Source organism: Molossus molossus, unplaced genomic scaffold (genome assembly GCF_014108415.1).
Source record: "Molossus molossus isolate mMolMol1 unplaced genomic scaffold, mMolMol1.p scaffold_m16_p_6, whole genome shotgun sequence".
In the NCBI taxonomy this organism is placed as follows: domain Eukaryota; kingdom Metazoa; phylum Chordata; class Mammalia; order Chiroptera; family Molossidae; genus Molossus; species Molossus molossus.
Window position 1 is genome coordinate 27351731 of NW_023425399.1, and position 144179 is coordinate 27495909.

Here is a 144179-nt window from a genome sequence, read left to right on the forward strand (position 1 = left end):
TCATAAAAAATACTGGGCTAGGCCCTGGCCGGTTCGGCTCAACGGTCAGAAAGTTGGCCAGCAGACCAGAGTCACAGGTTTGATTCCGGTCAGGGGCAGGTACCTCAGTTTCTGTTTGGCCCCTGGTCCTATTTGTGGTCATGCAGGAGGCAACCAATCGACGTCTCTCTCACATTGGTGTTTCTCTCTCTCTCTACCTGTCCCTCCCACTCTATTGGAAAATATCCTCAGGTGAGTAAAAAAAAAGAACACTGGGCTAGGCCTTCTGGGCACAGTGACAAACCAGTGATGCTGGGGCCCTGCCTCATGGGATTGCAGGGTAGTGGAGAGATGGGCAAATGAGAGGGAAGAATGAAGTTACCCACGGCAACAGAAACGGCAGTACCACTAAGAGAACCAAGGAAAGAGGAACTGTTTAGAGGAGGAGGTCAAACTTGTTTTCAGAAAACAGATGCTGTTACAAAATAGGTTTATTTGGGAGTGAAATACTAGCTATCAAGCTTTCAAAATGGAAAGAATTATATCTTCATTGCCATTAATATAACAGAGATACAAGTGGTTTTCATACCCAGAGATTAATTTCTCAAAGTGTGTCTGAGGAACAAACTGTGAAAAAAATGAGTTTCATGGTCAATTACATATGGAAGATAGCTACATACCTGTCTCTTAGAGATTCATTATTCCCTTCAGCATATTAAAAGCTTTAAGAAATTGCACTAAACTTTACCTCATATTTCCCAAGCTTATTTGAGCACTGATAGCTTTTGTAACAATTATTATTATTAAAAAAAATTTTTTTTTCTTTATTGATTTTAAAGAGAGGGAGAGAGAGAGAGAACCATCGATGAGCAAGAACATCGACTGGCCGCCTCCTCCATGCCCTCCATTGGAGATCGGGCCCACAATCTCAGCATGTGCCTTGACCAGGAATTGAACCAGCGACCTCCTGCTGCATGGGGTTGACACTCAACCAATGAACCACACCAGCCGGCCTTTTCTAACAATTATTAAAGTGCAAAACTATTTGTGTTTATCTAGTAATAGTATCCAAATCAGGGGTATTTAGTCAAAGATAAGATAGACCTTGTGTTTGAAAACTAAGAGAAAATTTCAGTCCTTGCAATATTTGGGGAAGGAATAGGATTTTCCATATCTAGGAAATTCTGAGTGGTTCTAAACTCACTGTTATTTCATCTTAAATTTTCTTTCTTTATTCTCCTGAGGCAAGTTGAGCCTTATTTGTGAAAGCAGGCAATAGCACTTTTATATCGCTGTGGGCTCTGGTGAGGCCACCAGAAAGCCACATGCTAGCTATACACAGACACCACCCTCCAACATCTTGATCCCTCTTCAGAAGTGGACTCCGGGCCGGGGGCCAGGTATTGGAAGAATGTCTAGAGGCATTTTTTTTTTCTTTATTGATTTTATGAAGAACATCATGTTCTTCATTTCTTTGTCCATTGGGAGAGACAGTGGGCAAAGTTTTCCCTAATTCTCACCAATACATTCAGGAAAAAAGGCCTTGTGTTTGAAAGGGGCCTGATCTACACCCTTCATTTTCCTGGCACCAATGGAACCCAATTAAAGAATCTGGTTAGTTCCTCTGAAACACAATGCTTACCATGACCCCACTGCTTCTTTTTCTGGTGTGTACACCAGAAAATTAGTTTCTCTCCAAGGGTAAATAACTGAAAGAAGTGATAAAGAACTTAATAATGCTCTCCTTAAAAAATAAACTATTATAATAACCACAGAGAAAGGAAAGCTCTTAATTGCTTTCACGTCACTTTTTGAAAAAAAAAAAAAAAAAATCTAAGCTTAGTCATGGGTTTACTTTGCTCCAAGGCAAATATTCAATTAAAACAATTTTTTTTCTTTATTGATTTTAGAGAGAGAGGAAGGGAGAGGGAGAAATAGAAACATCGATGAGAGAGAACATCATTGGCGGCCTCCTGTATGACCTCCACTGGGGATTGGGCCCACAACCTGGGCATGTACTCTGACGGGGAATTGAACTGGGACCTCTCAGTCCATGGGATGATGCTGAATCCACTGATTCACACCAGCTGGGCACTATTTGCATTTCTGACTTAGGGTTACATACATCTTGCCTAACTGCAAGTAGTATATGCTTCATTTGTTATTTTGGATAAACTTTAATGATAGCCACAGATTGTCAGCCAGTTCACAAATACACTAGAGAGAGTGAAGACACACAAACGTATTTAACAGGAGAAAAAGCCTTCCAGTAATGTATTGGATGTTCACTGAATCCATGGCTTCTTTTGATTATCATAAAGTGGAGTCGTTAACTTCTCAGAAGTCCAGGTTCTGTCAATTTTTTTTTTCTTGGTTAATCCTGAGGATATTTTTCCATTGATTTTTTTAGATAAGAGTGAAAGGGAGGGAGAGAAACATCAATGTGAGAGAGACATCAACTGGGGCTCGAACCTGCAACCCAGGTATGTGCCCTTGACTGGAATCAAACCCTAGACCCACTAGAATGACGTTCTAACCACTGAGACAAACCAGCTAGAGCAGGTTTTGTCATTATTTTTTTATTTTTATTTTTTTATCCTCACCCGAGGATATTTGTCCATTTTTTGTACAGATAGAGAGGGAGGGAGAGAGAGGAAGGGAGAGAGAGAGAGAAACATCGACGTGAAGGGACACATCAAGTGGCTGCCACCCGCACGACCAACCAGGGCCGGGGACAAACTGCAACCGAGGTACGTGCCCTTAGCGGGAACCGAACCCGGGTCTCTCCGGACCGCAGGCCGACGCTCTAACCACTGAGCCAAACCGGCCAGGGCTGTCATTATTTTTTTTAAAGAATTATTTATTTTTTATCTAATTCCTCACCTGAGGATATTTTTTCCATTTATCTTTAGATAGCGTGGGAGGGAGGGAGAGAGACATCGATGTGAGAGACACATCGATTGGTTGCCTCCCGCAGGACCCTGACCAGGGCCAAACTGCAACAGAGGTTTGTGCCCTTGGCTGGAACCGAACCCGCAACTCTTTGTTTTTATCCTCACTTGAGGACATTTCTGCATTTATCTTCAGATAGAGTGGGAGGGAGGGGGGGAGGGGGAAGAGAGAGAGAGAAACATCAATGTGAGAGAGACATCTACTGGCTGCCACCTACATGACCCCAAATAGGGCCAGGAATGAACCACAACCGAGGCATGTGCCCTTAGTGGGAACCGAACCCGGGACTCTCTGGTCTGAGGGCCAACACTCCAACTGCTGAGCCAAACTGGCCAGAGTGAACCCGGTGACTCTTTGGTCTACACTCTAACAGCTGTGCCAAAGTGGCCAGGGCGGTTCTGCCATTTTTAAAAACTGCCTCTGGGTGAGTTGCCTCATCATCCAAATGTCCTGGGAGAAATAAGTGAGACGTAAAGGCACTCCGTAAACTGTAAATAACGATACACATATTTCAGGTGTTGTTTTGATCTTGAGATTCATCTGGGCAGGCTCAGATGATGATTCTTTGCTTCCTCAGGATTATTTATTGGAGCTCAGAGACTTGGATAGAAGCTTCCTCAGGTCAAGAAGGAATATATATATATATATATATATATATATATATATATATATACACACACACACACACACACTTTTTTTTTTTTTTTTTTTTGGTGGTGGTGGTGGTGTGGGAAGGAGGCAGAAAGATAGGCAATGGTTAGGCACTGACATTTGGAAGAATAGTTCTTGGTTCTTGTAGGATCCACCTGGGGTAGCTTCCTGCAGGAGCTGGAATTTCCAGGGTTAGGAAACTGAAGTTCCAGAGTTATTCCTGCAGTGAGGGGAACGAGATTGCTGGGAGCATGGTAATTCTCAACAAGCAAAAGAAAAGCTCATTTTCTCGTTCAGCTTGCTACTAGCAGTCATTATGGGAAAGGTGAAGAACAAAAGGGCCATCACCCAAGTGCCATTACAGTCTCCCAGGGGAGGTACTTAGGAAATAGTTAGCAAGTTAAACCCACAGCATTGTTAAACTTGTCAGAGGGAGTGCCTTGAAGGTAGGGGGGAGGGGGTAACCTCTGGGAGAAGGGGTGTTTGGAAGGCCCTTTGGAAGGCTTGATAAGTCAGGATCTCAGGGCTGGAGGTGACCATGTTCTCACCCCAAAAGGGAAGGCAATGTTTTTTAAAAAGCCCCCCTCCCAGGCTCAAAGGCGGCCATCAAATCTTTCTGCGTCCTAGTGCACCACACTGAAAGGGGGACCAGACTCTCCTTCAAAATGCCAACCCTACTTCCCGGCTCCCACACTCCCTCCTTCACTACAGGAAGGTGGCGAAGGATTTATAACCCACCTCTTTCTTCCAGTTGTCATAGAGACCAACCCCAGCCCTATCATTGCTCCTGACTGGAAACATTTCTCCAACGCAGGCGGAAACAAGGGGGCTTAGCCCAAACACGCCACGCGGCGCTGCGGGAGAGGGTGGTAGTAAAAAATAGTGCAGCGGGGCTGGCGTCCTGGACCGCAGCAGAGGAACCGGGCAGAGGGACAAAGGCTAAAGGCAGCCGCAGTTCCAGTCCTTCCGTCTGCCAACAGACGCTGCGGGGGCACTGCTGGGCTGGGGGAGGGCGCTGGGAGAGGACGGGACAAACAGCGTGGCGGGGCTCGGGGCGCGCGGCGGCATCCCGGGAGATTTCTGGGGCTCCGAGGCGTAGACCTGTGCACCTGGGCGGGCGTGTGCAGAGGAAAAAGGGGGCGAGGGCCCCTCCACCCACGCGTCCATAGGGCGGTGCCGCCATCACTCCCCAGTCAGACACACTGCCTTTCCTCCTCTGTCGATCCCGGGTCCCCTCCCCACCCCTGTGCTCCGCCCCCGTCCTGAAAGTCTCTCATTGGACGGAGGTGCAGTCAATCCGCCTCGAGTTAGGGAGCCTATTGGACATGAAGGCCTTCGAGCTTCCCCCAGCCTGTTGGGATTGGCTTGCTGTGCGTTGGCGCAACGGAAGAGGCGGCTGGCCGAGAGTGAGCCTCTGCTCCGGCTGGACTGAGCGGAGGAGGCAACGACGAATCAAGCATTGGGGGGCTGGTTCGGGAGGCAGTAGTGGCTGCTGTGGATGGGACCGGGCCGGCTTGGCGCGCCCATGGAGCGCCACAGCAGCGTCGTGGCCACCTCCACCTCGTCGACCCAGGACCCAGCGCCGGAAGAACCAGATGGGCGGCGGCAGGAGCCCCTGCGGCGCCGGGCGAACAGCGCATCAGCGCCAGCCCCGGCGGAGGGAGCAAGGCGGGAGCGACCCGGCTCGTTCAGCGGCGCTGCTTTGGTCTCCCGCCAGCGCGTGGAAAGCCTCAAGAAGAATCGGCCCCGTAAGTGCCCGGCGGGGCGCCCTCGCGGCTCGCCCTGCCCCCTTCAGGCCCGGCCGCCGTTTTTCCCGCGCGCTCGCGCGGGGACAGTGCCCCCGCACGGTGGTCCCAGGTTGGTGCGTGGGCAGATGGTGGGTTGGAGGCCTGGGGTCCCCCAGACGCGGAGGCTTCTGGGTTCGGCCCCCGCGCGCGGTAGTTCGCGCTCGCGGGTTGGCGGAGTGGAGGCTCTTTCTCGGGGTCCTTGGGCATGCTTTGCCTGCGAGTCACATGATTTTATCTACAGAAGGCTTCTTTGGACTCATTTCCACTGCTTGCCCTCCCCCAAATCCTTTGAATCCCCAGTGTCTGTCTGCTGTGGATTTTCAAAGACCTGCTAAGTATTTTTTGTCTGGGAATTTCGACTTAATGGAAAGCTCTTGACTGACGCCTACCTGAGTTGCTGCGAGACTGGATTCCGTGTTGTGTGCACTCAGCTTTGGCTGTTTTTCTTCCCGTGAGAATTCAGGTTATCTGTTTTCTTTACATCTACTTGCTGATACTCGTATTCTGGGCATTAAGGTTTTTTGTTTTGAGGGAAAACGACATCTTTCTGAATCTTGCCTTGGAAGTTGCACACGCTCTTCCCAGATAATCCTTTTCTCCATTTTATTAGTTTTTTCCCGCCGTGTTTAGATCTAGTCCAAATATTTTCTCCCCATTATAGCTCTTCAATTCAGGCCGTCTGCATAGCACCGTTGGTGCGGTTAAAAGTGTCCACTGTCCTGACACTAATAAGTGCCTTATAATATAGTAGTGGCATTTTACATATGGCTAGACTTTTTTTCCCTTTGCTGTTGTAGCCAAATTACTGTTTCAAGAAATCAACTTGTTTTAAATGCACATTATTAGAGTGAAAGTGGCAGGATGAGTGCGAAGTTTTTATTGAATGGTCGTACCTTGGTCCAACCACCCAATTGCTTTACTTTTAACACATGATTTGCATGATTAAATGTAGCCCTATTTTGCTATGAAAAATTGGGGGAGTTTTCAACTCTTTTGTCTTTTCCTATCCTCTTAAAATAGATTTGGAAAACATCTGCCCTCAACCTATACCGTTTTTAGAGCCAGTTACTTGGTTTATGTTTTATTTGAGAAGCGTCTGGTTTTTAAGCAGTGCAAAACATTTCTTCCTGCGTGGCTTTGTACTATGTCATTGGCTATGGATGCAAATTCCAGAGATTCAGCAAATAAGAATGACAGCCATATAGCCAGCTGTCTGTGGTCATTGGCCATAAAGATTCTAAATAAGTACTGCATTTTGAGTGTTGCATGGATCAGGCACTGTAAAATCTTACTAATTTTTTTGTATTAAAATTTTTTCTTTCAGGCACTCTTAGAGTTTAATAACTCACTAGCTCTCAACACTGAAGTAGTAGTGTTCCATTTCACAGATGAGAAAATGGGCCCATTTATCCAGTGTCAGATGGCTAGTGAACAGAACTATAAACTCAAGAATTTTAGCTTCATAATGCCTGTTTGATTTTAGAGAGGAAGGGAGAGGGGGAGAGAGAAACATCAATGAGAGAGAACATCGATTGGCTGCCTTCTGCATGCCCTGCACTGGAGATCGGGCCCACAACCTGGGCATGTGCCCTGACTGGGAATCGAACCGGCGACCTTTTGGTGCACTCACTGGTTGACGCTCAACCACTGAGCCACACTGGCCAGACCATAGTGCCTGTTAACCACCATGATTTACAGATTGTTTATGTTCTAGTAGCTATTTTTTCATTATTCTAAGAGCAAGCATAATCACAATCTTTTGTGTTCAACGTTTTCTTACTTTAGGTGAAAATTTCTAGCTACTTCCGAATTTTGAGCATAAAAACGACCTAGGGAGTTAACAATGCAGATTCCCTGGGTTCATTTCTCTCTTTTGAATCAAAATCTGGAGAGTTCTCAGAAGCTCCCCATATCATTCAGATACAGGTGACTCAAAGACCACTCTGAAAAACACTGGTTTAGACTGTATTGGTGGGGGGAAGCAGTTATATAAGGTGGTTTTGAAAAATCTTTTAGGAAATAAGACGAGTAAATATTCACATTGTAGGATTCATTTATTTATTTATTTATTTATATCCTCACCTGAGGACATTTTTCCATTTTTTGTTCAGATAGAGTGGGGTGGGGGGTGGGGGGAGAAACATCGACGTGAAAAGGACACATCGAATGGTTGCCACCCTCATGACCCATCCAGGGCTGGGGACAAACTGCAACTGAGGTACATGCCCTTAGCGGGAACCTAACCCGGGTCTCTCCAGACCGCAGGCTAACGCTCTAACCGCTGAGCCAAACCAGCCAGGGCTATTTATTTATTTTTTGGTCTACCATTTGGTGTCCCTCAGGTAGAGACCTGAAGAAATAAAGTATTGCCCTGGCCAGTTTTGCTCAGTGGTTAGAGCATCGACCTGCGAACCGGAGAGTCCTGGGTTTGGTTCTTGCTAAGGGCACGTACCTTGGTTGCAGTTTGTCTCTGGCCCTGGTTGGGGTCATGTGGGTGGCAGCCACTTGATGTGTCTCTCTCACATCAGTGTTTCTCTCCCTCTCTCCCTCACGCTCTACCTGAAGATAAGTACAAAAATGTTCTCGGGTGAGAATAAAAAAAAAAAAAAAGAAAGAAAGTATTGTTCTTCCTCTCATTTGCTCTGTACTGTGTCAGGGCACCTGTTAGAGGGAGAGGCAGTGTGTTAGACTGCTGAACCCTCCAAGAATATACAGTCGACCCTGGAATAACATGGGTTTGAACTGCATGGGTCTACTTATTCAAGGATTGTTTTCAATAAATACTTGTACTGCCCTGGATGGTTTTACTCAGCAGTTAGAGCATCAGCCTTCGGACCAAAGAGTTGTGGGTTCGTTCTGGTCAAGGGCATGTACCTCAGTTGTGGATGTGTCCTTCTCACATTGATGTTTCTGTCTCTCTCCCTGCCTCCCACTCTATCTGAAGATAAATAGAAAAATATCCTCAGGTGAGGATTATAAACAAACAAACAAAAACTTGTACTGTTTTCTGTCTGCAGATGCAGAGGGCCAACTGTGTACATCGATCAGATAGAGACTTGAGCATCCTCACATTTTGGTATCTGTGGGGTGGCGGTTGGGGTGGTCCTGGAATCATGCCCTCTTTGATACTGTGGGACAATTAAGTTTTTGGGGAGTCAAGTTATATGGATTTTTTTTTTATCCTCACCTGAGGACATTTTTGCACTTATCTTCAGATAGGGTGGGAGGAAGAGAGGGAGGAAGAAAGAGAGAAGCATCGATATGAGAGAGACACATCTGATGGTTGCCACCCACACTACCCCAACCAGGGCCAGGGATGAACTGCAGCCGAGGTACGTGCCCTTAGTGGGAACCAAATCTGGGACTCTCTGGTCCGCGGGCCGATGCTTTAACCACTGAGCCAAACCGGCCAGGGCAAGTTATATGGATTTTTGACCCCACCCCGCTATTGTTCAAGAGGCAACCTTACTTTGAGAAAATCCAATAAAGACCGAATCTCTGTATTTATTGTTGGGAGAGTTGGGTATGGGGTGGTGCCACTTTTCTTTTGATGTTAACAAACCTCACAATGAAGTCACTCAGAAGTTTATAAAAAAACAATCCTCAGAACATGCATCTTTTAATTTTTAAAATTTTAAAGAGGTATGATTACATACAGTAAGATGCACAATTTTGACAATTGTATACACTCATGTAATTGGAGAACATTTTAATTAAGGGCTCCAGATGTGCAGAAGATGTGAGAACCCTGGGACCAGAGTGTTCCATAGCAGTGTGGGGATGAGGTAGATCTTTCACGGTGACTCCCAAGCATGTTGTTGCTGCCTGGGAGATCTTTGGGACTTAACTGATTTTGGGCTCATCCCAATCAGGAAATGTCCTTAACCTCCATTAGTTTAGAAAATAAAGCTTTTGTTTGTAGCTTGACAATTTTAAAGTGGGAAATGGATTGCTTTTCCTTGGCTTTGGGAAAGCATCAGTGTTGGCAGAATGGAACTGGTGCTGGGTCCCCAGGAGACTGCCCTGGGGATCAGATGCAGTGGTTCATCTTTAGTTAGGGAATTAGGAGGGGCTGCCCACTAGAAGCTAGGGAAAAAGTTAGATTATCTGTTGCTTTGTAGCCCATTTTTGAGAGACATAATGAGAGAGAATGTTTTTTGATTGATTTTATTAACTTTAAATGAAAAAGAAGTAAACATGGCCACTCTTTTGGGTGTATAACAAATGTAAAACATTATGTAGGGCCTAAAGATAGTCCCATTATGCAATTGTATAAAATGATAACAGTTTGTTATTTTAGGGACCTTATTTTTGAATCATGCATTTAGAGAATATGATTGTTCAGTGTTAGCATCCCTGCCCTCTGTTTATCTGGGGGGAATGTAAGCAAGAAGAGATGTATGCTGTTAAAAATATTTGCTTAGCCCTGACTGATTTGGCTCAGCAGTTAGAGCATTGGCGTGCTAACTGAAGAATCGTGGGTTCGATACCCGGTCAAGGGCACATACCTGGGTTGCAGGTTTGATCCCCAGCCCTGGTGTGTGTGGGGGTAATCAGTTGATGTGTCTCTCTCACATCAGTGTTTTCCCCATCTAAAAATCAATGAAAAAATATCCTCAGGTGAGGATTCACAAATATATTGTATATGTGTATGTATGTATGTATATATTTTGAAAGGAAAGAGAAGAGACAATATACTACAGGCTGTTGGAGAGGACCTTATCAAGTAGTAGAAAGAACTGGTCATTTATTTTAATTTTATTTTTTCTTAATTTTTTCCCCTTATTTATTTTAGAGTGAGAGGAAAGGAGAGGGAGGAAAGGAGAGAGAGAGAGAAACATCGATGAGAGAGAAACATCAATGGGCTGCGCCCTGCATGCCTCTGCTGGGGATCAAGCCCACAATCTGGGCATGTGCCTGACCAGTAATTGAACCATGACCTCTTGGTTTATGGGATGATGCTCAACCAACTGAGCCACACTCAACCAGTTCTTAGGCTAGGGCCTAAGAATTTATTTTGTTTACTCAAATTCAGCTATATTAATGTGGCAGATCAATTAAGTAAATGGTGCCAGTGATTTCTACTCATTGATTTGGTCAGTGAATATGTACATAGTTCCTAGTGAATGCAGGCATGAGAGTGGTGAATCTTATTTTCTCGATGGGTCACTGCTTGAAGGGGCACCTTTCATCTTGTGGGCATAGCCCCTGTTAAATGCATTGCTGGTCCTGTAACATGGATTTGACTTTGACAATATCATGGTTTCTACATTAGGTCAACTATTATCAGTTTTCAGTGAGATGCTTAAGATTTTGATCTGAGTACTTTTGACTGTTTTTATCTTAAAGCATCTAAATCTTCCTTATTATGGGACTTTTTTTTGTGTTTTTTTTTAACCATTTATTTATCTTCATTCTATTTGTATAATCTTGTTTTAGACGCATCTTTTTAGGTAAGCATATAGTTGAATTTACTGTTCAATCTGGAAGAGAAATTTGAACTACTTGTGATTAATGACATGTTTGCATTCATTCCTGTCATTTAAAATTTTGTGTTTATCATATTTTTATTACTTTTTTTTAACTGATTTTTTCCTACTTTTTAGGTTATATGTTCATTTTTCTTCTTCTGGATGTTCTAAAGCATTTAAACCATCCCTTCTTTATTGTTTAGAATTAATGAGAATCCATATCTTTGCTGAAAAAGAGAATTGTTGCTTGCTCTTACTTCCCTCTCTTCCTCTTCCTCTTTGACTTCCTGTGTTGAAATCATGTAAGTATTTTAGTTCCAGATTACTTATTTTTCTAAAAGTTAGCATATATTGCTTCTTTTGCTTATCATTGTACCTTATTGCTCACATCTTAGATGCTTTTTAAATGATACTGGAGTGCATTCGTCTTTTGCACTGCCACTTGAGAGCTGATTTGTCTGGATATGAGTTTCAAAATCTTTTTGTAGATCACTTTGAAGCTATTGCTCCATTGTCTTCTAGCATCTGTGTTGCTGATGAAAATCTAATTTTACCCGTATGTGATTTATGTGTTTTTATAGGAATTCATTTTTTTCCTGTGGAAGTTTTTACGGTGTCCTGAAATTTTAATACAGTGTGTCTAAGTCTCCCCATTTTCCACTAATTGATTCTGTTTAACACTTAGTGGATCTTTTAACCTGATGGTTAATGTTCTTTCTCCTCTTTCTTCCCCCAAAACTGTCTAAACTCATATAAGATCGATGTTGGACTCTGGTTCTATATACTTTATATCTACCTTTCCTTCATACTCAAGAGGCATTTTGGAAGAACTTCTTAGTTTTCCATTTACTTTTTTCGGTGCCTATTTTGTTGTTGAATGTACTTATTAAGCTTTATTTTGGAAATCAGTTTTTCTCCTTTTTTGTAAATGCGTCTTCATTGAGGTATAATCTACATAAAGTAAACAGCATTCATTATAAGTATACAGTTTCATATATTTTGACAGATATATACACCCATGAAGCTCTCCCACCCCCTGCTAATCATGGTTTGGATTACTGTGGAAAGTTTTCTCCTGTCCCTCTGTAGTCCTTCCCTCCCCCTCTTCCCCAGCCTATGATCTGCTTTCTATTAGATGCAGAAGTGATTCGTTTTCATTTTCTAGAGTTTCACATGGAATCATATAGTATGTAGTTATTCATGTAAGTCTTTCACTCAGCCTGCTTTAAAAAAAAATGTTTATATTGATTTTGTAGAGAGGGAGAAAGGGAGAGAGAGAAACATCAGTGTGTGAGAGAAAGGATCGGAGTGCCTCCTGCAACTCACCCCCCCCCGCCCCCCCCCCCCCCCCCCCCGCCTTTTCCTGGGGATCGAGCTGGCAACCTGGGCATGTGCCCTGACTGGGAATCGAACCAGAACCTCTCATTCCACTGAGCCACACTGGCTGGGCACTGATTCTTAAGTCTCCGGTTTGTTCTTGCAGCTTGCTCTTCAAATGTTCCTGCAACTCTTTCTTCAGATGTTTAGCTTCTTGTTTTTGTAGTGTTGATTTCCCTTTTGGTGATTCTAGTTTGTAAAGTGATCATCTCTGGTTTTAAGATTGCTGTTTTCTGTCAGAGGATGTAGTGTCTGTTTCCCAGTCTGTCAGGTTGGATTGTAGGGGAGATATGGGCTATGTGGCCAGAATTGGACACCTATTTCTTCTGGGTCATAGCAGTTCTTTGAGTGTCTTCCTGAATCTTGGGCCCAAGTCCTTGTGCTCATTGAAGACTTTGCCTCTGTTGGTTGGAGGAAGGGGAAGATGGGGAGTGGTTGTGACTATAGGGAAGTGGCTGGCCTGTCCATTGTGCCACATTTCCCTACCAGATTACCCATGACTGTACCGGAGCTTGTTTCCCCATGACAGTCACCCCATCTGTAGCTTGGATGTGACACCTATGCTCCTCCCACCTTCATAGCTGCTCCCAATTATTATAGCATTCCGCTTTTGAGGTTTCTGGACAGTTACTGCCTTTATTAACCTAGTTCTGCTGATAGTATCACTTCTTGTTTCTAGAATTATTTTAGAAAATAATATATCAATAAGTCTATATCTTTAGTCATTTCTGGGATTTAAAGTAGGAGGGGAAGCCATGTATATCTTCATTCCATCTTGATCCAATCTCCCAAAGCCATTTTTTGGGGAAAGATTTTTTTGGTAACAGATACTAACTTTCTTTTTTCTTTTTATAAATTAATTAATTAATTTTTGTTACAGATGTTTCTCCTTTCCTCCCCACTGATGCCCCCCTTTCCCTCCCTCTCCGCCCTGTCCCCAGCTTTGTTGTCCATGTCCATTGTTCATGCATACATGCATATAAGTTCTGTGGTTTATCTCTCCCCCACCACCTCCTCTTCTGGGGATTGTCAGTCTGTACCCCACTTCTATGCCTCTGGGACTACCCCATTCCTCAGACTGTTATGTTCATTATATTCCACAAATAAGTGAGATCATATGATACTTGTCTTTCTCTGTTTGGTTTGTTTTGCTTAGGATAATACTTTCCAGGTCCCTCCATGTTGTCTCAAAGGATAAGAGATCTTTCTTTCTTACAGCTGCATAGTACTCCATTGTGCATATGTACCACAGCTTTTTTATCCATTCATCTACTGATGGACATTTGGGCTGTTTCCAGATCTTAGCTATTGTGAATAGTGCTGCTATTAAATAACTAAACATGGGGTACATATATTCTTTCTGATTGGTGTTTTAGGCTTCTTAGGGTATATTCCTAGAAGTTCAATTTTTAATTTTTTGAGGTAACACCATATTTTTTTCCATAGTGGCTACACCAGTCTGCATTCCCACCAGCAGTGTACTAGAGTCCCTTTTTCTCCACACCCTCACCAACACTTGTTTGATGATTTGTTAATGGGGGCCATTCTGACAGGTGATACCTCATTGTTTTAATTTGCATCTCTCTGATGATTAGTGATGTTGAGCATTTCTTCATATGTCTCTTAGCCATTTTGTATGTCCTATCTGGAGAGGTGTCTATTTAGTTCCTCTGCCCATTTTTTTTTTATTTTTTTTTATCCTCACCCGAGGACATTTTCCCATTTTTTTGCTCAGGTAGAGTGGGAGGGAGAGAGAGGAACAGAGAGAGAGAGAGAAACATCGACACGAAAGGAACACATCGAGTGGCTGCCACCCGCACGACCGACCAGGGCCGAGGACAAACTGCAACCGAGGTACGTGCCCTTAGCGGGAACCGAACCCGGGTCTCTCAGGACCGCAGGTTGACGCTCTAACCGCTGAGCCAAACCGGCCAGGGCACTCTGCCCATTTTTTAATTGGGTTCTTTGTCTTCCTTTTGTTGAGTTGTATGAGCACTCTATGTATATTGGAAATTAACCCCTTATCTGATATATCATTGGCAATGATGCTGTCCCATACAGTGGGTTGCCTTTCCGTTTTGATGATTGTATCTTTTGCTGTGCAGCAGCTTTTGAGTTTGATGTAGTCCCATGTGTTCATTTTCTCCTTTGTTTCTGTTGCCGTAGGTGATATATCAGTGAAAATTCTGCTGTGTATGATGTCTGAAATTGTGTTGCCTACATGTTCTTCTAGGATTTTTATGGATTCATGAGTCACATTTAAGTCCTTTATCCATTTTGAGTTTATTCTTGTGTATGGTGTAAGTTGATGGTCTAGTTTCATTTTTTTTTTTTGCATGTAGCTGTCCAATTTTCCCAACACCATCTATTAAAGAGGCTGTCTTTACTGTATGCTCTTGCCACCTTTGTCAAATATTAATTGAGCATATTGCCTTGGGTCTATTTCTGGGTTCTCTGTTCTGTTCCACTGGTCTATATGCCTGTTCTTGTGCCAGTACCAGGCTGTTTTGATTACAGTGGCTTTGTAGTATAGCCTGAAATCTGGTAATGTGATCCTTCCAACTTTATTCTTCTTTTTCAAGATTGCTGTGGCTATTCGTGGTCTTTTTTGTTTCCATACGAACTTTTGAAGTATTTGTTCTACAGATACTAACTTTCAAACATCTGTTACATTGAATTCCATTGAAGTCCCCCCCCCTTTTTTTAATCCTCACCCAAGGACATTTCCCCACTTCAGATAGAGTGTGAGGGAGGGAGGGAGAGAAAGAGAGAAGAAAAGAACATTGATGTGCAAGAGACACATTGATTGGGCGCCTCCTGCATGACCCCGACCCCGACCAGGGCCTGATCCACAACTGAGATACGTGCCCTTGACCAGAATCGAACCCATGACTTTTTGGTCTGCAGGCTGATGCTCCAACTGTTGAGCCAAACCAACCAAGGGCATTAGGTTTTGAGAGAAATTGAACTCTGGAGCTTATATATTACATAGAATTGGTAGTTTTCCTCTACTCCTAGTTTGAGTACTAAACTGGAGCTCTGAAAACTTCCAACATTTCTCTAAGGGGAAGGACGGAGATTTTTATTTGCAGTCTTTTTTTTTTCTAAATAGGTTTTTTTGTTGTTAATTTTAGAGAGAGGAAGGCAGAGGGAGAGATAGATAGAAACATTGATGAGAGAGAGTCATCAACATTGATTGGCCACCTCCTGCATGCCTCCTGCTAGGGATTGAGCAGGAGCTAAAACCTGGGCATGTGCCCTGACCAAGAACCAAACCGGTGACCTTTTGGTGCACAGGTAGACGCTCAGTCCACTGAGGCACACTGGCTGGGCTTATTTTCAATCTTTTTTCCCAGGGTTCAGGTTCATGGGTAGACATTTTGCTGTTTTTTAGTATTTCATAGTTCAGTTTGGACTTGTCCATATAAGAGGGTTGGCTCGGCTCAGTATTCTGTTAATTTTCTTTCTGATCTTTATAATTTTTTAAAAAAAGATATGCTTCCATGTTAGACAATCGTATTTCTTTTCTCCAAAACCTTTTTGTTTATATAGTCCTAGGGAACCTCAGGGTATGAAATAAGTTTCTAATCTAGTAAGTGTAAATTTAGTTTTCATGAAAAAGGTGTTCTGACTTTTTTTCCCTTCCCCATTTAGTTTTTCCATGGTTTGGCTTGGACATTGGTGGAACCCTAGTCAAGCTGGTTTATTTTGAACCCAAAGACATCACTGCTGAAGAAGAAGAGGAGGAAGTAGAAAGTCTTAAAAGCATTCGGAAGTACCTGACCTCCAATGTGGCTTATGGGTCCACAGGTATTCGGGACGTGCACCTGGAGCTGAAGGACCTGACTCTGTGTGGACGCAAAGGCAATCTGCACTTTATACGCTTTCCCACTCATGACATGCCTGCTTTTATTCAAATGGGCAGAGATAAAAACTTCTCGAGTCTTCACACTGTCTTTTGTGCCACTGGAGGTGGAGCGTACAAATTTGAGCAGGATTTTCTCACAGTATGCATTTTTTTTTTTTTTTAGCTTATATACAATTTATAGTAAACTTATTGTTAAAAATAATACTGATAGCAAATGGTGGAATCTTTTCCATCTCTAATGGAGCTTGAATATTTTCGAGTCAAATTAAGATTAAATTAGTGATAGGAGTTAGCCATCTAAAGACTGTTGTATAGTTTACTTTTTGCACAGTTTAGATGAAATGATAAGAATCAGAACCACTAAAAACAGCATTTTGTTATTCTAGTGTGAAAAAATAATGAAGCTGTGATAAGCAGAGTGAGCGACTACATATGAGGAACAATATCATTAAATCTTGAACAATGAGATTGAAAAATAATAAAAAAAAATTAATGTCATAAAATTGTTTCTAATCTCCTCTACCTATAGTTTTTCTTGTCCCCTTAATTGTTTCTTGGCAAGTTTGTTTATTTAAAAATTTTTTTTATCCTTACCCGACATTTTTGCACTTATCTTCAGATAGAGCAGGAGAAGAGAGGGAGGAAGACAGAGAGAGAAACGTCGACGTGAGAGACACATCGACTGGTTGCCATCCACATGACACCAACCGGGGCCGGGGACAAACTGCAACCGAGGAACGTGCCCTTAGTGGGAACCGAACCCGGACTTTGTGGTTTGCAGGCTGACGCTTTAATCGCTGAGCCAAACCGGCCAGGCCTTGGCAAGTTTATTTAATAAAAACAAAGTAAGGAAGATACAAATAAGAACAACAACAAAAAAACTAATTGGAGATGGTTGACAACAGCCTCCTCTCCCCAAATGTCTTCTAATGTGTTCTCTGCAGCACACTTGTTAACAGGAGTCTCTAGATCATGTCTAGACACTAGGGAAAGTGCCAGTGGGCACTTGATTTTGTTTTCATTCAATGAACACTGTGCAAGACCTTGAGGCTAGGTCCTTTGAAGGCGGATATGGTAGTAGGTAAGAGAATTGATAAGTGAATTGACCAAGGCTCTGACCTTTAGATTTAAAATATCTTCAATGACCATGTTTTTTAAAATTGTTTTTCTTTATTGATTTTAGAGAGAGAGGAAGGGAGAGGGGGAGAGAGATAGAAACATCGATATGAGAGAACATCGATTGACCACCTCCTGCATGCCCCCCACTGGGGATTTGGCCCACAACCTGGGCATGTGCCCTGACCAGGAATCAAACTGGTGACCTCCTGGTGCATGGGTCCATGCTCTACCACTGAGCCATACTGGCCGGGCTGGTGACCGTGGTTTTAATGCCACCAGTAAGAATATTATTCACGCCCTGGCCAGTTTGGCTCAGTGGTTGAGCGTCGGCCTGTGGACCAGAGGGTTCCGGGTTTGGTTCCCGCTGGTGGCACATACTACCAAAAAAAAAAAAAAGAATATTATTCAGGAGATTCTGCCTTTACCTATGTTAGTCTATATTTCTTTTCCCCTCTATGTGTCATTGTATGACTTGTGACCTTGTTCTCTTTCTTTGTCGTCTATCTCCTGACTTTCTCCCATAACTGATCATAATCATAATATAAAATTGAACTTTAAAAATGAATTTCAAAACCAGGTTTTATATTCTTTGTTTTTATTTCCCTTGGTGGTTGGTTTAGTTTTTTGTTTTTTTTTAATTGATTTTTTAGGGGGAGAGAAACATTGATGTGAGAGAGAAACATGAATGAGCTGCTTCCTGCACGCTCCCTACTGGGGATCAAGCCCACAACCCAGCATGTGCCCTGACTGGAATCGAACTAGGACCCCTCAGTCCATGGGATGATGCTCAATCCACTGAGCCACACTGGCTGGGCATCCCACTTCAATTTTTTATTGATTGAAGATTCTCTTCATTCTTAATTTCTGTACAGTGTTCCATAATATAAATAATAATTTAATTACTCATTAATTATTTAAATGAAGTTAAGTTGACAATGTTTTAAATTCTGATTCTGCTAAAATTTTCCTGTCCTCCAGAGGCTGTAACTTGTTTAGATAGTGAAAAGTCTTACCTTCTAATTGGTCACTTGCAGCCTTTTGGCTTTAGGTTATCAATAAAGTGTGGCCTACTTTGTTACTGTTCCATAGCCTTGAAGATGATGGTCTTTTGGAAGGCAGATGTCAGTCTTTGTGGCTCCTACCATGTGTCACCAGGTGCTTGCATCACTTAGGTTTTTTGGAGCCTGCTGTCTGATAGGGCTATGACTTTGGCAATGCTCCAGCTTCATGCCTGTGAACACACATCTTGTTTTCTGCTTGTGTTTGGCACATTTATCCAGCTGCTGCAGTGGTTTGTATGTAGGTAGAGTGTATTTGTGTCTGTAGGAGCAAGAGTCTGTCTTATTAGTCCATCCGTTTCTTGTCTCCAGATTTGTTCTGTAAAGCATGCACAAGTAACACACATCCTTGAGTGCTCTTACGGTTTGTTTAATATAGATGGGATGCCTTATTAAATGGAGTTTTTATTTCTGTTTGGCTTGTTAAATGTCTAAAAACATTCTGTTTCATTACAGATAGGTGATCTTCAGCTTTGCAAACTTGATGAACTAGATTGCTTAATAAAAGGAATTTTATACATTGACTCAGTTGGATTCAATGGACGGTCGCAGTGCTATTACTTTGAAAACCCTGCTGATTCGGAAAAATGTCAGAAGTTACCGTTTGATTTGAAAAATCCATACCCTCTGCTTCTGGTGAACATTGGCTCTGGGGTTAGCATCTTAGCAGTATATTCCAAAGATAATTACAAGCGGGTCACTGGTACCAGGTAGGTCTTATTCTGGATACCATATGGGTTAACACTGAGGTTTTTAAAAAACATTTTTTTTTTTAATTGATTTTTGAGAGGAAGGGAGAGGGAGAGAGAGAGAAACATTGACGAGAGAGAACATCGATTGGCTGCCTCCTGCATGCCTCCCACTGGGGATTTGGCCCACAGCCTGGGTCCTGACCAGGAATTGAACTGGCAACACCTCTTGGTGCATGGGTTGATGCTCACCCACTGAGCCACACTGGCCGGGCAACACTGACTGAGTTTTTAGGTGTTGCATATAATTCCACCTTTGAGAATCTGTTAAAATTATGTGAAAGATAAACTTTTTCTGGGATTATGCAAACAAATGCTCTTTCTCATCAAAAATTCTGATTTCATGACCTACTTTTCTTTAATCTATATTGCTCCAGGTTTCATTACCATAGTTTCATAAAATATCTTAGCAGCAGACTCATGAAGCGCATAGTCCCTGCCCTCAGATAGTATATGGTGTGCATATACCATAAAGTACCCAAAGCTCAGTGGCATCTATAAGGAGAAGGCAAGGCAAGATCCTAGCTTTGAAACCGGCCTAGATGTGTGTATGCAGGGGGCATATGTGTGAATTAGGGGGCAGATGAGAAAAGAATGCACTTTGATTTAAGGATCAGAGGTCACTTGAAGGAAAACGGGAACTGGGGATTGGGATAAATAAGTTTATTAACAGGTATGAGTTAAGGAATGAGAGGAGTAATTTTTTGGGGGAAAACATTTATGGATGAGTTCTCGTTGGTTATGGGGCTGATGAGCCAGGGTGACAAGATGCTTATATGAGGATGACTTGGGGATGCACTTGGAGACAGAAAGGGAGGAGGTGCCAGCATGGTCCTAGGTATGGTGGGCTGATTTGCACTTGAGGTTCCTTGAACTCAGCAGATGCCCAGACAGCTGGAGACATGGGTGGAGAGGTGGGCCCTGAATGTTGCCATGTTGCTTGCTGGTGCACATGAACGTGTATCTTCAAGGCCCTTGTTTTTATCTTTTCACAGACTTGTTTCCTACTAGAGGCATCTGCATGATTGTTTTGAGGCAAGAGTGGATTGATAAGTGAATATAGTTTTGGGTTCATAAATATTACCTTCTTTCTTAAAAAATGTTATAATACTGTGTTGTTTGTTTTTAATCACAGTCTTGGAGGAGGAACCTTTTTTGGTCTCTGCTGTCTGCTTACTGGCTGTACCACTTTTGAAGAAGCTCTTGAAATGGCATCTCGTGGAGATAGCACCAAAGTGGATAAACTAGTGCGAGACATTTATGGAGGGGACTATGAGAGGTTTGGACTGCCAGGCTGGGCTGTGGCTTCGAGGTAAGGGGGCATGCGTGTTCTAAAAAAGACAGAAATAAAATATTAAATATTGGGTTGCCCTGGCTGTTGTAGCTCAGTTGGTGGGAGTATTATCCCATACACCAAAAGGTAGTGGGTTCGATTCCTGGTTAAGAGCACATAACCAGGTTGTGGGTTTAATCCCTGGTAGGGATGTGTGTGGGAGTTAACCTATTGATGTCTCTCTCTCTCTCTCTTTCTCTCTCTCTCTCCCCCTTCCCCCTCTCTCTTTCCCTTTCTCTCCCTCTTGTCCCTCCCTCTCTCCCTCCCTCCCTCTCTCCCTCTCCCTTCCTCTTTCTAAAATCAATTACAAAAAATACTAGGTATTTTATTTTTATTTTTAAACGTTACATACTATAAAGTCACCTGTTTAACATGTCCGATTTATCGATTTCTAGTATATTTACAGGAATTGTACAGTTATCACCATAATCTAATTTCAGAACATTTTTATCATCCCAGAAAAAACCCAATGTATTCATTAGCTGTCACTCCCCATTTCCCCACTCCACCAAGTCCCTGGTAAATGTCTCTAGATTTACTCATTCTGGACACTTCATATAAATGGTAGCATACAGTATGTGATTTTTGTGACTGGCGTCTTTTATTTAGCTTAATGTTTTCAGGGTTAATCCATGTTGTAGCATGAATTAGTGTTTTGTTTCTTTTTATTGATGGATAATATTCCATTGTATGGATATATAACATTTTACTTATCCCTTTATCAGTTAAAAACACTTGTGTTATTTCAGCTTTTTGGTTATTATGAATAATGCTGCTAGGAACATTTCATGCACAAACCTGGGTGGACATAATGTTTAAAAAAATTTTTTCATTTTTTGAGAGAGAAATATTAATGCGAGAAAGAAACATTGATTGGCTGCCTCCTGCATGCCCCCTACTGGGGATTGAGCCCACAACCCTGACTGAGAATCAAACTGGGACCTCTCAGTCCATGGGATGATGCTCAGTCCACTAAGCCACACCAGCTGGGCACCAAATTCATTCTTTTGCATATAGTGAATAGACCACTCTTTCCCCGACATTGACTTCTCTTGGCCCCTTTGCGGAAGAATAATTGTCCATAAGTGTGCGGTTATTTCTGAACTCAGCTCTGTTCTGTTGATGTTTATCGTTATGCCAGAACCACAATGCTTTGATAACTGCAGCTTTGTATTAAGTTTTGAAATTGGGAGGTGTGAGTCCTCCAATTTGTTCTTTTTAAAGATTGTTTTGGTTCATCTGGGCCCCCTGACTTTCTATGTGAATTTTAGGATCAACTTGCCAGTATCTGCAAAAAAGGGACAACTAGGATTTTGATAGGGATTGTGTTGAATCTATAGATTATTTTGGAGAATATTGCCAGCTTGGCCCTGGCCCGTTTGGCTCAGCGGTTAGAGCGTTGGCCTGTGGACCAGAGAGTCCCGGGTTTGGTTCCCGCTAAGGGCACGTAACCTTGGTTGCAGTTTGTCCCCGGCCCCTGTTGTGGTCATGTGGGTGGCAGCCACTCGGTGTGTCTCTCTCACATCGATGTTTCTCTCTCTTCTTCCCTCCCTCCCTCCTGTTCTATCTGAAGATAAAAATGCAAAATAATGTCCTCGGGTGAGGATTAAAAAAAAATATATATTGCCAGCTTGACAGTATTTAGTCTTCTGATCCATAAAGATGGCATGTCTTTCTACTTCGTTAGATCTTTGCTTTCTTTCATCATTGTTTTGTATTTTTTAGTGTATAAATAACGGTTATACCTTTGTTAAATATACCTCTTAATTATTTTATTCTCTTTGATGCTATTGTAAATTGAAATTTTTTTAAATTAAAAGAATTTCTTTTAATCCTCTCCTGAGCATATTTTTTCATTGATTTTTTTAGATACAGTGCAGGGGGAGGGGGGAGAAAGAAACATTGATGTGAGAGAGACACATCGATTGGTTGTTTCCTGCACTACTTGATGTGGGCACAGGATTGAACCTGAAACTGAGGTACATGCCCTTGACTGGGAATTGAACCCGAGACTCCTTGGTCCTCAGGCCTTCACTCTAACCACTAAACCAAACTTGCCAGGGCTTGAATTTTATTTCTTAATTTTATTTTTGGATTGTTTGGAAATAAAATTTTTGTGTTTGTATTGGAGCACATGGTTTTTAATAATGGAAAAGGTACTCATATATACATGCTTATTTACTAATTTCAGGCACTTTGTGAATGTTATAGATTTCATTTTCTGTGTTGGCAGCATTTGCTCATTGGTGATCACTTCCTTCTCTGGTGGGGTTTATTTTCTGGTCACAGTTATAAATGCATTAATTCTTTAGGTCAGGTACTTTTCTTTCTTTTAATATGCTTTTATTGAACTTTTTTTTTAAGAGAGAGAGGAAGGGAGAGAGAGAGAGCTAGAAACATTGATGTGAGAGAGAAACATCGGTCAGCTGCTTCCTGCACACCGCCTACTGGGCATTGAGCCTGTAACCTGGGCATGTGCCTTGACCAGTCAAGTCCATGGGACGATGCTCAATCCACTGAGCCACACCGGCTGGGGATAAGTCAGGTACTCTGAAGTTCTTGATCTTCTAGGGAAATCTGAAACTCTAAAGTTGTTTACTCTAAAGTAGTTTACTCTAAACTTCGGCTTTGCTAGGATAAAGCAGTTTACCAGATGTGAATGTGACCCTTTAGCTGAGTGGAACCGCAGGGCAGTTTGGGAGGAATTGCTATTAGAGGTGTTTTTCTGGAACTTTCCCTGGTTGCAGAAGGAGCAGTAGTACCTTACAGTGCGTCTGATGAGATCCTAACTGAATATGTGCATATCTGGTATCAGAGCTCGGTCTGTTTCAGTGGAAACCACAAGGAGAGCCATTGCTCATTCAGAATGCTTGAGTTTCTCTTTGAAGCTGCATTTCTCTTTGAGCAGATGCTCCTTTATTATTTTTTTGTAATGAAAATTTTGAAGATTGGAACAATATTGCTCTAAAAGTCTCTTTTATCTTAGTAGAGTAACATTCAAGTTCTGTTGGGCTCTGTTGCCTTTAGTTTATCAAAAGGATTTTTTTCCCCCATCACAGCTTTGGAAACATGATGAGCAAGGAGAAGCGAGAGGCTGTCAGTAAAGAGGACCTCGCCAGAGCCACTTTGATCACCATCACCAACAACATTGGCTCCATAGCAAGAATGTGTGCCCTTAATGAAGTAAGGGGACATGAATTTCTTTAGTTGCTCTGAGGAAAAGCCAGAACATCCTACAGGGCCCCACCTTATACACAGCATCTGCCTTGTCTGAATGGGGCCTAATGGTAGTCATATGGGATGGAGTTTGTTTCACTGGTGAAATGAAAACTCTTCACATGTAGATTGATTTTTTTTTAAATTGATTTCAGAGAGACAGGAAGGGAGAGGGAGAGAGAGATAGAAACATCAGTGAGAGAGAACATAGACTGGCCGCCTCCTGCATGACCCCCACTGGGGATCGGGCCCACAACCTGGGCATGTGCCCTGACCAGGAATCGACCGGCGACCTCTTGGTGCATGGGTTGGCATTCAGCCATGGAGCCACACTGGCCGGGCCATGAGATTAATTTTAATAGACTTTTTTTTTCTTACTGAAAATAAGTGTGCTGCTGTCTAGAAGTAGAGGATAACATACAGGAAGGCAGGAAGGGAGTGTGTCAGATGATGGGGTGACTATTGGGTGGTGGTGATGGATAGCGATGCTGAATCTAGACTCCACGACTCCACGCTCATTGTGGAGCCCTAGAATCCCTGGGAAGGAATCCAGAGGAAGTCCCCGCCGCTGGGAGAAGACTGAGCAGGCCACGCAGTGCCCACCCTGCTCCCCTCCACCGCAGCCGAGCTGTCTTTGTGCTTTCAGCTTCTTTACAGTGCTGCCTTGTAGCATTCAGGTCAAGCAGCATTGTACAGGGCTATGAAAGAACCAAGAATGGCCTTCCCTTGGGGATCAGGTGGTGCAGCTTTATAGCTGGTTCCTGTTTATGCATTTTTGTTTAAAATTATTCTTTTAAACAGATAAGATAGACATGTGGCTTAACAGGAAACTTCATGAGACTGATGCGCTGCCTACTGCACTAAGGGCAGCTTTAAAAGGAAACTTTAAAAAGTACAAAAGGATTGTTTCATTTTTAATTAAAAGCTACTGTATCAGCATCAAGTAATTAAAAAAATTTATTCATTTGAATGTCAACACTATTTTCTTGATTGTATGTTCCCTTTCCTGGGCTTACGTATTTAAGATTTTAGTTGGTGTATGTACCATTTTCTGTTTTTTACGTAAATATAAATTTCATGGTTGTATATTTGATTCCTTTTTATATCATAAGTCATTCACATAGAGCTGGGCATTTGTTGCTTGCCATTGACAAAGCATTTTTAAACATGAAACTATTCCTTGGTTGAATTTTATTCTTGATGAGGGCCTTACTCAGGAGTGACATTAAAGACTATGAACATGTTGTGAATCCCAATATGTATTGCCAAAGTGCTTTCTTTGCACAAGGGTTATACCAGTTTAGATCATCTTTTACAGTAGATGAATGGGTCAGTCTCACCAGAACTTGACTGATACTGGGAGTGGAATTTTAATTGTCTTGCTAACACTTAATAGGTTTGATACTTTTTTTGGATCACTAGTGAGGTTGAATTTCTTTTCTGTGATATTGTATAATTTGCCTATTTGTGTCACTTTCCTTCTTTGAATTGGGCCTTACTTTTTTTTTTCCTTATCTGCATAAAACTTAAGTAGTAGTTATTGTTTGTCATATTTAATACACATTTTTCCTAATCTGTTTTCACCTGTGATGTTTTCTGGCATGTTTTGAAGTGGGTCCAGAGTTATGTGAGGATCAAAGTAGATTAAAGATAGTTTAATATTTAGTCCTGGATCAATTGGATTAAATATACTTTTTAAAAATCAGAAGTCAATTTGCTGCTAAAAGCTATACACATGGTCTCTGTTTGGGGTAGCTTTTATGAGAGAACAGAAATTAAGATAAAAACTAATTGCCTTCTTTTGATGTGCTCAGAATATTAACCAGGTGGTATTTGTTGGAAATTTCTTGAGAGTTAATACGATCGCAATGCGGCTTTTGGCATATGCTTTGGATTATTGGTCCAAGGGACAGTTGAAAGCACTTTTTTCGGAACATGAGGTAAGCAGACTTATTTCCCAAAATATGTCGCCTATGTAAAGCACATGCAGTTCACACTGTGGGAATTTAAAGTAGAGATGATATTGGAAGAATGGATAATGGAATAATATTGGGTTTAACTTTGATTGTAATTTTTAAAAGCTATTTATTTCTTACCCGATTCAGTGCAAGGTAGATATTTGGTTAATTTCATTGTGATGAGCTTCAGCAATATTAAAGAATGAAGTCTTAATGAATATTCAGCTGTATTTCTGATACCTTATTCTTTTTTGAGCCATCCATTATATTTTTTCCTTTGAACTTTATAAATGCACTTATTCTGGATTCTGCTTTTTTCATTTTTTGATGTCAGTTTTTTGTTGTTGTTAATCCTCACCTGAGGACATTTTTCCATTGTTTTTAGATACAGAGGAAGGAAGTTGGGGAGTTGGGGAGAAGAGAGAGAAAAATCTATGTGAGAGAGACACATTGATTGGTTGCCTCCCTCACAACCCCGACTGGGGTCGGGGCTCGAAATCTGCATCTGCATCCCAGGTACGTGCCCTTGACCGGAATCGAACCCATGACCCTTTGGTCTTCAGGCCAACGCTCTAACCACTGAGAAAACTGGTCAGGGCAGATGTCAGTTTTTATGTATTGGTATATTCCTGTGCCATTTATTTAAGATGTAGGTTCTGAAAACAAATTAGTGAAAAGCATTTCAGGACTAGAACCACAGTATCAAAACAACTAAGTTAACATGTAGACAGGCTAGAAATGACACAGTGGAAAGGAATCACTGAGTTGCTCAACCTGATACTCTATTTTGGAAAGTGCCTTTTTGTATTTTCAGTTTTGGGGAAAAATAGAGGCAGAGCTATGGAAGGGACTCTCTCTCCTCCCCTTGATTATGGGGCAGTTGAACTAGATTATCAAGTGTTGTTGGATTTTATTTATTAATTATTATTTTTTTTATTTTTTATCCTCACCCGGGGACATTTTTGCATTTATTTTCAGATAGAGCGGGAGGGGCAGAGGGAGGAAGAGAGAGAGAAACATTGATGTGAGAGACACACATTGACTGGTTGCCACCCTCACAACCCCAGCCGGGGCTGGGTACAAACCGCAACTGAGGTACGTGCCCTTAGTGGGAACCGAACCCAGGACTGGTCCACAGGCCGACGTTCTAACCGCTGAGCCAAACTGGCCAGGGCAAGTGTGTTGTTGGATTCTAGGTAGTGTTATCATGAACATTTAAAAAAATTATATGTGCATATTTACTTTTAACTGTGTATATGAATCAACAGAAATCAAAGGATTTAAAGTGCTATAGAAATTGCTTTTTCCTTTAAAATAGCTTTAAGTTTTACTTTGTAAGTTGCTTATGTTCATAGTTAAAACCCAAAGTGCACGGATTTCTCATATCAAAAAGCTTGAAGTTCAAGATAATCAAACTTGTCTATTACTTCTAGTGTTATGTTAGTAAATCAGTACCAAGTTATCATTGTTTCTTACACCTTTTGTATCATCTTGCCTTTTGTGATCTTTTACCTGTTTTATTTTGCTTTATTTTAGAATAAAAAGAAATCATGTTTAATGTTTTTGTTAATCCTCACCTGGGGATATTTTTTCCACTTCTTTTAAGAGAGAGTGGCAGAGAGGGAGGGAGGGAGGGAGAGAGAGAAACATCGAAACATCAGTGTGAGAGAGACATGTTGATAGTTTGCCCTGACTGTGGCTGGGGATCAAACCTGCAACCCCAGGTCCATGCCCCCGACTGCAAACTGAACCACAACCCTTCAGTGATTGAGCTGATGTTCTAAACCACTGAGCTACACCAACCAGGGCTAATGTTATATTTTAGTGTAACTTTTCTCTTGCTGAATTTCTACCTCTTGAACCTTTTCCTAGGTAGAACATAGAGACTAATTTTTTTTTTTTAAGAAATTTACTTTTTTTTTTTATCCTCACCTGAGGACATTTTCCCATTTTTTTGTTCAGGTAGAGTGGGAGGGAGAGAGAGGAACAGAGAGAGAGAGAGAAACATCGATGTGAAAGGAACACATCGAGTGGCTGCCACCCACACGACCGACCAGGGCCGGGGACAAACTGCAACCAAGGTACGCGCCCTTAGCGGGAACCGAACCCGGGTCTCTCAGGACCGCAGGTCGACGCTCTAACCGCTGAGCCAAACTGGCCAGGGCGAGACTAATTTTTTTTAAATCCTTGCCCAAGTATATGTTTATTATTATTATTATTTATTAGGTTAACTTTTTAAAAAACTTAATCTTTATATCATCTCAGTTATAATATGAACTCTATGAAATTTTATTTTTATATTGTCATTCTTATTGCCTGCTCACTTAATTTTCTTCTCTGGTTAGCATTGCTGGTCCGTTGTCTCTGTTTTGTATTTGCATTCAGGCTTCTGACTCTAGTGTTGATTTCTGCACATATGGAACTTAGATTATTTTAGGCTCTCTGAGTCTTGAAATACAATTGACCCCTGAACAATAGGAGTTTGAACTGCACAGGTCCATGTATACATACATTTTTTCTAGTAAATACAGTGTACAGTGGCCCCTTATACCCATGGATACAACAAAATGGGAATCAAGAACAGTATTTTCAAATTCCTGACCTCGGTTTCCCAACAGCAGATTCCCAAACATGGATAAAAAATATTGGGCTCAGCAAAATTGGTACTCAGAAAATGGGTGTCAGGAAGTAAGGGCAGTGTTGGCTTTAACACTAGTAATCATAGTCATGGTCATTTAAATAATTCTAAGGAAAATTGCTTTTCCTTTTTTTCAGGGTTATTTTGGAGCCGTTGGAGCACTCCTTGAGCTATTGAAGATCCCCTGATCGTTACCTGGGGAGGGGATTCCTGGAACTTTCCACAATGGGATCTTTGAACTTTTGTGTTTTGAGAGACTTAATTTTATGATTGTGTATTACTTGAATCAAAGCAAGAAAGGATAAGTGAATTTTTCTATGTCATCAAGATAAACTCTTAAAAATTCAGTCTAGACTAGTAACCAGTAGGGAAAGATATATATGTATATATGTATATATATAAAGTGGACCATGCCATGGCAGTGAGGATTGGCTATAATGCCTGCTGTATATATTTGAAATTCAGTGTTCTGTGTTGTTTCTGTGTTTTTTTTCTTGTCCTGTGGAACTTGCTAAATGTAAGGCAAGCTGCTTTGTGTTATAATCTAATCACAATTTTGTCAGTATGGCCTTGGAGATTATCTCCTGTGCATTAACTCTGGTGTTCATTAGCATTTGTGTAAACATTGAAAAACATGTTTTATTTCAAGGTTCTGCAAACTTAATTGGGCAGGTTAATTCTATACCTGTAACTTTGACAATCAAGCAACTTTTAGAAGGACAGTTGCAGGTGACTTCACACCATACATGCTAGGAACCTCTCTGAAAAGACAGGACTTCTTCCTTGGGCAGAATTACCTTGGGTATTGGGCTGCTGGAAGTGAATAAACTTCTACAGAAAGCATAATCTGGAAGACTAAAACCAGACAAAAAGGATTGCTTTTCTTCTACGGAACTGGGGAGAGGATCTGGTGACACTTTCAGGTTAGTAGAAGTCAAGGAGTTGTTGAGGTGTCTATTCATTAACGCGGAGCAGGGCGGGGTTGTCCCTCCTCTCTGTCCCACTCCTGGCCCTGAGTCCTGAGTTCTCTGGGAGGCTGGCTCAAAACGCTGCTTGAGAGACGGGGTTTGAGATCTGGGTGTTGATACACATTGATTTTAGACCGTTTTTTTCCTGCTGTGCAGAATAACTTTTTAAAATCTTCCCCTTGGATATTGCAATTTTGTCTTATTTTGTGTTGTTTGGTGCCTGCATCGCTGTTCAAGGCCATAAAGCAGCTTTTGAACTTGAAGGAAACTCCAAGGCTCTTGTGACCTGCTTGCACTCCCCGTGCGTCCATTGCTTTCAGGCAAGGAGACTGGCCTGGGAAGGATTGGGAATGAAGGTTCCAAGAGATTGTGGGGCACGGGGTGGGGCTGGGGCGGGGCTGGGGCGGGGCTCCGGCCAGTGCTCCTCCTCTTTAGACTGGGATCCTGTGGCGCCTCCCGTGTTGGCCACGTGGGGGCAGCAAAGGCCCGTGCCCGTGGTTTCTGAGTGCATGGCCATGTCCCCACTGGTGGCCACGCACACAGTCCCAGGACCTGTGGGTTGTGGGTGCTGCTGTCCTGGTGCGGGCCGCAGAGCTGGAGGGGCGCTGTGGGGGTGGGGTGGAAATTGTGGCCCATGGGTGGCGATCGAGGTCTTACCAACTGCTGTTCCTTGTAGCACTCCCTGGCCTCAGCCTGAACCCTCCACCCCCATCCTGCTGTCTCTTCTCTGTCACTTCCAGACACATGGTTGGTGGCCCCACCTTCCCTTCACAGCCACCAAAGACAGTGCTGCCACGCATTCACTGGTACCAGCCATGCTTCTTGAACCCTCATGTCCCAGGCCTTTCTCTGCTTGCTTGGGCAGAAGACCAGCCGCCCCTACCCCCTCTCAAGAAGGTAGGGAAGGGAGAGGGGGCTGGGGCCGCTTTTTGTGGAGTCCCAGGCCCCTGTGTTGTGGGTCCCACCTGTGCTTTAGAGGTTGTGACAGTGCTTTACACAGGTTGTCTCATGCAGTCTTTTTTTTTAATCCTCACCCGAGGACATTTTTCCATTTTTTGTACAGATAGAGTGGGAGGGAGAGAGAGGAAGAGAGAGAGAGGGAAACATCGATGTGAAAGGGACACATCAAGTGGCTGCTACCCGCATGACCAACCAGGGCCGGGGACAAACTGCAACCGAGGTACGTGCCCTTAGCGGGAACCGAACCCGGGTCTCTCCGGACCGCAGGCGGATGCTCTAACCGCTGATCCAAACCGGCCAGGGTGTCTCATGCAGTCTTTGTGATCTCCACAATTCAACGGAAAAGCTAACTGGCCTGAGGTCACACAGGCAGAGTCCCCTCCTTCCTTGCATTCGCCTTCCACCTTGGAGGACCCACTTGCCACTCACTCTTTTTTTTTTTATCCTCACCCGAGGACATTTTTCCATTTTTTGTTCAGATAGAGTGGGAGGGAGAGAGAGGAACAGAGAGAGAGAGAGAAACATCGATGTGAAAGGAACACATCGAGTGGCTGCCACTTGCACGACCGACCAGGGCCGGGGACAAACCGCAACCGAGGTACGTGCCTTTAGCGGGAACCGAACCCGGGTCTCTCCGGACCGCAGGCCGACGCTCTAACCGCTGAGCCAAACCGGCCAGGGCGCCACTCACTCTTGAGAAGCTGTCGCTGTGACCTCACTTTGCTCACACTGTCACTCCATGGGAAGGTTCTCGATAGGTCCACCAGTGAGTCTTGTTACTAAATCTAACGGGCATTTTATGTCCTTACCTTCTTCAGTTCTAACCCAGACCCCTTGCTTTCCTTCTGCTTCCCTGGCCCTTGTCTCAGCCAGCTTGTTCTCTGAAGACAGTTCCACACTGCCAGCTCTTGGCGCAGTCCTGACTAAAGCAGTCATCAGTACTCACCGTGACCCTGACTTCGAAGGCAGTACGCCCAGCCCAGCACTTGCCTCTGAGCTCCAGTCCTGAGGCGGTGCTTGCTTTTCCTCCTCTCAACTTGTCTATCTCCAAGGCTGTCCTGACACACAAGTGTCCACACCCTTTCCCCCGAACTTCCCCCGCATCATCTTCAGTCCCTCCAGCTTGGGATGCATGTCAGCTCGGTCTCCACTCACCACTGCCATCTTCTCCCCGCAGTTGTCCTTTCAGTCTGCCTGCCACATGGTAGCCTGGGGGTCCCTCCACATCCCCCCACTAGAGGGAGTGGGGGTGACTGGTCATGGTCCAGGTGACAAGGAAAGGCGGCCTGGCCTACACCAGCGTGCGAGCAGTTAGGTGGCCCGGTGGGGAGGTGGAATGGTTAGAGGGTTGGGCTGTGATGATGATGTGGGGGAGGGAGGTTCTAGGAGAGCACAGGCTTATTGGGGAGGCTTGGTTTGGGGCTGATTGATACCAAATAGCAGCTGGATGTTTGGGTTGTAGCTAATATATCCGAGAATGATGGTGTGTGGAGGTGGGAATTTAGTGACTACCAAGGTAGAATGAGAATAACAGCTGATGGGCAGAGAGAGGGAAGGCTGCAAAGAAAACTGAAGCGAGGTCAGAGGGTGCTGGTGGGGGTCTGTTGCTCAGGAGACTGAGGGGAGAGGAGTTCTCCAGGCACCTGCATTGAGGATTAAGAGGTGGCCCAGAGATGGCCTTGAGGGGAACAGTCCCCCAAAGCTATGAGGCAGAAGCTGATCTGCAGAGGTCCTAGTGAGTGGTGGTGAGGAGAAATGGCAGCTACCACAGGGTGACTTCGGACCAAGAGGTTTTCTTTTTCTCCTAAAAGAAGTTATTTGCAGGTCTGGGATGTAGTTAAAGGTATGAGGTATGGGCTAGTTCTGCTACTTCAGCCTCCCTGATCACTAGTGTCTGTATTTGGGAAACTACCTGTCTGTCCAGCCACGTCAGCAAAGCTGAGGCCAGGGTGGCAGGTGAGGCCTTGGCTTCTCTGCTTTCTCCCTCACTGTGGCCTAGTGTTCTACTTATCACCTCTGACCTTCACCCACACCTTGTGGGGACAGGCCAGGAGCTTTCAGTCACCTGTTGCTGGTGATCAGCTCAGTTTGATTAGAACTACTCACCTTGACTTTCCAACTCTTGCTAGACAAGCTTCGGTGGGGTGTGTTGGTGACCATGAGTGGGTATGTGATGAACACGAAGTAGTTTTCAAAATCTGCTCTTTATTTACATTTGTTTAAGTCAATTACATGCATGTTTTATTTTTAAACAAGAGTAATTAGCAAAAAATGCATTAAAACTTTAAAATAGCAATTAAATATACAAAAATATAGCTTACAAAAAACTGCGAATGTTTAAAAATATTCTGCTGCAGAATTCTTAGTGTACAAACACGTCTATGAAACCTGAGGCTCAGCATTTCATAAACCATTTTTTTTTTGAGGGAGTTATATAATATCTAGTGAATGATCCCTAGTGGGCTAAACTACAAGACTGAACTATCTACCTTCCTGGCAATGATCTGTCAAGAGACCCAGAGATGACAGTTATCAGGAACACTATCTTGGAAGACGGTGTCCAGGAGGGACTTATTAACACTGGTCCCATCTGCCTACATGCTCTAGGGGAACCTGGGAGGGAAGGGGCAGACGGGTGCTGTGCAGCTGGCCCGAGGTGCAGACCCACTAGGCTCGCACTGGCACAGGGAGTGGAAAGGAGCTACAATCAAAGTACAGACAAGTCCCTTGGCACTGGCGGGGCTCACTTTCTAGGTGCATGTCCCTGGGACAGGCAGGGTGTTCTTGACCTACAGAAGTGAGCACAGGATTGGTAAACAGTGCTGATGTTTGGTCTAAAAGTGGAGAAGACTATTTGCATTTTGGAACAACTTGGGCTCTAAAAGGAACTGGACAAATGACATTGAACAAGCCTCTCTATTTTCCTCTTGATAACTCTGAAATGGAAGCACATTAATCTTATCTGCTAAAGAACCATGGCCCAGCATTTTCCAGTTACCAACTGCAAATTTTACCTGAATTTATACATCGTGAATTAGGTCCTTGATTCAAATTCCTAACAGCCAATGTGAAGGGACACACTAACCCAGGGCCAGAGATTCATCACGGGACAGATGGGTGGAGGTTCACATGCAATTCCTTTTCAAGTTTCAGGTCAGGGGCCCACATGCACATTGAATCCTGGGGGAGCTATGGGTGGCAGGACACGGGGGGTGGGGTGGGGTTTCGGACCCAGAGGCACCAGCCATGGCCCTCTCCCCATGGCTACGTAAAAGAAGCAGCTTTAATTTTCATATTCTGCAGGGGCAAAAAAAAACAAAAAAAAAACTTAAAAATATTTTTTAAAGAAAAGATTACTGGTGGGGTAATGTCATTGAATGGGAGAAGAGTTGGGCTTGGAAAAAATTCTGTGGGAAGTGTTTTTTGGGGTGTGTGTGGATACAGTGGGGCGGGAAAGGGAGCCCAACCCATGTACTTGAACATCTAGGATTAATCTACATATGGACCGCCTACTTGCTCAGCAACATCTGAGACACCTGCTTCACAAGGTAGACAGGTGTCTCGGCCTTCAGTTGCTGCTGCTCAAAAATCCTGCCTCAAACGCAGGTGCTCACCTAAGAAAGCAAGAGAGTTGTTAACAGATCGCTGCTAGACCCGGGCTTTACTTGGAACTGGCCAGGATGTGGGGCAGCTTGTCCAGGTGGCTGCAAAGCTGCTGGACCTGGATGAGAGGCCTGCACTGTTCTTGGCTTACAGAGCCTGCTCTTGAGTGTCCTGTCAGAGTCTGGACACTGGTTGTGCTCCTGTATTTGGATATCTGGTAAGTCAGGGAGGGATTGTAGTTTCTGATTTGTACAGAAAACTAGAATTCCAGTGCTGCAATCAATTTTAAAAAAATGCTTATTTCCCAGTTCCTGGCTCACCTTTGACATATATTCTGACTTCTGGTACAGCTCTTCCCATGTGAATAGGAATGCTACTTGAATATACTCTGGTATTACATGATTAAAGGAGAAAAATTATATACACACACATATATGTACATACACACGTGTGTGTATTTGCTTGTATATACATAAATGACCTCTGGAAGGATACACAAGAACAAAACGGTGTGCAAGCGGTGAGAAGCTGGGCTTGCTGGAGGTCAGGGATGCAAGGAAGACTGATTTATGAACCACAGAAGGGGATTACCTGTTCAAAATTAAAAAGGCATGTTCAGCCTGGCCGGTGTGGTTCAGTGGTTGACATGGACCCATGCACCAAGAGGTCACCAGTTCAATTCCCAGTCAGGGCACATGCCCAGTTTGTGGGCCCAATCCCCAGTGGGGGGTATGCAGGAGGTGGCCAGTCAATGTTCTCTCTCGTCAATGTTTCTATCTCTCCCTCTCTAAAAATAAAAAATCAATAAAGAAAAAACTTTATAAAAAGCATGTTCAGTGGGCAACAACAAAGTCGGGAGCACTGGGTAAAGGCAGTGAAGACAGGGTAAGAGAAAGGGAGCCAGCAGACCTGGGACAACAGGAGCCCCACATGACCTGTGTGATGTTGCCTGGTATCAGCAGCTCCCATGACTTCCAGACCTGTCACCTGCCAGACTCTGGACACAGCTAATCCTTGCAAGAGCCAGTAAAGATGCCATTATTGCAATTCCTGGGTAACAGATAAGGAAACAGGCTCGGAGAGGACAACTGGCAGAAAGGCACCTGGCTGGTGAGTGACTAATTCAAATTGCTCTGACCAGTTTTTCTGTCCAAAGCTCTGGGGATGCTTCCCAAAATGCATTTCATAATTCCCACAAAGCCTCAGAAAAGTAATTACTACAGTCATTAAGAATAGCTTAGCAGAGTGGGATCAGGTCTGGAGATGACAGACTTTGGAGTGGGGCTGTGGGAAGGGACTGAGGTCACGGATCCAGGGGGCTTGGCATTGGGGAAAACCCTCTTCATTTGTCAAGACTTGTGAAGAACTGGCTGTCTGGCAATGGTGGGAAGTCCCCTGTACCCCTCGGCCCAGACTTCTTCATGCACGTGCCACCTGTTCCCATCTGGCTATTTCTGTCTTGTCCTGCTCCCTTCCAGGGACAGGCCTGACCAGATCCCCTGTGGCAAAGTAAAGTGGTAGACAACCAAGAATCAAGTCAGGCTGGTTTTGTTCCATTTCTAAAGCCAGCTGAATTCAGTTGTGCCCCTGGTGACCATTAGATAATGATTCAGCCACCAGTGGAATCTAGTTGGGGCTGAGTTCTGTTCCGCCAGCTCATGGCATGCAAGTAACATCCAGTCTTGGAGCTGCTTAAGATGCATTAAGATAAAGTAAAAAATCATGTCATTAGCCAGTGGCCCGAAAGCAGATCAGAGTCCCCATGTGTCTACAGATGAACAAGAGGTCACCCACTCAGATAGGACAGAGCAGCCTCACTGTGAGGTGTGAGCCTGGGCCAAGTGTATTAAGGGATCCTTGACTCATTCTTTAAAAAAAAAGTTCAGATGGAAATTAACTGTCACAACACTGTGATTAACCCTTAGCCACATGCAGTTAGCAGCAGTGCAGTGCAGGGGGTGCTGGAAGAGGACCCAAGTGTGGGTGGCAAATGCATTTAAGTTGCGTAGCTAAGAATTGCAGGATACTGCCAAGTGACAATGGCCATGCTGTAGAAGGGCATCAAGCCAAGAAAGGGGAGATGACTATGAGCAGAGTGGGCACTCAGCACTCCAATGGCCAGCCCTACCCTAGTGGAAGCGCTGCATTTTACAAAGCCCCCCCCCATTCACAAGGGTTGAGGACGTTAGTGGCACCTCATGGGGCAAAGCAGACTCACTGCGGTGCCGTGGAGAGCGCACAGCATTCTCAAGCTTTCCTCAAACTATTTGCGCCTCTGGTCCAGTGCACACCAACCACCTCAACTTTTAGCTATGACACAGTGACATGAATTAATTTGCCTCCCTACAAATACAGGGACTTGGTGAGGCTGTCTCCTTGGTACTGACACGGGCAGAAGGTGGCTGCAACGGAAAGGCTATAATCCTGCAGCGGGGTCGAAGCAATCTGCGGTATAGAGCACACGCATTCCTCCTCCTCCGAGGGGAAATTTCTTCCTTATTCAAACCCCATAATGACAAGATGACATTTGTTCCAAGGCCATTCCATGGAAAATGGTGGGTGTTGGTCATTAATGAGGCTAGTCCTGAAGCAAGCCTACTTCTGACACTGGTCACTGAAAATATTTCGCTGTAAACTGGGTGCTTTGCAGCATTCAACTCTATTGTGCTACAAACAGAACGCAGAAACAGAGGGCGAAAGTCCGAGTGTACAAATAGTTCTTTTCATGGGTGCCAAACAGGCTAAGGCTTTCATATAAAAATATTCCACACTTTCCTTGCCCTGTTTAAGAAACAGTCCAGTTGGCATACCATAGGAATACCATACAATAGGTCATGCAGGAAACGGCCAATTCTGACTAAGTAGATTTGTAATTTTCCAAACTGGATTCTGCCCAGCACTTTTCTAGGCTAATAGGAATTTTCCTCATCCTCTGACTCCAGCTACCTGAGCCAAGGACAGGTTCCCTTTCCCATTCTAAGATGGCAGAGGCTGGGTTCCAGAAAAAATTCCTGGATACATGCCATAATCAGAATTGCAAAGCTGCTCCATCCTCTCCGTACCGCGCAGACAGTATTTCCAGTGAGAGCGGCCCTGCTCACACCTGTGAGGGAGAGAGGCAAAGCTGTTGACGAGCCCATCCCTGTAATGGAAGGAGGTGGAGAACAGGGCTGTGGAAAAGAACTAGAAAGTTCATAGCTAATTTATACAATATTCATGAATCCTAACGGACTCTGAGTCATTTCTAGAAAAGTTGGACAGAAAGAGCCAAAGAATAGCATGCATTTCTTTCCTATAAAGACACTTTCAATTGGTTTTCGCAAGTCCGAATACTGAGGCACACACCAATGAACAGCCCTGCAGGAGCTTCCTGAAACTATTTACAATTTCAAGTGGATCCCTGGCTAAAGAATTACAGAGGGATCTTATTTGGGATGCTTTAAATTGTTAAAAAGTCAATGACAGGCATTTTCTCTGAAGTAAAAACAGATGGGGCAAGGGAGGGACAAGAACAGAGGGGAGGAAGACAGGGAGAGGCAAGGGGGTCAGCATCCCCCTCTCTCAGCAGGGCCAGGAGGACTTGCCATTCTCAGCTGTCTGAGGAGCTCCCAGTGGCTCCCAACTGCGACCAAGTAGCAGCTCTGCTGGAGTCACTTCACAGGGGGGAACCTGGGCAGCACTCTGAGGCCCCCTGGGGCACACAGGGACAGCATGGGCTCAGAGGCCCACCCTCTGCTGGGGCTCCTGATGGGCAGCTTGGCCATGCCTCACTGGTGAGGGCAGAGGGGGGTTGGGAGTAGAGGAAATGGCTTCTGACCAGGCCTTTCTAAGCACACCTAATGTTCTTCGCTTGGATAATTTGATAAGCAGGTGTTGTGGAACTGAGGGAGAAGTGATGGCGGGCACTGTAACCAAAGCCCTTGGGTTCCAAGATGGCCTTATCAAAGGAACGAAAGGTGAAAAGCCTTGTTGGCACTGTCTCACCAACCAGGCAACTGGTCGTGCTTCGGCTGAGGTAACCGCTGGTTTTACTTGGCTCAGGGGCTGCCGGGAAGGTCTGCTGCTGCTAAGGCATGCACAGTCTGCATAGAAGCTCATCTGTCTGCAGGGTGGGGGGTTGGTGGCTTTAAAGACCAGCCCTCAATTCCCTTCTCTAACACTTGTGTGTATCTTCCCTTCTGCGTGAGAAAGAGTCACCTTACATGGAGATAAGTGTCTAGGAGACAGCATGTAATTGAGTCAGCAAGAGACTCATGAAGTTTCTTGAACCAAACCCACAGGCTCATTCAACTTCTTTTCTCTCGACATGGGGTAGTGTCAGCGTGCTTTGGTTGTCAAAAAACCCCCAGAATTCTGGGTTCTCAGCTTCGTTGGCCCAAGAGTGCTTCATGAGGCAAAGGGAGTGGCAGCTGGTACCCAGGTGGAGCTGCCAACACAGGGAGCACTTGTGTTCCTCCTGCCTCCGTGCGGACGTGGGATCCTGCAACAGTTTGATTCTTGTGGTGAGTTATACAATGTTCTCTGCCCCGGGCAGGGGCCCCTGTGGGGGTCCATGGTCCTGCTTACTGTGCAACTGGGCCAGCTGCAGAACTGGCATGTTGCACAGTGGACACACTTTCCGAACCTCCAGCCACTTAATAAGGCACCTGCAAAATGAGACACCACAGGAAGGAAGACATCAGTCCCGTGCTCATGGTAGGTGCCCCCGCCTCCTACATCTTGCATGTTGAGCACGTTTGTTGTCCAGAACAGTCAGGTCCTGAGGAGCTCCACCCCTCAGTGGAGAACACAGTGGAGAATGTTCTGGAGGAACCAGAGCCTCCAATCTTCCAAAAAGCAATGGTAAGAAGGCAGTCAGTGTGCCATACCCTCTGTTATCCGTGTTTCTTACAGAAAGAAGTACACTGAGGGTGGTGTGAAGTGGGAGAAATAAAATTTTCTAATAGAAATGTAAAACGCATAAATTTGCAAGAGAAGGGGGAATATGAATATGTCTGCAAGAAGAGGAGGAGAGAACCCCACACTACCATTTACATTCAGATTTTTCTATCTTGATTTAAAATAACTATGGTTTTGATTAAATAAGTTTTTTGGAATGTAAGCTCTCACTGGAAAGTTCCATTAAATAGCTGTTTATAGCTTGGGCTCCCTGGAGGTGTGGGCTTGCCTGGCTCTCTGCCCAGAGTCCTGCTGGGGTGGTCACGTTCCACAGCCCCAGTTCCTCCTAGTGTCATGTACACACACCCCACCCTGTAGGGTGCTTTCTGCATTATAGACCAATCATGAAGCCTTCAAGCCTGTCTGGCACTGTCCCAAGCCCACATGTAAGTTGGTTGATGTGCCGCAAACTCAGGTCCCTTTAAATAATTCCACACCAATACTCACTTTCTGTGGAAGGCATGCTTACATGGACAAATTCCCAACTCATCTCGAGGCTTGAAGTCTTCTAGACACACTGCACAGAGCTGAAAGATAAATTCACAGATGAGGCAAAGTGTCTAAGTACTCTCTCAGGCTACAAAGTAAAGTGCAGGCTCCCAAGGCCCAGCCCTTTCAGGGGGGTTTACAATGTCCCACAGTTTGTTAAGTAAAAGAAATAGGCTTGACTGGTCAAGGTCTTCTGAAGAGTCTTTTGCTCTTCCTGTCACATGTCTTCAAAGAGGAGGGCAGGTGGGAGAAGACAGAAAGCAAGAGGCAGTTTCCTTTGCTTCAGTGCGTCAGAAGAGTTTGATTTAGGTTCATTCGCACTAGATAGGCCGGATAATGCAGCTTGCCTGTGGTGTGCCCAGGAGCTGAGTCCGCAGGGGCTCTCTGCCTGCTCAGCAGCACAGACCTTGCCAGGGACTGCTCATGCCCCTGGGCGTGCCCTGGGCTCCCCTTTCTCTAGTAACATGCTTTTTATAGTTCCTGAGTCCCCTCACTTTGGCAATGTCCTTCTGTCATTGTCTATCTTTGTCATATGAAAAGTTACTCAAGAGTCACTGAACTAAACTTGAGAAAATGTGCAGATGAGGCCAGGATGGCTCTCTGACAGGTGGCCAGGCTCCACAGCTTGGACAGGCTTCTCCTTCATACCCAGATGCTGGTTTTCAACCACTACTTCTTGGCACTTACCAGTGCCCAGGGACACCAAATATGGTCACCTTCCCCCATTTTATAGAGGAGGAAACAGAAACTCAGAGCAATCACCACGCTTCCCAAGGCCATGCCGTTGGTCAGGGCCAGCTGGGCTGGGGACCCAGGGCTCTGCACTGATGTGCTGTTGTCCACTTCTACCTCCTGCTCAAAGCTTGAATTCCTCCCTGCTTGCTTCCTTGTCCATGTCTATGGACCCTGGTTCAACCATTACCATTTCTTGCCCGGACTACTGACATAGTCTCTCTGTAATTTTTTTTATAACCTATAACAAGTAACCCAGTCTTCTTAGGTTACATGCCAGGATAAGTGAATCTTGGTGCCCCATGGTCTTCTAACGCCCTTCCCTCAGGGCCCTGTATATGCATCAGATAGGATCCTCACAGGATGAGGGGAAGAATAACTCTTGTCCTTCATCTATGTGAAATGAGGACACTGCCTGTCCCACCTCCCTCATAGGACTGTGATCAGCTCGGGGTGGGGAGTGGGGGGTGGGGGGCAGAGCTGAGGAGGCCTTAAGGCAGTCTACCAGTATCAGTGGCTTTTATTCACGTTTAAATTTTGCAATGGGAGCACTGTTTTCTTTTTTTTTATCCTCACCTGAGGACATTTTTTTCCATTTTTCGTTCAGATAGAGTGGGAATGAGAGAGGGAGAGAGACATCGACGTGAAAGGGACACATCGAGTGGCTGCCACCTGCACGACCCAACCAGGGCCGGGGGCAAACTGCAACCGGGGTACATGCTCTTAGTGGGAACCGAACCCGGGTTTCTCTGGACCATAGGCCAACGCTCTAACCGCTGAGCCAAACCGGCCAGGGCTGGGAGCACTATTTTCAAGCCCATTTCTGTTTTCTGGAGGAAGTTTGAGAAAAAGCTGCCAGTAAAAATGAGATGCTAGCAGCTCTGGCCTTGGAGTGATCTTTTGGGGCCTCAACTTCCCACCTGTGAAGGGCGAATGGTGTCCCCACCTCGTAGACTGTGAACAGTCCCTATGGCCTTAAACAACCAGCTTCCCTCCTAGCTCAGCCCTCCCCTGAAACACAGTCCGGACCGCTGCCCTCTGGAGATTCAACACTGCTCCGACCAAAGGGCAAGAAGTTGGACAAGTCACTCATTTTTATTTATTTATTTTTCCAGGATCCAAAATTAGATTTGTAGTCTTTTCAAAACGGAGTTACTACTAGTGGTTATAAAGTGCTATTATGTTCTTCTCAAACAAATTCTAAAACCATAGTCACCTGAAAAAAACACCACAAGATAAATTCTGACATTTTAAGTACTGAAGGGATCAAAATCCAAGAACAATCACCAAGAGAAAAACCTAGGAACTGACTTCTTAGAGAAGGTCCCTGAAGGGTCAAACCAATTTTACAACTTAAAAAACAAAACAAAACAAAACACACACACACACACATAAATATTTTTTTTCTTTATTGATTTTAGAGAAAGAGGAAGGAAGAGAGAGATAGAAACATCAATAAGAGAGAACATCAACTGGCCACCTCCTGCATGCCCCCCACTGGGGATCGGGCCCACAACCTGGGCATGTGCCCTGACCAGGAATCGAACCAGCAACCTCTTGGTGCATGGGTGGATGCTCAACCAGTAAGCCACACTGGCCAGTCTATTTTTTTTTTTTAATTAATTTTTTAGAAAAGGAGGAAGGGAGAGGGAAAAAGAGAAATATCAATGTAAGAGAGAAATCAGTTGCTTCCCGTACCCCAGCTGGGGACCAAACCTGGACATGGGCCCTGATCAGGAATCGAACTGGTGACCTTTCCGTACATGGGACAATGCTCAACAAACTAAGCCACACCGCCCAAGGCCTAATTTTAGAACTTTAAAGATCATAGTTTGCAAATGAGCTTTACTTTCCAGTATATTAGCAACAGATTGTCTTTCCAGTCTGAGTTCCCATCCCTTTTTTAAAAAAATGGAGATATAATTCACAAACCACAATATAAACCCCTCCAAAGTGTACAATTTAGCAGTTTTTGGTACATTCACAGAGTTGTGAAGTGGTATCTCATTGTGGTTTTGATATACATTTCTTTAATGACTAGTGATGTTACACTTATTGGCCATTTGTATATCTTCTTTGGAGAAATGTCTATTCAAATCCTTTGCCCATATTTTAGTTGGGTTACTTTTCTTTTTGTTATTGAGTTATAAGAGTTCTTTATATATTCTAGACACAAATCCTTTATCAGACAGACAACTGATTTTCACGATGGTGCAAAAATATTTCAATGGTGGAAGGACAACCTTTTCAACAAATGGTGTTGGAGCAACTGGACAGTCAGAGGCACAAAAGTATGACATGATCCCTAAAGCATAAGCAACCAAAAGAAAAAAATGATAAATTGGACTTCATCAAATTAAAAAACTTTTGTTTTGCAAAAGACCCTTTTAGGATGAAAAGATCGGGATAACTATTTGCAGATATTTTATTTTGTAGGCTTTTGATTATTACACTGTAAGAGTTCTTTATACTTGGATATTAGACTCTTATCAGATTATAAGATTTGCAAATATTTTCCCCTGTGGGTTGTCTTTTTACTTTCTTGATAATGGCCTTTGAAGCATAAACATTTTTAATTTTGATGAAGTACAAATTATCTTTTTTTTCTTTGGTTGCTTGTGTGTTAGGTATCACATCTAAGAAAGCACTGTCTAATCCAAATCCACAAAGATTTATGTCTGTGTTTATGTCTAAGAGTTTTTAAATTTTAGTTGTTACATTTAGGTCTTTGATCCATTTCTGTATGTGGTATGAGGGCAGGGATCCAGCTTCATTCTTTTGCATGTGGTTATGTAGTTATTGCAGCACCATTTGTTGAATAGAATACTCTTTTCCTATTGAATTGTCTTGGCACCCTTGTTGAAAATCAATGGACTGTAAATGTCTGAGTTTAATTCTGAACTCTCAATTGTATTTAATTAATCTTTATGTCAATCCATCTGCCAGTCTTAATATAGTATATTAAACATTATAACTTTGTGGTAAGTTCTGAAATTAGAAGGTGTGAGTCCTCCAACTCTGTTCTTCACTATTTTCAAGATTACTTTGGGCTATTCTGGGGTTCCTTGTGCATTTGCATGTGAATTTTAGGATCTGCTTTTCAATTTCTACAATAACAACAACAAAAAAGGCAGCTATAATTTTGATAGATTGTGTTGATTCTGTAGATATTTTGTGGAATATTGCCATCTTAACAGTAAGTCTTCCAAACATGGGATGCCTTTCCATTTAAGTCTTCTTTAATGTTGTTCAATGATGTTTTGTAGCTTTCAGCATACATGTCTGAGCTTCTTGTGGGAAGCAGGGCAGAGCAGGGCCATTGTGTGTCTTCCACATGACTCCTCACCCACTACCTGCCTGACCCAGGAAACTAACCTAAACATGGCTCTTCCTGGTCCCTGTGCAGCTAGGATCCCAGCTGTTGCTGAGATGCGGAGGACAGCAGGTTTTCCTTTCCTGTGTAAAGGTACAGGCAATACCACCCTGATGGAAGAAGGAATGGACCCAAACTTGTTCAAATTTGGAAGCTACGGCCCTGGCCAGTGTGGCTCAGTTGGTTGGGTGTTGTCCTGTGCACTGAAGGGTTGCTGGTTCCATTCCCGGTGGGGGCACATGCCTGGGTTGCAGGCTTGATCCCTGTTCGGGGGTGCGTATGAGGCAGCTGATTGCTGTTTTGCTCTCACATCGATGTTTCTCTCTCTCCCTCCCTTCTCCCTTTCCTCTCTCTCTAAAACATTAAAAAAAATAAAATGGTTAGAATGGTACGTTAAAAAAAAAATTGGAAGTTGCCCTGGCCAGTTTGGCTCAGCAGTTAGAGCGTCGGCCTGCGGTCCTGAGAGACCCGGGTTCGGTTCCCGCTAAGGGCACGTACCTCGGTTGCAGTTTGTCCCCGGCCCTGGTCGGTTGTGCGGGTGGCAGCCACTCGATGTGTTCCTTTCACATCAATCTTTCTCTCTCTCTCTCTCTCTCTGTTCCTCTCTCTCCCTTCCACTCTACCTACAAAAAAAAAAAAATGGAAAAAGTCCTCCGGTGAGGATAAAAAAAAAAAAAAAAAAGAAGCTACGTGGATGGCTGTACCACTATACTGTAGTTGCGGGCTTAGCGTTCTGCAAGACTATGCATGTTTTGATTGGCTCAGGTAGCAACAGCAGGTGAATGAGGCCTCTTTCTCTGGTGGGGTGGCAGGACAGAAAGAGCATGATGCAGAAAAATACTTGAAAAAAATAAAGACTGAAAACTTCCTAAGCTTGGTGAAATATATATTTATGAAGTTGAGTAAGACCCAAACAATATAAATCCAATGAAATCCATGCCTAGGCACCACAATTAAATTGCTGAAAATCAAAGCCAGAGAAAAATGACACATTACTGATAGGGAATCAATGATGTGAATGACTGTGAATTTCTCACCAGACAACCATACAAACCAGAAGAAAGTGGCACAACATTTAAAAAGTAATGAAAGAAAAGAACTGTCAACCCAGAGTTCTCCATCCAACAAAAATAAACTTCAGGAATAAAGAAAAAAGACCTTCTCAGATGAAGGTGAACTAATAGAATTCATAGCCAGCGGATCTACTCTAAAAGAATTGCTGAAGGAAGGTTATTGCACAGAAGGAATGTGGCAAAAGAAGTAAACTTGGAACACTGGAATGAAGAGCAACAGAAATGATAATTATCTGGATAAATATAATAGACTATTCTTCCCTACTAAATTCTTCAAAATATATCTAATGGTCAAAAGTAAAAAAATATAACACTGTTCGATTGGATTTTCAATGTACATAGATGTGATATGACAGCTACTGCATAAAAGGGGAAATGTAAAAGGATCTATATGGACATAAGGTTTCTATATTCCAATTGAAATATGAAAAAATCGATTTTAAATGTTTATGTTGTAATCGCTAAGCAACCACTAAAAAAGTTGTACAAAAAATAAAGTAAAAATCACAATAGATAAATTAGAATACTAAAAATGTTCAAATAACTGAAAAGGCAGGAAAAGGGAAGCAAAGGAATAAAGAGAGGGAAAAGCAGAAGACAGATAATAAAATGGTAGACATAATTCTAAGCATACATATCAACAATTGCATTGAATGCAAATGCTCTAAACACACCAATTAAAAGACAGATGGGCAGAGTGGATTAAAAAACATGACAACTATGTGTTGTGTATAAGAAAACTCAGTCAAATATACTTATACAGCCCGGCTGGTGTGGCTTAGTGGTTGAGCATCGACCTATGCACCAAGAGGTTGCCAGTTCGATTCCCGTCAGGGCACATGCTTGGGCTGTGGGCCTGATCCCCAGTGGGGAACATGCAGGAAGCGGCTAATCGATGTTTCTATCTCTCTCTCCCTCTCCTTCCTTTCTCTCTCTAATATCAATAAAGAAAAAAAAATTATACAGGTAGATCGAAAATAATAAAAGGATGGAAAAAGACATGCCATGTAAACATTAATCAAAAGAAGCTGGGCCTGGCCTGTGTGGCTCAGTGGATTGAGCATCATCCCATGAACTGAGAGGTCCCGGTTTGATTCCCGGTCAGGGCACATGGCTGGGTTGTGTGCTTGATCCCCAGTGGGGAGTGGGTTGGAGGGGGGGGGGGCGCGTGCAGGAGGCAGCTGATTGATGTTCAGCTTCCACATAGATGTTTCTATCTCTCCCTTCCTCTCTCTCTAAAGAATCAATAAAAACATATTTTTTTTAAAAAGAAGCTAGAATAGCTATATTAATATCGGACAAAATTTCAAAGCAAAAACAATTATTAGAGATGAAGAGGGATATTACTTTTTTTTAAATCCTCATCTGAGGATATGTTTCTCATTGATTCTAGAGAGAGAGGAAGGGAGAGGGAGAGAGAGAAAGAGAGAGAGAGAGAGAGAGAAATATCAGTGTGAAAGAGAAACATCGATCAGTTGCCTCCCATATGTGACCCGACCAAGGATCAAATCTGAGACGTGGGTATGTGCCCTGACCAGACATTGAACCCACAACATTTTGGTGCACGATATGATGCTCCAACCAACTGAGTCACACCAGCCAGGACGAGGGATATTATATTTTGTTTTTGTTTTTTTATGTATGATGTGTGCTGAGATAACAGACACTCATATAATTTTTTTTTTCCTTTATTGATTTCAGAGAGAGAGGAAGTGAGAGGGAGAGAGAGACAGAAACATTGATGAGAGAAAACACTGATTGGCTGCCTCCTGCATGCCCCCACCAGGGATTGGGCCCACAACCTGGGCATGTGTCCTGACCGGGAATCAAACCGGCGACCTCCTGGTACATGGGTCGACGCTCAACCACTGAGCCACACCAACCAGATGGGATATTTTATTTTGATAAAGAGTCAATTCACCAAGAAGACATAAAATTCCTAAATATGTATGAACCTAACAACAGAACTCCAAATAAAGAGATAAATGAAAAGATGAATTTGAATTATGTTTACAAACTGAAAGATTTGACATGGTAAAGATGCCAATTTTCCCCCAAGTGATTTATAGATTTAATGTAATATTAACCAAAATCCCAGCAGGATTTTTTTGTTTTGTTTTTTTAGAATATAGGCAAGCTGATGCTAACATTTACATGGAAGAGCAAAGGAACTAGACTAGCTAAAACATATAGAATAAAAGAAAAATAAAGTTGAAGGAATTATACTACTTGATTTTAAGACTTACTATAAAACCACAGTAATCAAGACTAAAGAGACAGACACATAAATCAATGGAACAGAATAAGAGAATCCAGAAACAGATTCACAAAAATATGGCCATTTGATTTTTTATAAAGGTGCAATAGGAATTTAATGGAGAAAGCAACCACTCACCATAACCAGAGCTGGAGACATTGTGGTGAACAAATCAAAGAATAAATGCAAATGGCAAACAGATCACAGACTAATGCCAAGACTCTCAGGCTTCACTTGAAAAAACTCAGATCTGGCAACAACTGGCCTATTTTCCCCACATGGCAACAATGAACCAGAACTGAGTGCTAGCAACTCCTTTACACAGAACCTGCATGCCCCAATGTGTCACAGCTTCCATGGCACCTGTTTCTCTTGACCCCAAGATCCAGTAGATGCCATTTTTATCCCACTTGCATGGTTATGACTAGAAACATGTTGTTTCTTTTTTTTCTAAATGAAAAAAGTGCAATACAAAAGAGCATGTACAGTCTTATTACAACTATACTATGATACATACCAATACAGATAGTAGTATGCAAAAAAGAAAAAAAAAATTTTCTTAAGGTAGTGAAAAAAATGAAACACGTTTCCTTTAGAGATTTCCTTTATGTCCATGTCTCTGTTAAAAGATGGAGGAAGAAAAGATAAAAAGGAGAAACTGTGGGTTTTGAGAGAGGATATTTTTCTTATTTTGCATTTATCTTTAGATAGAGCAGAAGGGAGAGAGGGAGAATATATAGAGAGAAACATCGATGTGAGAGAGACACATTGACTGGTTGCCACCCACACAACCCCAACCGGGTCGGGGACAAACCGCAACCGAGGTACGCACCCTTGGGGGAACCAAACCCGGGACTCTCTGGTCCACAGGCCGATGCTCTAACGACTGAGCCTAACCGGCCAGGGCGAGGATATTTTTCTTTTCTTTATAGAAAGACAACATATTCTCATGTCTGAATATGCATATATCACCCCTTAGCTACACTTATTATAAGTGTTGCTTGACTCCTAGACTGGTAGAAAAAACGAAAAAACAAAAAATGATATAAATAGTCATGACTGTAGAGCCAACTGTGCAGGAAGCTGGGGGTGGTGGTAGTGTCTGGGCATCTGAGTCAGCAAGGTTGATATATTTATCAAAATACAATATCCCTCACCCTGGCTGATGTGGCTCAGTTGGTTGGAGCATTGTTCCATGCACCAAAGGGTTGTGGATTCGATTCCTGCTCAGGGCTCATACCCAGGTCTCGAGTTTGATCCTTTATGGGAGTAAAAGCCAAGAAGAAGCTACATAATCCTGCAATACTGGACCTCAAGGGCCTCTCATTGTATATACCAGGTAACAGATAGCGCCCTTCTGCACAGTCTATGACTTTCTCATTTATAGGCTCCTCTATAAGGCTCTTAGAGCAGAAAATAGTAAGTATTTTATGCTTCTTTGTTTCTCTATGATTTACTACAGTGTCTGACATGTTTTATGCATTCAGTAATTTAAAAATTATTTTTAAATTTAATGTTAACTTATTTTCCTTCTTTAAAATCAAGAACATTGTATGAAAAACTATCATCGTTTGACCAACTTCCCCTAATCTTATTCCTCTTTTCTCCTCCTCCATGTGATCATTACATGTCCTTCTCAGAGTAACAGTAAGAGAACTGATAAAACAATTAGGTTAGAGAGGAAAGGAAAGATGAGCTTCTGCAGTGCCCTGTAAAAAAAAAGCAGCCCTGGCCGGTTTGGCTCAGCAGTTAGAGCATTGGCCTGTGGACCAAAGAGTCACAGGTTCGATTCCAGCCAAGGGCATGTACCTTGGTTGCGCTTCAACCCTGGCCCGGGTCAGCCTCATGCAGGAGGCAACCGATTGATGCATCTCTCTCATATTGATACTTCTCTCTCTCAATGTTTGTCTCCTCTCTTTCTCTCCCTCCCTGCCACCCTCTCACTCTATCTGAAGATAAATGGAAAAAGACCCTTGGGGGAGGATTAAAATAATACTTGTAATAATAAAAATAATAAATAAATAAAATTTAGAAGTCTTCACACAATTTTTATGTGACCTCATCCTCAAATATTCTATTAAAATGATCAAAATACACCAAATTTTTAAAACTTCTGTAAGTAAAGTTGTTTAAGCATACTATAGCATACCACTATATTAGAAAACAGCTCAAGAGAAGATCAAAATACTTGTAAGACAACTTACCTCATGTAAATTCAGTTCTTTTACTTTCTCTTTTAATATAACCTGTAAGACAAAAAGTATGTTTTTAAGCCCATTTAAATCTGTAATTTAAAAAATTTCTTTATACTTTCAAATATTTTTCTTTTGTGTATATAACTTATTTCCTCTCATTCAATATTGAAGAGAATTTCTTTTACAGTTTGAGACAGAACATTTTATCAACATTCTTTGAACTTGAGCAATGATGCAATATTCTTCTGGAAAGCAATTTTAAAATCTCTTTCACAACAGATTAAAATTTGGCAAAAGACATTAACATATGCCCATCTGGACTAAGTGCAAACACAGGAGGAAAATAAGTAAGTCTGACTGCCTTATGGTTCAGTAAATCACAGCACTGGCTGATTGGACTGACTGATTAGTAATTTATAAAAGATGAAAAAGATCAGCTCTGGCTGGTATTACTCAGTGGTTAGAGCATCAGCCCGTGGACCAATGAGTTGCAGGTTTGATTCCGGTCAAGGGCACAGACCTTGGTTGCAGTTCCTCCCTGGCCCTGGTTGGGCTGTGTGGGAGGCAACCAGTCGATGTGTTGCTCTCACATCATTGCTCCCCCCCCCCACAACTTTATCTGAAGATAAATGGAAAAGTATCCTTGGGTGAGGATAAAAAAAAAAGATCAATCTTAATTTTAAAGTTTTGCTCATTATTATATTATATACATCACTATCTTCAGAAAACTTTAGCTCTATCTAGAAGTATATAAATAGGCTTAAAATTCACCCAGGTGCCATCCTTAATCTGACTTTCTAGTGACTAGATATCAGTTAAAAAGAATGCCAAGTGATAAGAGGGCAAATGATTAAATTGAAAATTTCTGAGAATAAACTTAACTTATTAGAATTATATATCATCTTCAAATGAAAAAACAGGCAAGTGAAATTTGGGAAAAATCTCTATTTTGGGTATCTTATATTCCTGAACCAAAAATAGTTTTGAGGGCAAATCATATTTTCAGGGATGTATTAAATTTCAAATTCAGTATTTTTCTTTCCCAAGATTTTTTTTCTTCCTTTATTGATTTTAGAGATAGAGGAAGTGAGGAAGAGATAGAGACATCGATGAGAGAGAACATCGATTGGCTGCCTCCTGTGTGCCCCTCAATGAAGATCGGGCCCACAACCTGGGCATGTGTCCCGACCGGGAATTGAACCGGTGACCTCTTGGTACATGGGTCGACGCTCAACCACTGAGCCACACCGGCTGGACTAAAATTCAGTATTTTTTAAGGACTTTATTAATTCTCTCAGTCAATTTCACCTTTTAAATGACCAGCAAGGCCAAGTATACTTTTTAGTTAGCTTTTTTTTTTTTTTTAAATCCTTACCTGAGGACATTTTTCCATTTTTGTTCAGGTAGAGTGGGAGGGAGAGAGAGGAAAAGAGAGAGAGAAACATCGATGTGAAAGGGACACATCAAGTGGCTGCCTCCTGCCCTGGCCGGTTTGGCTCAGCGGTTGGATCGTCGGCCTGCGGTAAAGAGAAGTGGCTGCCTCCTGCATGACCCCAGGGCCAGGACAAACTGCAACCAAGGTACGTGCTCTTAGCAGGAACCAAACCCAGGTCTCTCTGGACCACGGGCCGACGCTCTAACCACTGAGCAAAACCGGCTAGGGCTTTAGTTAGCTTTTTTAACATACAAATAGGTTGTCAAGATCATGATAGGCCCTGGCTGGTTTTGCTCAGCAGTTAAAGCAACTGCCCGCGGACCAGAGAGTCCTGGGTTTGGTTCCTGCTAAGGGCAGTACCTCAGTTGCAGTTTGTCCCTATCCCCGGTTGGGGTTGTTTGGGTGGCAAGCACTTGATGTGTCTCTCTCACATTGATGTTTCTCTCTCTCTCTCTCTTCCTCCCTCTCTCCCTCTCACTCAATCTGAAGATAAATGCAAAAATGTCCTCGGGTGAGGATTAAAAAAAAAAAAAAAAGATCATGATAGAACTGAGACAAAAAGATTCATTTATTTAGAAAACTAAAACATTCCATTCCGCCCTGGCCGGTTTGGCTCAGCGGTTAGAGCGTCGGCCTGCGGTCCCGAGAGACCCGGGTTCGGTTCCCGCTAAGGGCATGTACCTCGGTTGCAGTTTGTCCCCGGCCCTGGTTGGTCGTGCGGGTGGCAGCCACTCGATGTGTCCCTTTCACATCGATGTTTCTCTCTCTCTTCCTCTCTCCCCCTCCCACTCTACCTGAACAAAAAATGGAAAAGTGTCCTCAGGTGATGCTTAAACTGCCCAGCTGGTGTGGCTCAGTGGTTGAGCGTCAACCTGTGCACCAAGAGGCCGCCAGTTCGATTTCCAGTCAGGGCACATGCCCAGGTTGTGGGCCAGGTCCCCAGTGGGGGGCACGCAGGAGGCAGCCGATCAATATTCTCTCTCATCGATTTCTCCATCTCTCTCTCCCTCTCCCTTCCCCTCTCTCTAAAATCAATAAAGAAGAAAAAAAATTAAAAAAAAAAAAAATAAAACATTCCATTCCATGTATGAATCCCACACGAAACCTATGCAGAAGAGTATGGGGATTACCTATGACATCAGTGTAGACATCTAAGGAACTCGCCAGGGAGCTTGGATTTCAAAGACACACAGGCAGAAGATGGACAAAAAGATATGCAATCCTAAAATGGGGAGCCAGTTCTGTAACATCATGTCAGCAAGGTTAAAGACCTAAATAAGCTAAAGCTTGTCCTTCTTCCCACCAAAAAAGCTAAGAACAACAAAATAATGCTTTGGTCCAAAAGAAAAGTAAGGCCCACTGTTGGGTGTCAGTGATAAAATATTAATGGATGACACATGGAAAAAAACAAATTTTACTTGCCTTCAAGTAAAGCTAAGTTTATTATTTTAAAGAATAAATCAGTAAAGGGATAGTATAAAGGGGTAGGGTTACCAGTGATGATCCAAGTAGACTTCTAGTGGTGTGACATAAGCTAACACTTAAAGTACAAAAGGGAAGGAGACGAGCCCTGGCCGGTTTGGCTCAGCAGTTAGAGCGTCGGCCTGCGGTCCTGAGAGACCTGGGTTCGGTTCCCGCTAAGGGTGCGTACCTCGGTTGTAGTTTGTCCCCGGCCCTGGTCGGTTGTATGGGTGGCAGCCGCTCGATGTGTTCCTTTCACGTCGATGTTTCTCTCTCTCTCTCTGTTCCTCTCTCTCCCTCCCACTCTATCTGAACAACAACAACAAAAAAAATGGAAAAATGTCCTCGGGTGAGGATAAAAAAAAAAAGGGGGGGGGAGGAGACGAGATCACTGAATAGAGCTGTTCATCTGAGGAACCGGTATGTCTTTAACGAAGGAGGTAAAAAAAATTATTTAATGAGATCCTATTTAATATAATCTTTAAGAATTATAAGCACTAGCACTTCTCTTTAGCAAAATGTTAGCCTAAGTTCCCTGTTAAATTATATTATTGTATCATATGAACGTTCTATAACTTCAAAAAATTAGAAAGAAGAGTACTTAAATAATCTATTATGTACTGCAAACTGACTAGTAAAATGCTAACAGGAATACAAGTCCTCATTTAAAATGAGTGAAAATATGAGTTCTCATTTTTGGGGGATAAAAAAACACAATCAAATCAACCTAAAGTAAATTTCTCACCTGTTTGTAGGCATAAAATTCTTTGTGTGCTTGATGTCTTAGCCTAAAAGACAAATGAACAATGTGATAATAAGATTTCCAAGACAACAATTTGAAAATAATAAGGAAACTGCTAATTTTGGTATCAGTTTATATAATTTATGGTTTAAAATCCAGAATCTTTATCCTGGAATACACCCAAATGACATATCTTTTACCATTTCATGAGAAAATGACCAGTGAACCTTAAAATGTTATCCGAATGTAAGTTCAAGTAAAATCTCATTAAACAAACTCTCAATACAATTATTTTAACGAAGCCTCAATTCTTTTTATATTGATGACAGTCCACTTGTTTCAATATTTAATATATCACATTTTTCTTAATTTCACATTTTAAGTAAAATATATATCTAATAATGTACAAAAACCTTAAGAATTCAGCTAAATATTACAATACACACACACACACACACACGTGGAACTATCACCTCGATGAAGATATACAACATTTCCAGCACCCCTTAAATGACTTTTCCCAATCAATATCCACCCCTAAGAGGTACCCACTCATTCTGATTTCTATCATTGTAGATTAACTATGCTTGTTTTTGAACTTCACATGAATGGATCATTTGGAATATACTCTTTTCCACTGGCTTCTTTCAGTCAACAATTACTTTTGAAATTTATCCATGTTGCAGTAATTCTCTTTTTGACTGACATATAGTGTCCCATTGTATGAACATTATAAATATTTATCCATCTGTTGACAAATATTTAGATTACTTCCAGTTTGGGGCTACTATGAATAAAGCCGCTACACAAATTCTTCTACATGTCTTTTACTGGACATATAGACTCATTTCTGTTGAGTATATAACTAGGAGTAGAACTGCTGGTCCAAAGTGCTTATACTGATTTCTACTCCTATGGGTAATGCATGAGAATTCTAGTTGTTCCACATCTTTGCAAGACTTCATAAGGTCAGTTTAAGCCAATCTGGTGGGTGTTTAGTAGTATCTCATTTTGGTTTTAATTTGCATTTCTCAAATGGTGTGTAGAACTCTTTCATATCGTATTCCCAATTGGACATCTTCTTTTATGAAATGCCTATTTGAGTTTTTTGCCCATTTAAAAAAATGAGTTGTCTTCCTTTTTTGTATTGATTTGTAGGAGTTCCTTATATATTTTGATGTGAGTCTTCGGTTTATGTACTGCAATTATTTTCTACTCTGTGGCTCTTACCTTTTCATTCTCTTAATGGTATCTTTTGACGAACAAAAGTTTTTGTTTTAAATTAAGTCCAGTTTATCAACTCGTCTTAATAATGTCAGTTCTTTTTGTGTCCAATTAAAGAAATCTTTGCCTATCCCCAGATCATGAAGATATTCTCTTGTGAGTACTGTAAAAACAATGTTATTTCATCTATTACATTTAAGTATATATAATCTGAAATTAGTCTTTATGTATGATTTGAGGTAGAGGTCAAGATTCTTTTCATCCACATGCAGATTTTCATTGGACTCATTTATTACAAAACCCTTCTTTTCCCACTGCATTGCAGTGGCACATCTGTTGTACGTCAGACATAATATGTGAGTGTGTTTCTAGAGTTTTCATTCTATTGGTCTATTTGCCTGTACTTGTGTACTAGATTAAACAGTATAGTATCCTCTTAAAAATTATATCTAACTGGAACTTTAGAATATAACCTTATTTGAAAATAGTCTTTGCAGATTATTTAGTTAAAATGAGCTCATATTGGACTGATGTCCTTAGAAGAGGAGAGGAAATACAGACACAGGGAAGAAAGCCAGGTGAAGACAGAGACAGACATTGAAGTGATGCAGCTACAAGCCAAAGAATATCAAGAATTGCTGTTAACCACCAGGAACTAGGAAGAGGCAAGGAAGGATCCTGCCCTAGAGCCTTCAGAGGGAGCAAGGCCCTGCTGACACCTTGATTTTGAACTCCTAGAACAGTGAGATTAAACTGTTGTTGTTTTAAGCCACCCAGTTTGTGGTACTTGGTTACAGCAGCCCTGGGAAACTGATGCACCTTCTGACAATATCACACTGGTTTTTTAAAAACTTGTATTTTGAAATAATTTTAGATTTACAGAAAAGTTGCAAAAATAGAGTTCACATATACTTTTCTCCCAGCTTTTCCAATGCCATATTACACAACCATAGTACAATGATCAAAACAAGTATATGAACATTGATATATTAATATTGATATAGTAAAAACAACAGACTTTATTTGAACTTCACCGGTTTTTCATTAATGTCCTTTTCCTGTTCTATGATCCAATCTAAAGTCCCACCTTGCATCTAGTTTTGTCTCCTTAGCCTCTCCCCAATCTGTGACAGGGTCCTGTTTTTCCTTTTCTTTCAAGATTTTGACATATTAACCATGATCGCTTGGTTATGGAAGTGTCTACTGGGTCTCTCCACTGTAGTTACTATTTTCTCCTTTGTAACTGATCATCTTGGGGGAGAGATGTTGAAACTATGCAAATATCCTATTTGTTCTCAAGCTTTTGACCACTGTTTTAGCACCCATCTTGCTGGCAACAATTACTGTCGTGTTCCCCTGGTGGTGGTTTTGTAGTTTCCTAATTCCTTGTACATCTATTAACTAGAATTCTGTAAAGAACAGATGACCCTTCTTCCTCATTTATTTATATCAGTATGAACTCATGGATATTTGTTTTAGTCTATGGGTTAGAATTCAATATGATCATTGTTAGTATTTTTAAAATAAGTTTTTAGTGATTTTAGAGAAATAGGAAGGGAGAGGGGGAGAGAGAGAGAAACATAGATGAAACATCAATCGCCTGCCTCCTGCACACCCCCACTGGGGACTGAGCCTGCAACCCTGGCATATGCCCTGACTGGGAATCAAACCTGAAATCTCTTGGTGCACTGAGATGACGCTCAGCCAACTGAGCCATACTGGCCAGGCAATATGATCACTTTGTTGCTCAAATTTATTTAGGTTTGGCCATTAGGAGTTCCATCAGGTTGGCTTCTGTATCTTTAACATGCCTTCATCCTTTCCCATGCATTTCCTTGCTTACTGGCACTGAAAGATGTTCCAGACTCATCTTGTATTTTCCATGCCCCAGTTGTAGAATTAACCACTTCTTCCAAAGAACTTTGGTTCCCTTTACTAGAGAATAGTATTTAGAAAGCAAGATCTGGCCCTGGCTGGTTTGGCTCAGCGGTTAGAGCGTCGGCCTGCGGTCCAGAGAGACCTGGGTTCAGTTCCCGCTAGGGGTACGTACCTCGGTTGCAGTTTGTCCCTGGCCCTGGTTAGTCATGCGGGTGGCAGCCACTCGATGTGTCCCTTTCACGTCAATGTTTCTCTCTCTCTCTCTCTCCCTCCCACTCTATTTGAACAAAAAATGGAAAAAAAATGTCCTCGGGTGAGGATTAAAAAAAAAGCAAGAGCCCTGGCCAGTTTGGCTCAGCGGTTAGAGCGTCGGCCTGTGGTCCGGAGAGACCCGGGTTCAGTTCCCGCTAAGGGCACGTACTTCAGTTGCAGTTTGTCCCCGGCCCTGGTTGGTCGTGCGGGTGGCAGCCACTCGATGTGTCCCTTCACATCGATGTTTCTCTCTCTCTCTCTCCCTTCCTCTCTCTCCTTCCCACTCTACCTGTACAAAAACTGGAAAAATATCCTCGGGTGAGGATAAAAAAAAAAAAAAAAGCAAGATCTGGCCCTGGCCAGTTTTGCTCAGCGGGTAGTGTCAGCCCATGGACCAAAGAGTCATGGGTTTGATTCCAGCCAAGGGCAGGTACCTCGGTTGTGGGTCCCTGGCCCTGGTCAGGGTCATTTGGGAGTCAACCAGAGGATGTGTCTATCTCATGTCAATGTCTCTCTCTCTCTCTCTCCTCCTCCCTCCCACTCTATCTGAAGATGAATGGAAAAATATCCTTGGGTGAGGATTAAAAAAAAAAAGCAAGCAAGATCTGGGTGCTAGATGAATAGCACTCTGTTTGAAGTACTAGAGCTCTGTAACAAGACTTGGGATCCAGTAGTATAAGTCCTCAAGCTTTGTTCTTAACTATGTCTTGGCTATTCTTGGTTCTCTGCATTTCCATATTAATTTCATGAGTTTGTCAATTTTCACAAAAAACCTGTTGTGATTTTGACTGAGATTGTATGGAATTTATAGATCAATTGGGTAAGAAGTAACATCTTTGCAAGACTGAGTTTCCAATCTATGAACCTATTTATTAGATCTTAATTTCTTTATTTTTGCAATTTTTATTAATTTATTTTTGTTACAGATGTTTCTCCTCTACCCCCGCCCCCGACACCTTCTTCCAGATCCCACCCCGCCCTGATCCTAATTTCTTTATACATTTCTAGATAGAACACTTATACATTTTTCATTAGATTTATTCCTAGGTATTTGGTAATTTTTGATTTACTATAAATAATATATTTTTTTCATTTTCTAATTCTTTGTTGCTACTATATAGAAAAAACAATTTTGTATATTGATCCTGTATCTAACAACTTATTTTAAAATAGTTTACCTGTAGAATCTTGTTGATTTTTAATATATACAATCATTTTGTCTATAAATAATGACAGTTTAAACTCTGGCCTTATAATATATTTTATTTATTTTTTATTTCATTTCACTTCTTTTATTCTCTTCTTTTTCTGCATTGGCTAGGACCTCTAATACAATGTTAAATAAAAGTGGTGATATTGAATGTCCCTATCAATACATCACTATTAAGTATGTCTTCTCTAGACTTTTTGTACATAACCTTGATTTAAATAAACAAAGTTTCTTTGTATCCTAGTTTTTTATTAAAAAAAAAAAATCATGAATAGGTACTAGTTTTTATCAAATGCTTTGTTTCCATACACCCCCCCCCGACCTTTTACTGTTATTGTGGTCTATTGTATTGATACCTTCACTCCTGGAATAAAGCCCACTTGGTTGTAATGTACTATCTTTTTTTTTTTTATCCTCACCCGAGGACATTTTTTGCATTTATCTTCAGATAGAGCGGGAGGGAGAGAGGGAGGAGAGAGACACATCGATGTGAGAGAGACACATCAACTGGTTGCCACCTACATGACCCCAACCAGGGTGGGGACAAACTGCAACCGAGGTACGTGCCCTTAGTGGGAACCAAACCTGGGTCTCTCCGGTTTGCGGGCTGATGCTCTAACCACTGAGCAAAACCGGCCAGGGCTGTACTATCTTTTTTGCATATCCCTGAATTTGATTTACACTAATATTTTGTTCATGAGAGACATAAGTCTATATTTTCCTTTCTTGCAATGTCCTTGTGAGCTTTGCATACTTTTTTTTTAATCGTCACCATTTTTTGTTCAGATAGAGTGGGAGGGAGAGAGAGGGGGAGAGAGAGAGAAACATCGCCGTGAAAGAGACATATCGAGTGGCTGCCTCTCACACAACCCAACCAGGGCCTGGGACAAACTGCAACAGAGGTATGTGCCCTTAGCGGGAACTGAACCCAGGTCTCTCTGGACCACAGGCCCATGTTCTAACCACTGAGCCAAACTGGCCAGGGTAGCTTTGCACTTTTAATCAAAATGTGTCCTCATTATATGAATTGAGAAGTATTTCTTCTATTCTCTGGAAGAGTCATTTAAGAGTGGTATTTTTTTCTTAAATATTTGAAGGGATTCACTGGTGAAGTTGCCTGGCTTACAGTCTCTGTGGAATGCTTTATAGCACATTCAATTTCTTACTAGGTATATAATTATTAATATTTTCTATTTCTTGTTGAGGCAGTTTTTTTATTCCTTTAATTTTTTTTTGTTAATCCTCACCCAAAGATATTTTTCCATTGATTTTTAGATAAAGTGAAAGGGAGGGAAGGAGAGAGAGAAACATCAATGTGAGAGAGTCAAGAGATACATCGATTGGTTGCCTCCCTCATGCCCCGACTGGGGCTGGGGATCGAGCCTGCAACCCAGGAATTGAACCTGAGGCCTTTCAGTCCACCAGCCAACGCTCAAACTGCTGAGCCAAACCAGCCAGGGCAGTTATTTTATTTTTAATAAAAAATTTTATTTTTTAAATTTGTATTCACATAACATATAATTAACCATTTTAAATTGTATAATTCAGTGGTGTTTAGAGTGGTCACAATGTTGTGCAACTACCAGCTCTCTAGTTTCAAAACTTTTTCATCACCCTCCAAAACACATGTGGTCTCGTTAAGTAGTCACATCCTAGTCTCTTCTCCCATCTACTGATAACCTCTAAATTGTTTTCTGTCTCTATAGCCTTGCCTATTATGGGTAATATAATATATTATGGAATATGTGTGTGTGTGTGTGTATATATGAAATCATACAATATGGCTTTTCATTTAGCATAATGTTTTTGATGCTCATCCTAATTGTAGTATGTACCAGTTCTTCACTCCTTTTTATGGCTGAATGTATGCTACAATTTGTTTATCCATTCATCTGTTGATGGATATTTAAGTCATATACATCTTTGGACTATTATAAATAATGCTGCTAGTAAGTATTTCTGTATACATTTCTGTGTAGATATCTCTCTTCATTTGTTTTGGGTATTCACCTAGAAGCAAAATTTTTGGGTCATATAGTAATTCTGTTTAACTTCCTGAGGAACCACTGAACTCTTTTTCCACAGCGGCTGCATCATTTTACACTCCCACCAGCAACATATGTGGATTTTTATTTCCCCACATCCTCACCAACACTTGTAATTTTCCATATTATATTATAGCACCTTAGTAAGTATGAAGTGGTATCTCACTGTGGTTTTAATTTGCATTTCCTTAATGACTAATAATGTTGAACATCTTTTCATGTGTTTGTTGGCCATTTGTACAGGGTGGGACAAAAGTAGGTTTACAGTTGTGAGTATGAAAAACACAGTTTATTCTTGTATCATTATTTCAGTTTTTTAGATAGAGTGGAAGGGAGGGAGGGGGGAGAGAGAGAAGCATCGATGTGGAAGCGATACATCGATTGGTTGCCTCCCACATGACCCTGACTAGGGCTGGGGATTGAGCCTGCAACGCAGGTATGTGCCCTTGACCAGGAATCAAACCAACTATCCTTTGGTCTGAGGGCCAATGCTCTAATCCCTGAGCCAAACCAGCCAGGGCTACTCTTGTATTGTTATTTATTAATTATTGTATTATCTTCCATAAGAACAACTATAAACCTACTTTTACCCCACCCTGTATATCTTCTTTGGAAAAATGGCTCTTTTTTTTTTTTTGGCCAATTTTTTAAAAATCCAACTCTGGCCAGTTTTATTAAAGAAAAATTTCATATGATTTACTTTTCACCAGTCTGTTGTTCTACTGATATCAGAATCACCTAGGTCAATGACAGCTGGTGTGCATACTCTGTAGTATTTTCTACATGCTGTGCCCAATTTAATACTATTGCCACTGTAGTGATGGACACTAGTTTTGGCCAACATGACACTCTATTTCAAATTTCCTCAAGGCTGGACAGTGGTTGGCGAGAATGGCCAGTTTCGCTTTGCTTTGTCTGATCATCTTCAGAGTCTACTTATACCCCAGCATGTACTTTCTACTTTTCATAACCAGTTGGAGCCTAGAGTTGACAGACTCCAACGACTTTTTCGTCTTCTTTGCAGCCACTGTCTTCCTGCCTTAGGTTCAGGATGGTTCCCAACCAAAAGCAGCTGCCAAAATCTCTTTTGCCTATTTTTAATTCAGTTGTCTTTTTGGTGTTGAGCTGTAAGTTTTAAAAATATATTCTGGATATTAATTCTTTATCGATACATGATTTGCAAATATTTCTGCCCCATTCTGTAGGTTGCATTTTTACTTTCTTGATAATGTGTTTTTTTTAAATCCTCACCTGAGGATATTTTTCTATTTATCTTCAGATAGAGTGGAAGGGAGAGAGAGAGAGAAACATCAATGTGAGAGGAACACATCGATTGGCTTCCTCCTGCACGACCTCGACCAGGGCCGAGGATTAACTGCAACTGACATACATAACCCTGGCCGGAATTGAACCTGCGACTCATTGCTTCGTGGGCTGATGCTCTACTGCTGAGCCAAACTGGCCAGGGCATAACGTTCTTTGATGCACAAATGCTTTAAATTTTTACAAGTCTAATTTATCTATTTTTTTCTTTTGTTGCTTGGGCTTTTGGTGTCAAATCAAAGGATCCACTGCCAGTCCAAGGTCATGAAGATTTACCCATTTTCTTCCAAGAATTTTATAGTCTTAGATTTTATATTTAGGTTGTTGATCTATTTTTGAGTTAAATTTTATATAGGATGTGAGGTAGGGGTTCAACTTCATTCTTTCACAAGTATTATTCAGTTGTTCTGCTGTTTGTTGAAGAGACTATTCTTTCCCCATTGAATGGTTTTGGCACCTTTATTGAAAGTCAATTTGCCACAGATGTTTGGGTTTGTTTCTGGACTCTCAATTCTATTTTATTAGTTTATATGTCTATTCTTATGCCAGGATCACAATATTTGGATTATTGTAGGAAGTTTTGAAATTGGGAAGTGTGAGTTTTTCTTTTTCAATACTGCATTGGCTATTCAGGGTTCCTTGAAGCAGCAAATAAATTGAGGATCAGTTTTTCCCCTTTTGCATAAAAGGCTACTGGGATTTTATTTTTTTTAAATCCTCATCCGAGGATATTTTTCCATTTATCTTCTGATAGAATGAGAGGGAGGGAGGAAGAGAGAGAGAGAGAGAGAGAGAGAGAGAAACATTGATGTGAGAGAGACACATCAATTGGTTGCCACCCACACGACCCCAATCAGGGCCAGGGATACGTGGTCTTGGCTGGAGTCAAACCTGGGACTCTGGTCCACTGGCAACGTTCTAACCACTGAGCCAAACCAGCCAGGATGGGATTTTTAAAAAATCCTCACCCCAGGATATGTTTATTGATTTTAGAGAGAGGAAGGGAAAGAAAAACAGAGAGAAACATTGATTTGTTGCCTCCTGTATGGGTCACGACCAGGTATGTACCCTGACCAAGATTCAAACCTGCAACCATTTTTCTTTTTTTTCGTGAATTAATTTATTTTTTGTTAGAGATGCAACTTTTGTGTGTGTGTGTGTGTGTGTGTGTGTGTGTTTATGGGACAATGCTCCAACCAACTGAGCCACCCTGCCAGAGCAAGGCTATTGGAATTTTGATAGGGACTGCATCAAATCTAGATTGCTTTGAGAAGTACTGTCATCTTAATAATATTGTCTTCTGATCTATGAATATAGGCTATCTTTTCATTTATTTAGGTCTTCTTTAACTTCTTTCAGCAATGTTTTATAGTTTTTAGTGTACACATCTTTCATCTCCTTGGTTAAATTTATTCCTAGGAATTTTATTCTCTTGGATGCTATTGTAAATGGAATTGTTTCCTTTACAGATTGTTCCTTGTCGGTTTATAGAAACACAACTGATTTTTTGTGTTGATTTTGTGCCCTAAAAGTTTGCTTAATTTGTTTATTAGTTCTAGTAGTTTTTTTTGTGTGTGAATTCTATGGAACTGTCTGTATAGAGATAGTTTTACTTCTTTCTTTACAATTGAATGTCTTCTATTTCTTTTTCTTGCCTAACTGCTTTACCTAGAACTTCTAGCACAATGTTGAATAGCAGTGGTGAAAACTGGCATCTTTCTCTTATGCCTAATCTTACAGGGAAAACTTTTAGTCTTTCACTGTTGAGTATGTTAGTTGTAGACTTTTCATAAATACCATTTCTTATGTTAGTTTCGATATACTATATTTTTCTAAGAAAATGTCTAATTCAACTAAAATTTCAAACTTTGTGGCATTAAGTTGTTCATAATATCCTTTATGATCTTTTAATATTTGTAGGATTTAAGGTAATGTTCCCTTTTTCATTTCTGACATTAGTAATTTACCTTTTCTCTCTTTATCCTGATTAGCCTTTCTAGAGATTCATCAATTCTGTTAATGTTTCCAAAGAATCATATTTTAGTTTCAATGATTTTATTATACATTTGTTTTCTATTTCATTGATTTCTCTGCTTAGCTTTTTAATTTTCTTCCTTCTACTTTCTTTTGGGTTTAATTGGCTTTTTTTTTTTTTTTTAATTCTTACCCGAGGATATTTTTCCATTTATTTTCAGATGGAGTGGGAGGGAGGGGTACAGATAAATAGAGAGAGAAATACCAATGTGAGAGAGAAACAACAATTGGTTGCCTCCCGCACGACCCCAACCAGGGTCGGGGACTGAACTGCAACCGAAGTAGGTGCCCTTGATCAGAATCAAACCCGCGACTCTTTGGTCCTTGGGCCGACACTCTAACTGCTGAGCCAAACTGACAAGGGCTGATTTTTTTTATTTTTTATTTTTTAATCCTCACCCAAGGGCATTTTCCCATTTTTTGTTCAGATAGAATGGGAAGGAGAGAGAGGAAGAGAGAAACATCGACGTGAAAGGGACACATCGAGTGGCTGCCTCCCGCATGACCCAACCAGGGCCTGGGACAAACTGAAACCGAGGTACGTGCCCTTAGCTGGAACCAAACCCAAGTCTCTCTGGACCGCAGGCCGATGCTCTAACCACTGAGCAAAACCAGCCAGGGCTGCTTTTTTTTTTAAGCTCCAAGAAAGGAAAACTTACATCATTGATTTTCAGTGTTTCTTGTCTAATATATAATTTTAAAACTATAAATTTATCTTAATTAGGTCAAACTTATTAATTATGTAGTTCAAATAATCTACACCCTTAGTTTTTGTCTGTTTTACTGAGAGAAGTGTACAGAGCTTTTCATGTAAAGGAATAAAATAAACTTCATTAGAGTTCATTAAAATGAGGCTTATTTATATGTTTATTTTGCTTTTTTGACTCTTTGGATCTACATATTTTCCCAAAACATCATTATTTCCAGCCACAGCAAGGATCACTTTGTGCTTATCTTTTTCTTCAATCCATGGCTCAAAAATTCATCTCTTCTAGGAAGTCCTACTTAAATTACCATCACCCTTTTAATTATACCTTCATACTCTAAGTTCCACTAATTACCTGATATTTTAGATTGCACAATTTTATTTTTCATTTGCTATTTATTAAACGCAAGTATCTTTTTGCTATTCATTCCAGGAAACATACTAGCAATACAGATTGTAACTTAACTAGTGAAAAATGAGAATTGAGAATAATATTTTACATTTCCTTTTTCTTAAGTAGCTCGTTAGTCATTTTTTAAAAAGAATAGTAAAATAGGCCCTGGCCAGTTTGGCTCAGTGGTTGGAACGTTGGCCTGTGGTCCAGAGAGACGCGGGTTTGGTTCCTGCTAAGGATATGTGCCTCGGTTGCAGTTTGCCCCCAGCCCTGGTTGGGTGGTGCGGGTGGCAACCACTCGATGTATCCCTTTCACATCGATGTTTCTCTCTCTCCCTCCCACTCTATCTGAACAAAAAAATGGAGAAATGCCCTCGAGTGAGGATAAAAAAACAAAACAAAACAAGTAAAATAGCCCTGGCTGGTGTGGCTCCATGATAAGAGTATCAGCATGTGCACTGAAGGGTTTTGGGTTCGACTGCCGATTGGGGCACATGTGGAAGGCAACCAATCAATGTGGGTCTCACATCGATGTCTCGCTCTCTCTTTCCCTCGCCTTCTCCCCACTTCCACTCTCTCTAAAAATCAATGGAAAAATATCCTTGGGTAGGATTAACAACAACAACAACAAAGTAAAATAAGTATAGTCTTCACTTAAAAATTCTAGGCTCAAAATTAAAATAACGGTTTTAGAATAGCCTCAATATGCAAATCTGTCTTTGGAGAAAGCTTATGAAAATCTGAAATGGGCCCTGGTTGGTTTGGCTCAGTGGTTAGAGCGTTGGCCTGCGGACTAGAGAGTCCTGGGTTCGGTTCCTGCTAAGGGCACGTACCTCAGTTGCAGTTTGTCCCCGGCCCTGGTTGGGTCGTGCGGGTGGCAGCCACTCAATGTGTCCCTTCATGTCGATGTTTTTCTCTCTCTCTCTCCCCCTCGTACTCTATCTGAACAAAAAATGAAAAAATGTCCTCAGGTGAGGATAAAAAAAAAAAAAGAAAATCTGAAATGGTTAATTTGAAATGAAGCCTGGAATATACCATTTATTTTTATTTTTTAAGTGATCAAGAGGACATGCTCTGGGGTCAGACTAAATCTGAGTCCCAACTCATAACTAATTTTTGTATGTGTGGTTGTAGGGAAATTATTTAACTTCTGTAAAATACAGATAATAAAATTACTTATTTAACTGCAGTGCACAGCACAGGGTCTGACACTTATTAAGTGTATAATAAATATTCATTCCTAAATACCATCTAAGAGGACATGATTAGCAGTGCTGAACAGTACTAAAGAAAATGATAAAACCATGTAGTTTATGGCCACTATAAATCTGTGGTCTCCATTCTCAACTAAACCCCCACATTGTTCTCTAATTCTACATATTCAAGCTCAGTGTTCTAAGCTTCTATTTCAAACTCTTGCCACTCCTCAAACTTTATCCTTCCCCACCACTTTCTAGTACTTCACAGAGAAAGAGGTTATCATGCACGCAGTGCTTTCACTCCCAGCCCCCCAAATCCACATTATGTCCTGTTTTCTGCAATCACCATCACCTCTTCCTTAGGAAGGTATTCTGCTTAGGACTAATACCACTATCACTTCTGGGTGTGTCTCTTCTCACCTCCATGGTTCACTTTTTCTCACAAAACTTCCACAACTATACAACTAGCTCATTCTCCTTAGTATTATATTTATAAATGTAGTATGTGTATTATAAACCTCTATCTTAAAAAAAAATCAAACACCAAGATAATTCCTTGATTCTAGAGCAAAATGCCCCCTACCAATCTTTTCTCAGCCAAGATCCTTCAAAGAAGTTATATTTCTTATATCCATTTTCACCTGCTGCTCAAGCTTTGCCCCATTATAGCCCACCTTTCTTTTATCACCCCTGTACCCATGCTACCAAAACTTTTCTAAGATTATGGAGGTAAATCTAATTGTTAAATGTACAGCTGACCCTTGAACAACGCAGGGGTTAGAAGTGACTATCCCCTGCACAACTGAAAATCCACATATAAATTTTTTTTTTTAATCTTCACCTGAGGATATGTTCCCATTTATCTTCAGATAGAGTGGGAGGGAGAATGGGAGGGAAAGAGAGAGAGAGAGTGACAGACATCGATTGGTTGCCTCCCGCACGACCCTGACCAGGGCTGGGGACCCAACCACAACTGAGGTACATGCCCTTGACTGGAATCCAACCCACGATTCTTTGGTCTGTGGGCTGATGCTCTAACCGCTGAGCCAAACTGGCCAGGGCGACATATAACTTTTGACTCCCCCAAAACTTAACTACTAATAGCCTACTACTGACCAGAAGCCTTACTGATAACATAAACAGTCGATTAACATATATTTTATATTCTATATGTATTACATACTGTATTCCTATAATAAAGCTAGAGAACAGAAAATGTTATTAAGAAAATGACAGAAAATACATTTACAGTATTTATTGAAAAATATCTGCATACAAGTGGACCCACGCAGTTAAAACCTATGTTGCTAGAAAGTCAACTATGTGGGAACTTTTTAATTCTTCTTACTAGACCTTCCTGGGAGCAGGTGACACAACGGATTCAATCCACTGAAACCTAACTTGTGGAGCACCTCTCTCATGATTTTCTTCTTTCTCCTGCTACCCCTTCCTAGTCTCTTTTAAGGGTTCTTTAAAAAAAAAAATTAATTTGAGAGAGAGCGAGAGATTGACAGACAGACAGACAGACGTTGACTTATTTATTCATTCATTGGTTGCTTCTTGTATGTGCCCTGACTGGGGATCAAACCTGCAACCTTGGCATATGGGATGACATTTCAACCACCTGAACTACCTGGTCAGGGCTATCGGCTCTTCTAAAATATTAATGTTTCCCTAGGATTCTGTCCTGGTCCCATTTTATTTCACTATACACATTCTCTCCAGGGGACACTCTTGGCTTCAGCTTCCACCTATTATTAAATGACTCTATTTTCAGACCAGACATCTCATACACTTTAGACCTATTTATATATGTACTAAACATCTTTTTTTTTTTTTTTTTTATCCTCACCCGAGGACATTTTTCCATTTTTTTGTTCAGGTAGAGTGGGAGGGAGAGAGAGGAAGAGAGAGAGAGAGAGAGAGAAACATCGATGTGAAAGGGACACATCGAGTGGCTGCCACCCGCACGACCGACCAGGGCCGGGGACAAACTGCAACCGAGGTACGTGCCCTTAGCGGGAACCGAACCCGGGTCTCTCAGGACCGCAGGTCGACGCTCTAACCGCTGAGCCAAACCGGCCAGGGCTGTACTAAACATCTTGACTGTTACACAGGGAACTCAGTTCTCCTAAGTGTGAAACAAACTTTCATCCTTTCACCCCAACTTGGCCATCCATTTTCTACCTCTGTGAAGAGCTTGCTATTCATCCAGCTGCTAAGCCAGAAGTCCAGAAAATATTCTAAGCTCATCCTTTTCTTGTCCTTAATGCCCAGTCACCAAATTTTGTTCATTTTCACCTCCCAATTATTTCTCACAACCATCCATAACACATTCTCTAGCCCTACTGTCATTATCTTGGCTCAAGACCTTATAATATCTATCAGGTAACTCAATATTTTCCTTCTATTCTTAGTTTTAAATTTTATCAAAATTATATATGCACATATTTCAATGTTATATGTAGTTAATTCTACAGGGTTAGTAACAACAAAAATCGGCAGTCTTCACCTTTCTTACCCAGAGATAACAATTTTCCCCCTTTAGCTCACTATTTTGAATATCTACTTCCATATCTCTCAATATACCTTTCTTGTGTTGCTACTTCTTGATTTTTCAGTTCTATGTGTAACTAATGACTTCTTACTAGGAACACCATACTTTCATTTACCCAACAAACATTTCTGAGTAGCAATATTGTGCCAGGCACTGTTCAGTTTTGGGTGTTTAGGACACAGCAAATAAAATAGACAAAGATTTCTGGGGAGAGAGATAAGTAACAAACATAAATTAGAATATTATATGCTTTATTATAAAATAGGGTCACTCCTAGTAAGGTAAGATGTCCTTCTTTTGTGTTCCAGTAGTGATCTATTCATAGCCCTGTCATGAGCAGCAGATTTTTTTTTTCTTTATTGATTTTAGACAGAGGGAGAAAGGAAGGGAGAGGGAGAGAGGGAGACAGAAACATCGATGAGAGAGAACATCGATTGGCCGCCTCCTGCATGCCCCACACTGGGGATTTGGCCCACAACCTGGGCGTGTGCCCTGACTGGGAATCGAACCAGCAACCTCTTGGTGCATGGGTCAATGTTCAACCAGTGAGCCACACCAGCCGGGTGACAGCAGATTTTATACTAAAATGTTGTGTAAGATTGTAGTTGGTAGTGGGTGTCTAGTTTGGATCTAAGCTGTGTTCCTCCAATGATTCTGATGAGTCTGGCTGTGACTGGAGGGATCTCTCTGCATGAGAACAGGAAGAGCCCCTTAGGAAGGTGCTGGAGAACTTAAGTTATATTAAAAAATGGGCCTGGGTAATTTTAGAGAAGCCGAATCCATTAATATCCTGATAAACTTATAAATGACTTGTTAAATCCAAACTTACCCTTTGAAGAATTAAAAGTAAGAAACTAGGATCATCAGAAAGAAATACTCCTTACATCATGATTACATTTTCAAAATGGTATTAATGACTTGCAAATAAAGTTTAGAAATCTTTAAATATGACTTGCTTTTCTGATTTAAAAAGATAATTTTATTTTAGTATAGCAGATCCTCACTTATTTGCTGTTAAATGAATAATAAAAAAGGCTACAAAAAGGATAAAATGAAGTACAAAAATGCATGAAAACAACTGCTATCATTTTTTCTTTATCTCTTTACTTATTTGCTTGATAAATGAGAGAAATACAATGAAGTAAAATAGTATTTCATAACTTATTTCTCAAAAAATTTACCCAGAATCACAATCGGTATACTAGTATGTTTCTTAAAACAAACAACAAACAAAAATCATAGGCTTAATTCTTTGACACAGTAATAAAACTATACTATGAGCTATACATTTTAGAATATTTTATATATGATAACCCTTTCTTAGTGAACCTTCAAAAGTATTTTTGTCTTCTTTAAAAAAATAATTTGGTTTCAAATATTAAATTCACAAATTTGAATTAAGCCAGCATTTGTAGTGAAATTTACAAAAAATTTAGTAGATCTGAAAAAAGGAACATATTTTTATTGAAAAAAAAAAACCCACTTTTTTTTTCTCCTTTATTAATTTTAGAGAAAGAGGAAGTGACAGGGAGAGAGAGACAGAAACATCAATGAGAGAGAACATCGATCGGCTGCCTCCTGCATGCCCTCCACTGAAGATTGGGCCCACAACCTGGGCATGTGTCCTGACCACCAATCCAACTGGTGACCTCTTAGTGCATGGGTCGACACTCAACCACTGAGCCACACTGGCCGGACAAAGGAAAATATTTTAATGCTATGAGGTCCTGTTTAATTATGGCTAATTCCCTATATTTAAAAAAAAGCTGAATACTTACATAACATTTACCATACTATTATTTTTTAAAATATATTTTTATTGATTTTTTTGTTAAAGGGAGAGGAAATAGAAACATCAATGTAACAGAGAAACACTGATCGACTGCTTCCTGCATGCCCCTTACTGGGGATCGAGCCTGCAACCTGGGCATGTGCCCTGACCAGGAATCAAACTGGGACCTCTCAGTCCATGGGATGACATTCAATCCATTGAGCCACACCGGCCGGGCTTATCAAATTATTATTAAAGAAATGTTAGAAAAAGAAAATTTCTTGAAATAAACAGATTTTAAAAAGGTATTTACTAAATGCTATAGTTATATTAGCTAAGTATTTATTTCTCTGAGCAAGACCTAAAAATCATAGGCAGCCAACATATCTATGACATACAAGGGGAGATTACATTCTGTGAAAACTTTCAAAGAAAACTTCAGAAGAATATTCTTAATTCACTTGTCGGAAAATTAGAAACTACACACTAAATTCATTCAAATTTTTGACCGTCAGTAAATAAGTGCCCCGGAACACTGGGGGCAATAATGAATTGTTGCTGAAAGATATTTGATGACGGTATTTATCTTAACCATAATCATATACTGTACAAACACTAAAAACTGTTAGATGTATAGCTGTATAATAAAATTCAATTTTCTATTATTTTACTCCATAAAGCTCTTTGAATAATACAGTATAGAATTTTTTACAGTCTGAGTTTTGGCTTTGAAAATTAGGCCCCAATTAAATACTTAAAAAGAGAAAAATGCTTAAACAATTATAAGTCAGTCAACTGTGAATCTTTACTGGTCAAATCCATTACTCCTTCAAGTGACTTGTTACCCTTCATCATGTGTCAGTATATGTGCACAGAGCTGGTAGAATACTTTGTGATTTATGCAGATAATCAATCATCTAAACACCTGCCCAGTTCAACACAACTGGGAACTTAAAATCTTGAGAAACCACAAGAATCTGTTTAAAGGCTTGGATCTTAGTTGGAGGTTGCTTTCTAATCCTTAATGACTTTAGTTAACAATGATGCAGCACCCTCCCAAAAAGCAATCTTGAAATCTCTGTGAAAGTAGATTAAATCTCGGGGCAGACAATGACAGAAGTGTATCTGGTCCAGATGCTAATATCTGGAAAAACAAATGAGAACAATTTTCTCTTAGAGTAAAACACCAGCAGATAGGATTGAAGGCTGAATAAAGGTGTTTTATTGAAAGTAACTCATAGAAAGTTCAAGTGTTAAGCCACCATAAGTTTTAAAAATGTGCTAATTAATCATTCTGAAGTGGTTCAGAACAGGCCTCCCCAAGATGTGCTATATTGACTTATAGATTATTTTGAGCTGAAGGCAACTGAGGCTCTGCTGGCCCAAGAGAAATCTTTATTTCTTCCTTTAAGAATCTAAATTGGGTGTTTTGCCTATAACAACAGTTATTACTATAAAAACTTTTATGACCTATGGGGCAGGGCAAATATGCAATTACTAAACATCTTCTCTTATCATCCTTCAAATGACTTTCCTCTCTTCTGAAGCCCCAAGGTACCTTACCTTGTCCTTAGTTCAGAAGGCCACATATACCTCATTTTAACTTTCTGTCTCTAAATGTATGTGGGGTTCTCTCATGTATGTGGGGGTCTCTGACTCTCCCATGTACTTGGGGTTCTCATATATATATATAATTAAATTTGGTTATTTTTCTCTTGTTAATCTGTCTCGTTTCAGTTTGATTATTAGACCAGTTGAAAGAACCTAGAAGTGAAGAGGAAATTTTCTTCCTCCTCTATAATACTTACAAAATTTTTTAACCTAAGGAGAGAAAGTTAATTTATTATTGTTTAGCATATTCTAAAGTAACATAGAATGAAAATTGATTACCTAATCAAGTAGCAACAGAAGAGTAAACTAAGGATGAAGACAAATATAGCAGTTCCAAAAACCACAATATATATGTTGAGAGGCAGATTCTGGAATCCAATATTAGGCATCCTGAAGTTGTAATGTGGAAAATCCGAGCTCATGGATGAACTGTGGGGGGAAAAATAATTTAAAAAATTAGGCCATAAGGACTAAGAATCAAGATAGCATCACCTATGTACATGTATAGTAGTCCCTCTTTATCTCTAGGGAATATGGATCCAAGGCCCTTAGTGAATTCCTGAAGAGTACCCAACCCTATATACACTGTTTTTCCCTATACATACCTACCTATGATAAAGTTTAATTTATAAATTAAGCACAGTGAGAGATTAACAACAACTAAAATAAAATAAATTATAACAATACACTGTAACAAAAGTTATTGTCAATGTGCTCTTTCCCTCCCTTAAGATTTTATTGTACTACAGGTACAGCATAGACATGCTAGACAAAGAGATGATTCATATCCAGGGCTGGACGGTGAGACATTTCCTTACACTACTCAAAACAGTACTCAATTTAAAACTTATGAATCGTATATTTCTGGAGCTTTCAATAAATGTTAATGTCAAAGGACACATAAAGATATGTGGGAAAAATTAAGCAGACTATAAATTGTGTGTGTGTGGTTTTCGTCCACAATTGTTGGCTTACAGCTCTGGAAACCTTTATAATTTCTTGAGTGTCGAGAGTGAAAAAGGTGTCTTTTGTTATGTTAATGAGGTGAGTTTTGGAAGCTATGTAAGGATGGGGCCATAAAAACCCAGGACAGCTCCTTGGTCCTTTTTTGGAGAGCTTCTGGGTTGGTGAACACATGGAGGTGCTGGAGAATGACATATCTGGAAGAGTATGGAAGTTCCATGCACCTTCAAACACCCATTGCCCTATGCATTTGGCTGTTCCTGAGTTATTTTTTGTAATAAAGCAGTGAACTAGTAAGTAGAAATGTTTCTGTGAGTTCTGTGAACCATTCTAGCAAACTAACTGAAACCAAGGAGGGGGTTGTGGGAACCACTGAGTTATAGCCAGTTGGTCAGAAGTACAGGTAGCAACCTGGACTTGTGATTGGCATTCTGATTGGAAGGGGTATTGCCAGATGGTCAGAAGCACAGGTAAGAGAATAGGCTTGATGCCCAGCTGATGTGGCTCAGTGGATTGAGCGTCGTCCCATGGACTGAGAGAACAAGCTTGAGGCTGGCATCTGAAGTAAATGTGTGTGTATATTGTCTTATAGGACTGAACCATTAACCTGTGGAATCTGATGCTATCTCTGGGTAGATAGTGTCAGAATGTAGTTGAATTTTTAGACATCCTGCTACTGTCCAAGAACTGTTGGTATGAGGGTACTTCTCCCTGCCGTGTTGAACTTGGGTCCACTAACCCTTTTCAATTCCTTAGAAATACCCTTCAATCCCTTAGAAATATCCTTCACCAGACAAATTTGATTTGGTGAAATAATTCTGTTTAGGAAATAAAAGATTTAAACATCCATACTGAGAGGACTAATAGGCAAACAGACAATGTGGTGTAGTGAGAAAAGGAACAGGTTTGCAGTCAGCAATTCTGGCTGTTGTCCCCAGGATGTCACTAGCTAGATGTCAGTACTTGGCCCATCTACGCCTCAATTTTCTCATCTCATCTAAGGCTATAATATGTGTGTGTGTATGTGGGAAGTGGGGAGGGATGACATTAAATAAAAGTAGTAAGTAACACAAAGAAGTCTCTGGAGAAGATTCCATTAAACCCAGGGTCCTTTCTCAGGGAGCTCCTCTGCATACACTGCCAAGCTTTGTGTCAAGTGGCCTGCCAACCAGAGTCCTAGACCCAAGAACTGGACATCTATCCTGGCCTAAGGTAGCCATCAATCCAGGCCAGCTAGGAGTGAGCTTGTAGTGTGAGAATGTTGCCCCTGCAGGGGTCTTCACACTGGGTGGCACTACCAAGTAACTCTTGGGAATTCTGAACAGAGACGCAAACATGCAGGGTATTAAGAGGTAGTGCTGTCATCACAGGGAAGAGACATCTGCCTCAGTGCTCTTGGGGGCTGACTGCTGAGACTTCCCTTATTGGCACAGGCTTACAACCCATTACAGAGGGGTGGGGGTTTGCAGTGGGATACACTGATGCAGAATATAGTTTAGGACTTTTCTCCCTTTATTTTGGTAAATGAAATTGCTTAGCTACAATTATTATGTTGACCCAACAGTCCAAGTAGATGGTGTATTATTCCAAGATGTTAATCCTGGTCTAGTGATACATTGATTTTGTAATATTTTCATCATAATATCTTTTCAGCATGAGTATAGTAATCTTTTAAAATAAGATAATCTTGCCCTGCTGGTTTGGCTCAGCGGTTAGAGCACTGGCCCGCAGCCCAAAGAGTCACAGGTTCGATTCCAGTCAAGGGCACATACCTTGGCTGTGGTTCAGTCCCCAGCCCTGGTCGGGGTCACACGGGAGGCAGCCAGTTGATATGTCCCTCTCACGCTGATGTTTCTCTCTCTCCATCTCTCTTTCTCTCTCTCCACTCTATCTGAAGATAAATAGAAAAAATAAAAAATAAGATAATTTTAAAAAAGAGAGCTACTATTTATCATCCTAGTAATAAGCATTCTTTGTCTGTTAAGTCTTACAAATGTAAAAGTTATTTAGTAATTGCTCCCTGTTGGGAATGAAGAGGAGAAACAGAACATACAGTGCATTGCTGAATCTTATTTGGCATTTCTGACTTCAATTACATAAAAACCTTTTCCTCTCTTGTATAATTCATAGTTGCAGTTTGTCCTCGGCCCTGGTTGGGATTGTGCAGGTGGCAACCACTCAATGTGTCTCTCTGACATCGACGTCTCTCTATCTTTCTTCCTCCCTCTCTCCCTTCTGCTCTATCTAAAGATGAATGCAAAAATGTCCTCAGGTGAGGATAAAAAAAAAATCAATTGGTAATAGATGTCTGGGGTTTATTTCTGGACTCTCAAATCTACTCCATTGGCCTATATGTCTATTTTTTTTTTTTTTTACTTAAAAACATTTTTTTTTTCTTTGTTGATATATTAGAGAGAGGGAGGAAGGAAGAGGGAGAGACAGAAAAATTAATGAGAAAGAACATCAACTGGCTGCCTCCTGCATGCCACCTACTGGGGATCAGACCCACAACCTGGGCATATGCTCTGACCAGGAACCAAACCAGCAACCTCTCAGTGCATGGGTTGACACTCAACCACAGAGCCACGCGGGCTGGACTATATGTCTATCTTTATGCCAGTACCACAGTTTTGATTACATCTCTATTTTGCTCTAAATTAAATCAAACATTTCCCTCAATTATGTACATAGCAACAAATTACACAGCTGAGTCTTTGTTCCCAAAAGAAGCCACAAATATTTTCATATCACATTATAATTATAAATATTTTGAAAGATCATTTATACTCCAAAATCATAGTTATTAAGCCCCTCTCCACTAGACCTTGTTATGTAGTATATCAAGGAAGAAGCACATATAATTATTACACATTTAAAAATACTGGGATAGAGTCCAAAAAGAAGGAATATAAAAAAATAGATATTATAATTTAATAGCTATTGCCATACTCTTTTATGAGTTTTGACAGTTTTGGATATAGTTCTGTGCATATTTCTACCCTAGTTAAATAAAAATAATCCAAACAAAATAAAACATACTGACACCTTGCAAGCTGTGCCATGTCATAAAGAGATAACAAGTTTCGCCCTGGCCTGTTTGGCTCAGCTGTTAGAGCGTCCGCCTGCAGTCCAGAGAGACCCGGGTTCAGTTCCCGCTAAAGGCACATACCTCGGTTGCAGTTTGTCCCTGGCCCTGGTTGGGTCGTGCGGCTGGCAACCACTCGATGTGTCCCTTTCACGTCGATGTTTCTCTCTCTCTTTCTCTCCCTCCCACTCTATCTGAGCAAAAATATGAAAAAATGTCCTCAGGTGAGGATAAAAAAAAAAAAAAAAGATAACAAGTTTCATGTAAAAAACTTAATGACAGTTACTGCTCAAACTACAAATTAAAAAGAGAATAACAATATAAATGTATATATCTTTGTTAAAAATAATATGTTAATACTTTTCTGTTAAAAAAATTTTGATGAGTATTTCAATATAATTGGTTTCCTTTATAACCTGATGTATTTTAATTCATGTATTTAAAAATGTATTCTTAGAAGGGGTCTATAGGCTTCACCAGACAAAAAGTTCAAGAATCCCTGCACTAGAGAAGAAATGGCCAATCTTGACTGATATGCTGGAATCTTTCTGTCTGAACCAATGGCAGACATTATTAATCAACCAACCACGGCAGTCTTTTCAGCAGATCCCAGATGCTCGTCAGACATCTACTGATAGATCTGTATAGACATATGAGGTCAAGCTTATCTGCACTTCCTGGTAGATAATGAACTATATGTACCAATGCATTATAAAGCAAGGCAGGATAAAGATATAATTCAGTGCTTCTTTGGCCAGTAAAACAAATTAGAGAAAAGTTAGAGCCAACAATGCCAAAGGCATTTGAACAACAAGACACACTATCCTGGAAGACTCCAGAGTGAGGAATTGAAGGAAGAACATAATTTTGAGAAGTGGAGAAAGGAGAATGAAATGGTATTCAGGGGTGGAGCGGGGGGCAATGGTGGGAAAGAAGACTGTATAAGAGGCTCAAGGATGGAAACAGCAAGAAATAAAAGAGGACACCACAGAGACCAGGATGTGGAAAATTTGTGGTAAATGAAGCTAAAGTAGCAACTTCTAAGAAGGCTTTGAACACTTGGGATGAGGAGGAGTTTGGTCTGGGAAGTCCCTGAGAGTCAGTGGGCAGAGGACAAAGAGTGTATCAGTTCACTTTTGCTGTGTGACAAAGCACCGCAGAATCTAGTGATTTAAAACCACAATTATTTATTATTTCTCATTAATCTATGGATTGGCTGAGTGGTTCTTCTGGTCTGGGTTAGCTTAACAGATTAGGGTGACTCCCTCATGCATCTTTGGTCAGTGATGGGTAGTGTGGAGGCTGGTTGATTCAGGATGGCCTCAGCTCACAGTTGATATGAGGCTGGGCTGTTGCCTGGGCCAATGTGGATGCCTGGGCCACATGGTTCCTCGTCCCTCAGAAGGCTAGCCAGGGCTTGTTCCCATGGTAGCTGGACAGATTTCCAAAAGAAGTGGAAACACATATGGCCTCTTGAGGCTCAGAACTGACACTTTATCACTTCTACCATGTTCTGTTGGCCAAAGCAATTCACAAGGTTAGCCCAGATTCAAGGAGTGGGAAAATAAAACCCATCTCTTGATGGGAGGAGATATAAAGTCTAATTGCAAGGATTGTGGATATAGGAAGAGGAATAATTGTGGCAAGATTTGCAATTAATCTACCACAGAAGATTTGAGGTCAGCTGGAACATGAACTTGTAAGAGAAGGGCACCAAAGATAGGGAGATTGACTGTGAAGCACCATGGTAGTGGTGGGATAGGATATTTGGGCAGAGAGGGATAGGATATTTGTCCAGACTCTAAAATGGGTAGATGTGGGGTTAGGAGTTGGTCTAAAAAAAAAATCAGTTGATCACAGATGTCTGGCGTTTATTTCTAGATCTCAAATCTACTCCATTGGTCTATATGTCTATCTTTTTTTTTTTAACTTGAAAAATTTTTTTTCTTTATTGATATATTAGAGAGAGAGAGAGGAAGGGAGAGGGAGAGACAGAAACATCAATGAGAGAGAACATCGATTGGCTGCCTCCTGCATGCTCCCCACTGGGAATCAGGTCCACAACCTGATTAGTAGTCACTTTTTTTTGGTATACATGTTTTTCAGACTTTCATTAATAAAATGTTTATTTTATTAGTATTTAGAAAAAAAGGAATAATAGTGAGATCTCTTATATACTTTGCCAAGTTTTCCATAATGGTAAAATTTTACCATATAAAATCACAACTATATTTTGGTTACATTTGTCACTATAACATATTGCAAACAGGGGAAAAACACTGAATATCACCAACCTCACTCAGATTTCTCCAGTTTTACTTGCACTTGTTTGCGTATAAGTATGTGTAGCTACCACCACAGACAAGATACTGAACAGTTACAGCACCACAAAGATCCCTAGTGTTATCCTTTTATAACCACACATACTTCCACCCTTTATCCTCAGCACCTAACCTCTTCCAGGAATGACCAATTTGCTCTCCATGTCTAAAATGTTGTCATTTTACTTCCATTCAAAATGGCGGCATAGGTAAATGCAGTATCATGTCCTCCCACAACCACATCAAAGTTACAACTAAACGACAGAACAACCATCATTCAAAACTGCCTGGCCCTGGCCAGTTTGGCTCAGCGGATAGAGTGTCGGCCTGCGGTCCAAAGAGACCCGGGTTCGGTTCCCGCTAAGGGCACGTACCTCGGTTGCAGTTTGTCCCCGGCCCTGGTCGGTTGTGCGGGTGGCAGCCACTCAATGTGTCCCTTTCACATCGATGTTTGTCTCTCTCTCTCTGTTCCTCTCTCCCCCTCCCATTCTACCTGAACAAAAAATGGAAAAATGTCCTTGGGTGAGGATAAAAAAAAAAAAAAAAAAAAGAAAGAAAACAAAACAAAACAAAAAAACACAAAACTGCCTGAAATCAAGCTGAATATAAGTCCTACAACTATAAAATTAAAGAAGCAGCCACGCCCTGGCCAGTTTGGCTCAGCAGTTAGAGCATCAGCCTGCGGTCCAGAGAGACCCGGGTTCGATTCCTGCTAAGGGCATGTACCTCGGTTGCAGTTTGTCCTGGGCCCTGGTTGGTCATGCAGGTGGCAGCCACTCATGTGTACCTTTCACGTCTATGTTTCTGTTTCTCTCTCTCTCTCTCTCTTTCTCTCTCTCTCTCTCTTTCCCTCCCTCCCTCCCATTCTATCGGAACAACGGACTTATCAGACTCACTCCCTCTAAGCTTAGAGGGGATGCAGTTCGAGGGGCGCTAGAGACATACAGGAAAGAACTGAGCTGTTTGGCATTGGAGTGAGGGCTGGAGAGGCAGCTTTCTCCAGGACAGATGTGCTGTCAGAGGCCTTTGTTCCTTTGGTGAGCCCTTCCCTGGGGCGGCAGACAGCCGCCATATCTGGGACTCCAGCAACCTGGCTCACACTGGTAGCCCTGCCCTGGTGATTCCCTGGGGCTCCGCCCCACCCAACTTTCAGGCCCACCCAAGCTGTTGCCAGTTGCTTAACCATAGGATTGGCCTGTCTTGGATCCTGCTTCAGGTTTTCCTAAATTCTTTCAAACAAGCAACATCTGGTCTCAGCTAGCCCCATACCTCTAGTTAAGTAATACATAAAAACAAACACAGGGAGGCAGCCAAAATGAGGAGACAAAGAAACAGGTCCCAAATGAAAGAACAGAACAAAACCCGAGGAACAGAACTAAGCGAAACCGAGATAAGCAACCTAACAGACGCTGAGTTCAAAATACTGCTTATAAGGATGCTCAATGAACTTAGTGAGAACCTCAGCGAACTTAGTGAGGGCCTCAAGAGCACAAAACAGGACTAGTCAGAAGTGAAGGATGCACAGTAAGAAATGAAGAAGGCACTAACTGAAATAAAGAATAATTTACACAGATTCAATAGTAAAGTAGGTAAAGCCAAGAAGCAAACCATCAATTTGGAATATAAGGAAGCCAAAACCACCCAATCAGAACAGCAAAAAGAAAAAGGAATAACAAAAAATGAGAGTGTAAAGAGCCTCTGGGACAACTTCAAGCGTGCCAACATTCGCATCTTGGGGGTGCCAGAAGGAGAAGAGAGAGAACGAGAAATCGAAAACCTATTTGAAACAATAATGGCAGAAAACTTCCCTAACTTGGTGAAGGAAACAGATATACAAGTCCAGGAAGCACAGAGAGTCCCAAACAAGATGAATCCCAAGAGGACCACACCAAGACACATCATCATCAAAATGCAAAAGGTTCAAGACAAAGAGAGAATCTTAAAAGCAGCAAGAGAAAAGCAGTTACCTACAAGGGAGTTCCCATAAGACTGTCAGCTGATTTCTCAAAAGAAACTTTGCAGGCCAGAAGGGAGTGGCAAGAAATATTCAGAGTGGTGAAAAGCAAGAACCTACAACCAAGATTACTCTATCTTGCAAAGCTGTCATTTAGAATCGATAGCCATATAAAGAGTTTCCCAGACAAGAACAAGTTAAAAGAGTTCATCACCACCAAATGTTATTAGGTGAAATGTTGAAGGGTCTTTTTGAAAAAAAAAAAAAAGATAAAATATATGAACAAACAAAATGGCAACAAATACATATCTATCGACAATTGAATCTATGAACAAAATGAATAGGCAGAACAGAAACATTCTCATAGATACAGAGAACATTTTGTGTGGTTGCCAGATGGGAAGGGTTGGAGGAATGGGTGAAAATGGTGGAGGGATTAAGTACAAATTCATTGCTAGACTGACAAACCTCAAAGGGAAAGGGGTTGGGGGGTGGGAAGAAATAAACCAAGAAACTTATATGCATAGCCAATGGACACAGACAACAGTGTGGGAAAAGGCAGGAGGGGGGCGGGAGTGGGGAGGAGGGGGTCAATGGGGTAAAATGAGGAACATCTGTAACACATTGAACAATAAAGATAAAAAAATAAAAAAACCAAAATGTCATTTTAAAAATGATATATAAATGAAATCATAAAGTATGTAACTTTGGAGTTAGCTTTTTTCATTTGCATAATTCTCTAGAGATTCCTGTAGGTTGTTGCGTGTATCAATAGTTTATTCCTCTCTACTGCTGAGTAGAAGTCCAGGCTTATGTTTATGTATCACAGTTTAACTATTCATCTGCTGAAGGCCATCTGGCTTGTTTCCAGTTTTTGGCTAGAGTGTACCAAATAAGCTGCTATGAACATTTTGGTATAGGTTACTATGTTTTCATTCCTCTGGGATAAATGCCCAGGAGAACTTTGTTGCTTTTTAAACTATATTGTAGTTATTTTCTTTTTAAAAATAATCCTTACTCATGGATATGTTTATTGATGAGAGAGAGAGAGAAACATCAATTGACTGCCACCCCTACACATCCTGACCAGGGATTGAACCCTCAACCTTTTGGTGTACGAGACAATGCTCCAACCAACTGAACCACCCAGCCAGGGCTGTAGTTATTATCTTAGTGGTTACTCTAGGGATTACAATATGCATCTTACCACAATACAGTCATGAGCTACTTTATAACTGGGATACAGTCTGAGAAATCACCATGCATTTAGGTGATTTCCTCCTTGTGTGAACATCATAGAGTATACTCACACAAACCTAGATAGTATGTATAGCCTACTATACACCTAGGCTATATGATATGGCCAATTGCTCTGTAGGAGAGGAAAAATAATTTTCCCTTTATCCTTCTGGGCTCTTGACTGAGACTGTCCAATGATAAAAGACAGATTAACATGAAAAAAGCAAACAAAGGCTTAATGACAGGTATATTGCCCTGGCAGGCTGGCTCAGTTGGTTGAGAGTTGTCCTGCCCACCGAAAGGTCACAGGCTCAATTCCTGGTCAGGGCACATGCCCAGGTTGTGGGTTCCACCCTCAGTTGGGGTATATTCAGGAGGTAACTGATCAATGTTTCTCTCTCGCTCTTCCTCTCTCCCTCTAGAACCAATAAAAATATATTTTTAAAAAATGTATACCTCCTGTATACACAGGAGAGACCCAGGAAACTGAGTAACTTGCAAAAATGGCTGAAGCCACCATCTTAAATACCATCTTCAGGTGAAGACAAAGAAGAAGTTGGGGGTAAGGGAATTCAATTATGGGAGGTTACCAGGAAAAGCAAATAAACAAAGGTAAGGTTGTTATGCAGGCTTTAGTCGTTCTCTTTTGCCCTGATAAACAAGCAAAAAAATATCAACTACTTGGAAATTCCAAAAATAATCTTTGAAATGACTTTGGTGCAAGAGGTAGTCAAACAAACCACAAACCACTTAGAAGTTAATCACATTTGGGGAAAAAAGTCTTGTACTATGAGAAAAATTCACAATCTTCAATACTTGTATTATTAACCTAAAAATAATTATAAAAACAGTGGACAAAAGAATTCACCGTAAAAGCTAGAAAAAGAACAAGTCAAACAAAATAAACCAAAAGAAGGAATTAACAAAGGTCAAACAAAAATAGATAGATTAAAACAAACAAAAAATCCAGAGGGGAACTGAAATCAACCAACAATAAAAAAAAAAAATGTTAAGAAATGAGAAAGATATGAAAACTACTGATATGCTGAGATTAAAATAAAAATCTGTATGAGAATTCACTTAAACCTAGATTAAATGTATGATTTTATAGTAACATAAATAACCAAAACTGGAGCTCAGTGCTCTGAGGCCTCCAAGCTGCCATGTTGATGCACAATAGGGAGGGGAGGAGGAGCATGCTAGGATGAGGTCAGCATGCTCTCATTTGTCACAATTTCTACCACCTGCTAACTCGGAACCAAATGGTCATTAATTGTTGTGCTTACGCTGTTATTTTTCTCAAAGAAGATAAATATTTCTAACTCTATAAAAAATAAATTTTATACACCAATAATGAACTGCCAGAAAGAGAAACTAAGAAAACAATCTCATTCACATCTGCTTCAAAAGTAATAAAATACCTAGGACTAAATTTTTTATTTTTATTTCTTAAAAAAAATTTTTTTTTTTTAATCCTCACCCGAGGACATTTTTCCATTTTTTGTTCAGATAGAGTGGGAGGGAGGGAGAGAGAGGGGAGGGAGAGGGAGAGGGAGAGGGAGAGGGAGAGGGAGAGGGAGAGGGAGAGAGAGAAAGAAACACTGACATGAAAGGAACATATCAAGTGGCTGCCACCCTCACGACTAACCATGGCCGGGGACAAACTGCAACCGAGGTATGCGCCCGGGTCTCTCTGGACCACAGGCTGACGCTCTAACTGCTGAGTCAAACCAGCCAGGGCCCTAGAAATAAATTTAACCAAGGATGTAAAAGACCTGTACTCAGACAATTATAAGACACTATAGAAAGAAATTGAAGAAGATACAAATAAGTGGAGGCATACACTGTGTTCATGGATAGAAAGAATTAACATCATTATAATGTCCATATTACCTAAAGCAATCTATAGAGTTAATGCAATTCCTATCAAGATACCAAAGGTGTATTTCACAGAACTGGAACCAATATTCCAAAAATTTATATGGGACCACAAAAGACCTCAAATAGCAACAGTGATCTTGAGAAAGAAGAACAAAGTTGGAGGAATCATGCTACCTGATATTAACTATACTGCAAAGCCATAGTAATCAAAACAGCATGGTACTGACATAAAAACAGACATATAGATCAATGGAACAGAATAGAGAGCCCAGAAGTAAATCCATGCCTTTAGAGTCAATTAATATTTGACATTGAAGGCAAAAACATAAAAAAGAGTAAAGATAGTGTATTCAATAAATGGTGTTGGAAATATTGGGCAGATACATAAAAAAAATGAAACTAGACCACCTTCTTACACCATGGACAAGAATAAACTTAAGCCCAGCTGGTGAGGCTCAGTGGTTGAGTGTTGAGCCATGCACCAAGAGGATGCCAGTCCAATTCCTGGTCAGGGCACATGCCCAGCTTGTGGGCCCAATCCCCAGTGGGTGGGGGGCATGCAGGAGGCGGCCAATTGATGTTCTCTCTCATTGATGTTTCTATCTCCCTTTCCCTAAAACCAATAAAGAAAAAAAATACATATCACCAAATATAACTTTTGTTTTGGACCTCTAGCTCTTCTTTCTGACAACAAAATAACAAACTGGCAAGTTGTCTCTCAATACCCTGTCCAAATGGGACAATGCCCAAACACTGTGCTTTAGAAGATGCAATCTTTTTGTTTTCTAACATAATCAAAGGTGGTCTCAGGAACAAATTATAAATACAAGAAAACCAGGATACATCCATTTTATTCAGCTAGACTATAGGAACCAATTGCAGAATAGATCATTCTCTCAGGCCTGTGACTGAAGTTCAGCTGATGAGCCACAGTGTGGCCTTACTACACTGGCCAGTATCTGGTCCTACTGCATGCAATAACCTTAGCCTGAGAGAATTAGATGACAGGTTATATGCTGGTATTGACAATCAGGGGTAGATGTGAAGCCTCTGCAGCTCAGCCCACAGCTGACTGCTCTGCACCATGTCACTGATAAAACTATAAAGACATCTATTACTAGTTGGATTTGACAGATGTCACTACTAAAGAATATAGAAATTTGCTTGGATGTGCATAAACTATCCCTGAAAGGATATCCAAGAAATTGATAATGCAAGTTGTTTTTGGTGAGAGGATAAAGACCCTAGGGAGGACAGTCATATCTATAGATATAGATATATCCTTTTGTATGTTTTGAATTTAAAAGAAATTTAAAGTAATGTATTTGACCAATATTTGCTTACATCTGTACATAAAAGCTGTTAGAGACAATGGTATTAAGTAAAAGGAGACTGTGTTAGTACATATCTGACTGTAGAGAAGCACAGATTGTAAGTATAGAACTAAGCACACATTTCCTGCCATATTCAGAGTATGCCAGTGAATGTCAAACACTTAGACATTACAGTCCACCAGAAAGCACCATACCAGGGAAAACTACTTCAAGGTTAGCAGAGAAACATTCCTTAAAGCCACTTAAGTTTCTTTATTCTAACTTTAAATTCACCAAATACAATGATTTTAATTGTTTTTACCACGTGATTTACCTAAGAGAAAGAGTGTAAAAAGTTTACTCATGTTTAATCAAGGTTCAAACTCACCTGAAAATTCTATTTCTCATGACAAATCTATAAATTGGCAGTCTTGAGAGCTTTGGTTACCAAGATTTTCCTAGGCCCTGGTTATATCCCTGAGGTAAGGTAAGGTTGCATTTCTGTCCTTGTAGAGGCCCAGACCCTGGAATGCAGCACCTCAGGTACAAAACCTGCACTGAGAAATTCTGTGCTCAAATACCCAACTAAGCTGCAACTCCTGGATGATTTCACTACCTCACTTTCTTCCAAGTACTCCAGTCTCTACCATTTATATTTCAGAAGTTCTTTTACATTCCTAATCTTTTATAATCTTCCCTGGTACTTGGCTATTCGAAAGACTTCCAAGATATCAGGTTCAAAATCATTTATCTTCAAAAGGCAGACCGCTAGGCAAGATAAATTGGCTTGTATTTTGTAAATATTTCCCTAAATGCATCTTCTCTCTATATAACCTGAGTTGCAGTCTGAGGTCATTCTCATCTTTTTTTCTCCAGAGGACAGGTTTTCCTTTCCAGTTTTAAGAAACTGATAAGTAGATATAATGTCTTTAAGTGCCAAATCTGGAAAATAAGTACTCCACAAACTCTCCAAATCTGTAGGCAAAGGTCTACTTTTCTCTACATCTTCATTTTTCCTTTACTGAGGCATTCTCCTATTTGCAACACTCCTCCACCCCCTTTATTTAGAGGGGAGCTGCAGGAGCAAAAAACCAAATCTATAAAGAATTTGTTATAACCCATTCATCTATTTCATCTGTATTTTAATCTGGATCTCTCCATCTAGTCTGTTTTACTGACCACGCCATGGTTTTGATGCAATTTCTTCCTTAAGGGATGTTGTAAATTTCTTTACACTTTTTATCACAATGCTTCAGGTTTTGTTGTTGTTCTTTTGTTTTTGTTTTAATTCTAACTGGTTGTTTTTAATAGTATTTGTATCCTTTATCCTTTTCAGCTCTGTTATTGGCAATTTCATTTTCTGCAGTTTGGGTTTTTTCCTCCGTTTCCTCTATTCCCATTGTCTTCTCTGGATTTGTGCACAACTTTTCTCTTTGTTGATATTACCAAAATTCTAAAATCAAGTCTGAGGTGTTATCTTTGCTATCATAATTGAAATTTGTCTTCTAAAGCTTTTTTTTTTGTTTTAATTTCAGATGTTTGTTATTTTGGTGGGTCTATTTTTACTCTGCCAGATTCCCAGTAATTATTCTGTGTTGGCTCCATAAAGATTTCTTGTCCATTTTTTTTGTGTGTGTGATCATAAAGTTTTTATTTTGAATTTAAATCATTCCATTAGATCTTTTATTTTATTTTTTTAAAATGTTTTCATTGACTGTTAGGGAGAAAGGGGGAGAGAGATAGAAACATCAATGTGAGAGAGAAACATCAATTGGCTGCCTCCTGCATGCCCCCTACTGGGGATCAAGCCTGAAACCCAGCCATGTGCCCTGACAGAGAATCAAACTGGGACCTCTCAGTCCATGGGATGACGCTCAATCCACTGAGCCACACCAGCGGGGCCATTCCATTAGATCTTCATGAGAACCTGATGTTGGCACAGGATTTAAATTTGACATATTATACTCCCATCTGACCCCTATCCCAGACAACCATACATGCGCTGTAATTTCACAAATAATCTGCTTATTAACATTTAACTATTGATTTTTATTTAATTTACAGTCTTATAATTAAGGATGGGACTCTTAAGAGTATGTAGGAAAAAGAGCCCAGAATAATGCTGAGATAGAGGGAGAATAAAATGATAGACAAGTTGTAAGGGGAAAAAAATACTCTCAGGAAAGCCAGCCTAAATCGAATGTATAATCTCTGAAACCAGGGAATCTTTTTTTCTTCTAACAATTCTTTAGGATATTAATCAAATGAATGTTTTACATAGTGTTTTGGAGTTTATGACTAACATTCAAATACATAAATTCCATTTAATCCTTGTAATCGCCATGGGCTGGGCATTATACTCCTCCATATTCAGATGAAGAAACTGAGACTTGGGTCAAGTTGGCTGGCCAAACTGAAACCGCTAGTCAGTGGTAGAAGAGAGACTAAAATCCTCTACTCTTCCCATGAGACCCTTGTTGCCTTCCATGGTACTTACTAAGCTTGCATGAGACTAGCAGTATTTGAGTAACATACAAATGAAACAATTTCTGTCACTGGTTCCTGTGGGCAGTGAGTGTATACTGATGCATTATAAGTTACCTTTGCCTTAGAGAGCCTCAAGAAAGGCCAATACCATAATTCCCAAACAATTTGCATCAATGTATATATATTTACTTAAAGTTTTAATTTTGAAATAATTTTAGATTTACAGAAAAGTTGCATGAATTCCCACATATCTTTCATCTAGCCCTAATGTTAAAATCTTACACAACCATAGTACAATATCAGTAAATCAACATTGGTATAATACTACTAACTAAACTGTAGACTTTATTAAAATTCTACCAGTTTTTCAACTAATGTTCTTTTTCTTTTCTAGGATCCAATCCAAGATCCCACACTATATTAAGTTATGTCTCATTAGACTTCTCCAATCTGTGACACAGAACTGTCTTTAAAATTAATAAAGGTTTATTTGATTCTGAAAATGTCATGGCATTTCTGGAAATAGCTTTGAATATTGAAAACCCACCCTGGGAATTGCTGGGTCTATGTGATAACCAAGGAAACATCCTGAAATAAAGAGCCAGAGTGGCCCTAAAGACAAAAAAAAAAGAGCCACTCTTTAAATAAAGGGAAGAGCTGCCCTGGCCCGTTTGGCTTAGTTGGTTGGAGTATTGTCCTGTACATCAAAAGATAATGGGTTTGATTCCCAGTCAGGGCACATTCCCAGGTTGCAGTTTGATCCTCAGTCGGGGTGCGTGCAGGAGGTAACTGACTGTTGTTTATCTCTTACATGGATGTTTGTTTCTCTCCCTTCCTCTCTCTCTAAAATCAATAAAATAAAAAAGAAAATTCAAAAAATAAATAAAGGGAAGAGTTGGCTGTAATAATCTAGATAGGTCAACTGTATTTAAGACCTATCCATAGAAAACAAATCAACAATTCTAACTCCCTGGGAAAGCACAGGGTACCAGATAGAAATCAATACAACTCTGCTTAATGGAGCAGTCATGAAAGATTAATTTGCTTTTAAATTAAAGGACTTGAGTTTGTTCAGTCTACAGACTGGTAACTTAATAACTAAATTTGAGTATACAAAGGTTATAAGAAGGTAATGAATTTACATATGGACCTCCTTTTCTAAATTGTAGCATAAAAACGTTCTGAGTTGTGGGTGACTTTATTTCAAACCCTGAACCCTTGGGAAGGTGCATTCTCTAGACCCTGTTCAAGTTGCTATGGGAGAAATGGCAAGAGGGTCCTTTATAAACCTTGATAGGTTACCTCCCATCCTTGAGGGTTCTGAGTTGAGCACATTAATTCCAATACTTTACAGGTGAATTCTCAGTTACCAGAAAAGGTACTGTTTTTTTCAGAATTCCTACAGGAGCTTAGGATCCCTGAAGAGGAAAAATCTAAATGCATAAATTGTATGTACTAAGATTGAAACAAAGAAGTTTAGTAAAACCACAAGCAATTCTAGAGTGGTAAAACAAAAACAAGCTAACAAATAAAAAATACAGCCCTAAAAGTAAGAGAAAATAATGTCTCTGTGGTTTAAAAATTCATTACCCAGGAAATGAGGGTAAATCAGAGGGCTCCATGGAAGATGCCATAGCTGAGGCATTAACTGCACACTCGAGCTTAGCTGCTCCCCTCTCTGGAACCATAGGCAAGTCTCAATTTCCACCTGTGTAAAATTAGGCTAGTTACAACATCTGTCTCTGGGGGATGTGCCTGGCATACAGGAGTACTCATCATCAGGATCAAGGTCTTTTGTCTTTTTTTGTTGCAAGGTTGGCACTGAGGTTAGTGTTTGAATATTCCTGAATCAGGGATAATTTGAGCACAGGCCACATCTCCCTGGGCCACTCTGGTTGAGATCCAAATCTCTGAGCCTAGGCCACAAGTGGACTCCTTTCTGAAGTGACTCAGATAGAGAAGGGAATTTAGGGAAACAGTCATGAGTTTAGGTACATTTCTTCAACAACAATTTCCAGATGGCTAATGTGTATAAATCAAAAGCCTGTTAGATTCTGGATGTTATTTTTACAGGACAATTCTACAGCCATAAAGCAGCATCTGAAATGCTGATGACTAATTGAGCAAACCTCAAATAGTTATGAATCCAGCAAAGTGAACAGGCTGCCTGGTATTTTGACACTGGTGAAAATTAACTTAAGTTTCTAGATATTATAGTCCTACGTATGGTCTCTGTTGTTTACTGGGATCACTTTCTTTTAAGAAAGATAGACTTCATCCTTAAGATGAATTCAGGCAGCCCTGGCTGGTTTGGCTCAGCAGTTAGGAAAGACCAAAGAGTCTCGGGTTCGATTCTGGTCAAGGGCATGTACCTTGGTTGTATTTTGATCCCCGGCCCTGGTCAGGGTTGCACGAGAGGCAACCAGTCAATGTGTCTCTCTCACATCAATGTTTCTCTCTTTCTCCCCCCTACCCTCCGCCACTATAACTGAAGATAAATGGAAAAAAGTATCCTTGGGTGAGGATAAAAAAAAAAAAAGATGAATTCAGACAGACAATGGAACAGCTGAGACAATGATGCAAATAAAATATGTTATTTCAATATTCTGGAGGGTGAGTCTGGTTCTGCTGATTATTTATTCTCAAAAATTCTGAAAAGGTCACAACATTCCAGAACAGTGAATAATTCTCTAAGTGGGTTTTTATGAGTCAAGACTTGCCATATCATTAGCTCTGTAAGCTCTTTCCTACTTAAAAACATTTTACAAGACCAACACCAATCTTCATCATGCAAAACACTATTCTGTTGATTATATAGATGGATATATTAAAGACTATACAAGCTTGCGATTTTCCCTCAAGATCAGGAATTAGAGATGTGTGGCTCAGGTTAGATGAAGCCTTATAGGTATGTGTTCCCAGTATGCTCAATGTATATCTACATTTAAGTCTATTCTCTGCTTGATCAGTTTCCTCAGGAGTTACTTGTCTCATTGGGAAAAATTCACATTAACTCAACAAGAGTATCCTTAACTCACAAAAGTATCTCACATCAATGTTTCTCTCTTTCTCCCCCCTACCCTCTGCCACAATAACTGAAGATAAGTCATAATAGCAACTAATAAATTAAAGCTAGGAAATATATCTAGCAGTTCTCTCTTGGAAGATCCTATGCATTAACCCAAATTACAGAAAAGAGAATGACATTTTAAAATTTTTATATTATTTATTTATTTTTAAATCAATTTTAGAGAGAGGGAGAGAAAAAGAGAAACATCCCATCCCTGACCTGTCTAAGGATTGAACCCCTGACTGTTCGGTGCACGGTGTGACACTCCAACCAACTAAGCCACACCAGCCAGGGTGAAAATGACATATTATTTATTTTTTTATCCTCACTCGAGGACATTTTTCCATTTTTGTTCAGATAGAGTGGGAGGGAGAAAGAGGAAGACAGAGAAAGAAAGAGAAACATCAACATGAGACGCATTGAGTGGCTGCCTCCCACACGACCCCTTACAGGGCCAGAAATGAATTGCAACAGAGGTATGTGCCCTTGACAGGATTTGAACCCACGACTCATTGGTCGCGGGCCGATGCTCTAACCACTGAGCAAAACTGGCCAGGGCAGAAAATAACATATTCTTAAAAAATTTTTTTTTCTTTATTGATTTTAGAGAGAGAGGAAGGGCCACTGCCTGCATGCCCCCCACTGGGGATTTGGCCCACAATCTGGGTATGTGCCCTGACCGGGAATCAAACTGGCGACCTCTTGGTACATGGGTCAATGCTCAACAACTGAGCCACACCCGCTGGGCAAAAATGACACATTCTTAAGAGATGCTTCCATGACATTGTCAGCTCTTCTCTAAAAGGACATTTCCATTTTGAGAACCAGAAACAGCTACTACATGGAACCCTTATTCTTTAGTGGAAGAGATCTAATGGCAAATGCTCCTTCGTCTTCTCTTTTGTTTATCATTAACCAGACTGTAGTAGAGACTCTCCATACCCCAAAATCTTTTCTCCCTTTCTTCCACTCTAATTAGAATTTTTAGCTGGGCACATGGCTACACTTTCCTGCTTTCCTTGCAGCCGTGAATGGCCACATGTCTCAAATCTAGCCAATGTGTTGGATACACATAGAAGAAGTGTCTGGAAATCATGTTTAATATAGCACTGAAGGTGCCTTCTACCTTCTGCTTCATCTGCTTCATCCCTTTCTCCATCCTGATCCCTGTAATGTGTATGCCACATCTTGCTCAATAAGAATATGGTTTACACCCAAGAGGAGGGTAGAGTGCTAAGAGGGAAAAGGGATAATTGGTAAAAGGTCCATGATGCCATGAAGCTCCATAGCAGGCCTATGCCACTTTACGTGAGAGAGAAATACATTTTAATCTCGTTTTAAGGCATCTATTTTGGGTTTTCTGTCACTCACAGCTGAACCCATCTATTTAACATACTGTTGTTCTAGGTAAGTACTATTTTAAATTATTTTGTATTAACAGACAATTTGGAATATCAGACCATGGATCCTAACCCTACTTTAGAAAAATATGCTTTTTGCTAAGACTATTGATACCATTAGCCTTCTGTCATGACACATTAGATAACTAAGTAGAACACAGGAAATCTGACATTACAATGCAAGTTTCTTTTCTTTCTTTTTATTTTAACCTCAATCGAGGACATTTTTCCATTTTTTGTTCAGACAGGGCGGGAGGGGGAGAGAGAGAGAGAGAGAAACATCGACGTGAAAGAGACACATTGAGTGGCCACCATCCACACAACCAACCAGGGCCGGGGACAAACTGCAACCAAGGTACATGCCCCTATTAGGAACCGAACCCGGGTCTCTCTGGACCGCAGGCCGACGCGCGCGACGCTCCAACCGCTGAGCCAAACCGGCCAGGGCTACAATGCAAGTTTCTTGAGGTGGAGAAAGTAGTTTGGAATCATCAGTAACATATTTATCAATTATTTTCACAGAACCATAGCATTAAAGACCATTATTAGCACTAATTAAGTATTAGTTCAACTGCCCCATTTTTACAGAGGAAGAACCTGAGTTTTTCAAAGACAAAAGGCTGAATTAAAAAACTTTTTTTTTCTTTACTGATTTTGAAAGAAAGAAGAAGGGAAAGGGAGAGAGAGAGAAACATCAATGAGAGCGAACACTGACTAGTTGCCTCTTGTATGCCCCCCACTGGGGATCAGGCCCACAACCTGGGCATGTGCCTTGACTGGGAATCAAACTGGCAACCTCTTGGTACATGGATGATGCTCAACCACTGAGCCACACTGGCTGGGCTGAATTTTTTTAACTACAGCCACAAATTTGAGGGGGACATATGCTCTGAGAATTGTACTTATATATAGTGTCTCCAAAAAAAAATGTATACATACGTGAAAGCTGATAAGTCACTTATTTTTCACTCCTTTTCAGGTTTAACTGATTTGAAATAACAGGTTAAGCCAGACTAAGCTTTGAACAAAGACAATTTATCCACTAGACATTTTTATGGGGATACATAAAAGATAAAAGTTTATGCTATAAAACCGACAACAGTCAACAAATTAAGGGCAGTTATTCAGAGAATGTGCACAAATACTGAACAAATGATTCTTGATGTTTGCTATTGCATTGCTTTTCATTATCAGCAGTACATGGACTACAATGGTCATCAGTTTGAAAACAAGTGTTGACAAATAAATTATTCATTTCTCTAGATATTTTTAAATTTTGAAAATAAACTATATGTTAATAAACAATGACTTTATAATTATTCAGATTGTGTATATATTTTTTTGGGACACCCTGTACATCCTGTTTCCAACAACTAATACATAATCACTCTTTATCCCCAAATAAAATACCTAGCATTTAGCTCATCAGGCTCACATAAAGATTAAAATATGTAGCATGCAACTAAAAGTATTACATAATTTGTCTGAGTTATGCAGAACACTCAGGTGGAAAATTAGCTACAAGGGGAAAATAGCAAATAAAAATGACAGTGGTGTAATAGTTTTGGTTAAAATAGTCCCATAAAGTTACACATTATTATCCATATTGAAAGATGTATCAACAATCATGACATTCATATTCATGTATGCAACTGGCACATACCTTTTACATTCTATACTGGAACACTATTCTTTGGTTTGCAGCTACAATAAATATTTATAGGGCTTTTTTCATCTTTGTGACTAACACCAATTGTGGAACACCAGTCAACATTCTTTATTAAAAAAAAGTCACTTCATCTCTTCCTATAGGATAGGTCAGTGTCCCTTTAAGCACCTTAATATAAGGAAAAGAGAACATGGACAGGCTTTGAAAATACTATGGTAGGCAAAAGAAACCAGTAACAAAGGACCACATATCATATAATTCCATTTTGAAAGGCCTAGATTAGACAAATCTATACAGACAGAAAGAGTAGATTAGTGATTGCTTAGAGCAGGAAAGGGGTGGCAAGACTGGGGAGTGGTGGCTAGGGATAATGATAAAGAGAATGTTCTAAAATTGATTGTGGTAATGGATATACAACTCTGTGAATATAGCAAACGCCATTGCATTGTACACTTTAAATGGGTGAACTATATAGGATATAATCTTAATAAAGCTGTTTAAAAGAGGTGGGGGGAGAGAACTGGATTAAGACAACCATCAAAAATGATATATCCACAGCACTGGCTGGTTTGGCTCAATAGTTAGAGCATTGGCCATGGACCAATACATTTCAGGTTTGATTCCTGGCCCCCGGTTGGGGTTGTGCGGGAGGCAGTCAATGGGTGTGTCTCTCTCACATTCTTTCTCCTCCCTTCCATTCTACCTAAAAATCAATGGTCCCTGGCCAGTTTGGCTCAGCGGTTAGAGCGTCAGCCCGCATATGGGAGAGTCCCGGGTTCGGTTCCTGCTAAGGGCACATACCTCGGTTGCAGTTTGTCCCCGTGGCTGGTTGGGGTCGTGTGGGTGGCAACCAGTCGATGTGTCTCTCTCACGTCGATGTTTCTCTCTCTTTTCCTCCCTCTCTCCCTCCCGCTCTATCTGAAGATAAAAAATAATAATAATAATAAAAAAAATCAAAATCAATGGGAAAGTATCCTTGGGTGAAGATTTAAAAAATAAAAAGATATATCCACAATCTCCTAAAAAGTTAAAAAAGTATGTAGTACAGTTAAGTAGTCACAATTTTTTACATTGTTTGACCACTAATGGAATGGAACCTCTAACCAGCCACAGCTCAGTAGCTAGACTAAGTTGGTAGTATAACTGCTCTTATTTATGAAAAGGTGAGAACTGAGATGTAGCAGAGATTTTTTTTTTAAGTGAGAGAAATCTTTTTTCCTTTCTTAAAAAATTTTTTAAAAATTGATTTTAGAGAGAGGAAGGGAGAGGGAGAGAGAGAGAGAGAGAGAAATATTGATGAAGGAGAACACTGATTGGCCGCCTCCTGCATGCCCCCAGATGGGGATTGGGCCCATGACCTGGGCATGTGCCCTGACTGGAAATCGAACTGGTGATCTCTTGGTGCCAGAGATTGTTTTAGTGTTCATTCTTCCATTGTCCCATCCCTTGCCTAACAACAACAATCATTAAGAAGACACTTTATTAAAGGAGATAGCCCTGGGCAGTTTGGCTCAGCGATTAGAGCGTCGGCCTGAGGTCCAGAGAGACCTGGGTTCGGTTCCTGCTATGGGCGGGTACCTTGGTTGCAGTTTGTCCCTGGCCCTGGTTGGTTGTGCAGGTGGCAGCCACTCGTGTCCCTTTCACGTTGATGTTTCTTTCTCTCTCTCTCTCTCTTCCTCTCTCCCCTCCCACTCTAGCTGAACAAAAAATGGAAAAATGTCCTCGGGTGAGGATAAAATAAATAAATAAATAAAGGAGATAAATTACACTCACAATAACCCTGCAGTCATTCAATTATAATAAATTCAATAACTCTGAAGCATTCCATTATAATGATCCCTATTTGAGGCTAAGAGAGGTAGTGATTCACCAAGGTCACATTATTAACAAACAGTAGGGCCAGAACTTATTAAAATCCCACATGCTTTTAAAAAAAATCCTCACCTAAGCTCGGCCAGTGTTGCTGTGGTTGAGCATCAACCCATGCACCAAGAGGTCACCGGTTCGATTCCTGGTCAGGGCACATGCCCAGGTTGTGGGCCAATCCCCAGTGGGGGACATGCAGGAGGCGGCCAATTGATGTTCTCTCTCATTGATGTTTCTATCTCTTTCTCTCCCTTCCTCTCTCTCTCTAAAAGCAATAAAGAAAAAATTTATAAAAAGAAAAAAAGAAGGAAAATAAACTTGCAATACACTTGGGTAAAAATATATGCTTAGGTTTTCAAGAGCTGGAAATTAGTCTGAATAAAATCTAAATGCAGGCTCCACCAATTTCACTGCATTTATGGTGAGTTATCTTAGCTTGAAGAAAGCCCTGAAATTCTCATGAGGAGCCAGTTTTCTTCAACTTTACAGGAACTTTTAAGTGAGATCATACATAATATGTCAGAAGAAGAATATTAAAATTACAACCTCAGATCTAATAAATTCAGAAGTGAACTATATACCTTCATTAAATATAGTGGTTTTAGCCCTGCCCAGTTTGGCTCAGTGGATGGAGCATCGGCCCACAGACCAAATAGTTTCAGGTTCGATTCTGGTCAAGGGCACATACCTAGGTTGCAGTTCAATCCTTGGCCTTAGTCAGGGTTGTACGGGATGTAGCCAATTGATATGTCTCTCTCACATTGATGTCTCTCTCTCTCTCTCCTCCCTCCCTCTCACTCTATTTGAAAATCAGTGGAAAAACATCCTTGGGTGAGGATTAAAATAAATAGATAAATAAATAAATATAGTGGTTTTAACTTCATTAAATTTCATTAATAAGAAACAAGTGTCTTACCACAAGACGTGGAATTTCTATAAATTCAGACTGAACAATACTTGGCACTTAAAAGATACTCAATAAATACGTATTAACATGAATAAAGGTACAATGGTAAATCTAAACAGTATACTAGATGAAATAATTGAAATATCCCTATAAAAACAAAAATCACCCTTGTTTCTGACATAGGATGGAAAACGAGAATATATAAGCCATGGGCCCTCCAAAGAGCAGAGAACTTCAACCCCGCTAGTAATCCCCGTGCTCACCACTCTCTAGCCCACACAGCACTGAACAAACAAGGAAACAGGACAAAGGTTGCATGATGAGGCCTAAGCCCAGGAACTATTGGTTGCATTAAGTGAGGACAAGGAAGATAACACAGTTGAAACAAAACTTTCAGAGGGCTCTTTCCGTCTTCAGCCAAATACTGAAATCAACTCTACTATTCATCACCCAGCCTAATGACTTACACACAGTAGGTGTTCTACAAGCATCTGTTTAATCCAACAGGTAGAAAAATGTAATTTTCAGCATTAAAACCATCTTAGTGTCCTAATGAGGAATAATCAGCTTTTATACTTAGCTCAACAGACTAAAATAAGTACACTGATTGTATCTATGGTCTTTTGAGGCATTTTTTTTTTATCCTCACCCGAGGACATTTTTTCCATTTTTTGTTCAGACAGAGTGGGAGGAAGAGAGAGAGAGAGAGAGAGAAATATCGACGTGAAAGGGACACATCGAGTGGCTGCCACTCGCATGACCCAACCAGGGCCGGGGACAAACTGCAACTGAGGTATGTGCCCTTAGTGGGAACCAAACCCAGGTCTCTCTGGATCGCAGGCCAATGCTTTAACTGCTGAGCCAAACCGGCCAGGGCTACTAGCACATACTTTTAATGGACTTCTCAAATAATACGTTTAGAGGTGTCTAGAAATTACCACTAATCTAAGAACACTGACCTATTTATTTTCATTTGATACTAAGTTTACTTTCCCCAGAATACACATATTCAGAAGATGACATAAAACAAACTTGCCTAAGGTACAATGGAGGACAGATAATTAAGGCTTTATTCAGCATAACTTTATTCAGTAATTTTACTGAATAAAAATGTGAAGACATGAAGTTAAACAAGAGGTATTATGAGAAACTATGATCATAGGACTTTCTCCCATAAAGTATAATTTAAATAAAGAGAATGCTATTCAGCCCGGTCAGTGTGGCTCAGTGGACTGAGTGTTGTCCCATGGACTGATAGGTCCCGGTTCCATTCTCAGTGAGGGCACATGCCTGGATTGCAGGCTTGATCCCCAGAAGGGGACATGCAGGAGGCAGCCCATTGAAGTTTCTCTCTCATATCATTGTTTCCATCTCTTTCTCCCTTCCTCTCTCACTAAAATATCAATAAAAACATTTTTTTTAAAAAAAAGAATGCTATTCAATGGAGAATTCTCCCTGCCTTTAAACATATTTAAGCATTATTTCTATTATACATAATCTTGATTTCTTTAGTCTACACTTTCATGAAAATACTAACAATATTTTGGACACACATACACACCCAGTATATGAAGAATACATGGATATGACACTTAGGGGTTGAGCCAAATTAACTCCAGAAATCCCCCAATTTTTTAATCCCAATCCAGTACTCTTTCCTTTCCATTGCTTGGTTCCAGTCTATAAAAGGCTTTCACATATCTCCACCTTTAACTTTTAGAGCATTTGGCATACACATCTCACTTGTAAAGAAAAGCAATCATCTACATTTTGCTGTAGTACTCAGAATTTACTGTAACACTCATGAAAACAAAAGATAAATTCAATTCCTTTTATTCTGATTCAAACTCATTATCTTAAAAAAAATTTTTTTTTCTTTATTGATTTTAGAGAGGAAGGGAGAGGGAGAGAAAGAAACATCGATGAGAGAGAACATCGATTGGCTGCCTCCTGCATGTCCCCCACTGGGGATTTGGCCTACAACCTGGGCATGTGCCCTGAACAGGAATCGAACTGGTGACCTCTCATTGCATGGGATGATGCTCAACCGCTGGGCTACACCGGCCCGGCCAAACTCATTATCTTTTATCAAGAACACAATAATATAAAATTACTTGGTAGTCTCTCATACAAAAATGTATTTCAAGGTAACCTCAAACAGCCCTAGTTGGTGAAGTAAAGGCCTTCTTTACAGAACTCCTGCTAATAAACGTGGCAGAAATGTCAATATAAGAAAATCACCATTTTGCCACATTGGGGGAAATAAATGTGGGGTCTTTTAGTATCAAAAGAAGTGGAGTAGCCAGACACCACAGGCCTCCTAAGCGTTCTTGCCAAAAAACTTAAACTTGATTTTAAGCAAACCTCTAGAGTTAACTTCCACTTGTAGGAAAAACAGGGAACAGAGTAACAAACTGACGCCATGATGAAGCAAACAGACAAATCCCAAATGTGAGAAGTTCCACAGGACTACTGACCCGGTTCCTGCAAATAGTTCACAGCACACAAAAAAAGGTGAGAGAGGGAGGGAGGAGAAAGTGCCCTAGATAGAAATAGACATGAGAAACAAAATGACCAATTGTGATCTGTGGACTTGGAATCTCACCGTGAATAAGCCATCTCTAAAAAGATATTCTTGAGACAATTGGGCAAGCCCGAATAAGGTCTAGCTATTAGATGATACCAAGGAGTAACTGTTAATTTTATTAGGTGTGAGAATGGCGTTTTGGTTCTACAAGACAACATCCTTATTTTTTAGAGATGTATATAGAAGTATGTCAGGGTATATATACAGAAATGTCTAGGATTTGCTTTAAAATACCTCAGCAGCCCTGGCCAGTTTGGCTCAGCGGTTAGAGCGTCAGCCCACGGACCAGAGAGTCCAGGGTTCGGTTCCCACTAAGGGTGTGTACCTCGGTTGCAGTTTGTCCCTGACCCCTGTTGGGGTTGTGGGGGTGGCAACCACTCGCGTTTCTCTCACATCAATGTTTCTCTCTCTCTCTTCCTCCCTCTCTCCTTCTCGCTCTATCTGAAGATGAATGCAAAAATGTCCTCGGGTGAGGATAAAAATAAATAAATAAATAAATAAATAAATAAATAAATAAATAAATAAATAAATAAAATAAAATAAAATAAAATAAAATAAAATACCTCAGCAGCCCTGGCTGGTTTGGCTCAGTGGTTAGAGTGTCAGCCCGGGGACCAGAGTCCTGGGTTCGGTTCCCACTAAGGGCACGTACCTCGGTTGCAGTTTGTCCCCGGCCCCGGTTTGGGGTCATGTGGGTGGCAAACACTCGATATGTCTCTCTCATATCGATGTTTCTCTCTCTCTTCCTCCCTCTCTCTCTCCTGCTCTATCTGAAGATAAATGTAAAAATGTCCTCAGGTGAGGATAAGAACAAACAAACAAACAAACAAACAAAACCTCAGCAAAGAAAGATGAAAGAAAAATAAATAAATGAAACAAATATGGCAAAATCTTGATAATAGATGAATCTGAGTGATGGGCATATGGGGGTGTATTGTACTCTCTCTCTACTTTTGAGTGTATTTACAGTATTTTATAATAAAAATATTTAAAAAAATAAGCAGGAAAGCCCTGGCCAGTTTGGCTCAGCGGTTAAAGCGTCGGCCTGCTGTCCAGAGACCCGGGTTCAGTTCCCGCTAGGGGCATGTACTTAGGTTGCAGTTTGTCCCCGGCCCTGGTTGGGCTGTGCGGGAGGCAGCCACTCGATGTGTCCCTTTCACATTGATGTTTCTCTCTCTCTCTCTCTCTCTTCCTCCCGCTCTATCTGAATAAAGAATGGAAAAATGTCCTCGGGTGAGGATAAAAAATAAAATAAAATAAGCAGGAAAAAAAATAAGCAGAGAAGCCTGAAAAACAGTACAGGTAAATCAATTAATATTAATCTCAGGTAGGATACAAATAAATCAATGAAAAAACTTAGCATGGCATTTGATTGTTTAGAAATTGAGTGAGTTATATGGAAAACATAAATTTTCTCCTTGTATCATATTGTCAGTGCTATAAACTAAGTGTTTGTGTCCCTCCCACTCCCAATTCATATATTTAAACTTAAATCCCATAGTGATGATATCTGGAGGAGATTAGGTCATTAGGGTGGAGCCCAGACAGCTTTCCTAACCCTTTCACCATGTGAGGACACAGCAAAAAGTACTGTCTAAGCACCAGTAAGTGGGCTCTCACCAGACAAGGAATCTGCCTGGGCCTTGATCTTGGACTTCCCATCCTCTAGAACTGTGAGAAAGTTTTGTGGCTTCTAAGACACCCAGACTATGGTATTTTGTTACAGCTGCCTGATCGGACTAAAGCAGTCAGACAGCTATATAACATATTGTTTTATTCCTGAAGTATATTCCACTGAAAACCCACAGTAATAATAAGCAGTTTTACAGAGTATATTTAAAACGAAAACTAAAAAACTTCGAGGAATGCAGCTGTCCATTTTCTCCCCTCAGAACTATGCCATGATTTCATATAATTTTGGAGTTCTAAGTAAATGGTGGTAGTGAATTGAAATAGAGAAAACAGACAAAGGAAAGAAGTCATAGATACATTTTGAACTGACTGCTGTTTTTCTTTTTGTGTAATCATTTGATCAGTTTTCTATGAACCCAGGACCAACTTTACATCCCTCCTGAAAGAGTATTTTAACTTTTAGTATGCAAAATTTATAACGTATGCCACAGATAGTGTTGACTCTCTGGAGCTACATTTTCAAATTATCTTCCAATTAGTTTAAAGTAAACCAAATAATCAATAATCTTCCAGAAAGATCTTTAAAGCTTAAAGCAACACAGTTTATTTCCAATAGAGCAGTGGTTCTTAATCTGAAAATCTATACAGAAAAAACACCTACATATTTTTCTTTTTTAAAAAATCCTTACCTGAAGATATTTTTTCCATTTATCTTTAGATAGAGTGGAGGGGAGGGTGGGAGAGAGAGAGAGAGAGAGAGAGAGAAAGGGAGAGGAAGAGAGAGAGAGAAACATTGATGTGAGAGAGACACATCAACTGGTCACCTCCCGCATGACCCCAACCAGGGCCGGGGACAAACCGCAACCGAGGTACGTGTCCTTGGCTGGAATCAAACCTGTGACTCTTTGGTCCAAGGGCTGACGCTCTCGCCACTGAGCCAAACCGGCCAGGGCCAAAGGGTTTTTTATCATAGCTCTGAAAGCCTGTTAGAAACCCTTGTAATACAGTGTTCTCCTGGATAAGCAACTCTAAACAAAGTAAAAATTTATCAGCTAACACTAAAGGTCTCCCGTGAACCACCTTGCATATTCAACCCCATTCTTCACTATTTCTCTAAGTACCACACTTTAGTTAAATAAAGATGGCTCCCTGTCTTTGCAACTACTACTATGGCATATTCCAGGCTCCCCAACCATCTGATAAAAGTCTATCTATCCTTTATGATTTGCCACAAGCAATACAATCTCCATGAAGCCTTCCTTGATTCCCTAAGCTTCTTCTGAACTTCAGTCTTCCATCTTTCTATGCTTCCAATACTTTCCCCCATTTTGTATCATGGTCTACTGAATACTTGTCTAATATGGGATTGGGTATGATGCAGCAGTCAAAATGAAAATCATCACCAAGGAAGTTCTTACCACCTGCAGTGGGTTGAACGGTGACCCCTGCCCCCTAAAGATATGTTACACCTTAAACCCAGGAACCTGTGAATGTGACCTTATTTGGAAAAAGGATCTTTGTAGATGTAATTAAGTTAAGGATCTGGAGATAAAATAATTTTGAGTTATCCAGGTGGACCCTAAATCCAATAACAGTGTCTTTTTTTAGAAAGAGAAAGAAGATGAGGGCCATGTGAAGGCAGAGGCAGAAACTGGAGTTATGCAGCCACAAGCCAAGGAACACGCAGAGCCACCAAAAGCTGGAATAATCAAGGAAGGACTCTCCTAGTTTTTGGAGGGAGTGTAGCAGCCCTGCTGACACTCTGATTTCAGACTTTTGGCCTCCAGAACTGTGAGAGAATAAATTTCTGTTGTTTCGGGCCATTGATTTTGTGGCAATTTGTTATGGCAATCTTAGGAAACTATACAGCTCCTTTGTCCCATTCTAACAAAGTCATTTTTATTTTCTTCATCTTTATTTACTGCAGTAGTGTTGCAGTGATTACTTCAAGAGCATCAGAACACAGATGCTCCCCAAATGTCTTGTTATTCTCCAGCTATTTTCTGCAAAGATTTAGAAATTTCCTTTATTAATGGTCTTCCAAAAGTGCCAGTGCAGGACAGTATCTAAATAGTAAAGGGACAGATGTATTCTTGTGAAAGTTGACAACATCAACTGTGCTATGTGGAGGTTTAAAGAATTGAAAGCTTGGGTTTTAAACCTGGCCCCTGACCTTGTGAACCTGAACAGGTTACTTCTCTAACCTTCTGTTTTATTATCCATAAACAGCCTTTTGAGGGTTGCTGCTATAAGGAATAAATAAGTAATGCATGTAAAGCTAATGGCATAAAAGGTTTTTGGCATAGGTTAGGTAAGGTGAAAGATGATTTTCTGGGTATAATATTGTCCCTGGCTATTGATATACTGGTCTATGATTTTTTAAAAATATCTTTCTACCACAAAAATTCCTTCAGGCTTGTTTTCAGGGATAATAAATTTAGGCAAAAACTTTTATTTAATTATAGTCAAGCATGAGATGTCCAATATATTTCTGAAAAAGTTTTGCAATTTCTTTTGCACTAAAGGAAAAGAATGAAAGCCTACACCTTGGATTTCCCTTCCCACCCATTTACCATCAACTAAATTACTTCATACTTTGGTGTTTCATTATCTGCCAAACTCTTTCAGTTCAAGATGAAGAGCCTATTTAGATATGATACCTAGATTCTATTTCAAGTTTACAGCACTGAGCATAATTTTTCATGTTTAGAGTTGGGTAAGAACTAAATAAGGAGATACTGGTTTATAATTTTTTGGTTTGCCTGGATGAACTTAATATAAGTAATGCAGCACCATTCAATCTCCAAATTTGGGGAAAAAATGTTAAGGTAACATAAAGCATATGGATAGACTGTTGTGAAGTTATTAATTTTGAGAATTCAATAAACACTGTCATCAAATGAACTGAATGCTCCTACTTGCAGTGCCATACTTGCACTTCTTTTCTTTTCAAATTATTATGATGTAAGTTTGCTAAAGGAAGAACTGTATCTGATATGAACATCTGTTTAACGGGGAAAACATAAATAACAGTTAAAATGAGACACAGAGTTTAAGACATTACACATAATTTCTTCCTACAGAAGAAACTCATGGTTTATATAGGAGTAAGCTTTATGACAGATGAAAATGATTATTAATTCAAATGAGCAAAAACTTTAGAAGACAACGAAAAGAACAGGTAAATCTCACTTTAAGAAAAATCAATAAATAAAAACAGGAACTCTGAGCAGGCCAACATATTTACAATATGAAAACATTCATTATAGATACTTCAGCCATAAGCAACTCTAATACATCTAACAGTACTGAATCCATAAAAACTGAAGCGGCCCTGGCTGGTTTGGCTCAGCGGTTAGAGCGTCGGCCTGCGGTCCAGAGAGACCCAGGTTTGGTTCCCTCTAAGGGCGCATACCTTGGTTGCAGTTTGTCCCCAGCCCTGGTTGGGTTGTGCAGGAGCAGCCACTCAATGTGTCCCTTTCATGTTGATGTTTCTCTCTTCTCTTCCTCTCTCTCCCTCTCACTCTATCTGAACAAAAAATGGAAAAATGTCCTTGGATGAGGATAAAAAAAAAAAATTGAAGTGCATTATACTTTTCCAGAGCAAGTTCACAACTTAATGTGAGGTTCACTTGCAATGCTATCTAAAAGTGGCTTCCTTTCCTTGCCACTCAGGCTTGCTCCAACTCCCTAGACCTAGAGCATTATGGAGGCACAGAGCAACTCTCTGGTGTCAGACTGTCCTTAGGGTAGATGAAGGGCCCAGGCTGGCTTTCCCAGGAATGGCCAACCAAAATAAGGCCACTGGCCAGCTACTCCTGGGCCAGCTGGCATGGAACAAAGTGTCTGGTTCCTACCTCCAGAGCAGACGAGGCTCAGCCAGCTGGCTTTCAATGGACTGCACTAGTTGGAGTGCTCACAATTCCTTTCAAACCATCTGGCATTCTTTTCAAACCCTACATTTACCCAACACTACACTCTGAGATCAGAAATGCTAAGCTAACTGGAGAAGTTCCCACTGTCTACCTAGATAAGAAAAGAAAGAGGCAGAGTAACTGCTAAATTAATTACTTCAAGAAACAATTTTTAAATTAAAAACTGCTCTAAATGTCAGCTTGTGTATTGTCAGCTTTAAAAATCTAAATTATTCCCATGATTATTAAGCAAACTTTCAAAATAAAAATCAAAACAAATATATGGGAATTGGCTAAAACAGACATTTTAACATGCAGAAAAGTTGTAAGAATTCCTTAAGGCTGTCAGACATGACTTTCCCTACTCTGAACTTCTACAGAGCCTGTCATGCGACCCTCAGAGTGAACTTTGTATTGCTACACATATTTATCTTCCCAGCTAGTTAGTAAGTGAAAATAAAAAAAAATCTGTTGATGATGTATTGGATGTTTTAAAAGTTCCACTTCCAGAAATAAGAAAACTTAATGTGGGGCAACAAGAAGAAGGAATCCCACTCCTGGGAAAACCAAATAAAGAATAGGACTTGGCTTGAAATAATGTTTTATCAAGTGATCAAAATCATTAACCAAATGACCAAACTGCTGGGAAGTGCTATAGGGTGCTCATGTGTCAACTACAGATCATTTTACCAATCTATCACATGGGATAATCTAGGAAATAGAGAGGCAACGAATCAGAAAAAACACACCATAAAACTAAAAACAGCTGAACACATTTAGAGCCAACATACTCTAGGAGATGTAAGTACTCTGGACAAAAATATTACAGTGACTAAGTCAGATCAAATATTAGAAATTGGAGAAGGCTATACAAATAACTATAATTATTTTTCATTACATTTATCCCCACATCAAATACTGAGTTTAGCATTTCACATGTTATTTTATTTGACCCACATATCAAACAAATGAGGTGGGTACTACTCTTTTCTTTTTTTAAAAATCCTCATATTTATCTTCAGATAGAGCGGGAGGGAGAGAAGGGGGGAGAGAGAGAAACATTGATGTGAGAGAAACACATCCAGTGGCTGCCACCCACATGACCCCAACCGGGGCTGGGGACAAACCGCAACGGAGGTACGTGCCCTTAGCAGGAACCAAACCCAGGACTCTCTGGTCCGCAGGCCGACGCTCTAGCCACTGAGCATAACTGGCCAGGGATGGGTACTACTCTTATTTCCATCTTTCTATCTTGCAGATGAGGAAAGAGACGTTAGAAAACCTGCCAAGGTCACATGGCAAAAAGTGAAAAAGCTAATAATCAAGTCCAAGCAGTCTGACTCAAGAATCCAGGTGAAGAATGCCAATGTTAAATTATATTTATGGCCCTGGCCGGTTTGGCTCAGAGGTTAGAATGTCAGCCTGCAGACTAATGAGTCGCGGGTTCGATTCTGGTCAAGGGCACATACCTAGGTTGCGGTTATGTCCCCGGCCTTGGTTGGGTCGTGTGGGAGGCAACCAGTCGATGTGGCTATCACATTGATGTTTCTTTCTGTCTCTTTCTCCCTCCCTCCCTCTCGCTCTGTCTAATGATAAATGGAAAAATATCCTCAGGTGAGGACTAAAAAAAGAAATTATATTTATGAAAGAATGAAATGTAATGTAATATAGGGAAAAGTTCAATCATTAATATAGTCTTCATAATTTTTTCAACTCTAAGTATAGCAAAAAGGAGTGAATAATTAATAAAAATGGCCTGACCAGTGTGGCTCAGTGGATTGAGCATCATCCCATGGACTGAGAGGTACTGGTTCAATTCCTGGTCTGGGCACATGCCCAGGTTGTGGGCTCGATCCCCAATAGGGGGCATGCAGGTGGCAGCCGATTGATGTTTCTCTCTAACATCAATGTTTCTATTTCTCTTTCCCTTCCTCTCTCTCAAAAAAAAATAAAAAATAAAAAATAAAATAAAATAAAATAGAAAGTGATTTTGTTAGAAATTTTTACAAGGAAAGAGCTATTCATTCTAACAGATTAAAAATGTCAGTTGTGCGGCCCTGGCTGGTTTGGCTCAGCGGTTGGAGCATCGGCCTGCAGACCAGAGAGTCCCAGGTTTGGTTCCTGTTAAGGGCATGTACCTAGGTTGTGATGTGTCCCCGGCTCCGGTTGGGGTCGTGTGGGTGGCAGCCAGTCGATGTGTCTCTCTCGCATCGATATTTCTCTCTCTTCCCCCCTCTCTCCCTCCCGCTCTATCTGAAGATAAGTGCAAAAATGTCCTCGGGTGAGGATTTAAAAAAAAAGTCAGTTGTGCCATTTTTTTGCCAATATAACTGAGTAGGTACTTGTTCAGTTGCTGTTCTAAGGTAAACAGGACGGAGAAGGTCCTTGCCTTTCTGAAGCTGACCTTCTAGTGGGCGTAAGAGACAAAAATATCAGTCAACAACAGATTTCCAGAGAGTGCTATGTACTTATTACACAGGAAATAGGGAGGAAATATAGACTTCTCTTTTGAGATATAACCATGAAGGTAAGCAGAATGGGATAGATGGGAGGTCAGGCAAAAGTTGTTTGTTGTAATTTTTTCTTCTGTTTTCAAAGATGGGCAATATCAGAACGTGTGTATGTTGATGTGAATGGTACCCTGGAGAATTGCTAATGCAAGAGACAGGGTACAAATGCAGGAGTCAAGTCCTTGAATAGGTATGAGAGAAAATGGTGGGAGAGGAGCTGGCCTCTGATAGGAAGAAAACAGAAAACATGGGTCCTAAAGAAGGTAAACCTCTAGATTTAGTGAAGGGAAAAAGAGGGGTATCTGTCTGATAACTTCTAAACTCTCAATGAAGTATGAGGCCTGCTTATCAGTATGGGGAGAGGTGGGTTGTGCATGAGTTTAAAGAGTGGGTAGAAATTATTAAATACTTATAGGCAAAAAAATCTTATTAGGAATCTTGTAGCTTTTTCCTGGGCAGTGCTGAGAGCCCACTTCAGACTTTTAGTCATGATTCTGAAGTTCTCAAGTAATATTCAGCCACTCATGTACACTCATGGAAAAGCTAGATGAGGAATAAGGCAGCTGAAAATAGAAAAAAAATGATGGGTAAAAAATATTTTATATTATTTTATTTATACATATATTTTTAATTTTCATCCGAGGATATTTTTCTATCTTCAGATAGAGTGGGAGGGAGACAGAGGGAGAGAAAGGGAGAGAAACAGAAACATTGATGTGAGAGGGACACATTGATTGGTTGCCTCCTGCATGACCTGGAACAGGGCCAGGGATGAACCACAACCTTGGCTAAAATCGAACCTATGACTCATGAGTCGGCGGGTCTATGCTCTACTGCTGAGCCAAACTGGCCAGGGCAGGTAAAAAATATATAAAAAAAAATGTATCTATGAGCCCGGTTGGTGTAGCTCAGTGGTTGAGCATCAACCCATGCACCAAGAGGTCGCAGGTTTTGATTCCTGGTCATGCCCAGATTATGGGCCAAATCTCCAGTGGGGGGCATGCAGGAGGCGGCCAATGGATGGTACTTTCATCGATGTTTCTCTCTCTCTCTCCCCCTCCCTTCTTCTCTTTCTAAAATCAATAAAGAAATGCCCAGGCTGGTTTAGCTCAGCAGTTGGAGCCTTGGATTGCAAATCAAAGAGTTGAGGTTCGATTCTGGTCAACATCACGTACCTCGGTTGTGGTTCGGTCCCTGGGCCTGGTTGGGGTCATGCAGGAGGCAACCACTGGATGTGCCTCTCTCACATCGATGTTTCACTCTCTCTCTTTTTCTCTCTCCTCCTTCCTCCAACTCTATCTGAAGATAAATGGAAGAATATCTTCCAGTGAGGATTAAAAAAAAAAAAGATCATGAAAAAAAGTACGTATCTATGAGAGAAACATAAAGTTACTGAAAATGTCCAATCAAGTCATGGTCTACTATAGCTCCATTTGTCTCCATCTTCTCATCACAGAAATTCTTGCAAATAATATATGTCATATTTAGTCACGACATAATTAACTGTGAAGCTTAAAGAGTGTTTCGTTTTTGGTCATGAATGGTTCTGTCACATCCTATGGTAGATTTTAAAAAATGATTCCAAAGGTGATTGCATTTTACTACTTGAAGAAATTTTTCTGATGCTAACTTACATTTCCAGTGACAATTCCACTTAAAAGTAAAAAGTAAAAAATACCTACCCCTTAACCCCAACAAGGTGCATGCTATTGATCATTCAGCTATGCTCCTGTCATGACTTTGCCTTAAGACCCAACATTCTGAGAAGCATTCATGTCTGCACAGGTTCAAGGAGAAGAAACAAACACCCCCACCTCTTGATGGAGGCATGTTAACACCATAAAGAATAGCATATTGGTTGAGATGGTGTGTGTGTGTGTGTGTGTATGTATGTTTGCATAGACATATATACCATATAGTCATTTGGGGAAATATTACCTGCCCCATGAGCAAAAAAAACAAAACAAAACAAAACGTTATTTCAAGGAACATCATGAAATATCAGGAACACCAGAGATAAACAGAAGACTCTAAAATTTTCCAGATTAGGAGGAAAAAGGAAATGGGGATTTGAATAGTACTAGACTTCTCAAGAACAATACTAGAAGCTAGTGGAACAATTCTTTCAAAAGAGGGACACTAATTTTCAATCTAGAATTCAATACCCAGTTAAACCACTATTCAAAGGTGAGGGTAAAATGACACTTCTAGACATGCAACTTCTGAATTTAGGAAGGAATTTCAGTTTGTATATGTACTTTCTCAGGAAGCTACTAAAGAATGAGGGAGACACAGGATCCAGGAAATAAAGGACCTAACACAGGAAGAAGGCAAAGGGAATTCCCAAGATGATAACGAAGGGAAGTCTTAGATGACGGCTAGAAAAAAAAAAATCAAAACACAGATTATTTGAAAATATTGAAAGATTATTGGTTCTGTCACAGAATTTGAGGATAAATTGGTGACTGGTACAAAGAAAACCAAGCAAATAAAATTAAACAAAAGAGGTAATTATTTAATTCAGGAGAAACGAACATTGTACAAGAAAGAAAATGTGCCCTGGCCGGTTTGGCTCAGCGGTTAGAGCGTCGGCCTGCGGTCCTGAGAGGCCCGGGTTCGGTTACCGCTAAGGGCGCGTACCTCGGTTGCAGTTTGTCCCCGGCCCTGGTCGGTTGTGTGGGTGGCAGCCACTCGATGTGTTCCTTTCACGTCGATGTTTCTCTCTCTCTATCTGTTCCTCTCTCTCCCTCCCACTCTACCTGAACAAAAAATGGAAAAATGTCCTCGGGTGAGGATAAAACAAAACAAAACAAGAAAGAAAATGTAATATTAGTGTCCTACATGGCTCATCTGTGACAGGTATATTGTCACAGTCATATAAATACTGAAAACTGACTTAACTGGGAACTGTAAAGAATAGGTATGATTGGGGGATGAAAGGATGGCTATATGGGACAACTAAGTCCTAAACTTCCAAAATAGAAGTCCATAGATAATATCCAAATATCCAAAGGTGAAGAAAAAAATAAATAGCAGTTTAAACATTAAAAATGAAATAAAGATAAAGGTAAATACCAGAAGGAACTGCTAAGAGTTGAAAGTGGTTGAACCATATGAAATTGCTGATTTTTGAGTACTTCCCAATCTAAAAAATGTCAATTTCATATAATTTAAGCTAATACATTATAATAATGTTACTTTGTTACTGATTTTAGAATAAGCTACCATTTGAAACAAAAAACAATTATTGATAAAAATGCTCAATAGAAAAAATATTCTACTTTTTATCATCAGACATTGTTGGGGAGATAATGTATCCTATTTTTGGGTACCTGTCACTATACCTGCTATTACCATTACTAACATAACAATGTTAGTATTTTTAATAAATATAAAGAATATATTTACTACTAAAACAGCATTTAACATAATCTAATCTATTTTGGTGATGTACAAATTACTTTAACATTTTTTCTTTAGCCCTGGCCGGTTTTGCTCAGTGGTTAGAGCGTTGGCCTGCGGTCTGGAGAGACCTGGGTTCGGTTCCTGCTAAGGGTACATACCTCACTTGAGGTTTGTCCCAGGCCCTGGTTGGGTCATGTGGGTGGCAACCACTTGATGTGTCCCTTTCACATGGATGTTTTTCTCTCTCTCTCTTCCTCCCACTCTATCTGAACAAAATATCAGAAAAAAAAATTTTTTTTCTTTAGTTATCATACTATATAAGAAATGCTAAACTACAGGTTGGCAATGCTTTTGGTTAACAAAATGCTGAAGAAGGCCAGGATGTTTTTAGGCTCCTTTGTTGATTCTAACAATAGCTAAGTCACTCTTGCAAAATTAAAGTTCCACAATAGTGTGGTACTATGCAAGCTTATTTCAGCGATAATTCCGGTTATACTACTTTGTTTATCTAAGACTTCCCCTTATGGTTTGTTTTAAGGAGCCTCCTAAAAAATATCTCGAATGTGGGCAGTTTATAAAATTACTGGGGTTGCTTCAATATTAGTGAAACCAGTTAAGGAAGTTAATGAAGCCCTTGTTTTTAAGTTAACTTATTTGGAGTAAAATTCATTGATATTAAAATTTTATTTAAATTGTACATTGTAAAACTAAAACTTCTCCAAATTGAAAAGTCAAGTTTTCCTAATTTATTTATTTTTATTTTTAAAATTTATTTATTTTTGTTACAGATGTTTCCCCTTTTTCACCCACTGATTTCCCCCTCTCCCTCCCTCCCCACCCTGTCCCCACCTTTGTTGTCCATGTCCATTGTTCATACATACATGCATATAACTTTTACTAATTTTAACGTAAGTTTACAAAAAAAGAATTTGACCATGACAACATAAGGTAAGAATTTTATCAAGAATAATGGATCCCAATACAACTGATAGAAAATTTCCCCTTCAAATTAAAAGCAAATGTTTTTAATAGAGGGAATATATATAAACAATGCTGTGAAAGACTGCTTAGATTAGATTTTATTTTGCATAGAAAACTACCAGGAATTAAAATACACGTGATTTAAAAAGAATCTTAAAACTGAATCAATTCAATTATTCATATCATCCAATAAGCCCTTCTAATTTTTTTTTACCACCACTATTTTGAATGAAAAGTTAATAATAAAATATGTTTTGGAGGTATGTATATTATAATCAACTTTAGCTAATTTCCCATCACTATGCAAAATTATAAGGGTAAAACTGAACTATAAAAAATTATTTAAAAAACTAATAATGCATTCAACTATCTTCTAAAGCTTATAAAACTGGTTTAAAAGAGAAAAATGTCCAAAGGAAATAGCAAGGAATAGCTGGTGCTATTAGCTTCTTTTTAATTGGTCTACATCAACTTGTTACTCTAGGAAAACAACCAAGTCAGGCAGGCAGTCTTACTGACCAAGCGCAAGTCTGTGGGAATCTGCAGTTTCCTACTCGCTCCGGGGATGAGGACAATGATAAAAGGTGTTCTGTTTTCCAGTAGTCCTGTAAGAGGAGCCATTGAGCTGGGCTGCACAGCCAGACAACAGAACACAGGAAAATTCAGATCAAAGCAAGGGCACATGCCAGGGTAATATGCAATAAAATCTTGTGCCAAAGCATTAAGAACAACAATAACAACAACAAAAGCAAGGTGGACAGAACCTGCTGGACCACCTTCTTATTAACACAGGGACAGGAAGAAACAAAATCTGCCTGTACTGAGGAGCTGAGAAAACAGTGTCCTAGATATACTGGAGTATTTCTACAGGCGTATATATGAGTATAGGGATATATTGTAAATGAACTAAACTCAGAACACTGTCCTATATGTACTGGAGTTTTCCCATACGCAAACATTTTACCATTAACGGAACCAAAAAAACAACAACAAAGTATTCTAGATATAGAGATACATGAGAATTTTAGACATGCATTTTCAATTAAGGGAACCCACTGGTTTTACAGTAAGAAAGAAACAAAATACTGTTTGAAGGAACATCGAGACAGAATTGGGTGAAGGTCTGATGAAGTAATACGTCTTTTTTGCTCAGACCCTTAATCTGATTCATTTCACAGGAGACACGCACACACCACTGGGTCTCTGGAAACAAAGGAGGGTCCCTAATTTTCTGGCGGGTGGAAGCACACGCGCCCCCCACGCACAGACCGGTGGCCACCACCTGATTTTAATTAACGAGTAAGCCAAGGAGACAGATCGCACCCTGGACCATAGCTCTACACAGTGACAAACGGGCACGAGACAAACGCCACAAAGAAAGGGGAGGGGCAGATGGAGACCAGGAAAACACTGCCACGCCGCGCCCCCCGGCGCGCGTTCCCACTGCCAACACGGACGCAGCCGTCCTCGCCATCCTCGCCCTCGCCTTCCTGCACATCCAGCCGCCTCCCACTCCCGGGGCCCGACGCGGGGGACCGGCCTGTGGGGCGTGCGGGGCGTGCGGGCGTCGCGAACCTTCCCTCTGTGACCTCCGGGTGACAGCCCGCGCAGCCCTTTGTGCCGGACTCACTCGCCGCCCCGGGCGGACCCTCCTCCGCGTCCGCCGGGCCTGGGGCCGCTGTCCCACCCCTCCCCGCCCCCTCCGCAGCGCCCGGAGTGAGTGTGTGGGAGGCTGGCGCGGGCGCTCGGGCCCGCGGTCTCCTCAGCATCCCGAACCCGGACCCTCCCGGTCCCCTAAGCCCAAGCCCGGGGCCGACGGGCCTCGGCGCCCCGGCCCTCGCTCGTTCACTCACTCGGGAGCGCCGGCGGCAGCGGCAGCGGCGGGCGTGCAAGACCGTCAGCGCCGGGCAGCGGGCTGCGGGCGGAGAGCGTCTGTCGGGACCAAGTGCGGCTGAGGTGGCGGCAGCAGACTGCGCGCGGCCGCCCGGGCGAGGGGCGGGCCCGGCGGGGGAGGGGCGGCCGCCGCGCCTCTCATTCATGCAGTGGGGCGGGGTGAGGGACCCGGATGCCCCGGCATCTCTCTCTCTCTCTCTCTCTCTGTCTCTCTCTCTCGCTCGCTCTCTCTCTCGCTCTCTCTCTCTCTCTCGCTCTCTTTCTCGCTCTCTGTCTCTCTCTCTACCACCCCCCCCCCGCCCCGCGCCCATCTACTCGAGGACGCTTTGGCTTCAGGGTTTGCAGTGCGCAGGCGCCATGCTCCTTGGCTTGGCCTGGTCCCGCCTCGCCCGCTGGGGAGGTCCCACGGGCGGAGCCGCAGCGGGTAGATCCTCTCACTTAATCGTTAATACTTTTGCATGTCCTATAAGCATTTTAAAAAGTGAAAGCTTGGAACGCCATCTCCTTCCTAGCATCCAGTCTGCCAGTCCCCAGGGTCACAGGCGTGCCCATTGATTTGCTGGAAGTACCGTGCCCACCGCCCCCTTCCTCCATCTGTCTCATGCAGCAGGTCCTCTCGGCCGAGTGCTGGCACCTCAGTGATGAATGAGACCCAGAATCTGCGCATAGTGGAGAGGAGTGTGCAGGAAAGCGTGCAGTCCTTTGTTTATTTGCATTTGACCTAGTCTCCTCGGTCCCCAGGTCCCATTCTACAAGGCAGGCAAGAAACTGGTTCAGCCCTTCTGTAATTCTAAGGCCTAGAGTCTATCTAATGCAGCTCCAAGGATCTGGGGGAGTCTCTCTGGCAGACAATGTATTCTGCGGAGACACCCTCCTGTTCCTACACCCCTGGTTCTGTCGATCCTGGGCTAAATAATCTTTGGCGATGCGGCGCGTCTCCTGCGGGCCTCGGAGCCATACCCTCTGAGGCTCCTGAGCTGAGTGTGTGGACACCGCACAGGGCTTACAGAAATGATTGCCTCCCTTTCCCTTAGTCTCCATGTCCCCCTACGATGTTTTCCCTCTTTCTCCTACCTTCCAGACCCCCTGATGTAAACCATAAACAGCTCAGTGGCTTAATGTTGGGAAGCAAAAGTCATCATGGAAAGTGCCTGCAGGCAAGTTCCTTCCGCTTTGGCAAACCATGAACCTCCAAAGCAAGGGGGCAGTAAAGACAAACATCACTGAGCATCTCAAGAAGTTACCTACTTGTCACTGTCCCCAAAGTGAGAGATGGATGAAGGCATGTGCTAGGTAGAGTATGGCAAAAGGAAGGATGTGGGAGACGCATTCCTCCTCTAAAGTTGCCTATCAACACTTATACCCCCTGCAACTCAAACCAAGAACTTCAGGATCCTTTTCCCTTTTCTCCCTTCATTCCTAGCTCTCATTTGGAGCAAGAAGGCCTTCTCAACTCTGATTTACTGATAATTCTCACTGTCTAAATCAGGCCGCCTTCTCTCTCTTTAGGGCTATTGCTAAAGTCTCAATTCATGCTTATGTAAATCAATTTACATAATATGCACATATTTCCATGTTTCTGTCCTTTTTCTCTTTTCCTTGGCACTTTGATTTTCCAGCCATTTCCAGAGCAGCACAATGGAGTCACACTTAGTGCCTGTGTTCTTGCTGTTCTATTTATTATGAAAGCACTGCTTATCTAGAAACACTCAAAAGTCACCTTTTTAATGAAGTCTTCCTTCTCATTCCGTCCTTGTTGACAGACTTTGCTTTGGTATCCTCACCTTTGCCCTGTACCAACTTTTCTCTCAGCACCAGGCACACTTAGGGCTCCTACTCATTTGCCTATTTTCCTTCCAGACCAGAATGTGAGCCCTTCAACAGTAGGAACAATGTTTCCTCGAGACCTAGCAGGTGACTGATGCACTGTGGTCATGCAATGGTTGCTGGGAGAGGTGATGTTCCTTGGTAAGCAAGGGAGGCTCCACAGAGGAGAGAAAGTCTGTGTTCCTTCTTCCTTTTCCTCCCTTCTTGTGGCTTCCTTCTCCTGACCAGTGTTTGGAAACCTATTTTGTTTGTTTAGAAAGCTTGGGTAGAAATTCACTAGTCCAAACAGGTTGTAGGATAGAGGGTGGAGTGGCTCCAGCTTTATGTCCTTTGTCCTTGTGAAAATCAGGACAGAGAGAGACAGAGAGGGAGAGAGAATGTAAAGATGTAAGGAGTAGGACTGTGTTCAGTTGCTATTTTCAGGGAGGCCCATCTTATGAAAATTTTGTTGAGGCATCAGCTAGCCCAACTGCCTTTTGGGTCAGCAAGAAAGCCTCCCCTTAGGACTGGACAGGTAGAACCTGGCCTCATAGTTTCCACAACACATATGACAGGATCCTGCCCTTCTGTCTCTTCTTGGGGTAGAAGTCAAGAGTTTTTGGTTTCCTGGTACCTCCAGCTGCGAGTCCATGATCCTATCTGCCTAGTGATACAGAAGGTTCTATTTACCCCCTCAACACTCCCAACCACCTCCACTTCTGCAGGAAAAATGCATATGGGGTGTGGAATGTGGGTTTATTAAGGGCAGTTTAGGTGGGTACCCCAAAACAGTAGGCATCCAGAACTTGAAGTAGTTGCTTTCCCAGCTGACATGTTCCCTTCATCCACATGAAGGGGGTAGGAGGAGGAGGGATGTCCCTCTTTCTCTTTATCTCCCCTCCCCCCAAAACGTTCTCCCACCTTTTCCCTATGTTATACTTCCTTTAAAGCATTTTCATCATCCCAAAAACATTTCTCAGAAAACTCGACCCCTACCAACATGGTCAGAAGTCCTTTAAGACTCCTCTACCTTTTGGGAAAGAGATGATATCTAATTTTAAATGAAATGTCTAAGACTAATTTTGGAATAGCAGCTTTCTGATGGTAAGTGTAGTGGGAGCAGAGGCTGAATTTAGTCATCTTGGATGTGGTGCTCAATACAAGTTCTGTTTTGTTTTTATTGATGAGAGAGAAACATTGATCAGTTGCCTCCCATATGTGCCCTGACCAGGAATCAAACCCACAACCTGGGTATATGCACTAACCAGGAATTGAACTCACCACCTTTTGGTGTATGGGACGATACTCCAGCCAACTGAATCACAGTGGCCAGTGCTCAATACAAGTTTTTCGAATGACTGCCTGACTGATAAAGGCAAAAATCAGTTTCATACAGAAGCTAGAAATCAAAGGTTGTTTATTGCCCAACTACTCTGTCTGTCCTCCCCACCTGGTAGGGCCTATCCATCTGTTGAATGGTGGGCACTATCCCAGAAAAACATCCCTCATATTGGCCAATCATTTGACTGCTTAATTATCTAGAGCTCTGAATAATCCCTTCAAGGGTTGCTATTCAATGCTTTGCCCCCTTGGATTGGGTCAGCAGAAGAGTCACATTTCTGTAAGAGACTGAGGTGTGGTCCTATGTTCAAAGAGTCTCCTGCTGGGGCCTCCTTCTGCTAGAATCCTCACAGTGGTCCTGCCCTCACAGCCCATGTGGACCTCTAGCTGGGGTGTGACCCTGCCCTTGGAGCGATGGAATTGCTTCTCAATGCAGTGTGAGTGGGGGAGGAAGTGCATGACTGTGAAACAGTGTGAGTGGGGGAGGAAGTGTAGGTTCCTATGTGCATGGTAGCTTTGACCCGAGCTGTATTTCCTGTCTGAGGCAGGAGCCAAGCCTTCTGTTTTCCAAACCACCAACAATCCATACTGCCTTTTTTTTAAAATATTTTTTTCTTTATTGATTTTAGAGAGAGAGGAAAGGAGAGGGAGAGATAGAAACATCAATAAGAGAGAACATCGATTGGCCGTCTCCTGCATGCCCCCCACTGGGGATCAGGCCCACAACCTTGGCATGTGCCCTGTCTGAGACTTGAACCAGGAACCTCTTGCTGCATGGGTTGATGCTCAACCAGTGAGCCACACTGACCGGGCAATCCACACTGCCTTTTTTGGCACACATAGTCCCAGTGACCCAAACAGAACTCAGAGCTCCTAAAAATAAATGTGCTTAGGATCCCCTGTGGTGAGCTCCTTCTAGCTGAGACCAGACGCAGACAGAGGAAGTGAAAGCATAATTTCTCAGGAGTGGTGCAACCTGTTGTTACTCGCTTTTGGATTGGAGGACACCTGTCTCAGTGTGAATTTTCCCAAAAGCATATCCTGAGACAAGGGCTGGGATGCAGGTAATTTACTTAGAAGGTGATCCCAGGAAATAGGAGTAAAGAAATGAGAAAGGAAGATGTGGAAGGGAGAGAAGCCAATACTAAGGTGTGTTTATAGGCCAGTTACTGCCTTGGGCAACTGGGGCTCCATCCTGCTGGGAACCCCCTGACAAACTTTGTGCTAACATCTCACACTGTCCTTCCAGCTGATGATGAAGGAGGCTGGAGTATGTATCCATTGACTTCCTGTTGCTTATAGATGACCATCAGGGAGCTTTCAAGTTACATCGGTGCAGCAAGGTGAGCTGCCTAGCTCAGCTGCTCCTGCTATTGGGTACACAGCCTCTACCACTATCATCACCACCATTCCTGTCCTTCCTAAGTTCTCCCACTCAGTTGTGTCACTACATTTTCTATTTTCTGGGTTCTTAGGTCTGGGCTTGAAGGAGGAAGTGAAGTGGGATGATATCTTTGCCCACAACCATTCCAGGAAAAATGAATAATAGTGATTTATTTTTTCCTTTTTTGAACCTATCCAATTTACCCAAATAGCTCTCAGCCACCTCATCCTAAAGCAAGGGACAGTAAAGAGGGAGGGCAAGAAAGCAATCAGGCTTTCTGGAATGACTTCTGCCTCACAGAGTCATAGAAGCAGAGCTAGAAGGGATGACCTCTCTCATTAGAAAGATGAGACCCAGTATCTTTTGCTTCTCTCACAACTGCAGCACCTTCTTTAGGCAGGTTTCTCTGGTTTATCTTGGCTTTCTGCCCTTCCAGCCTACTTGATCATAATCTGGACTCAGCCCTTTATGCCCTCAGAGGCGGGTGAAGGCCATGATTGGGGGAAGAAGCTTGAACTGTGTAGGGGAGAGTGTCCTCCACTGAGGGACACAGGTTCCATCACAGGTCTCTGGCTTCTTTACCTGGAGTTCTCACTGGCCTGTCATCCCAAGGGGCTCACAGGAGGGGACTGCTGGGAGGAAATATCTTCTTTTTTTAAATCCTCACCAGAGGACATTTCTCCATTTTCTGTTCAGATAGAATGGGAGGGAAAGAGAGGAAGAGAGACAGAGAGAGAAACATCGACGTGAAAGGGACACATCGAGTGGCTGCCTCCCACACGAGCCAACCAGGGCCGGGGACAAATCGCAACCAAGGCACATGCCCTTAGCGGGAACCGAACCTGGGTCTCTCTGGACCACAGGCCGACGCTCTAACCGCTGAGCCAAACTGGCCAGGGCAGGAAATTTCTTAATACCACAAGAGGACCACCCCACCAACCCAGGTTAAAATGGTGAATTGAACCCACACATCTATTTTGCTACCTCCTGAAACCCAAAGGAGATATATTTTTTTTAAAGATGCAAACTTATGAGGACAGAGAGAACAGAAGATACAATAGCAAAAAGAATTTTGGGAGCTGGAAAACAGATGGATGAATGGTAATTGATTTAGCAGTCCCAAGAAAGTTGAAGCCCAGAGAAATCTAAGAACAGACCTACTTTCATGGTAAATACTAAAAATTGGAAGAAAAAAAGGAATTGGCAGTCTTAGATACCTCTGGAATGGAGCAAGCCAAAATCAGGAAAACTGGGTGAAAGGTGATTGGGAAGCAGTTAAAGTCATAGTTCCTCTTTAACACACTTCATACTGCAGGGCCCCTCTCCCACCAGGCAGAGGGCTGGAGATTTAGCCTGGAGGGGATAGAACAAAGGGTCTGTGGGCTGGGGACATCAGGCACAGCTGAAGACAAAGGTTTCATGTGAAGAACAGGAGCATTAAGTATTTGCTGATTGCAGGGTGAGATCCTCAACTTTCTTTTCTGCTCATTTCCCAAATCACTAGCAGTCACACTCTACCCCTCTTCTCTGTAACTCTGATCAGCCCTAAAGGAAAGAACCAAGGATACTGGCATTGGAGTTTCCAAAAATGAGCACCCATATCTCCCTACAGTGAATCTCTCGACAAGTATGACTCCCACACTCAGAACTTTCAATAAACCTTACTCTTAATCATCTTCAGAAGATGATGTCTGAGGTTCCCTATAAACAGAGGCTGATGTGGAGATTCAGGTGCATGTGACTGATTGAGAGTGGTCTATCAAGAGAAGCCCCCTCCCCCCCGTGTCTCACTTCTCTAGAAGCAGCAGTGGAAGAGGCTAAGAAGCAAGGCTGTAGTCTCAGCAGGAGTCTAGTCTCAGTCAGATCTCACAGAGCCTTGGAGTGTGAACTGCATCACAGAACTGATCTCACCTGATGCACGAGGGCTTTTTGTGTGTGTGTGTCCAGATATTAACCATTGACGGTGGGCTGCCAGGGAGGTGGCCATAACCTCCCAGACAAGGCAGCTCCTGCTGAAGTCAATTCTCTAGAGTAGTGATTTTCAACCAGTGTACTGCACGCTGGTGTGCCACAAGAATTTTTAAAACATGCACCACCTCACTAGTCAGGGGCACCTACCTCTTTTCCCTTAGATCGTCAAATTTAACAATGACAACAGCCAACACAACGATAGTCCTTTGGTGCAAATGTCCTGTCTTTAACCATAAATATAGAGGTCATATAATAGAGATGTCATAGAATTGCATCTTTTTTTTGTTAATCCTCACCTGAGGATATTTTTCCACTGGTTTTATTTTTATTTTTATTAATTCTTACCTGAATATATTTTTCCATTGATTTTTAGATAGAGTGGGAGGGAGGGAGAGAGAGGGAGAGGGAGAGGAAGAGAGAGAGAGAGAGAGAGAGAGAGAGAGAGAGAAATATTGATGTGAGAGAGACACATTGCTTGGTTGCCCCCTGCACATGCCCTGGCCAGGGCTGGAGATCAAACCTGCAACCAAGGTACATGCCCTTAGCGGGAACCGAACCCGGGTCTCTCTGGACTGCAGGCTGACTCTCTAACCACTGAGCCAAACCGGCCAGGGCCACTGGCCAACATTCTAACCACAGAGCCACACTGGCCAGGGCTAGAGTTGCATCTTAATGGTTATGTCACATAATAAGGTTGCGTCTGATTGGTTAATTCTAAGTACCAGAAATCCTTATATATAAGTATAGGCACCTGATTTTTTTAAAAAGTCACTTCGTAGAAAGAAGGGTAGGTAATTACTATTATTATTATTATTGTAAATCAATTAAAATTATACCCATTTTTTGGTCAGATTGGCAAAAAATATATTTTTTGGTGTGCTGCAGAATTTTAGTAATTAGTTTATGTGTACCATGAGATAAAAAAGTTTGAAAATCTCTGCTCTAGAGAAAAGGGGCCACTCTGATTCATTAACAACCGATACTCATGGCAGCTGGGGGTAGCCAAAGGGTACCAATAATATCTACTACAGATTATCAGACAGCTGAAGAAAACTGATAACATGGAAGACAGAGAACAAATAATAGTAAAAATAACATAAAAATAAACACACAAACTAAGAATTAAAATAAACAGACAAAAAAGTAACTTGGAAGAAACCAAGACATTCTCAAGGATAAGAGATAATATACTTATGAAAAAATAATAAGATGCTATTATAAAAGAAAGAAAACAAAAATAAACTTTTAAAATATAAAAAAGCAACAACATGATAGCAGAAATGAAAAAACTCGGACTTCCGGTCAGGATGGCAGCATAGGTAAATGCGGTATCACGTCCTCCCACAAACACATCAAAGTTACAACTAAACTACAGAACAACCATCATTCAGAACCACCTGAAATCAAGCTGAATGGGAGTCCTACAACTATGAAATTAAAGAAGCAGCCACATCGAGACTGGTAGGAGGGACGGAGGAGGAGGGGCTGGTCCCACACCCACGTGTGGCGGATAAAAACCAGGAGGACACCTCAGCTGGGAAGGTCCTCCCTGAGGACTGAGGAGTCCCTGTCCCACACCAGGCGCCCCGCTCAGGGTTCCAGTGCCAGGAAGAGAATCCCCATAACTTCTGGCTGGAAAAACCAGAAGGAACTGAACCTCAGGGAGGCTGAGGCAGCTGGAGCCCCAGGCAGCTCCTCTTAAAGGGCCCGCGCACGGACTTATCAGACTCACTCCCTCTAAGCTTGGAGGGGAGGCAGCTCGAGGGGCACCAGAGACATACAGGGAAGAACTGAGCTGTTTGGCATTGGAGCGAGGGCTGGAGAGGGGGCTTTCTCCAAGACAAACGTGCTGTCAGAGTCTTTTGTTCCTTGGGTGAGCCCTCCCTGGGGTGGCAGACAGCCGCCATATCTGGGACTCCAGCAACCTGGCTCACACTGGTTGCCCCGCCCTGGTGATTCCCTGAGGCCCCGCCCCACCCAACTTTCAGGCCCACCCAAGCTGTTGCCAGTTGCTTAACCATAGGATTGGCCTGTCTTGGATCCTGCTTCAGGTTTTCCTAAATTCTTTCAAACAAGCAGCATCTGCTCTCAGACAGCCCCATACCTCTCGTTAAGTAATACAAACACAGGGAGGCAGCCAAAATGAGGAGACAAACAAACAGGTCCCAAATGAAAGAACATAAAAAATCTCCAGGAAAAGAACTAAGTGAAATGGAGATAAGCCACCTAACAGATGCTGAGTTCAAAATATTGCTTATAAAAATGCTCAATGAACTTAGTGAGAACCTCAGTGAACTTGGTGAGGGCCTCAAGAGCATAAAAAAAGACCAGTCAGAAATGAAGGAGGCACTAACTGAAATAAAGAATAATTTACACAGATTCAATAGTAGAGTAGGTAAAGCCAAGAAGCAAACCATCGATTTGGAATATAAGGTAGCAAAAAACACCCAATCAGAACAGCAAAAAGAAAAAAGAATCCAAAAAAATGAGAGTGTAAGGAGCCTCTAGGACAACTTCAAGCATGCCAACATTCGCATCTTGGGGGTGCCAGAAGGAGAAGAGAGGGAACAAGAAATTGAAAACCTATTTGAAACAATAATGGCAGAAAACTTCCCTAACTTGGTGAAGGAAACAGATATACAAGTCCAGGAAGCACAGAGAGTCCCAAACAAGATGAACCCCAAGAGGCCCACACCAAGACACATCATCATCAAAATGCAAAAGGTTCAAGACAAAGAGAGAATCTTAAAAGCAGCAAGAGAAAGGCAGCTAGTTACCTACAAAGGAGTTCCCATAAGGCTGTCAGCTGATTTCTCAAAAGAAACTTTGCGGGCCAGAAGGGAGTGGCAAGAAATATTCAGAGTGATGAAAAGCAAGAACCTACAACCAAGATTACTCTATCCTGCAAAGCTGTCATTTAGAATCAATAGACTATATATAAAGAGTTTCCCAGACAAGAAAAAGTTAAAGGAGTTCATCACCACCAAACTGTTATTATATGAAATGATGAAGGGTCTTATTGAAGAAAAAGATAAAATATATGAACAAACAAAATGGCAATGAATACATATCTATTGACAATGGAATCTACAAACAAAATGAACAGAACAGAAACATTCTCATAGATACAGAGAACATCTTGTTGTTTGCCAGATGGGAGGGGGTTTGGGGGAATGGGTGAAAAAGGTGAAGGGGTTAAGAAGTACAGATTGGTTGCTAGACTGACAAACCTCAAAGGGAAGGGGTTTGGGGGGTGGGAAGAAATAAACCAAAGAACTTATATGCATAACCAATGGACACAGACAACAGTGTGGGAAAAGGCGGGAGGGAAGAAGGGGGGGGCAGGAGTGGGGAGGAGGGTGTCAATGGGGGAAAAATGAGGAACATCTGTAATACATTAAACAATAAAGATAAAAAAATTAAATAAAAAAAAAGAAAAAACTCAAGTGGTTTGGGAAATACAGTCTGGGTTATTTCCTAAAAATCAGACACAAAAGACAAAGCAAAAAAATAAAAAAAAATTAAAAAAAAAATAAGAAAGAAAAAAGGAATGTAGGTAGAATAGTCTCCAGATGATTTAACACCTGATAATAGGCCTTCTAGAATGAGAGGAGCAAATTATCCATGAGATAATTCAATAAAAAATTCTCAAACTTAAAAAACAAATTTTCAGGTTGAAAGCGCCCACCATATGCCTAGCGAAATGGGTAAAAATAGGCCCAACCAAGGCATGTACTTGTGAAATTTCAGAACCTAGGGACAAGAAGATAGCACAAGTTGAATTTTAAAAAGCAAACAAAAGACAGTTATATACCAAGTCTCAAGAATCAGAATGGCTTCATACTTCACTGGAACTGTTCTAGCAACACTGGAAGGTAGAATACTAGAGTAATATCTTCAAAATTTTAAAGGAAAATTGTTTTCAATCTAGAATTCTATATCCACCTACACTATCGATCAAGAGACAAGTAGAATCAAGACAACTTTAGATATGCATGATCTCATGCATCCTTTTCTAGGGAGTAACTGAAGGATATACTTTACCAAATTGAGGGAATAAACCAAAGAGAAAGACACAGGATACAGGGGGTCCAACATAACCAGAGGTATGGGAATTTCCACGAGGCCGATATAAGGTGAACTGAGGAGAATTGGAGCAAGACTCAAGACACAGGTATAATAAGCACTGTCATCACCAAGCTGACCACTGCCATTGTGACATCTTTATAACAAGTTTTTCTCACAGGCACAGACTTTTGAGGTAAATTGGCTAAATGACAGAGACCCCAGTTATTGTTGGAAAGCGCATTAGCCTAATAATGTTGAGTCTTGGTATCCAGTCCTGGCTTTGCCTTGAAGTAGCTGTGGGACATGGGAAAGTCTCTTTTCCTCCCTGGACCTCAGAATCATCCTCTGTAAATGTCAAGGATAGACAAAGTGAATTCCATGTGTTTTTAAGGCTATCTATGCCTCTGTGAAGTGAATTCTTCACAATACACAGTTCTGTGGGTTTTAAAAATTGTAGAGCCATGTAACCACCGCCACAATCATGCTACAGAACAGTTAGTTCCATTACCTTAAAAATAGTGCTCTCATGCTAGTTCTTTGTAGTTAACCCCCTAACCTCTGGCAAGCACTGATCTATTTTTTTTATCCTAATAGTTTTACCTTTTCTACAATGTTATGTAAGTGTAACAATACACTATGACGCCTTTTGAGTCTGGCTTCTTTCAGTTTACACAATGCATTTAGTTTGAGACACTGATCAGCAATTACCCCTTATCTTGTTTTTAGTTACCACCCAAAGCAGATCCTGAGACAATTCAAATGCAAGTAGTTGATGTGGAGGTGATCCCAGGAAGCACCAGTTAGGGGAATGAAGAAGTGAGACAGGGAAAGGAAGGAAGCCAATACAATTTTTATTGTGAACTTCGTTCTGTGTTGATGTCAGTCAGTTGTCAGCTGAGTTTCTAGGAAGCTTTCAGAAATGCAAACATTAGCAGATGGCATCTGGTCTTCATCATCACTATACACCTCAGCATCATACGAGACGTGCTCTTTTGACCTTGTTTTTGGTGATTACTTCACAAGAGTTCTTACTAGCACAACTCTCATCCTTGACTGCATGATTCCTTGCGGGCTGGGTATCTCAACCAACTTCTGTGCCCCTCTAGACTCACAGGGTATCCTAAGGTTCTGTGACATGGGCCAAGGGAACATAGTGGATTATCCAGAACACTCCAGATTTTCTGGGCTATTCACAGATGTACGAAACTCATTCTATTGCTTCCACACTTTTCTGGGTTTTGGAAACTCTGACAGGGATGCCTCAACTTCCCATGTGCACATTTTTTGTTGTTGTTATTGGGCAGCTTTTTGCAGCCCTAAGTCCTACCCAGGGTTCTTTCTGCACTTGGAGTTCCCACACCAATATGGGGAAGAAGGCAAGATGTAGAGTTTTTTGTTTTTTTCAGACATCCACTATCATGTAGCTCTCCCCACTACCCAGTTTGGGGATTTATTCTAGTGTAGTTGTGGGTGAGTGCTTGCTCTCAAATCAAAGGTATTCTTTCAATCATGTTATATTGTCTGCACATACATGCCTCTAGTTTTTTTTTTCAGTGAACTTTCTCTAAAATTAATTTTTAATTTTGAAATAATTGCAGAGTCACATGAAGTTGTAATAATACAGACCGATTTTTGTATCCTTCAGTCCCCCCCGCCCCCCAATGAAAACATCTTACATAACTATAGCACAATATCAGAGCTAGGAAAATGACATTGATACGATACCAATCCTACCCAGTTTTCTCCAGTTTTACAGACATGTTTAGTGTTTAGTTTTATGCAATTTATCAATAAGTAGATTTATGTAACCAGCACCATAGCTGATATATAGAGCAGTTTGAGCATCACAAGGACCCCTTGTGCTGCTTTTTAATAATCACCCCCCCCCCAATGCTGTCTGTCCTGAACTCCCAGTAACTACTAATAGCTTCTCCATCTATATAATTTTGTCGTTTTTTGTTGTTATTGTTGTTAATCCTCACTGGAGGATATTTTTTCCATTAATTCTTAGAGAGGAAGGGAGGGAAGGAGGGAGGGAGGGAGGGAGGGAAAGAGAGAGAGAGAGAGAGAGAGAGATCCATGTGAGAGAAACACATCAATTGGTTGCTTCCCCCACATGCCCTGACCAGGATGGGGATTGAACCTGCAACCCAGGTACATGCCTTTGACTGGGAATTGAACCTGTGACCCTTCATTGTATGAGCTGATACTCTAACCAGTGAGCCACATAGGCCAGGGCTAATTTTGTCATTTCAATAATGTTATATAAATGAAATAATACAGTATTTAACCTTTGGAGATTCACTCTATTTACACAGCATATTGCCCTGGAGATTCATCCAAGTTGTTGAGTGTATCAATAGTTTGTTCCTTTTTATTGCTGAGTATTATTCTATGGTATGGATGTCCCAGTTTATTTAACCCATTGAAGGACATCTGGATTGTTTCCAGTTTTCAGTATTATGCATAGTCAAAACAATACAATAGTGATGAATATTTGTGTACAGGCTACTGTGAAAATATAATTTCTCTGGGATAAATTCCCAGGAGTGTAATAGATGAGTCACATGGAACTTGCATGTTTAGTTTTATTAGAAACTGCCGAATTGTTTTCTACAGTGGCTGAACCACTTAACATTCCCACCAGCAGTGTATGAGTGATCCAGATCTCTGCATTCTCACCAGCATTTGGTGTTGTCACAACTTTTAATTTTATCTATTCTGGTAGGTGTGTTGTGATACCTCATTGTAGTTTTACTTTGCATATCCCTAATGGATAATGATGAACTCTTTTTCATGTACTTATCTGCCCCCTGTATATCCTCTTCGGTGAAATATTTGGTCAGATCTTTTGCCCATTTTTCTAATTGCATTGTTTTGTTGTTGTTATTGTTTTTCTTACTGTTGACTTTTGAGAGTTTTTTGCATATTTGAGGTACTAGTTTTTGTTGGATATGTGGTTTAAAAATATTTTCTCCCAGTCTGCGGCTTTTCTTTTCATCCTCTTAAATGGTCTTTCACAGAAGCAAAAGTTTTTAATTTTCATGAAGTCCAATTTATCGAAAAAGCATTTTATGGATTGTGTTTTGGGGGTCAAGTTTAAGAACTCTTTTCCCTCGCCTTAGATCCTGAAGATTTCCTCTTAAGTCTTCTGAACATTTACATTTTACATGTAAGTCCATGACTCATTTTGAATTAAGTTTTGTTTAAGGTGTGATATTTAGGTTGAAGATTTTTGTTGTCGGTTTTTTGTTTTTTGCCTTTGAATGCCCACTGTTCCAGCACCATTTGTTGAAAAGGCTACCCTTCCTTCATTGAGTTGCTTTTGCACCTTTGTAAAATATCAGTCGGGCATATTTGTGTGGATCTACTTCTAGGTTCTGTATTCTGTTCCATTGATCTATGTGTCTACCTTTTGCCAATACCACAAAATCTTGATTACTGTAGCTATATAATAACTCTCTAAATTGGGTAGTCTGATTCCTCTTACTTTTTTCTTCCTCTTTTACATATTTGCTTTATCTATCCTAGAGCTGGGGCCTTCCCATGTAAATTGTATTTTATTAAAAAAATTTTTTTTTCCTTTATTGATTTTAGAGAGAGAGGAAGTGAGAGGGAGAGAGAGTGATAACATTGATTGGTCGCCTCCTGCATACTCTCCACTGGGGATTAGGTCCACAATCTGGGCATATGTCCTGACCAGGAATCGACCTCGTGGTGCATGGGTTGATGCTCAACCACTGAGCCACACTGGCCAGACATGTAAATTTTATTTTATTTTTGCCAGCTTTATTGAGATATAATTGACATATAACATTGTATAAGTTTAAGGTATAAATCTGTGATTTTACATATCTATATATTGCAAAATGATTACCACAATAAGGTTAGTGAACACATCTATTACCTCACATAGTTATACTTTTTTATATGTGTGAACTTTTAAAATATACTCTCTTAGCAACTTCCAAATATACAATATATATTGTTAACTATAAGCACTATATTATACATTACATCTCCAAACTTATTCATCATTTATTTCTCTTTCTTTCTTTTCTTTTTTGGTATAATCTTTGTCTGGTTTTGGTATCAGGGTAATATTGACCTCATAAAAAGAGTTGGAAAATGTTCTCACTTCTGTTTTCTGGAAGAGATTGTGTAAAATTTGGTGTTAATTCTTCTTTAAGTGTTTGTTAGAATTCCCATCTGGACTTGGAGATTTTTTTTCAGGAGCTTTTAAATTATAGATTCAATATATTTAATGGTTATAGGATTATTCAGATGATCTATTTCATCTTGGTTGAAATCTGGTAATTTGGTTGATTGAAATTAGTCCATTTCTGCCCTGGCCGGTTTGGCTCAGTGGTTAGAACGTTGGTCTGTGGTCCAGAGAGACCTGGGTTTGGTTCCCGCTAAGGGCACATACTTTGGTTGCAGTTTGTCCCCTGCCCTGGTTGGGTCATGAGGATGGCAACCACTCGATGTGTCCCTTTCATATTGATGATTCTCTCTCTCTCTCTCCCTCCCACTCTATCTGAACAAAATATGGAAACATGTCCTCGGGTGAGGAAAAAAAAAAAAAAAAGAAATTGGTCCATTTCTTTTAAGTTGTCAAATTTCTGAGCATAAAGTTTTTCATAGTATTTCCTTATTATCCTTTTAATGGCTTTAAGAATAAAGTGATATCCTGTTTTATTCCTGATATTGGTTATATTCATCTTTTCTCTTCTTCATCAGTCTTGCTGAAAGTTCATAAACTTTATTAATTTTTAAAAAAGAACTAGCTTCTTATTTCAATGATTTTCTCTATTACCCTCTTGTTTTCAATCTCACTGATGTTTGCTCTTAATCTCTATTATTTCATTTCTTCAGCTTGTGGGTTTATTTTGCTTTCCTTTTTCTAGTTTCTTGAAGTAGGAGCTTAGATTATTGATTTGAAGCTTTCTCTCTCTCTTTTTTCAATCCTCACCGAAGGACATTTTTCCATTGATTTTCTTTTTCTTTTTTTAGTCCTCACCTGAAGATATTTTTGCATTTATCTTCAGATAGAGTGGGAGGAAGAGAGACAGAGAGAGAAACATCGATGTGAGAGAGACACATTGAGTGGTTGCCATCCACATGACCCCAACCAGGGCCAGGGACAAACTGCAACCAAGGTACATGCCTTTAGCGGGAACCAAACCCAGGACTCTCTGGTCCACGGACCAATGCTCTAACCGCTGAGCCAAACCTGCCAGGGCACCATTGATTTTCATATAGAGTGGGAGAGAGAGAGAGACAGTGAGACAGAGAGAGAGAGAGACAGAGAAACGTCAATGTGAGAGATACACATCAATTGGTTGCCTCCCACCTGACCCAACCAGGGCCTTGCCCTTGACCAGGAATTGAACCTGTGACTCTTTGGTCTGCAGGTGGATGCTCTAACTGCTGAACCAAACTGTCCAGGGCTGAATCTTTTTCTATTAATATAAACATTTAGCACTTTAATTTTTCTTTTCATCACTGATTTATTTGCATCCCACCAATTTGGATATGTTGTACTTTAATTCAGATCAACGTACTAAAAAAATTTCCTTTGGGACCTCTTTGACAATGGATTATTATTATTATTTTTTAAATATGTTTTTATTGATTTTAGAGAGAGAGGAAGGGACAGGGAGAGAGGCTAGAAACATCGATGAGAGAGAAACATTGATTGGCTGCCTTCTACACCCCCTTCCCCACTGGGGATCAAGCCCTTAACCTGGGCATGTGCCCTGACTAGCAATTGAATTGGGACTTCTCAGTCCATGGGACGATGCTCAATCCACTGAGCCACACGACTGGACAACAATGGATTATTGAGATGTGTGTTTAGCATGTAAATTTGAGAGATTTTCATGTTGTCTTTCCATTATTGATTTCTAGTTTGATCCCATTATGGTCAGAGAACATACTTTGTATGCATGATTTCAATTTTTAAAAATTTAATTGAATTTATTGGAGTGACATTGATTAATAGAATTATATAGGTTTCAGGTGTACAATTCTGTAATACATCATCTATATATTATATTGTATGTTCGCCATCCAAAGTCAAGTCTCTTTCCATCACCGTTTATCCTCCATTTGTTCTCTTTTACTTCCCCCTATCTCCCTTTCCCTCTTGTAATCACCATACCATTGTCTGTGTCAATTGTTTTAAATTAGTTGAGGTTTGTTTTATGGCCCAGGATATGGTTTGTCTTGATGAACATTCTATGAATTTTTAAAAATTTATCCCTGTTCTTGAAAGTATTACAGATGTCCCCCTTTCCCCCTCATTGACCCCCTCCTCTCCACTCCCACCTTCCCCACACTGTGTCCATTGGTTATGCATATATGCATATAAGTTCTTTAGTTATCTCTTCTTGCACACCTTCCTTCCCTCTGAGGTTCGTCAGTCTAACAACCAATTTGTACTTCTTTTTTTTTTTTTTTTATCCTCACCCAAGGACATTTATCTTCAGATAGAGCAGGAGGGAGGTAGGGAGGAAGAGAGAGAGAGAAACATTGATGTGAGAGATACACATCGCGTGGTTGCCACCCACGTGATCCCAACCGGGTCCGGGGACAATCTGCAACCGAGGTACGTGCCTTTTTTTTTTTTTTTTTTATCCTCACCCGAGGATATTTTTCCATTTTTTGTACAGATAGAGTGGGAGGGAGAGAGAGGAAGGGAGAGAGAGAGAGAAACATCGACGTGAAGGGACACATCGAGTGGCTGCCACCCACACGACCAACCAGGGCCGGGGACAAACTGCAACCGAAGTACGTGCCCTTAGCGGGAACCGAACCCGGGTTTCTCCGGACCGCAGGCTGACGCTCTAACCGCTGAGCCAAACTGGCCAGGGCCGAGGTACGTGCCTTTAACGGGAACTGAACCCAGGACTCCCTGGTCTGCGGGCCGACGCTCTAACCGCTGAGCCAAACTGTCCAGGGCTGTAATGTATCTCTGTGTCTCTAGCAGGAAAAATTATTACCCCCATATAAAGATGAGAAAACTGAGGTGCAAAAGAACCTAAAACTAGGTCTAAAAATAAGGGAAATAAAAAATTGCCACTAGGTACGCCCTATGGTAATAACACTTCCAGGCAAGATCCACTGATGGTTGCTAAAATTAGTGGGAGAAAATTTAATGGGAAACAAAATCTCAAAGTATCTCCCCAGCATATTTGTTAATTATAAAGGAAAAATATAAAAGTGGAGAAACCTGGCAGACACCACTTTGACCAAGGGCTCAAGGTTAAGATCACTAATAGTAACCCTACTGTGTTATGTACCTCCTGACGTGTTGCACTGAGTAGGGCACAAGATGGCTTCTCACATCAGTGTAATCATGATAAAACCCCAGACAAACCCAAACTGAGACAGTCTGTAGAATCCCACAGAGCTATATGAACCAGAACCCAGAGCTTATATCCTTTTCACTCTAATCAGGAGAGTTATGGATGCCACAGATATGGGGGTGCTTCCTTTCTGAGGTGGGGGGCCCATTGCTGACTGGATAGGCACCCGCCTCACTGCTTGGGACTCACTACTTCAGCGTGCTCTGTTACTGGAATGCACATCTCCTTGCCTGAGGCTTTCTCCGAAGCATGTAAGTGGTTCTGTTTGTGCTGGCCAGAGACCACCCCCAGGCAGCCCTGGATCAACGACTGATGGGAGTAGATATATAAGCATTCCAGCTCCCTTTCCCCCTAGGGGGAGGGGGGAATGGGGGTAACACTGGGGCATGCTCTACATCAGTTCTGAGTTCCTCTGTGGAATCGAGCTCTAGCTGCCTATACTGGTAACTTGTTAACAATGCACTTTTATTGGCTGCCTTCCCTTCCTTGTCTTACTTCCCCCTCCCCTACCGGTGTTTCCTGGCATCACTTCTTAATTAAACTACTTGCATCCAGTTTCTTGTTTCAGAGTCTGCTTCTGGCTGGGGAGGACCTAAACTATGGCAACTGTTAAAGGGCATCATTATCCTTCAGTCACAGACAGACTGCAACCAGCAAAGGTATTATGCATGGGCAGCACCAAACAGGGCTGCCATGAACTACTCGACTGGCGTTGTATAGATCAATCCCTGTATTATTTTCCTATTACTGCTGTTGCTTAAAACAGATGTGTCACCTCGCAGTTTTGGAGGTCAGAAGTCTCAAATGGGATTCACTGTGCCAAAACCTAGGGGTTGGCAGCTCTGTGTTCCTTCTGGAGGTTTTGTCTAGGAGAGGACCTTTTCCTTGCCTTTTCAACTTCTCGAGGTTTCTTGTATTCCTTGGCTTGTAGCCCCTTTCTCCATCTTCAAATTTAGAGTGTAACACCTTTACATTTCTCTCTTTCTCCACTGTTCCTATCATTACATCCTCTCTGACCCTCCTGCCTCCCTCTTTCCTTTACCAGGACCCTTGTGGCTCTATCAGACCAACCTGGATAATCCATGATAATCTCCCCAACTCAAAATCCTTAATTTAAAAAAATTTTTTTAGCCCTGGCCGGTTTGGCTCAGCGGTTAGAGCGTCGGCCTGCGGTCCGGAGAGACCCGGGTTCGGTTCCCGCTAAGGGCATGTACTTCGGTTGCAGTTTGTCCCCGGCCCTGGTTGGTCGTGCGGGTGGCAGCCACTCGATGTGTCCCTTCACGTCGATGTTTCTCTCTCTCTCTCCCTCCTATTCTATCTGTACAAAAAATGGAAAAATATCCTCGGGTGAGGATTAAAAAAAAAAAAAATTTTTTTTAAATTAATTTTTAGAAAAAGAGGAACGCAGGGGGAGAAAGAGAAACATTGATGTGAGAGGAAAACATTGATTGGCTGCCTCCTGCACGCCCCCTACCAGGGATTGAGCCCGTAACCTGAATGTGTCCTGACTAGGAATTGAACTGGCAATGTCTTGGTGCACAGGATGACGCCCATCCAACTGAGCCACGCTGACCTGGACTCAAAATCCTTAATTTAGTCTCATCACAGAGACCCTTATGCCACATAAGGTAACATATTCACAGGTTCTGAGGATTAGGATGTGGACTTCTTGGGTGGGAGGACATTATTTTGCTTACCACAGTGTCCACAGTTAAGGGTACAGAATAAAGGGGCTGTGAGTTGGCAACACTGGCCCAGAGTAAGTCACCACTGGGGGAAGGTGACAAAAGGGACTATGATATAGAATGAAGAAATACACAGAGGAAGACATATTTCAGTGGAGATATATGTATATATATGCTTAAATATATGTAATGTTATATATATGAAGTGTGCATGTATAGTGTATGTGTATGTGTGTGTGTATATGTGTATGTGTGTGTGTTTATGTGTGCCTATGTGTGTGTATCTGGGGGAGGGAGGTGCAGGAAGTGAGAGGAGGATGATAAAAACAGGGGCCTGGGAGGAACAAGAACAATAAGGAGACAGGTAGGGTAGGTCTACTTCTGAGGAAGTGGCCCTGTCTGAGGTGGGACTGCAGAGGCAGGGAGAGGGTGGAGCCCATGGATTTTACAGAGAGAATTTTTAAAGGCTGCCAAGAATGCACATGTGATAAAAATAGAGGAAGGGAGTGTTGCCCGGAGCTCCAGGCCAGCCAGAGGGTGGGTGGAGCCTTCTCACGGTGTCCAGGACGGTGGGGAGAGAGGAGGAGGCAGGGCTCCGAGACCAGAGAGGGGAAAAAGAAAGAGAAACTAGGTTTGTTATGGGAAACGGGGCTATCGTTTTATACTTGGAAGTGCCTGCGTGTGATGAGTGTAAGCATGGGGTTTGGTAGCAGGTTGGGGAAGAATTATAAATTTGCAACTGCGGTAAAGCCTTTTGTTCCTGTTAAAAATTCTCTGTGTGTAGCAAGTGAGATTCATCCATGAATTCATGTAATAAACACTGAGCTGCTGCCAGACACGAGGCAAAGTTCTCTGCACTGGAGATGCAAACTGCGGGCAAACAAGGGGAGTGAATGGAGTCAGGGAATCAGATGTGATAGAAATAGAATGATAGGGATGTGAAGGGGCCAGAGGGTGAGTGGATGAGGCGGAAAAGACTTTTGTTGGCAGGGGATAATGTGAGGTTTTCAGTTACTGTCACCTGCTGGGGGAGGCTTGCCCGCTCTCGCCCTCCAGCCCACCGGGCCAGGGGAGCAGCTCTGAAGCATGTTCCCCACTCTTCTCCTCCTTGGAGCCCTTCTTTTTTTTCTTCCCTCCTCCTCTTCTGTTCCCCATCTCCTTGCCCATAAACCACCTCTCATGTCTCTCAAGGAACTTGGGAGGACCGAGGCTGGAAGAGACAGTGATGTGGCTTCCTTCTATTGCTTCCATCTTATCTTTCTACCCTTTGGATCCTTCCATAGTCATCGGGACTGACAAATAGTACTTTCTTGTGCTCCACCCAAACCTCTACAGAAAAGTCAGTGCCTTAGACAGTGGTCATCCCCACAGAAAGACACACCTTTGGGAGACAGCATGGCCTTGCTGACGGCGTGATTTCACACTTCAAGCTTCCAGAACGAAGGTGCATGGGGAAGGAAGGAAGAAGCAGTGAAGGAGACAGAGGTCAGAGAGAATCAGAGAAAACCGAGGAGCCCTCACTCAGTGAGCTGGAGGAAGAAATGGGGGGTGGACAGCTGTCTTGTGGACTGCTGCACAGTGGCCACTGTCCCACTCTGCACCCAGCCTGCTGCCTGGGTCTGGCATTCCAGGACAGAGAGAATAGATTCCGATTTCATTTGGTGGGTTTTGTCTTAGCCCTGGCCTCTGAGCAGTAGGAGCTGAAAGACCTTATCCCCTCCAGTCCATCTGTCTAGTTCTTCATTTGGCCTACCCCTTCTCTCTTTTGCTCCCCCCCCCCACTGCCTCCTCCTCTCTCTTCTCCAGCTCCCCTCCTCCTGAGGTCCCCACTGCAAGGAGGACCGACCTGCCCATGGAGAGGCCCAGGTGGAAAGGCAGCCTGGAGCAGAGGAAGCTCTGGGGAGCAAGAGTGGTGCAGGGCAGAGGGAGCTCCTCTTTGCTTCCTGCTTTGGCCTGAATAGTTCCCCTGAGTCTTTATGAAGGGCATGCAGCCAAAGGCCCTGGGAGAAGGTAGATTCATATCCTTGTAAATTATGTGGTTATGAGGGCGGGAATTTCACATGTGGCTTTTTGCACAATCAGGTTGTCAGGTAGTTAGTCCATTAGAGGCTCATAAAGTCTTCAGCTGCTCTGACTCACAGCATGAGGCAGCAGGGATGGAGCTCTGAGGAGGAACCTGCCTGTGTGGTGTCAGGTGGAGACACTCTGGGGCCTGAGTGTCACAGAATCCTGGGCTTTACAGTAAGTCTGAGTTCAAGTCTTGATCCCACCCCCTTGCCTGCTGTGTGATCTTGGGCAAGTAGCTAACCCGCCCTGAGCTTTTGTTTTCACGTTAGGGCAATGGTTTGAAGGTGGAGGGTTGGCCCGGGGCAGTGCAGCTACTGCTCTGCCAGGTCCCTGAGGAGGGTGATACATGGGTGTGGCCGCCGGTTTCCAGAGTCTAATCCTTAGATTTCCCTCAGCAGTTTAGTGGCTGGCACTTTGGCAAACAGTTGGACAGTATCTAGTGAACTCCCTGTATCTGTTTCCTAGGACTGTCATAACCAAGTACAGTCAAACCTCAGTTCTTGAACGTCTCCATTTCGAACAATTCGGTTCTTAACCAAGTTGTTCACAGAGAAATTTTAAACAATTGGCTCACACAATTTTGGAAGCTGATAAGTACTTAATCTGAAGGGTGAGCCACAACCAGGCTGGAGACTCAAGGAAGGGCTTATGTTACAGTTCAAGTCCAAAGGTCATTTGCGTGCAGAATTTTCTTTTGCTTGGGGGAGGTCAGGTTCTTTCCCTAGTCAGGCCTTCAGCGGACTGAATGAGGCCCACCCACAGCATAGAGAACAGTCTGCTTTACCCAAAGTCCACTGATTTGAATATACTCTAATCCCAAAACACCAGCAATATCCCGAATAATGTTTGATCAAATGTCTGGGCACCCATGGCCCAGCCAAGCTGACACACAAAATTGACCTCCTCACTAAACTTACTTTAACCAGCAATAGGAATGGTAGCTTCCCATCACCGAGGAGTTACCTTGTGTTGAGGGCCTTATGCTTACTTCCCAGTCTACCTGTGTGGTAAGTTTTATGCTCATTTTGTAACAGGATAGTAAGAAACTGGGAAAATTCTTGGGCAAGTAGAAACTGAGACAAGAAAATTAAATAGGGCCAAACAGTTTGGGCAGTTTGCCACCAGTTTGCAGAAAGACCTTATCTTCCCGGACCAGTTTACAGAGGAGTCAACTGAATCTTGCCCAGTGTAATAGCTGATGTCAGTGCCCTACCTGGGTCTCTTTCCCCACGTGCTGCAGTGTGGTGGCTGAAAGCAGATGCCCTTGACCAGCACCTTCTGGTAACTTATTTCCTCCTCTCCTACCCCTCATCCCCTATTCCCCGGGAGTAGGCAATGACTGATTGATACAGGGGGATAAGAGCCTGGCCTGCTAACCTCAAGGGAGATCAGCTCTGGACTATTCAGCCCGCAGAACTCCAAGAGGGATCAGGCTAAGGTTAGATTTCACTGAGACCCCTGTCTTTGGTGAGCATCTTCCCCAGCCCTGCCCTGCTTCCTTCCCTCCCTTCTCCTGAGATAATTTCCTCAGTAAATCGTGTGCGCGTGAATCCCCATCTCTGATTCTAGAAAATGTAATCTAAGACATTCATGAGTGAGGAATTTAAAGCCAGGTGTAGCTGACTTCAAGGCCAGCCCAATGACCCCCTGCATCATCCATGGCTTGGTGGCTTTGTCACCTTTACCCTCCATGTGTACCCTTTGCTGCTGGCTCATTCCACAAAACCAGGCACCGGCAACAGACTGCCCAGTTAGGGATCTCCGCGGGGCAGGGAGGGGCAAGGTAAAGTCTGTGCTTGCAGGTCTGAGAGTCTCATCCCCCGGGCTTCTCAGAGCAGAGAGTTGCTGGCTTTCAGGAGCAGGAAGCCAATGTGCTGCAACAGGAATGTATTCAGAGTCCTGAGCGGCTCCAGGGAGAGAGCGTCAGCCAGATCCCGCGGGCAGGCCACCTGGTCAGCAGGCTCCAGGCCTAGGCTGTGGTCCGAAGCCCCCATTCCAGCCCCCTGCCTGTGGGAGTGCTGAATCACCACCCTGGGAAGGCTTCTCTGGATTTTTCCATAACTTGGAGGTTTGGAAGTGTCCCAGTCATGCCTGCTCCAGTTAGAATTTCGCCTTGTTTTTCCCAGGCAGCCTCCAGCCCTCTCTGAGAGACAGCTGCTCAAGGACAACAAATAAGTGGGAATCAGCCTTCCCAGGTGGCGGTGAGAGAGTCTGGACCTGAGAAGGTGGAGTCAATTCCGGCAGAGGAATGGCTGGGAGGTTGCTGGGGGTGGGGGAAGGGCCCCAAAGAGCCCCTACTCCACCTGACTGGAGAAGACCACAAAGGATGGGGCCACCAATAGGCAGAAGGCCTCTCCTTTTTAAAAAATCCTCACTGGAGAATATTTTTTCATTTATCTTCAGATAGAGTGGGAAGGAGGGAGATGGAGGGAGAGAGAGAGAAACATCGATGTGAGAGGGACACATCGACTGGTTGCCGCCTGTATGACCCCAACCAGGGCCGGGGACAACCGCAATTGAGGTTTGTGCCCTTGGCTGGAATAGAACCTGTGACTCTTTGGTCTGTGGGCCGATGCTCTAACCACTGAGCCAAACCGACCAGGGCAGCCTGAGCTTCTTAACAGAGGTTCATGAGGTGACCACTAGTGTGGCATGGGTGGTCTCACCAAAGGTGGAGTCTTAGGCTGCTTTCCCACAGGATCACAGCCTGAGACAAAGATTCAAGTACAAGAAGCTTATTTGTAAAGTGGTCCCAAGACCTCTAGTAGGAGATTCAGGAATGAGACAAGGAAGAGAAGGAAGCTGATGGAAGGTGCACTTCAGTCACTCTGGGTGGCTGGAGCCTAATCCTGCTCAGGAAGTTTGGGAGACAGTGCAGAGCACACAGCCGAGTTGTGGCATCTGAGGGGCCGGGGAGCTGGGTAGTTATACAGCAACTCCCATCAGCCATTAGTTGAGGGCTACTGAAGTAGGATATTAAATCCCTGGTTACAGATAAACAGAAAGGGAGCAAGTGGCCAGAGAAAGCTCTCAGGCAGAAAAATAACAGGTACTGGTGGTTGGAAGTGGTAAAATCTAAAAGCAGTATTTGCTATTCATGTGGTTCCCAAACTGAGACTTTTCATTGAAAATCAGGGCAGCCTAACCTTTCCCAGTGTGCAGTTCTCTGTACAATGCCAGCAGCCTCGCCCCTAGGGGCATAGGATGTGTAGTCCCTGTTCTAGACCAAAGAATCAGAACCCTAGTGATTAAATTAGTAAACACTTATTTCATACTTGCTATAGACCAGGTGCTCTGGTAATTGCTTTATATGCATGACCTCATTTAATTTTCGCAACCCTGTGAATATGATCTCTGAAGTTCAGAGAGATTAAGTAGTTTGCCTAAGGTCACAGGGACAGTGTAATAGACTGTTTGTGTCCCTCCAAAATTCATATGTTAAAATCTTAACTCCCTATGCGATGGTATTAGGAGATAGGGTCTTTGGGGGGTAATCGGGTCATTAGGCGGAGCTCACATGAATGGATTAGTGACTTTGTAAGAAAAGATACAAGAGAAATTGCTTCCTCTGTTGTTCACCTTGTGAGGATACAACAAGAAGATGGCCATCTGCAAGCCAGGTAGTAGGCCCTCAGCAGACACCAGATCTGCCAGCACCTTAATCTTGGACTTATCAGCCTCCAGAACTGTGGGAAATAAATGTATGTGGTTTAAGTCACCCTGTCTAGCAGCCCGAACTAAGACAGGTCCTACCCAGGCATGCCTGCTGTCACTGCCCTCTCTCACAACCGTGACAGATGTCACTAATTCATCACCAGCTCTTTTAGACAGGGATTTACAACTCCTTTTCAAACAGTGAGTTCTCACCCGGCTGGTGTGGCTCAGTGGTTGAGCATTGACCCATGTACCAAGAGGTCATAGGTTTGGTTCCTGGTCAGGGCACACGCCTAGGTTGTGGGCCAAATCCCCAGTGGGGGGCATGGAGGAGGCGGCCAATCGATATTCTCTCTCATCGATGTTTCTATCTCTCCCTCTCCCTTCCTCTGTCTCTAAAGACAATAAAGAAAAAAACAAAAACAAAAAAACAGAGTGAGTTCTCTAGTTACTCCCTGTAACATAATCCCAGAATACTCTCTGATAAACACTTAGCATAAGAACTCACACACAATAGGCTCAATAAATGGAAGCTATTAGTATTATTACTGTTGCCACTTAGAGATCAAACCCATTGGCCAAAACTTCCTTGACCCTCAGAGAGACAGGCTTTGTCAGATTCATTCCTCTGCAGTAGCGATAAAGAGTAGGAATAGAGCCCAGCTAGTGTGGCTCAGTGGTTGAGCACTGACCCATTCACCAAGAGGTCACAGGTTTGATTCCTGGTCAGGGCACATGCTCAGGTTGTGGGCCTGATGCCCAGTGGAGGGCATGCAGGAGGTGGCCAATTGACGTTCTCTCCCATTGATGTTTCTATCTGTCCCTCTCCCTTCCTCTCTCTCTCTCTAATATATATATGAAGAGTAGAAGTGGAGGGGAAGAGCTGTGAATAGCTAGAAGTTGGGGTAATTTGAAAGGGGTTGATTTTGGAGCCTGGGTCCTACCAGGAGGGAGGCCTGGGCGATGTGAGTCAGGAGGATTGATGGGAGCTTGGTGTCCAGGAGAAGCTGACAAGGGAGGAGAGAAGTGAGAGGTGCTAAAATTGTCCCCTGTTCCTTGTCCTCTGTGGGTAGGTCCTTGTCACCAGAAAGGGCATGCTCAGTCTCCAACTACTTCCTTTCATTTGGCCTTCCTCTTGCCTCACCTTTGCTTCTAGTACCCACTCAGCATCAGAGATGAGGACTGACCTCCAGGACTCCCAGTGGCTTGTCCCCATATTTCTCCCTGGTCTAGACTCCAGTGAGGGAGGGGTCCTTGTGGAGAAAGGCCAGAGGCTGTTCTCAAAGCAGCCAGTGAGTGGTTGAGGGTTTTGCTTGAAAACCTGGGGTTTGACAGATTCTGTGCCAGGATCGCCTTTGCCCTATGTAGCAGAGTGATTTTTAAATGGTCCTGATTCTCCATGGCTCCCTGAATCCACATCCTTTATGATCTCATAGTTCATCCCATTGAGAGGTGGAGTCTGTTTCCTGACCCCTTGAATCTGGTCTGGATTTGTGGCTTGCTTTGCTGATGGGAGGTGATAGGAGTTGTTGAGCCCTTTCGGAGCCTTGCCTGTTTCTGTTTGCTCTCTTGAATGCTGCCATGACCACGTGAACATGCTCAGACTAGCCTGCTGGAGGACAAGAGACCATGTGGAACAGAGACAATCTTCCTAGCTGAAGCCATCTTACACCTGCCACCGGCTGGGACCCAAATGTGTCAGACAGCCCAGCCCAAATCAGCAAAGATACCTACTTGATCTGTAGCTGACCATGGACACAAGAGTGATTCTGGACAATATAAGACTGCCTAGCTGACCCATACACTCATGAATACTAATAAATGCTTATTTTCAACCACCAAGTTTTGGAAGGATCTGTTACCCTGTACTAACTAACTGATACACTCAAACCCCAGGGGTCAATCCTCCTTCCCTTGCCCCAGCTGGACACTCAGTCTGGCCTAAAACATAATAGCAGCCTCCAGCCTGACCAAGGCTCCCACAGAAGCTGCCTTGTGGCCAACAACCAGCTCTCTCTTTGGCTTTCTCCCTGTCAGTGAGACTGCCCTGGCACTCCCCCATCTTTTCCTTGTGTTCCTCTTTGAGAGCACTAATCCATGTGTGCGTGGTGTATGTGGTGTGTGTGTGTGTGTGTGTGTGTGTGTGTGTGTACATGTGCACTTATGCATGTGCACCTGTGAGCTCTAAGGTGCATCCCATGCCTTGTGTTCAGTCTCTTCCTCTGGCTGAGGACTCCCTGAAGCTGAGGCTATGCTTTGTCCCTAGAAGACGTTTCCTATACAGGGACCTCATTCCTTGAAAGCTGCTCCTGCCTAGCGCTCAGCCTAGGTTGTAAGGATCCAACTCTGTGGGTTCAGGTCAATCCCATTAACTTCCCTGCGCTCTACTAAGTCCAGCAGGCTGGTTCACCACAACCCCCACCTACCCAGCTGAAACTAGACCTCCTGGCTGGGTCAGCTTGCCCTGCAGCTGCCCTCAGCAGCTCTCATCCTGCCAAGGGCTCTTCCTGCCCCATGGCTTTCCCTTGTGAACTGGGCTGGTCATGGGACAAGCTCCTCCTGGCTGTCTGATCACCGGTATGGGGAGACTTGATGAATCAGAGTGACTTAGGACACTGTCCAGACCTCTTTGACACTCAGTTCTGGGCTCTCTCCACACAGCATTTACCAGCCAGGGAGTTTGGTTTCAACCACAGAAATGGCTCGGAGAGGCCTAAGCAGAAGAGGAATTTATTAGGAGATTACAGGGTGACTGATGGGATTGATCTGCAGGACTGACCACGGGAGGAATGTGGCTGGGCACTGCTGCTGCTGGCACCACTGTCTTTGACTGTGGCCATGTTCTCAACTGTCTCTGCTTTCTATAGCCTCACCCCGGACTCTGAGGTCTGGGAAGTATTCCCAAGAGGAGGAGCTTGGTTCTGGTCCTTTGTGCCCCTCCTGGTCATACTCTTCTCCTCCCCGGAGGAAATGACTGTCCTGGTGTTAGCTCACTTCTTCCTGTTCTTGAATGACACATAAAAGAATCATACAGCCCTGCCAGTGTGGCTCAGTGGATTGAGTGTTGTCCCTTGGACTGAGAGGTCCTGGCTCAATTCCCGGTCAGGCACATGCCTGGGTTGCAGGCTCATTCCCAGGTGGGAGCGTGCAGGAGGCAGCCAATCGGTGTTTCTCTCTCATATAGACATTTCTATCTCTCTCTCCCTTCCTCCCTCTCTAAAAATCAATAAAAACATATTTAAAAAAAAGAAAAAGGAATCACACAATTTGTGCTCTTTTGTGTACGGTTAATTTTGTGTAGCATAATGCATTGGAGATTCATCCAGGTTGTGTGCATTAGTAGTTTGTTCCTTTTTCTTGCTGAATATTTCTTTTAAAGTATGTTTTTATTTTTGTTTTTTAGAGAGAGAAGAAGAAAAAAAGATCGGTCGACTGCCTCCTACACAACCCCCACTGGGGATCAAGCCCGAAACCCCGGCATGTGACCTGACTGGGAATTGAACCGGGACCTCTCTGTCCATGGGATGACATTCAATTCACTGAGCCACACTGGCCAGGTTTTCTTGCTGAATATTATTTCATTATGTGGATAGACTATAATTTGTTTATTCTCTTGTTGGTAGACATTTGGATTGTCTCTAGTTCTTATAAATAAAACTATAAACATTCATGTACAAGTCTTTCTGTGGTCAAACATCATTTTTCTCCCAGAGTGTTTTTGGGAACAGAAACTCATATGCTATTTTATTATTATTGAATCAACTGTTTATAAAGATCAGAATAGTTATTACTCTCAAAGTCCTAGAGAATAAAAACAATTATTAAACCACCTTAAACAAATATGAGGACTGTAAAGTCTCCCAGAGTTTTGATGTGCTGTCCTGTCCCACTAGAAAACTTCCCTGCGAAGTTAGCCACAGACTTCAGCTAGAAAAACAGATGAGATGAATTTCCCCCATGAAGTTATAATTCATATCCAAGACAGAACTCCTCATATATCCCTAAACTCCCTCCTTCTGCAGTCTTCCCCATCTCATTGTGTTTCTGGACTAGTTACTTGGGCCAGAAGCCTTGACTCCTCTCTTTGCTCACATCTTTCAACTGTGCCATCAGCAACCCCATCATATTTGCCTTCAAAGCACCTGACCACTTATTTCCTGCATGGCTACCAGCTGGTCTGGACCACCATCACCCGTCACCTGGATCTCTGCAGCATGTTCTCCTCTGCTTCTACCCTAGTTTCTCTCCCACACCCTCATCCCCACCCTCATCTCACCACAGCAGCCAGAGTAACCCTTCTGAGGCTTAATGAGACTGTTCTGTCTTTGTTTGAAATCCTCCCTTGGCTCCTACCTCACTCTAAGCAAAAGTCACAGTCCTCACAATATCTACAAAACCCCACGCGATCTCCTCCTGCTACTTCTCTCCTATCGTCCCCCTTCTGGTTCTCCTCTTTGGTCACAACTGCTTGTTTCTTTAATATGCCAAGGATGATCCTGCCTCTGGACTTTTGCATTGGCCATTTTCCTCTGAATAGAAAACTCTTCGCCTAGAGATCCACATAGCTCCCTCCTTTACTTTCCTTCAGGCCTATCGACTTTACCAGCACTAACTATCAACTGTCACAGCACTCACCATCATCTGATACAGTCTATTTACTGGTTGATGTGTTTGTTGTCTGTCTTCCCCATCAGCATGTTAGCTCCATGAGGGCAGGAACATCGTTAGTTTGCACTTGTGTTGCCAGTGCCAGAATAGCATTGGCCATGTCATAGACACCAAATGCGAGACACAGAGGGCCTACAGCACACCTAACAGTGTATTCCATCTTGAGCTTACTATTTAGGTGTAAAAAAGTATTAAAAAAAATCCTCACCTGAGGATATTTTTCCATCAATTTTTAGATAGAATGGGAGAAAGGGAGAGAGAGAGAGAGGAACATTGATGTGAGAGAGACACATTGATTAATTGCCTCCTGCACGACCCTGACTAAGGTTGGGAATCTAACCTGCAACCAAGGTATGTGCCCTTGACTGGGAATCAAACCTTCAACTCTTCAGTCCGTGGGCAGAGGCTCTAACCACTTAGCAAAACCAGCCAGGGCAAAAAAAAAAAAAAAAAAAAAGGTATTTTTAAATTGAATTTATTGGGATGACATTGGCTAATAGGTGTTGGATTCTTGAAGAGATTGCTAAGAACATCCTTTGGGCCTTCAGAGATTTAGCTAATTTTGTCTCAAATCCCCAGTCTCACAGTCTATGTGAGTCCAGTGCAGGCTCGGGGACTAGAAGAAGCTTTGGGAAATGATGAGATGGACCTGGGTCTGGGAGGGTAGGTGGAGTTTGGGTAGGCAGAGGACAGAAGGACAGCATGAGTTGGAGTAGGGTGGTGCCACTTGAGATACGTAAGGGGCATTGCCCTGGCTAGTTTTGCTCAGCAGTTAGAGCATCAGCCCGTGGACCAGAGTCCTGGGTTTGGTTCCTACTAAGGGCATGTACCTTGGTTGCAGTTTGTCCCCGGCCCTGGTTGGGGACGTATGGGTGGCAACCACTTGACATGTCTCTCTTATGTCGATGTTTCTCTCTCTCTTCCTCCTTCTCTCCCTCCCATTCTATCTGAAGATAAATGCAAAAATGTCCTCTGGTGAGGATAAAAAAAAAAGATACAAAGGGCCCATCATTCAAGGGAAACTCCACACACTCTTAGTTTCCCACATTTCTGGGCTGCTCATGCATGAAGGCCAGGCAGGCTCCCTTGGTGGGGTTCCACCAGGCTGTATTGGAGAAGTCCCAAGACAGGTTGAAGCCTTCCCAGAAAAGCTCAGCTCATTACTGGCTAGAGGAAGAGGTTTGACCAAAGGTTTCTGAGGTAGTGCCCAAAGGCTGTCCAACACACTCATCTTTACAATGAGGTCTCCACTCCACAGAGATGCTGCAAAGATTGGGCTGAAGTCCATACCTAGATAATAAATGAACTGGGTTTCGGTTTCTGAGGCCCTCTTAAGGGCAAGGGCTGTGGTCAACATGGCACCTCCTCTCCAGAGTAGAGGGCTAAGGGAGGGCCAAGGCCCAGGGAAAGCCTGGAAGGGAACCAGGCAAAAAGGGGCTCTGCCATATTGGTTCACTGGGGCTGGCAGAGAGGCCTAAGCAAGACAGCAGGGAAGATAAAGTGTTCTAGACGACAAAGAGGAAGGGGCCTGGAGTGATCCCCTGGACCTGGAGTGAAGGGAAGGGGCTCCTAAAAGGTGCTCTCGTGAGGGGAAGGAAACTGATGAGGCCACCAAGACGGAGCAGAAAAGGTGTGAGGGAATCCTGACAGCGCTCTGCTCAGCATGGTGTTAGGCACCTTGTAGGTCCTGCATGATAACAGCAGTCATGTTCCTTTACCATTACTGATCATCACCATGGGTCTATTCTCAGGGATATCAATCAATTTGATAGCAGCCCCTGACTTTTATGTGTATTACAGACTAGCCAAGGATTCTTAATTTAAGATCCTGTGGATACAATTTAGGGGCCTGTGAAAAAATTACATCTATATTTTGCTCTAAATTAAATCAAACATTTCCCTCAATTATGTACATAGCAACAAATTACACAGCTGAGTCTTTGTTCCCAATAAAAGCCACAAATATTTTCATATCACATTACAGTTATAAATATTTTGAAAGATCATTTATACTTCAAAATTATAGTAGTTATTAAGTCCCTCTCCACTAGACCTTGTTATGTAGTGTATCAAGGAAGAAGCACATATAATATTACACATTTAAAAATATTGGGATAGAGTCCAAAAAGAAGGAATATAAAAAAAATAGATATTATAATTTATAGCTATTGCCATACTCTTTTATGAGTTTTGACAGTTTTGAATATAGTTCTATGTCTATTTCTACCCTAGTTAAATAAAAATAATCCAAACAAAATAAAACATACTGACACCTTGCAAGCTGTACCATGTCATAAAAAGTTAACAAGTTTCATGTCAAAAACTTAATGACAGTTACTGCTCAAACTACAAATTAAAAAGAGAATAACAATATAAATGTATATATCTTTATTTGTTCAAAATAAAATGTTAATACTTTTCTGTTAAAAATATTTTGATAACAGTATTTCAATATAATTGGTTTCTTTTATAACCTGATGTATTTTATTTCATGCATTTCAA

The 144179-nt window shown here is 41.8% G+C and overlaps 2 protein-coding genes and 1 long non-coding RNA gene across 9 annotated transcripts; 2 read left to right on the forward strand and 1 right to left on the reverse strand.

Annotated features, from left to right (window-relative positions):
• Nucleotides 1–5018: 5018 nt before the first annotated feature.
• PANK2 (pantothenate kinase 2) lies at nucleotides 5019–29336 on the forward strand. Of its 6 annotated transcripts, none has more exons than XM_036244768.1 (7): nucleotides 5019–5330; nucleotides 15872–16224; nucleotides 18719–18972; nucleotides 20147–20323; nucleotides 23404–23527; nucleotides 25375–25500; nucleotides 28294–29317. In XM_036244768.1, the coding sequence occupies exons 1-7, from the start codon at nucleotides 5081–5083 to the stop codon at nucleotides 28342–28344; spliced, it is 1335 nt and encodes a 444-aa protein (XP_036100661.1). In that variant the 5' UTR covers nucleotides 5019–5080; the 3' UTR covers nucleotides 28345–29317. The 6 variants fall into 6 exon arrangements, 5 of the variants coding, with proteins under 5 accessions (XP_036100661.1, XP_036100666.1, XP_036100665.1 ...); XM_036244773.1 differs by having other exon boundaries at nucleotides 5032–5330; nucleotides 15872–16081; nucleotides 28294–29336; XM_036244772.1 differs by lacking the exon at nucleotides 5019–5330 and adding an exon at nucleotides 10980–11142 and having other exon boundaries at nucleotides 15872–16081; nucleotides 28294–29336.
• A 7996-nt stretch (nucleotides 29337–37332) lies between these two features.
• On the reverse strand, nucleotides 37333–92140 carry RNF24 (ring finger protein 24). Of its 2 annotated transcripts, XM_036244306.1 has the most exons (6): nucleotides 91963–92140; nucleotides 70866–71015; nucleotides 52386–52428; nucleotides 48754–48795; nucleotides 39073–39152; nucleotides 37333–38333 (listed from the first exon to the last, which is right to left on the reverse strand). In XM_036244306.1, exons 2-6 carry the CDS (start codon nucleotides 71006–71008, stop codon nucleotides 38195–38197), a joined length of 447 nt encoding a protein of 148 aa, XP_036100199.1. In that variant the 5' UTR covers nucleotides 71009–71015; nucleotides 91963–92140; the 3' UTR covers nucleotides 37333–38194. The 2 variants fall into 2 exon arrangements, with proteins under 2 accessions (XP_036100199.1, XP_036100200.1); XM_036244307.1 differs by lacking the exon at nucleotides 91963–92140 and having other exon boundaries at nucleotides 37333–38167; nucleotides 70866–71297.
• A 37664-nt stretch (nucleotides 92141–129804) lies between these two features.
• LOC118618112 lies at nucleotides 129805–140461 on the forward strand. Its single transcript, XR_004957004.1, has 3 exons — nucleotides 129805–129854; nucleotides 130159–130262; nucleotides 140413–140461. It is a non-coding gene; the product is annotated as an uncharacterized LOC118618112 (long non-coding RNA).
• Nucleotides 140462–144179: the final 3718 nt, after the last annotated feature.

Coding starts and splice junctions, on each gene's coding strand:
- PANK2 (XM_036244768.1), top strand. CDS start 5,081: ATGGGACCGGGCCGGCTTGGCGCGCCCATGGAGCGCCACAGCAGCGTC. Junction 23,528..25,374: donor GAATGTGTGCCCTTAATGAA/GTAAGGGGACAT, acceptor TGATGTGCTCAG/AATATTAACCAGGTGGTATT. Junction 25,501..28,293: donor CACTTTTTTCGGAACATGAG/GTAAGCAGACTT, acceptor CCTTTTTTTCAG/GGTTATTTTGGAGCCGTTGG.
- RNF24 (XM_036244306.1), bottom strand. CDS start 71,008: ATGAGCTCGGATTTTCCACATTACAACTTCAGGATGCCTAATATTGGA. Junction 48,796..52,385: donor AATTTTATGCCTACAAACAG/GTGAGAAATTTA, acceptor TTTGTCTTACAG/GTTATATTAAAAGAGAAAGT. Junction 39,153..48,753: donor AAGAACTGAATTTACATGAG/GTAAGTTGTCTT, acceptor TTTATCTTTCAG/CTCTGTGCAGTGTGTCTAGA.